The following is a 144,179-nucleotide window of genomic DNA, read 5'->3' on the forward strand; positions in this document are numbered from 1 at the left end:
AAAAAAAAAAAAAAACTTATTTTGTATGCAGGCATATAAGAACTTGCTTCAGTATTAAAATCTTCATTTTTTACTCTTCTTAGGACACTTTCACTTCATTCCCATAAGAGAGAAAAATGAAGATTTTAATATACAGGTATATTTTGTTTTATTGCTCTTGGTTTTATTGTGCTTCACAAATATTGTGTTTTTTTTACAAATTAAAGGTTTGTGACAGCACTTCATCAAGCAAGTCTATCTGCACCATTTTTTCCAACAACATTTGCTCACGCTGTGTCAAATTTTGATAATTCTCACAATATTTCAGACTTTTTCATTATTATTGTATTTGTCATGGTGATCTGTAATCAGTGATCCTTGATGTTACTATTGAAATTGTTTTGGCATTTTTTAGCAATGAAGTATTTTTAAATTAAGGTATGTACATTATTTTTTAGACATAATGCTACTGCTAATAAACTACATTATAGTGTGAAAATAACTTTTATATTCGCTAAGAAACTGAAAAACTTGTGTGACACTTTATTTTGAAATTGACTTTATTGTGTTGTTCTGGAACCAAACCTGCAGTATCATCAAGGTATGCCTGTATTGGTAAATGCTTGTTCTTTTTCCAAAAAGTTGCAAAATGCAAATTGTACAAACAAAAGTTATCTCTTGGGCAGTTTCCTCTTATCAGTAATAAATAAATCAGTATAAGGACTGACTAATCTCTTACGAAGTTATCAGTTTACTTAAAAAAGGCAGGTTAGTCCAATTGTTGTTTTGCTGTTATTTTTGTGACTATGTATATAAATGTGTTTTATTTTTACTCAATGATACCTGTGAAATCAACTCAACAGACTTCTTTATAGACCTGCAAACTTACTAATAGCTTTAATAGGAATAACTTCTGAAGAAATCCCCATAAATGAAAGGCACATTTTAAGAAATATACTAAGCTTTATGTTCAGCTGTTTTCAGGTTAATGTTCATGATAAAATTGGAAGAAGATAGTATGGATTTCCTTGAACATACAGATTGTGGCAGTATTCCCATAATGTTAATAATTTTTAATTAAATTAATAAAATGGCATATGAGTAAGGGGAAAACCTTAAGAAATCTATTAAAATTAAAATTCCAGTTTTTAAAAAATGGGTTCTCTCTTAAAATTTAAGATATCTCTCTCTTAAAGACTATTAAAACTTTCTCTTCTGTTATTCAAATTATAGACACACATAAAGTTGTTTTTTGGCTTTCTGCTCAAACTGAATCCATTTGTATACATCTCCTCCTTCCAAAATATTATATTGATATGATAAAAGTAATATTCAAATAAAAATAGCTCCCTGACAGCTCTAGGAAACAGAAAAGTTTCAAAGACTAGAAACATTTAGGAAGTTTTGCAGGATGGAGCAGGTAGGTGGAGGGGACTGGGGTGTGGAATTCAGCATCTGTGTCTGCAATTCCATACCTACCATTCACTATCAACTTTTCAAAGTTACTCTCTTCGTTAACTTTGTGGTAGTTTCTTTTGATTTTTCTTTTTAATAAATTTATTTTATTTATTTATTTATTTTTGGCTGTGTTGGGTCTTCGTTGCTGTGTGAGGGCTTTCTCTAGTTGTGGTGAGCAGGGGCTACTCTTGGTTGCGGTGCACGCGCTTCTCATTACGGTGGTCTCTCTTGTTGTGGAGTATGGGCTCTAAGCACACGTAGGCTCAGCTGTTGTAGCACGCGGGCTTCAGCAGTTGTGGCACGTGGGCTCTAGAGCACAGTCTCAGTAGTTGTGGCACACGGGCCCAGTTGCTCCACAGCATGTGGGATCTTCCTGGACCAGGGCTCGAACCTGTGTCCCCTGCATTGGCAGGTGGATTCTTAACCACTGTGCCACCAGGGAAGCCCTCTTTTGATCTTTCAACCTTGTTCATGTTCTGCTTTTGGAAGCTGCTGGCATTTCCCAGTGTTATTTTCTCCTCTTAAAGTGGTGCCTGCTTTGTTTCCTTAGATAGTAACTATAAAATATTTGTTAATTTTAGTGACCTTGACAAGTACAGGTTCTGGGGAGCTAATATAAAAGGCAGATAATGGGTGTGGCATTGCGGACAAATACACTGGATCAGTTAACATTAACATATCATTTCCTATTCTAAAAAAAAAAAAAACCTGAAAAACAAAAACAAATCTATATACATACACAAAAACTATCACCTCATTCGTGCAGCTCTAATTCATTCCGATAACTGCTAAGGCTATTCTAGCTTTTAAGAAATCAGAACTCTTATAGATCTTAGTAACATTTTAATCTATTCCGTAAAGATTTCATAGATTTTTGCCATTAAGACTTTGTATCCATTATTCTTTTTTTTTTCCAGTACGCAGGCCTCTCACTGCCATGGCCTCTCCCGTTGCGGAGCACAGGCTCCAGACACGCAGGTTCAGCGGCCATGGCTCACAGGCCCAGCCACCCCGCGGCACTTGGGATCTTCCCGGACCGGGGCATGAACCCGTGTCCCCTGCATCGGCAGGTGGACTCTCAACCACTGCGCCACCAGGGAAGCCCTCTATTATTCTTTAGATGTAGTTGAAAACACTTTCAGGATTTTCTCCAAGGCTATTGTCCTAATCATAATTTCTACTCTTCCTTAGTTATTTTGTTAACTCATACATTTTTAGACATCTATGTTACCAAATATTCAGTTGAATTTATTATATTTTTCCTTATTAATTCAACAAATGCTTTGGAGATTATTTTATTTTTTCTGGCTTTTTGAAAAAGAAAGTGCTTTGTTTGTTTATAAATATATATTAAAATGTGCACTTCTGTTGATTCCTTTCTTCCTCTTGTGATTTGGAAAGCTTATATCCTATTTCTAATATATCACTAGTTACACACACACACACACACACACACACACACACCACGTAGAGTAAAATTATAGCTATGGCTTTATCTTTGTGCAAAATATTACTTTAATGATTATTTAGACCTACTATTAATTTGCAGCTTCTTAACTTCTAAATATTTCTTTAGTACCTTGAGGGTCCCCAATCTTAAAATCTTTACTTCCAATCATTTTTCCCTGTCTGTCTTAGCTACTTCTACAAGTAATTGTTTTCTGAGGGTTATATGCTCAGCATATATTTTTAGAGTTTTGAGTCTGAAGATAACCATGTAATTGAATGGTAGTTTGGCTGATTGAGCTTTCTAGAACCATGGTCCTTTTCTATTTCAAACATATACCTCTCTCTTTTAGCACTTAGTGTTTTTTTTTTAACATCTTTATTGGAGTATAATTGCTTTACAATGGTGTGTTAGTTTCTGCTGTATAACAAAGTGAATTAGCTATACATATACATACATCCCCATATCTCCTCCCTCTTGCGTCTCCCTCCTACCCTCCCTATCCCACCCCGCAAGGTGGACACAAAGCACCGAGCTGATATGATCTCCCTGCGCTATGCAGCTTTTCCCCACTAACTATCTATTTTACATTTGGTAACAGCACTTAGTTTTGATCAGTGTGATTTTTATTCCATTTTCTGGTGGTTAAAAAAATTCTGTCCAGAAACCTGCAGAATTTTAAAATTTAACTTTGAAATAAAACTCTTCATCTGAATTTGTTTCATTGTGAATTTTGATTCATAAATTATTTTTTTATTCTACTGTCTTTATTTTTTAAATTTTTATTTCATATTGGAGTATAGTTGATTAACAATGTTGTGTTAGTTTCAGGTGTACAGCAAAGTGTTCAGTTATACATATACTTGTATCTATCCTTTTTCAAATGCTTTTCCCATTTAGGTTATTACAGAATTTTGAACACAGTTCCCTGTGCTATACAGTAGGTCCTTGTTGGTTATATATTTTAAATATAGCAGAGTGAACGTCAGTCCCAGACTCCCTAACTGTCCCTCCCTCCCTTACCCCCTGGTAACCATAAGTTCATTCTCTAAGTCTGTGAGTTTGTTTCTGTCTTGTAAATAAGTTCATTTGTATCATTTTTTTAGATTCTGCATATCATATGATATTTGTCTTTCTCCGTCTGACTTACTTCACTTAGTATGATAATCTCCAGGTCCATCCATGTTGCTGTAAATGGCATTATTTCATTCTTTTTAATGGCTGAGTAATACTCCATTATATATATGTACCAGTATTCTTTATCCATTCATCTGTTGATGGACATTTTGGTTGCTTCCATGTCTTGGCTATTAAAAACAGCACTGTAGTGAACACTGAGGTGCATGTATCCTTTCAAACCATGTTTTTCTCCAGATATATGCCCAGGAGTAGTATTGCTGGATCATATGGTAGCTCTGTTTTTAGTTTTTTAAGGAACTCCATACTGTTCTCCATAGTGGCTGTACCAATTTACATTCCCACCAACAGTGTAGAAGGGTTCCCTTTTCTCCGCACCCTCTCCAGCATTTATTTTTTGTAGATTTTTGATGATGGCCATTCTGACTGACTTTGTTTCATTGTGAGTCTTCAGCCATAAATTAACCTTGAAAATCAGTGGTCCCATTTAATATGCATATTCTAGTCCCTTCATTAATTCAGTGAAAGTTTTTAGTATTACTTCTTGGATTATTGCTTCTCCTTCATCCACTTTGTTGTCACTTTCTGGAGTTCTTAACGTATGATGTATACCAAATCACTGAAGTGTTCTGATCTCCATAACTTTCCTTTAATAAGTATTTATCCCTTTTAAATGTCTTCTTTGCTTGGCAAAAATTCTTTGACTTAGTTTTCCAAAATGGGTTATTTAAATGTTTGTCTCATTTGCCTGGAATCTTGATAAACCAGATATTTACTTTGGACTGAATATTAGAGCATTTTCATATCCTCTGTAACTATTTTTCTTTCATGCTCTTCCCAGATCCGTCAGATTAAAATGTTGAACAACCTGTATTTCTCTCCATTCACAGGATTGCAGGGCAATTGATTGGAGGGGAGTGTATGAGAGAAAACATTTTTTTTTCTCTTTCAAGTTGCCCTATGCAAATACTGCACAATGGACCCGTGCATAGTCTCACTCTACTTGTACCTGCAACCTTTACAGCCAAAAGTCTTCACTGTACCAAATGTGTGGGTTGGGCTCATTCTCTAATGTCCAATGGTATTACAGACTTTTTTCCTCATATATATATATAATATACTATATATCATAGATATTATATATGGTATATAATATATAAGTATATATATTTAGTAAAAAATGGAGTGTTCAAATATCTGTTCTTAAGTTATTTTTTGTCGAAATAAACTTCCAGACAAAAGAAAATATTGGAATATTAGTCTTACCTAAATTATTTTCACTTATTTTTTTCCTGTGATAAATTAAATACCCTGCTTTGGGCAAATAGCCCTTCCCATATCTTTGTAAGGGATATCTTACAAAGATCGAATGGACCTCTATTCAAAATTTGTTTGAATATTGAGACTGATGACAGCACACATGCTAAGAAGGCATAAAAAAGTTATCACTTACACAAAGAGCCTTCTCTGGGACAGGTAGGAAAGGCCTCTAAACTGGGCTAAAAATGGCTTGAAAGAGTAGGAAAGGGAGACTGGCTTGGGGTTTTTATTGTGGTTAAGGTGTGGAACTGGTGTGAGAGCTCTCAAACTTCATGAATTTAAGAGAGCGTGCATGCTGGGTCTTGTATACTTTGAATCTTCCATTGGCACCAAAGTAGGAAGCACCTGAGTTTTCTTTCAGCTTGTCCAGATGTGAGGCAGAAAGCAAAGATAGAAGGACGTCCCTTCAAAGCTGTCAGCAAGAATCAAAATATTAAGTGAGACTCCTTATTACATCCTTCCTGTGGCTGTTTCTATGTTATTCTTTAACAGTGCATCTGCCATGCAATACTGTTACTACCTACTTGTTTATTTGCCCTGAACTCTCTATATATTCTAGGTCCCTTGATAGAAAGCACTCTGCCTTGTCACCATTTTAAACCCTGGACCTATCACAGTTCTCCACATCTGACCTCACTGAAAAAAATAGGGGACATTAAGTATACTTTTAATGCTTATTGCAATTAGCTAATTTATCTTTTGCTAAAACAGCAAATGGTGAATACAGAAGAATTTTGTTGTACTCCTTATTTAAATTGTCCTTCTTTAATTTTGTCTTAACATTCTGGAACACTTTATGAATTGACAATGAAATAATGTTTTGGGGAGAATTGACAAAGTTGGGTCAAACTGAATTTTCAGGAAGGCAAATCGTATCAGATTTTTATAGGTATTAAACAACGACCCCTTTTTCCTTCCTTCCTTCCTTCCTTCCGTCCTTCCTCCCTTCCTTCCTTCCTTCCTTCTTGTATTCTTCATCATTTCCTTTACTTCCCTGTGACATTTATTTATTTATTTATTTGTTGTAGGCATTTTGAGAGTGACATTTCTATAATCTACACAGCAATATTTTGTACCCCAATAATTTCACTTATCATGTGTTATAGCAAACTAAACAGAGAGTGCAGTATAATAGTAATAGTAACAGCAACAACAACAACAAAGAGTTATAGTCAGACAGCCTTGGGATTAAATACTGTCAGTACTACCCTCAGCCATATGAATCTGGGTAGGTAGGCCATGGTTTTGTAATTCTCAAATGAAAAAACACTGTCCTATAGGGTGGTAGAATTAATTAAATAAAATACTATACATAAACCAACCGATATTATTCTGGAATGGCATCTGGCAAAAACCAGTGAGATGACATATAAAGATGTATACTTTTAGGAGAGCATAGCTGTTCTCTTATTTCTTTGGTATATTTGGACTCAGTATTTTTGAAATGAAAGGTACTTTTGGTATCATCTAGCCTCCTGGTTATCAAATGTGGGTGCATAGAAAATGTTCGTGGGCATTGTGGTCAGTAATGGTAATACGGGATACATCCAGGAATCTGTATTTTTGTGAAGCTTTCCAAGTAATATTGAAGCATAGCTGATTTGAGGAACCACTGATCTTTGTATGACCTGATCGTTTTATATCTGAGGAACTGAGGACCAGGAGGCTGTTTTCTCGGTGCTATAGGGCTGATGTATGGCTGACCTCATCTTTGCCAGTTCAGGTCTTTGTCCATGGTGACACTTCCACACACACTGTTTATGAACAAGGGCCAGGAGGCTTCATGAATTTAAAGGAGTATATCTGTGGAGAAGCGGTTCCTAAGACAGCCTTGATGACTGGATGGTAGCTGTGTATACATGGCTAAGGAGGAGTCTCTAAAACAAGAATAATGTGCTTGGGTCTGGGTATCAGAGCCCTGTGGCCTTGAGGCTTTAATCCATTTTTTTTAGTCTGGTCATTTTTCAAAGATGATGATATTTAGGGGAAGGAAATGGATTGTTGTCTTGGATTCATCACTAAGAAATATAACTGCCCTATGCTTAATTTTAAAGGCAAGATCATACTGAGAAAAGCAAATTGAATACAGATCTTTGTTTGAACTACAGAGCAGTTATTGATTGTTAGCATTTTATTCTGGAGACATCTTGATACATTTTTTGATGAGTGAAAAATAAGATCACTATTTATAAGCCTTATAATTTCATATATGATCATCTTAATCTTATCCTCACTCTTAGAATTGACCTTACTCTTATTGTTTAAGTGCACTGAGTGCATTTGGCTCAAAGTTATTACCACACCTTAGGAATCTTTTTTTTTTTCTCATATCTTCCCTTGATGTCAGAGTCCCGGATGCTCTGGGGCTTCTCATTGCTGATTTTGCTGTAAAATGACAGCTTGGTCACTTAAAATTGAAGGAAAGTTCCAGTGAAAAAATTAAGGAATTATAAACCTAGAAATCTGATGACTAAAACATAAAATAATCTGCATTTAATTTTCCCATTAATGCCTTCACCAGAAACTTATACAGTGGTCTTATTTGATAGAAAGATAATATTTGCAGTTAAAACTGCTGTTTTAATTTTGAAGTAAGTATACCATTTTCAGAACAAAAACATGACAACTGAATCTAGAGTATAGATAAAGTAAGAGTTCATTGAAGTCAAAGATGTTTTGGATCCAATTTGGATGGTGACCTTTTGATAGAAAAACACTCACATATCATACATAATATCTCCAGAAAGTAAGCCACAGTTTTCATAAATTCTAAGGCAGCTCATGTTCTTTTATAAATCTTAAAAGAAACCTTCTTGGCAGGTTCCTTTTTTTGATAGCCTGTCCAGCATTCAAGCACAAAACTACACAAACTACCATTTGTACCAAAGGTTTCTAGCTTTTCTCTTTATTTTCATTTTAAGTAGTAGAGAATTAAAAAAAAAATTGGGGGATGTTTACAGAAACTTTTGTAAATGGTCCTATGCTAATAGATACTATTCATACTTAATAGCTATATAATGCTTTCATCTGCAAATCCCAAAGGGATTTTTGAGTGTTACAATCTCCATTTTCTAAAAGACAAGAAAGAAAATTCTGAGATGACAAAAGTGTAGTTACCCCAAAGCTTTCTGAGCATGTAATCAATAATATACTGGAATTAGAATGGTTGGAAAGGAAACTGTCTACTTATGTCAAGATTAGTTTTTATGAGAAGAATTGCCCCATTTGGTTCCACAGGGAGGATAAGCTTGTCTTACTGAGGCTATTCGGTGTTAGTTTGATTTTGGTTTGATTTTATTCTTCTCTTTACATCTCCTCTTTCAGGCAAACTGTATCTGCATTTTTTTTTCTCTCATGGTTCACCTTAACCCACTATTAGATATTAGAGCTCACTTCCCAAAAAAGGTGGATGAGAAATGATTGTATCTATTATTTATTAGCCAAACAGACAAAATCTCCACTTATGTCACCTGTAGTCATTGTGCTATGGATGTTAATGGTTATATCCCAGGTTTAAACAATTTCAAGAGCTGAAACAATTTCAAGTGGCAGACACTGGATAAGAAAATACTTTTGAGCTGAAAGCTTTTTCCTTCATCTCTGAATTGTCTTTCTCTTTCTGTTGAAAGCAACATTGATTAAGAAAATTGTCCATACAAGTCAATCCAGAGACTATATTTTCTTTATTTCTCTCCATTATATTAAAACAGTTCTACCATTATCTGTACTATTTACTATACTATTCTTTTTAAATGACAACATGATTTAAGACAAATAAAAGGTAGATGGCAAGACAAGTTATTCAGTTATTAACTATTTTTACTGTGTCCTTACTGTTGTAGGAGACTTGCAAAATGGGGAGTTATTTTTACTTCTGCAATCTCTACGATTCTGATTTGGGGTCCACTTTCTTCAGGCAGCCTTTAACATCTGTCATGTTTCAGGGCAGAAAATGAGATGTCAAAAGGCACTTCAGAGACACTCTCTCCCCCTGAGGCCTCTGTTGGGTTAGAAGATAAAGACACTAAAGAGAAAGGGCAGAGAGGGTGGTTAAGTGCCAGGAGGTTGGAGAGGGCTAATCCGAAATGATAGAGCTTACGGAGACCGAGAGGTAAGTGGGTTTTAGGACTGTTTTCTCTGTTTGTGTCCTTATTTGTTTGGGAGTAGCAAATGGATGTCCGGCTCACCCGGTTGTGCTTATGTGCCTGAAGCATGTCTGTGCATATAAGAACCAGAGAAATTAACAGAGAGTCTGTGGGGGGAGTCTCCCCTCTGTCAGGAGCCCTGTTGTGAGGGCCTCGCAGCTCATCCAGAGCGCCTGCGGGCCCCAGATAGAAAAGGACTCCACTAGGTGGACTCCTCCATGTAGAAGAAGGAGCAACATGGATGTGAACCACAATGCAAGAGGGCTTGGGTCTACTACTATGCTTTGGCAATACATAAACCCTCCAAATTTTCATCTGATCCTGAGAGGGGGAGGAGACCCTAATACATAAAGGAAATTGAATTTTCACTAGTAGCAAGTTGAGTTGGACCAAACTGAGAACCTGAATTAGGAAAAAGAATATGAAGTTTATCTTTGCAGAAAAGACATGTGGGAAAAGGTGTAATTAGTAAAAATATAGGCATTTTTGGAATTAAGATGCATTTGAAATCCAAACTTAAAGTTCTGAGAAAGAATGGCTTATCTAAATTATTTATTTAAATGGAAACAATTTATTTCAGCATGGTTCCCTGCCCTTAATTTACCTTTCATACTCCAGAGATTAATCATTTCTTACAACAAATTTATTTTTAAAGAGGTACAATTGAGATTTTCTTTTGAATTAAGTAATAACAAGAACTCCAGCTACATAAAAATCAATAATATTTCTGGACTTCTGTAACCAGAACTTTTACAATAATCAAACACATGGTGTTTTTAGTTTTGCTGGAGAAGGTACAGGTCTCCAAAATAAGTGATAAATAAATAAATAATTTTTACTAATGCCTGAAATGCTTTTTTAAAAAATTTATTTTATTTATTTATTATTTTTGGCAGCGTTGGGTCTTCGTTGCTGCACATGGGCTTTTCTCTAGTTGCAGTGAGTGGGGGCTACTCTTCATTGCAGTGAGAGGGCTTCTCATTGCGGTGTCTTCTCGTTGCGGAGCACAGGCTCTAGGCTCCCGGGCTTCAGTAGTTGTGGCATGAGGGCTCAGTATTTGTGGCACATGGACCCAGTTACTCCATGGCATGTGGGATCCTCCCGGACCAGGGCTCGAACCCGTGTCCCTTGCATTGGCAGGCGGACTTCCAACCACAGTGCCACCCGGGAAGCCCCTGAAATGCTTTTAATGAAATAGAAATGTCATTTTATTTTACATCCAAAAAAATAAAATTATACATACATTAAACACAGATACATTAAATATATACATACAAATATATGTGTGTGTGTCTGTGTGTGTGTATAAAGGATATTTAACTTAATCCACAAAATCCTGAAAATCACAGAGCCATTTAACCTCAAGAGCACAGTTAATTGGGGGAAAGGAGTTGGGAGGAAAAGCTGAATTTAACATGAAAAAATAGAACTACTTGTGAATTTATCTTAAATCATTCTATTACATTAAAATATGTCTTCCTTAAGGCTCTGAAATCAATGTTGTCATTTAAAATTGTATTTTAATAGTGGAGTCCCCAAATCATATTCAGCAATTCTTGCTTGCCTGCAGATACAGGCCACTCTGTTGCATAATAGCGGCTTTGTTTTATCCATATACAACAGTATGGACTTACAGTAGCATTTTGCCTGGGTAGATTGTAGTGAAAAGGAAATAATCTTTTAAAAATTAAACAATTGTTTTCTTTGTGACTACTGCTTACCAATCTATTTTATGCTAATGAGGAAGCTACCAATCAAAAACAGAATAGAAAATTATGTTATGCTACTGGTAATTTCTGATAAGTAATAATATTTATTCAGTGTTTACTATAAGCCAGACTTCATCCTAGACATTTACAATCTCATGTAATACAGACAAGAACTCTTAGATGTAAATGCTATGGTTATTCCAGTTTTTCCATCTGAAGAAACAGAGTTACAGACAGCTCAAGTAACTGGCTGAAGATCACACAGCTAGTACAGGGTAGATCAGGAATCAAACTCAAGGCAGCTTGCCTCCAGAGCACATTCTCTTGAGACTATGCCACAGGGCTCTGCTAAGGTAGAAATAGCTTACATTTAATGAGGCCTCTTGACGTACCAGACGTTTTGCTGTGCCCTTTAAATCGTTAACACCATTTACTACTGAAAACACAACTGTGAGATAGAACCATTATTATTCACATTTCAAATATTAGAAAAAATTAAAGACAGTAAGTAACTTGTCTAAGCGAACATGAAAATAAATGTGGATGAAGAATGTAAACTCAGTTTTTTCTCAGAATCTGAAGTGTGGGAAGTGTTGTCCCACAGATGTGTGCACATAACATTTTAATCACCGTTTCATTGCCAAGGACTTTGGGTAATAACTTTGTACTTCTGTCTCATTTTGAATGGCCTGAATCATTAAAAATGTCTATTTTTGTAACTAGGGAAAAATAACATCCTTAGTTAGCATCAAGAATCTTTAAATAGGTGATGTCTTTAAAATGTTGGTATCAGTTGACCTAGTTATTTTTGAATTGGAAATCTGATTGCAAACACAGAAGTGGTTTTATAAATGACAGCTATTTATTGCATAAATATATAGCAATACCAGCAAAAATTAATAACAACCTAAATACTAAGCAATAAAGAAAGAGTTGAGTAAACTGGAATATTTATTCTTGGTGGAAAATCATGCATTCATTAAAATATTTCCTAAGAATAGGGAATAAATGGGAAACACTTATGGAGATACATTCAGAATAAAATTTGGATATAAACTCGTTCATATGGTAATGTTAAAATTATGTTCAGTGATTTTTCTTGCTCTCTCACTCTTTTTTTACTCTTGTGATTTTTTTTTTTCCTTTTCAAGTATTTTTGTGGGAAGTAGGAAAAGATCTGAGGAACTGAGGTGGTATGATCATAGTGTCAGAATGCACAATTATTCATTTCATTGTGCTTAGGAATTGACCTGAAATTAGAAACGTGTGCTTTGTCTGGCTTATGTGGTATTCAGATAGTTAATTTCCGAGGCTATACCATTTGAGGTCCTTTAGTAAAGATGGTCGAGGTGATTAGCAGAGAGCAGTGATGTTATTTATGTTAGAATGGGATTGCCTGAGAGCAGGATGAATAGGATACTTAACTTCGATCATCAGTGCTGAAGTGCACTTTTCTCAGCTGGTTGTAGATAAAGCAGAAGAAACCTACTCCGATTGCTTTAATTTGATTAATCTGGGTATTCCGACTGATACACTGGGCCCCTAATCCATTTGCTCTGGGTATCAGTATGATAGCTTCCCATGGAGAGTATGATATCAAGCTATAAACTAAGAATGCATAAGAGCATGTCGGGCAAGCCAAGCCCAGATGGCACGCTCAGGGATAAGTGGAATTTGGACTCTAGGTGTAAGTTTCCAAATCTAGGTTTGCATATGCCTTTTTCAGGATAATTAGCCTTCAGCACACAAAACACTATTTGCAGTGTTTAGAATAAACATTTAGTGTCTTCATTGGCCTGTATAAGGAGTGTGGGGGGAAGCAGAGGAACCTGCAAACATGGGAAATTGAGCCAAGTTGGTGTGGGATCAAATCCTGAGTGCCCTACTTATTATCTGTGCAGTCTTGAAGAATTTACTACACTACCCTAAATTCCAGTTCCTCATCTATAAAATTGAGTTAATCATAGAGCCTGGCTCATGAGATTGCTGGGAGGGTAATTAGGTGTGGACTTTTCTGCACAGTGTTCCACACGCAATATATTATTGCCATTACCATTATTAGTAGTAATGTTACAGCCAAAACTCCATGGGGCAAGACATGAGTGCTAAGCAATGACTCCATACACTTACCAGATACGGAAAAAAGTTTGGGTCATCTCCAGAGTAGGAACTTTCTGTTTTGAAAGAGTAAAGCTGAGAGTAGGAAACTAGAGTACAGAGTGAAGAATTAAGTACAACTCTGGGAGAAGTCAGAAAAAGAAGGACATTTCTTGACACCTTGAGTCTTCTGTTACGGTGACAGCTTGCTCATAGGGGAAAAAAAAATAAAAGAAAATCCCAACTTGCACTTCAGCTTCTCTATCTTGAGGGTGAATGGTATGGAGGACTTCTTTAGGCTGTAGCAAACACCAAGGAAACTAATTTAGAGGAAGAACTTTAATCAGAAGAGAATTATGGACTATAAAGTTTAGATTTGGAGATAAAGGAGATGAAGTGAATTGTAGTTTAGAGGATAAATTGAAAATTAAAGTGCCAGGGCTGATGATAAATATTTAAGAAGCAAAGAGACCTGAAAAGTTACCACATACCAGAAGCCTATGAACTGACTTCTTTGATGTACTGTTGTTTCAGTTAATATACTTGTGGATATTTTTTCCTTTAATATCCTTAGAATTACTTAACAATTTTAAGTAAAGTTTCCTCCCTTGCACAAACTTTTTTTTCATCTAAATGAATTAAGCAAACATTAGCCAAAGCTAGACTGTAGTTTATTTGTCTGAGATATTGATGATTAATTTAAACAAATAGATGAAGTGGAAATCCAACTTTTATTGTGCAAAACTTGGTGGGGGGAGGGAGGTAATGGCTCCAGTCGATTCTTAGGCTCTCTAAATACTTGTAGGCACCTACTTTCCTCTCTCCCCTTGACCCAACAATGCTCCCAGCTCAGGAAGTCTTGGGTTTTTCCTTGCAACATTCTAGGGCATTCATTTAGTCTCTTAAAGCCGAACTCGGCCCATCAAATTGTAAATGTTCTTCAGCCATTGCTGATCTATGCTTCATGTTTCATATGAGACAAAGGGCTTCCCAATGAGGTTTATAGAGCCCTGAGCTACCCCCTGGCAAGAAGGCAACTCTACCTTTGCTTTTATCACCCATGCCTCCACCCCACCCCCAAATATTTGTTCTTATATTGACTTTAGGTGTACAGGTTGGACTTACTCTCCTCACGCACAACAGTGGCGTCCAAGTTCTCATTATATCATGTTGCCCTGTACTTGCCTTCCTCTGGTAACATTTCATTTTATTGTGATATTAGGGTCAGTCATGATGTCAGTCTATTCATTATTAGAAAGTCCATAATCAAAATTTTGCTTAATGATTTTACTAGCTGTTGAAGGTCATTACCTAGATCTATTATTTCATTGTATTATGAGTTTTGATAACAGTAAAAATATATTATATTTCCTTTTAACTGGGAGGTTTGTACTCCTTTTATTTTCTTCTTATTTTTGATTTCCCTGTGATACTATATTTAAGTGCTGGAGTCCATAGGGATTGCTTTTACTTTTCTATTCTGGGGCCATTTCGCCTACTACAAAACCTTGAATTTGTATATTGCTATGATTTCCTGGTCCCCTAAACCATGTCTTCAGGGGTATAGACATTATCATTTGTATTTAGAAAATTTATTTAATGAGCATGTACTACTAACAGACTAAGGGAAAAAAGTATTTTTAGAAACTGGGTAACAGAAACAGAGTAGATCTAGTGCAAACTAGTACTGGTAAATAATTAAATATGCCTCCCATATAAAATCCAAGGAGACCCTTTACTTATAATGATAGTTTGGGGACACATTGATGTATTTTATATAAGTTAGCCTACTTACTAGTACTCTTATGATGAAAGTTTTTTTATGCTATCTTAAAACAAATAAAAGAGATGGCCCTCAAGAGAAGTGCACTATAATTCCTATGGCCCAAAATATAGCATAATGAAATATTATTATCCCTGTTTCAATTATGATAAAGGTTTTCAATAAACTTTTGACAGTTTTGAAGGCCTGATTCTCAATAACATCATTATAGAGCAATTGGAATTATGAATCCTCTATGAGAGCTTTGTCTCTAACCTCCAAACCCAAATTGCCATTTTGCAGATTATTTCTAGAGGGCATATTTTACTTAACTGGAATACTCACAGTGCAGACCTCTAATAGCCCTTCTAGGGAACTACATCTAATATTTACCGAGGACCCATGGAAGGGTAACACCGTGATTATATTATGTTACGGAAAGTAAAGCATGATTTCCAACACAAATGCTAACTTGACACAAGTGAGCATTCTTGGCATTGGTTTTCACAAAAGAGGAAATCTCCATGTTAGATTACCTTCTGATAAATGCAGACTAATAAATATCTGCTGCAGAGAGTTAATTTCATGGTTTGCAATTTTTAAGTACAGGTTATATTTATTCCACAACAGGAAAAAAGTTTTAAGTTCCCTTAGAATTAAATGTAAGAATTGCCACAGCAGTGCAAATTGACTAAAATCAAATGATCCTAAATATATCATCTTTAAAAATTTCAAACCTAGATGCCCCAGGATGAAGCAGTATTTGAAATATTGCTTTCACCGTGCCGTAACTAAAAAGTTCAATTCAGTTCTGCAATTATCTACTTAGTAACTTCTATGTACAAAAAAATAAAAAAAATGGGAAAGCATGAATGACACAGATTGTGATTTTATTAATAATAAATAAAATGATTTCTGGTCTGTTACAAGTGAAAATTTCAAACATACACTAAGGATAAGCCAGTAAAAGAAAGCCACAAAGCTCTCTGAAGATAAGAGGTGGCATTGTTTAGAAGGGGCATTGTGGCAACCTAAGAAGGCATTGATCATTTCTAATGGGTTGGAGGGAGAGGGGCAATTGCTTGTCCACTCTGTTGAATTGTTGAATACAACCAAGTTTGGCCTGCAGCCCCAGCATGACAAGATCTAATTGTTCAGTGGTATTGAAATCCCTATTTTTAGATAAATTATTGGCTCACTTGAGAAACCTTCTGTTCTAGCCAAACAAAATACTTTTTTAGAACCTCTGCACTAAACTCTTAGACACATATGTGATAGCTACTTCATATTCTTTGATACACCAGTTTCCCCAATGACATTAGTGGAAAAAGGAAGCAAATGCCTATTATTATTAATTTAAACAATTGTATTTAAATGTAAATTTCTTGTCTAGGAAAAGAAAATATAAGACAGTCAGTATCCCTGACCATCCCCTTAGCCTCCACATACTGGGCACCCTGAGGTCTTCAGCACATTTTGACATCCATCCTTCCTCCACCCACTTTGGCTTTTGTTAAGAGTGTATGGAATTTTACTTTCAGATTTTTATTTTCATTTCTATGAATATTGGCTTTTTTATATTTCAAAAATTAATTTTAACGACAGCATTAAATCTCAGTAAGCAATATCAAAACCCTGTTACAATTAAAAAGTTGTGTCATATTTCTTACCATTCTTTCCTGAATACCACAACTTTCCCTTTCTATGTCCCTGCCTTTTCAAATAATACAGTTCTTTCCTTTTCCTTAAAGGGGAAAAACATTAATAATTTGAATTATTCAAAAATCCTGTTAACTCCAGCCATCATGAGCTTTCATTAGAGTGACTGGTTGAAATGGTGATGCAAATCCACAACTCAAATAGTATCAGTGTGTTAACAATTGTAACTTTTAGTTTCAGTTCTGTGTTTAAATCTGATGTACTTGGGTCTTTTTCTTACCCTTTGGCTAATATGAGCCAACAATGAAAAGTATTGAGAAATAGTTCCACTTGCTAGAAGACTTTTACTCACTGTTGAATTTTGACTTCGAATTTCCTCTCTGCAGAACAGAAGCCTTCCACATGAAAAACAAACCCATCAAAAGACTGGATGATTGAACATCATTCCCTTCCCTACTTTGCAATGAATATAAACTGACTCTGTTTCAGTTTATGCACCTACTCATTTTCTACTTTAGAGCAGCTTTTATGCTAAGAAAATGTCTGAAGAACTCCTTTCTCCTGGGAAGAAAAATGTGTTATATGTCAAAGCTGCAATTGTTAAAAGACTGTAATATTTTCAAAGGCTGGGAATCAAGGTCAAATCAAAAGGCTAAGTCCCTTTACTTTCTTGCATATATTGTTTCTATTTCTCTTTTCTCTATTATAATCATGTCTGTTTGCTAAAAGGTTATGCAAAATAAATTAGGCTTTTAGAGCACTGACAGCTCAGCCATAGAGAAATTCTTTCCTCATTTTTTTTTTTGCACTTTATACGTGAACACCTGCTACACTTCTAATGAGCTTTAAATTATACTTTACACCCATGTAACAAGAATGGATATTGCTCTTTAGTTATAATCAAAGAAAATATCAGGATGACTTGTTTCTAAGAGCAACAGCTTGACAAAAAAATGATACTTCCTCTAGTAACAATATAGATAGATAGGTCCAGCATTGATAGATGGAAAATATGATTCATACTACATTGAGAGTTATCAATCTTTTAAATTTTCTTGTCTTCTGTGATTTAGGAGGAATTTGTCATTGCTCTGTGGCTATGCCTAGATTATTTTCTTTTGTTCTTATCTTTGTTCTTTCAGTCTCCTTGCTTCTTATAGGACAAAGGAAAAACAAAATTTCCTTTATGCTTTTATTTCCCTCTGACACATTAAAATGGATAGACTTTAAATAAGATTCCAAGAGCTTCTTGAAATACCAAAATATAATGTGATACATATTTCTTTTTTGAATTCTATTTTCCCCTATAATTTGGTTCACTTTTAAATACTTAACCCTATTTAAGTGAGCTTTAGTCATTGTCAGATTTTCTTTTAAAATGAGTTTAATGTACGACAGAAAAGCAAGCATTAAAAATGGATGTTAGCAGTTTGACTCTGTACCATCCTCACATGAGAGATCTTAGACATCATGGCCAACCAGAATTAATTTCTTTTCCCCAGTGGTACCAATTTAATGCCACCTACAGAGAAGTGAGATGGTTGAGTGCAAGAGAGGACTATTGTGGAAGTAAATAAGATATAATATAGTGGAGACAGAAAATGGGGCCATGGCAGAGAGACCCTGGCACGAAGATTTTGTCTGATGTCCCAGTCAAGCACTGAGAAAAGCAGGATAATACAATGGAAGAGTTGTGGCCACAGGGGTCACCACCAACGGCCGCAAAGCACAAGAAGGCTCTCTGTTGGGAGGAGTGCCTACCTGTTTCCCATTAGGTTGAGTCATGGGGTGAAGATGTGTCCATAACATTTCCTTGATAGGTACATTTGGATTCATTGTTTTGTAAGTTTTTCCCTCTACACTGAGAAGTAGGGCTGACCTCCGTGTGACTATTCTGTTTTTAAAATGCCTTTTTCATTATGGAGTTGAAATGTAACACAAAAGGAGAGGTGAGGAGAAAACAATAGAATGGAACAGGAAAGAGACTATGGAGATTAGTGAAGAAAGGTGAAGAAGAGAAAATAAAGAAGCAAGGTAGGAATATTTTAGCATATTTTCCCATGCCGTTTTATAATCCCCATAAGATCTGGAGAGCAATGCACTGCTTAATTGGAAAAATAGTCAACATAGAAAATACCATAACTTCAACTCTCAAATTTTTCATTTTTATAAATATTCTTTTAAAGTTTTTGAACTAAAACGAATACAAATGCAATAAATATCTTTTCTTTCTTCATGTGTTCCCTAAAATAATATGCCTTTGTCTGTATGAGCACACATTACTATACTCTCCTTTTCAAAAAAAGAAATTTAAATGTCTCATTAAAAAGCAGCAGAAGAAATGTACTTTTCCTCTTATCACCAGTAACAAAAAACTTCAAAAAACTTCCTCAATATGCAAACTATCTATTTATACTAATTATTCCAGCCTTGAGAGACTGAAAACTAGAGATAAAATTCTCATGAGAATAAACAAACTCTGTACATTACATATGATATTTCCTAAAATTCACTGCTTCCATTCAGAGAAGCTTCAGAAAGAATATCATGTTGGTATTTTAATTTAGCTAATAACAATAACTGTTTACAATACAATAATAGCAATAATGGTATATTTACCGAGATATTTCTTTCTTAAATAGGCTATAATTACATTATTAAGTATGCAAAAAATGTCCTTCAAGCATTGCTTATTTTCTCTGAAAGTAACAGAATAGAATACAAAATACTGGAACTAGTATTTGATTTTTCATGTGACTTTGAAAAAGCACAGAGATAAAATGTATTAAATCCAGTGAACGTGTTCTGCTATATTCTATATGACATTTTCCAATTCAGGGAAGTTTTTATGATGTTATCATACCTTGCTTCTTTCCATTATATCTGTCTCCATGTTCATTAGGTGGTACTCAGTGTTCCCAAAGTGCTAAAGCAGAAGATCAAATACAACGCTTTATCAAGTATCCACTTATATTTAATTGTGTCTATATAAGACTTAAAATCCCACAAAATTTGACTCTAGGTCTTGTCTTAATTAAAATATAATAATGTTAGACTTCATTCAGTTTTTTAATTGAATCTTTACTATGTACCAACTTAAAAAAGATTCTTTACTATTTAAGTGTAAGCTTGGGAAATCATCAAACAAATTTGGAAAACAATCTTTTTTTGTATAATTAGAATTATCTCCTTTCATGTCATGCATGAAGAACTCGTTTATTTAAAAAGTTTATTAAACATTGGATATGACTTGTGTGTCTGAGTGTTAAGAGAGGGCATTTTAAGTGGAGGTAAAAGTAAACGGCGACTAGAAAGTAAGAGGCCATCATTTGATATTATTGGAACTTATTGAACAAATGGCAGAATTACAAGATTAAGCAGAGTTAGTGGACATAAAGATTGAAACTTAGAGAAAAGAGTGCCTGTTTTGATCAGTATTGAACCCTGAGTTCCAGAAGACTTCCTAAACATTGGATATGACTGACACGTTTGTTGAATTACTAAATGGAGGTAAATGATTAGAAAGAGCAGTATCCATTATTCTACCTAATTTCTCTGTTAATTTTAAGCTGTACAGGCCTGTTTGAGTTATGCTTTATTAAAGTTTTCATGTTTCTAAGTTATTTTTGCAAGTGCTGACAATGTTCCAACTGTAGTCTTTCTCATTCCTTTTAATATTACACAAACTAATCTCAGTCCCCATACTGGAGAAACCAACTTCTAACAGCAGCTTCTCTCTCCTTTCCCACCGTCCCACCCAACTTACCTCCCTAACTGCATCTTGATTGGTAACATATATAGGCCCACAAAATAATAATTTTGAATCTTAGCTCCAATATCCCTGTAGTTTTCTGAGCAATACTCATTAATAGAGTTAACAGGTATACATGAAACTCTCCTAGGTTCTGAGGCCTAGATGGTGTTGCAGAAAAAGAGGGACAAAGACTACCCCAGGCTGATTTATGGTGGATCACCTTAAAGCCTCCTGCACCTAACATTAGTCTGAACTAGTGAACCCAAATCAGTGATTGTTTTTAGTTAACAAATGGACCCTGGGAGAAATACCCATGTAGGTAGGTTTAGGGACCCCAGAAATGTATATAATGATTTGTAAGACAAAAGGAACAAAGTGAAGACACATTGGAAGAGAACCTTCATTGAAGTGTTTAACTTTTTAGACGCTTCTTTTTTTTTTTATTTTTATTGGCAATGTTTACCTAATATAATGTTATTTTTCTTTCTTTTTTTTTATTTAACAAACTTAATCAGTTACACATATACATATGTTCCCATATCCCCTCCCTTTTGCGTCTCCCTCCCGCCCTCCCTATCCCACCCCTCCAGGTGGTCACAAAGCACCGAGCTGATCTCCCTGTGCTCTGCGGCTGCTTCCCACTAGCTATCTACCTTACATTTGGTAGTGTATATATGTCCATGCCGCGCTTTTGCTTTCTCACAGCTTACCCTTCCCCCTCCCCATATCCTCAAGTCCATTCTCTAGTAGGTCTGTGTCTTTATTCCTATCTTACCCCTATGTTCTTCATGATATTTTTTTTCTTAAATTCCATATATATGTGTCAGCATACAGTATTTGTCTTTCTCTTTCTGACTTACTTCACTCTGTATGACAGACTCTAGGTCCATCCACCTCATTACAAATAGCTCAATTTCATTTCTTTTTATGGCTGAGTAATATTCCATTGTATATATGTGCCACATCTTCTTTATCCATTCATCCAATGATGGACACTTAGGTTGTTTCCATCTCTGGGCTATTGTAAATAGGGCTGCTATGAACATTTTGGTACCTGACTCTTTTTGAATTATGGTTTTCTCAGGGTATATGCCCAGTAGTGGGATTGCTGGGTCATATGGTAGTTCTATTTGTAGTTTTTTAAGGAACTTCCTACCGTTCTCCATAGTGGCTGTACCAATTCACATTCCCACCAGCAGTGCAAGAGTGTTCCCTTTTTTCCACACCCTCTCCAGCATTTATTGTTTCTAGATTTTTTGATGATGGCCATTCTGACTGGTGTGAGATGATATCTCATTGTAGTTTTGATTTGCATTTCTCTAATGAGTAAAGATGTTGAGCATCCTTTCATGTGTTTGTTGGCAGTCTGTATATCTTCAGTGGAGAAATGTCTATTTAGGTCTTCTGCCCATTTTTGGATTGGGTTGTTTGTTTTTTTGTTATTGAGCTGCATGAGCTGCTTATAAATTTTGGAGATTAATCCTTTGTCAGTTGCTTCATTTGCAAATATTTTCTCCCATTCTGAGGGTTGTCTTTTGGTCTCTGTTTATGGTTTCCTTTGCTGTGCAAAAGCTTTTAAGTTTCATTAGGTCCCATGTGTTTATTTTTGTCTTTATTTCCATTTCTCTAGGAGGTGGGTCAAAAAGGATCTTGCTGTGATTTATGTCATAGAGTGTTCTGCCTTGTTTTCCTCTAAGAGTTTGATAGTGTCTGGCCTTACATTTAGGTCTTTAATCCATTTTGAGCTTATTTTTGTGTATAGTGTTAGGGAGTGATCTAATCTCATACTTTTACATGTCCCTGTCCAGTTTTCCCAGCACCACTTATTGAAGAGACTGTCCTTTCTCCACTGTACATTCCTACCTCCTTTATCAAAGATAAGGTGACCATATGTGCGTGGGTTTATCTCTGGGCTTTCTATCCTGTTCCATTGATCTATATTTCTGTTTTTGTGCCAGTACCATACTGTCTTGATTACTGTAGCTTTGTAGTATAGGCTGAAGTCAGGGAGCCTGATTCCTCCAGCTCCATTTTTCGTTCTCAAGACTGCTTTGGCTATTCAGGGTCTTTTGTGTTTCCATACAAATTGTGAAATTTTTTGTTCTAGTTCTGTGAAAAATGCCAGTGGTAGTTTGATAGGGATTGCATTGAATCTATAGATTGCTTTGGGTAGTAGAGTCATTTTCACAATATTGATTCTTCCAATCCAAGAACATGGTACATCTCTCCATCTATTTGTATCATCTTTAATTTCTTTCATCAGTGTCTTATACTTTTCTGCATACAGTTCTTTTGTCTCCTTAGGTTGGTTTATTCCTAGGTATTTTATTCTTTTTGTTGCAATGGTAAATGGGAGTGTTTCCTTGATTTCACTTTCAGATTTTTCATCATTAGTATATAGGAATACCAGAGATTTCTGTGCATTAATTTTGTATCCTGCTACTTTACCAAATTCATTGATTAGCTCTAGTAGTTTTCTGGTAGCATCTTTAGGATTCTCTATGTATAGTATCATGTCATCTGCAAACAGTGACAGCTTTACTTCTTCTTTTCTGATTTGGATTCCTTTTATTTCCTTTTCTTCTCTGATTTCTGTGGCTAAAACTTCCAAAACTATGTTGAATAAGGGTGGTGAGAGTGGGCAACCTTGTCTTGTTCCTGATCTTAGTGGAAATGGTTTCAGTTTTTCACCATTGAGGACGATGCTGGCTGTGGGTTTGTCATATATGACCTTTATTATGTTGAGGAAAGTTCCCTCTATGCCTACTTTCTGCAGGGTTTTTATCATAAATGGGTGTTGAATTTTGTTGAAAGCTTTCTCTGCATCTATTGAAATTATCATATGGTTTTTCTCCTTCAATTTGTTGATATGGTGTATCACGTTGATTGATTTGCGTATATTGAAGAATCCTTGCATTCCTGGAATAAACCCCACTTGATCATGGTGTATGATCCTTCTAATGTGCTGTTGGATTCTGTTTGCTAGTATTTTGTTGAGGATTTTTGCATCTATGTTCATCAGTGATATTGGCCTGTAGTTTTCTTTCTTTGTGACATCCTTGTCTGGTTTTGGTATCAAGGTGATGGTGGCCTCGTAGAATGAGTTTGGGAGTGCTCCTCCCTCTGCTATATTTTGGAAGAGTTTGAGAAGGATAGGTGTTAGCTCTTCTCTAAATGCTTGATAGAATTTGCCTGTGAAGCCATCTGGTCCTGGGCTTTTGTTTGTTGGAAGGTTTTTTATCACAGTTTCAATCTCAGTGCTTGTGATTGGTCAGTTCATATTTTCTATTTCTTCCTGATTCAGTCTTGGCAGGTTGTGCATTTCTAAGAATTTGTCCATTTCTTCCAGGTTGTCCATTTTATTGGCATAGAGTTGCTTGTAATAATCTCTCATGTTCTGTTGTATTTCTGCAGTGTCAGTTGTTACTTCTCCTTTTTCATTTCTAATTCTATTGATTTGAGTCTTCTCCCTTTTTTTCTTGATGAGTCTGGCTAATGGTTTATCAATTTTGTTTATCTTCTCCAAGAACCAGCTTTTAGTTTTATTGATCTTTGCTATCGTTTCCTTCATTTCTTTTTCATTTATTTCTGATCTGATTTTTATGATTTCTTTCCTTCTGCTAACTTTGGGATGTTTTTGTTCTTCTTTCTCTAATTGCTTTAGGTGCAAGGTTAGGTTGTTTATTCGAGATGTTTCCTGTTTCTTAAGGTAGGATTGTATTGCTATAAACTTCCCCCTTAGAACTGCTTTTGCTGCATCCCATAGGTTTTGGGTCATCATGTCTCCATTGTCATTTGTTTCTAGGTATTTTTAATTTCCTTTTTGATTTCTTCAGTGATCACTTCGTTATTAAGTAGTGTATTGTTTAGCCTCCATGTGTTTGTATTTTTTACAGCTCTTTTCCTGTAATTGATATCTAGTCTCATAGCATTGTGGTCAGAAAAGATACTTGATACAATTTCAATTTTCTTAAATTTACCAAGGCTTGATTTGTGACCCAAGATATGATCTATCCTGGAGAATGTTCCATGAGCACTTGAGAAAAATGTGTATTCTGTTGTTTTTGGATGGAATGTCCTATAAATATCAATTAAGTCCATCTTGTTTAATGTATCATTTAAAGCTTGTGTTTCCTTATTTATTTTCATTTTGGATGATCTGTCCATTGGTGAAAGTGGGGTGTTAAAGTCCCCTACTATGATTGTGTTACTGTCGATTTCTCCTTTTATGGCTGTTAGTATTTGCCTTATGTATTGAGGTGCTCCTATGTTTGGTGCATAAATATTTACAATTGTTATATCTTCTTCTTGGATCCATCCCTTGATCATTATGTAGTGTCCTTCTTTGTCTCTTCTAGTAGTCTTTATTTTAAAGTCTATTTTGTCTGATATGAGAATTGCTACTCCAGCTTTCTTTTGGTTTCCATTTGCATGGAATATCTTTTTCCATCCCCTTACTTTCAGTCTGTATGTGTCTCTAGGTCTGAAGTGGGTCTCTTGTAGACAGCATATATATGGGTCTTGTTTTTGTATCCATTCAGCCAATCTGTGTCTTTTGTTGGGAGCATTTAGTCCATTTACATTTAAGGTAATTATTGATATTTATGTTCCTATTCCCATTTCCTTAATTGTTTTGGGTTCGTTATTGTAGGTATATTCCTTCTGTTGTGTTTCTTGCCTAGAGGAGTTCCTTTAGCATTTGTTGTAAAGCTGGTTTAGTGGTGCTGAACTCTCTCAGCTTTTGGTTGTCTGTAAAGGTTTTAATTTCTCCATCAAATCTGAATGAGATCCTTGCTGGGTAGAGTAATCTTGGTTGCAGGTTTCTCTCCTTCATCACTTTAATTATGTCCTGCCACTCCCTTCTGGCTTATAGAGTTTCTGCTGAGAGATCAGCTGTTAACCTGATGGGGATTCCCTTGTGTGTTATTTGTTGTTTTTGCCTTGCTGCTTTTAATATGATTTCTTTGTGTTTAATTTTTGACAGTTTGATTAATATGTGCCTTGGCGTATTTCTCCTTGGATTTATTCTGTATGGGACTCTCTGTGCCTCCTGGACTTGATTAACTATTTCCTTTCCCATATTAGGGAAGTTTTCAACTCTAATCTCTTCAAATATTTTCTCAGTCCCTTTCTTTTTCTCTTCTTCTTCTGGAACCCCTATAATTCGAATGTTGGTGCGTTTAATGTTGTCCCAGAGGTCTCTGAGACTGTCCTCTGTTCTTTTCATTCTTTTTTCTTTATTTTGCTCTGCAGCAGTTATTTCCACTATTTTATCTTCCACCTCACTTATCTGTTCTTCTGCCTCAGTTATTCTGCTATTGATCCCATCTAGAGTATTTTTCATTTCATTTATTGTGTTTTTAATCGATGCTTGATTCATCTTTAGTTCTTCTAGGTCCTTGTTAATTGTTTCTTGCATTTTGTCTATTCTATTTCCAAGATTTTGGATCTTGGAAATAGAATCTTGGATCATCTTTACTATCATTATTCTGAATTCTTTTTCAGGTAGAGTGCCTATTACCTCTTCATTTGTTAGGTCTGGTGGGTTTTTATCTTGCTCCTTCTCCTGCTGTGTGTTTTTCTGTCTTCTCATTTTGCTTATGTTACTGTGTTTGTGGTCTCCTTTTTGCAGGCTGCAGGTTCGTAGTTCCCGTTGTTTTTGGTGTCTGTCCCCAGTGGCTAATGTTGTTTTAGTGGGTTGTATAGGGTTCCTGGTGGAGGGGACTAGTGCCTGTGTTCTTGTGGATGAGGCTGGATCTTGTCTTTCTGGTGGGCAGGTCCACGTCTTGTGGTGTGTTTTGGGGTGTCTGTGGACTTTTTATGATTTTAGGCAGCCTCTCTGTTAATGGGTGGCATTGTGTTCCTGTCTTGCTAGTTGTTTGGCATAGGGTGTCTAGCACTGTAACTTGCTGGTTGTTGAATGAAGCTGGGTGCTGGTGTTGAGATGGAGATCTCTGGAAGATTTTCGCCGTTTGATATTATGTGGAGCTGGGAGGTCTCTTGTGGACCAGTATCCTGAAGTTGGCTCTCCCACCTCAGAGGCACAGCACTGACTCCTGGCTCCTCAATTTGGGATGATTTGTTGTCTATTCATGTATTCCACAGATGCAGGGTACATCTAGTTGATTGTGGAGCTTTAATCCGCTGCTTCTGAGGCTGCTGGGAGAGATTTCCCTTTCTCTTCTTTGTTCTCACAGCTCCCCGGTCTCAGCTTTGGATTTGGCCCCACCTCTGCGTGTAGGTCGCCGGAGGGCGTCTGTTCTTCGCTCAGACAGGACAGGGTTAAAGGAGCAGCGACTTTGGGGACTCTGGCTCACTCAGGCCGGGGGGGAGGGAGGGGCATGGAGTGCGGGGCGAGCCTGCAGCGGCAGAGGCCGGCGTGACGTTTCACCAGCCTGAGGCACGCTGTGCGTTCTCCCAGGTAAGCCGTCTCTGGATCCCGGGACCCCGGCTCTGACGGGCTTCACAGGCTCCCGGAAGGGCGGCATGGACAGTGACCTGCACTCGCACACAGGCCTCTTGGCGGCGGCGGCAGCAGCAGTCCCAGCGTCCCACGCCCGTCTCTGGGCTCCGCGCTTTCAGCCGCGACTCGCGCCCGTCTGTGGAGCTCCTTTAAGCAGCCCTCTTAATCCCCTCTCCTCGCACACCAGGAAACCAAGAGGGAAGAAAAAGTCTCTTGCCTCTTCGGCAGCTCCAGAGTTTTCCCGGGCTCCCTCCCCGCTAGCTGTGGCACATTACCCTCCTTCCAGATGCTTCTTCTTAAGAAGAAGGAAATGTCATATTAGGTACACAATTTTATTTATTCTTTAATTACCTTCAACCTTTTTACACAATCAGGTAAACTCATATATATCTGTATGGCTTGAAAATTACAGAGATGGGGTTAACATAAGAGTTATTATCCCTCATTCATTCCCTCAACTTGCCTCTGCACCACATGATAATATTTTGGCACGCAAACAGATTCACAGTATCATATTTTCTTTTGCCCAATAGTTGTCATGTTGTTCCCACATTCCTCTCTTTTCTTAACACATTTCAGTCAGTAGATAGAGACTTCCATGCTCTTTGTGTCAAGTGTAGAACATCCCAGGAGAATGGGGGGAAAATGAGAAGTATTTTCTTCACTTTTGGACTTTGATGGTATAGAGCCTCTGTGAGAAAGAAAGTTTTCATCTCTACAGAAAACAAAGATTCAGGAGAATTCAAGTGAGCTGTGAGCAGAGTTTCTCACTTCTAACCCCTCCCTATGGGGGGGATTAGAGGCTCAGAGAGGAAGAAGAAAGAGCTAAGATGCTGGCTGGAACCCTGAACCCTGACTTCAAGCACATCATCATGGAAAAGAGAATGGATACAAAAATCCCACATGGATTTGGCAGAGTCTGAATTCAGAGAGACCTTTAACTCCTTTTCTTGTTAAATTTCAAGGAAGCCCAGAACAGATTCCAAACAGAATTTTTTGCAAGATTAGATTACAGGTTGTAGGACCTTTGGGGAGCTACCCCATGCCCTGCATGATCAAGGGCAGTAGAACAATTCTGATGGCACCTAGAACAGCCTGGGAGTGATGAAGTACCATAGGTGTCGCCAGGAATTTCTCATGTCTCCATCATGATGGAGAAGCAACAGAATGATCACATGCACTAGAGAGGACAATACAATTTGGCTCAATGAGAGTCAACAGAGAGGCAAAACTGATGACTCTTGTGCAAAATTAATGACTAATGTCTTCCTTAGCAGATTGCAGATTACCACTAGAAGCAAAAGCATCTCATCAGATATCAGGGTGTATTGTTAATGGCTTAGATCAGATGGCAACCCCTAATCCCTTCAGGGGAACACTAGCCCTATAGGAATGGGGAAAACTTAAATAATCTGAGATTAATTTTCCTTCACCCTGTAGAATGGATGCTCATACTAGAAAGCCCGTTGGGTTATAGAAAATATAAAATTACCTTTATTACACTCCTGAATTTTGTGATTAAATTCAGACTCAGAATCCACAACTCTTCAGAATCAGCTTCCTGTTCCCCAAGATGGCACAGAGAAGAGGTGAGTTCTTGGAAGTGTGGGTGTGGCTGGGAGGAACATGGGCTGCACACAAGCAGCTGCCAGTGGACGACTTAGAGAGACCTCAGAATAGACCCCAACTTTCAATCTATTCAATGGGAAGGGGAATTTCTGAAGATCTACTTTTAAACCTTTCAGATGGGGTGGTGTAAATACTTAACATTACTAACAACACTGTTTACCTTTATAAAGACACATTTATACTGTATTAACAGTTAAAAGAGATCATATATGTAAAGTACTTAGATTAGTTCCCTGCTGCAGTGGTTAATCCTATATGTAAACTCAGCTGGGCTACGGGATGCCCAGATAGCTGGTAAAACATTATTTCTGGGTATGTCTTTGAGGGTGTTTCTGGAAGAAATTAGCATTGGATTCAGTAGACTGAGTAAGGAGATCTGCCCTCATGAGTGTGAGTGAGCCTCATCCAATTCTTTGAGGGCCCGGATAGGAAAAAAAAGGAGAAAGAAGAATGAATTCTGTCGCTTCTTGAGCTGGGATGCCTATCTTTTCTCATCCTTGGACATCAGAAGTCCTGGTTCTTGGGCGTTTGGACTCAGAATGAATTATACCACCAGCTTTCCTGGTTCTTCAGCTTGTGGAATGCAGATTGTGGGACTTCTTGTCCTCAATAATCATGTAAACCATTTCCTATAATAAATGTCTATGTGTATACACACACACACATACATTTAGGGTTGGCCAAAAAGTTCGTTTAGGTTTTTAGTAGGGTGCTATGGAAAAACCCGAACAAACTTTTTGGCCAATCCATCTATACCTCTCTCTATATATAGATATATATCTGTATCTATCTATCTATCTATCTATCTATCTATCTATCTATGGAGAGACAGTGTGTGTATTGGTTCTGTTTCTTGTGGGAACCCTAATACACCTGCATATAAGCAGGTGTACACATTCTCTCAGTTTCCCTTGTAATTTCCTTCAGAGATGGCTCTAAAGTTGAGCAAAAACTTTGTATTTTTGTTTTCTTTTGGTAATGGGAAGAAAAATGAGAAAAGACAATTGAGGGATCAGTAAGTCAACCAAGAATTTTAATTTTAAAGTACTAACTTTAAAAAATAGCTAAAAAGGCAGAATCCATTGAAGAAAACCAACCAAATGTGTATAAAATGCACATATACTTTATTTTACATATTTCTATTTTTATGTAAGAGAATGTGTTTTCTAATCATTCTCATTTGCCTGCTCATTGAGCTGTTCATTCATTTTAAACTGTTCTGCATTTCCCTCTGCAAGAAATTCTGAGTGGGTAATTTTGATTAGTAGCTCTTTCTACATACACATCTTTTTCTTATTTTCAACTGTTACAGTTTTACTTCTTATTTTAATATGGCTTTTCATTTTATGACTTGAGATTTAGACTAATGTCTTTGATGTGAGTCATTAATGCAGAGATTTGATCATTTTACAGTGACAAAGGTACGAAAATACCTTCATTTATTCCTTTAATAAGAAATGTCATACCACAGGGGTTTAATAAGTAATCGTACAGGAGAAAATGAAGGTATATCAGTGTCTTTGTTAAGTAAAAGCAACAAGTCATGTAACTTTTATCTTTGTGAAGAAATAGGTTTTCTTGGAGATAATAGTATAAGAAATATTTAGAAGAAAATATTTTTAAAGAAAGTGATGGGTAAAATGAGTAGTCTCTGGCACACAGTATGGCTCCACCAAAGCACCCGGCAATCTTGCTGGTCTCCACAGGGACCACGTAGGGAAGACTCACTCAACCATGGGCTGAACCAAGTGTGGGTCGAATGTGCCGTGATTCTCCCGGGAACATGGTGAGATAGAGGCTGTCACAAGGCTCCTATTGTAGGAGTCTGTTAGGAAGCAGTCTCTCATCTGCATCCCTAGTTCCCTCAGGACTGAGTTCTATGTCACCCTCATTTGGGTACAGCTGCAGACTGTAAACTGCTTGACAGGGGTTTAGAGTGGGCTCGCTAAAGACAGAGCCTCCACTCTCATGTTTTCTATCATGGGCTCGCTAAAGACAGAGCCTCCACTCTCATGTTTTCTATCATCTGGCTTCTTGTGTTTGCTGTGGGCTGTAGAACTAGGGGTGTGGGGAGCTGATATCACTAACCATAGTTTTCCTGTCTGTGAAAGGAATAAACCTGCCAACTCCATTTGGGCTCCTTGTCGCCATTTCAGACGAATCTCTCGAAGTGCTGCAAGCCATCCTGACAGCTGCCAACAGGCTGCTGCTTAGGGATTGATGGACTGCTTTGACTGGCACAGAGATTGTAACTAATAATAATCTGCTATCCTGTGTAGACTGTAGAACCCCTCTCTTCATCAGCAGTAATCTTTAGTTATTTTCATGTTTCCCTCTGTGTATTTCTTCCTTTCTTCAAGCACTTGATGCTTTGTTTTCCTAGATGGATTGAGGTTTCTTCATGTATCTCCTTTCCACATATGAACATGTACACATTCATGGATATTTACCAAAATGGTAAACTGTATGACTATAAATGTTTAAAATAAAATTCCATGCAGTAAAAGGAGGAACCGCAATACATTCTTTTATTTTTAACAGGGTGATGGTGGTGGTGGATATTCTCTTTAATTATTTCTCTATCCTCTACTAATATTCTCTGGTATAAATTAAAAGGGAAAAGAAGTCTGTTTTTCCCTTTTAATTTATATTAGAAAAAGATCAGCTATTATTTGCCTTCTCTTTCCAATCAGTAAACCCATTCTCTTCTGAAGCTTGTCGCTGTACTTTTACTCTTGACCTCATCTTTGTTCTCTGTTTCTGAGAACAATTAGACTTTTAAAGTCTTGCATTATCTTTTATTTTTAACATTTCCTCCTCTCCTAGGTGTTTTGGATAATAAATAACGATGGTCAGGGATCATTTATCATTATAAAAATAAATAAGAATACCACGTTTATCAGACTGGAAAAAATCATTAGCTTAAATTCAATGTCTACCTTTTCTCTCACTACCAAACTTCTTGAAGAGTGAAAAGTATCCTACACTCATTGGTCCCAGGTGTTTGCCTCCCGCTCATTTCTCAACCCCGCTATAATTTGGTGTGTACACCATGCACCCTATTGAAATAGTGAATAGGTTACAAATGACTAATCACAAATTTCTCAGCCTTCTTAACACATGGATTTGCTTATTCTAGATTTTTATCTTACTGTACATCTACTGTTTCTAAATATGCTCTTTTAGCTTCTTCTCCTTTGATTTTCCCTAAATACAGAACTTTTTCAATTTCTTTACTGTTTTTTATCATTTCTCTTCTTTTAAGATCTCTAGTTTGCTAGCTTTAATAATTACATATATGTGTTTGATTATCAAATTTGTATTTACAGTCCATATATTCTTCTGAGCTATATTTCTAGGTATTTATAGGAAATTTTTATTGGGTACCTTACATTTTTAGCCCCTTAAAATTAATATACCCGAACACTGCTCAGCATCTTCAATGCCCACCTCTCTCTCTTATGAATTTGTTATCTCTACAATAAACGTTTCTTTTTTCCAATCCTTTAATTACCAACTAGTCACCCATCCATTTGACTTTCTTTGACTTTCTCTTTATTTTACTTTCCCAATGTCCCTTGAAGCAATCTCACCTTTTCATTCTTCACTGTTACTCTCCTAATTTAAGTTTTCATGACAACTCTTAAAATAGACGCTTTATCAACCAGCTTATCGCCAATATCCCTCCCTCCCCTAAGTCTCATACTCGTCTATGTCAGATATGCTTGTTTGTATACACACAACCATCACCTTCCTCCCTACTGGGAAAGCCCTGGTGCTGCTTTGGTGTTTACTATCCCTTGTCCCTAGGAATGATAACTTTCTATAATCCCTTTGCATTCTTCATAATTGGTCCAAGACAGTCATGTTTGTTTTATTTCCTTGACATGATTGTTTTTGTCATGGCCTGTGACTCATTCTTAGCAAATTGTACCTGATGGGAAATCTGTAGGCTTCTGGGAAAAGTTTTTACTTATGGATTAAAAGAGATTCAGTGTTGAAAATGCCCGTTTTTAACAGGACATCAGCTTTCTGCATGTGAAGCTTAGAACTGGTGCAGCTAATTTTCAATCATGAAGGAAAACATCATCAGCACATGCAAATGACACGACAGACTGATAGAAAGCCTCTGTTTCTTTTTTTTTAATTGGGGTATAATTGCCTTACAATGTTGTGTTAGTTTCTGCTGTACAGCAAAGTGAATCAGCTATATGTATACATATATCCCCTCTTTTTTGGGATTTCCTTCCCATTTAGGTCATCACAGAGTATTGAGTAGAGTCCCCTGTGCCATACAACAGGTTCTCATTAGTTATCTGTTTTATACATAGTAGTATGTCTATGTCAATCTCAATCTCCCAGTTCATTCCACCACCACCCCCATTTCCCCCCTTGGTGTCCATACGTTTGTCCTCTACTCTGTGTCTCTATTTCTGTCATACAGAGTGAAGTAAGCCAGAAAGAGAGAAGCAAATTTTGTATATTAACACATATATGTGGAACCTAGAACAACGGTACAGACAAACCTGTTTGCAAGGCAGAAAGCCTCTGGTCTTTAATGAAATGACTGAGCTGGATTTGCTAACCCTCTATCTACGCTGTCTCTAGTCACTCTTGTTTCCCCATGTGTATCATTTATTCTGCTCTAACCTTGTAAATTGCACATCAATAGGCTTATTTATTTATTTACTCTAAATCAAGGTAACATTTGTCTCTAACGTTATGTAAGTTTCATACGTACAATATAATATTTTGACTTCTGTCTATACTGCCACGTGCTCACCACCAAACATCTGGTTGCCATCCATCATCATACAGTTGATCCCCTGTACTCATTTCACCCTCCTCCCACACCCTCTCCTCTCTGGTAACCACTACTCTGTCCTTTGTATCTACATGTTTGTTTTTGTTTTGTTTGCTTTGTTCATTTATTTTATTTTCCACATATGACTGAAATCATACAGTCTAGTAACGTATAATGAATCACTTCCATTTAGTCTTCTTAAATATTAAGTTGGTTTACGTGGGCCTCTTATTTAGACCCAAAAGCATATTTGTTATAACTCAAGTCACTTTACTCTTTGCTTTAATTGTTCTCTATTCCCTCCAGAATAAATTATAATACCCTTGGCATTGTATTTGAGGACCTGTATGAACTGGATACAGCATACCTTTACAGCTTTATCTTCTAAAACTACTCTTCACAACTTTATGCTCCATCCAGAATAATCCATTAATTCACTATTCTTGAACATACTTTAGAATTTTTTCCCTCATTTGACTTGTAGCATTTTTCTTCCCTTATTTTTCTATTGAGATCACTATAATCTTCTAAAGTTAAGTTCAAGGACCACAATACTCATAAAGTCACCCTATTCCTCTGCTTGGAATTTAAAATCTCTCCATCTGTTGCGTATCTATGTCAGGTGGTAATTTTATTCTAGCACCTGTCATAGTCTCTCTTGTAACATGAAGCTTTGTGCATTGTGCCCTTTTTCTCATTGTAGTTTCAATTATACTTAGCAATGTACCTACCTTTAGGAAGTTGTCGGTTGAAAGTATGTTCTGAAACAGGGCAAATTGAAAAATAAAACAAAACTTTGAAACCTTAGCCCAAGGAAAAGGAAAAGACATTTGCTGAAACCTAATCCTACTTTGGGGTACAGAGACTGTGATTTTTGGTTTTATCACAGGGAAATTTTATACCGTGTACCAGAACACATTTATTTCAGCATTGTTTATGATATTAAAAAATTAAAATGACCTAAGTGTCCATCTAGAGAAGACTGAAAAAAAACTTTTTACTTCATAAAATTAAATGTTAATGTGTCAATGAGGGTAGATCTTAAAACCTTAACATTGAGTAGGTACAGAAAATTGTATAACATAAACTATAATTCAGAAATTTCAATATTAAGAGAATAACCAATACCAGGAAGGAGACCTGGAACAAACACCTTGACTTCAAAGAAAGAAGGACTTCACAACTGTAAACTGAGAAACGCACAACTCTTTTCTTTGGACAGCAAAGTAAAAGAATACCTCTTATTAATGGACATTTGTGCAATATCATGCTATCCACGGAGCATGAAAATTGTGCCTCATCCTTCCCAGCTGCCTTAGTATGACGTCGATTATCTGCATAGCCCTCAGCGCTATGGTCTTCCTTCCTATCTCAGAAAGAGAAGTTTTTTTCTCCCTATTTGGGCCTAACGGTGCTCCCTGTGCTCCAGGCATCATTCACCACATTGTCTTGGGAGTTTCCCATCCACACTTATTTATCCACTCCTTCTTGTCTCAACTTCTACTTAGTACCCTTTCTTTTCCTATTTATAAACACTTACCTCTTTCTCTCTCATGCTCTCAATTTTTCTCTCCCCATTTCACAAAGAAGTCAGTTTAAGGAGGTGTTTTATTTTATTTTTATTTTTTTATTTTTTTAAATAAAGTTACTTATTTATTTTTGGCTGCATTGGGTCTTTATTCCTGAGCATGGGCTTTCTCTAGCTGTGGCAAGCAGGGGCTACTCTTCGTTGCAGTGCACAGTTTTCTCATTGTGGTGGCTTCTCTTTTTTTTGTTTGTTTGTTTGTTTTTTTTTTGCAGTACCTGGGCCTCTCACTGTTGTGGCCTCTCCCATTGCGGAGCACAGGCTCTGGATGCGCAGGCTCAGTGGCCATGGCTCATGGGCCTAGCCGCTCCACGACATGTGGGATCTTCCTGGACCGGGGCAAGAACCCGCGTCCCCTGCATCGGCAGGCAGACTCTCAACCACTGCGCCACCAGGGAAGCACACAGTGGCTTCTCTTTTTGTGGAACACGGGCTCTAGGCATGTGGGCTCTAGTAGTTGTGGCATGCAGGCTCAGTAGTTGTGGCTCACGGGCTTAGCTGCTCCGTGGCATGTGGGATCTTCTCAGATCAGGGTTCAAACCTGTGTCCCCTGCATTGGCAGGCAGATTCTTAACCACTGCACCACCAGGGAAGCCCAAAGAGGTGTTTCATACATACTGCTTTCACTGTCTAAATTGTCATTTACTCCCCAGTTCATACCTTTGTTCTCTGTATTCTCTTGCATTCATCTGGCTATTCTAGTATCTCCCCAGAAATTCTATTGACCAAATCCAGTAAATACTCTTTGGTCATTATTTTTTCATTTGACCTCTCTTATAACCAAAACCCTGTTTTCATTTGCCTTTTTTAAAAGACATTTTATTTTAGATTTACAGAAAAGTTGAAAGTATAGTACAGAGGGTTTTCATATGCCCCACATTCAATTTCCCCTGTTATTAATATCTTACATTAGTAGGGTATATTTTTCACAATTAGTGAAACAATATTGACATATTATTATAAATAAAGTCCATTCTGTGCCAGGATCCCATCCAGTATACCACATCATGTTTAGCTGCCATAGCTCTTTAGGCTTCTCTTGGTTGTGTCAGTCTCTCAGACTTCCCTTGTTTTTGAGACCTGAGCAGTTTTGAGGAGTACTGCTTTGGTATCTTGTAAAATATCCCTCAGTTGGGATTGGTCTGATGTTTTTCTTTGAACTAGATTAAGGTTATAGGCTTTTGAAGGAAGACCACAGAGGTAAAGTGCCATTCTCATCACGTTATATCAAGGGTGCATACTAGTGACATAATTTATCACTGTTGATATTAATGCTGATCAAGGTTAACATCATTGTGAAGTCACTCTCCTGCCACCCCCTTTCATACCATAGTCTTTGGGAAGAAGTTACTATGCACAGCCCACACTCAGAGTGGGGAGTTGTGTTCTGCCTCTTGATAACAGATTATCTACATAAATTATTTATCATTCTTCTGCACAGGAAAGTTGTCTATTTGACCCTATTATTTATTTATTTAATAATTTCTTGATCTCAGTATGGACTTATATACTTTGAGTTATATTCCAATCCAATTTCCTTTATTTTGTTGCTTAAATTATTCCAGCTTTGGTCCTTCAGAGTTCTTCCAGTTGACTCCTGTGTCCCTTTGGCCTATCCCCATCATTGTGGGGTTTCTTCTTTCTTTTTTTTTTTGAGTACATCCTTACCTTGTGGCACTACAAAGATACTCCAAATTCATCTGGTATCTTTCCTGTTCCAGGCCTAGGGCCAGGCCTTGTTCAAGGGGCCCTGGTTCCTGATACTGGAAAATGATATTAGAAACCAAATCTGGGTGCTAGTTGTGGCCTCCTTTACTTGTTTTTTCATCATTTCTTACCTTTTTTGTTATTTCCTCTCCATTTCCTGTATATGCCCCTTTCCCTCTATCCCCTATCTCCCTCCACAGCCCCCCCCTTTTTTCTGTTTTCTAGATATTTCTCCTTCTTCCTCTTCTCCTGCATTCATATCCTCTCCTGAGTGAACTCACCAGTAGGGGAGGGCAATTATCCTCTTACATTCATGATTCAGTAAATGTGGAGATTGGGCTACCTTCTCCCTTAAGGGAAAGCCATATCAAGATTTCTCCTGTTCTTTCCCTAATCAGGCAGTTTCTGAGGAGGGTGCTTAACTCTCCTCTATACTCATCTACTTGCAAACAGAGTGTAATGGGAGATTAGCGAGAGCCTGGTATTTATTAGGTTATGTTTGCCATAAGGCAAAGCTAAAATATTGAGGCCATGTGGCCCATTCCTGAGAAGTTCTCTGTTACTCTTTCGACCACTTTTGCTGAGGTGGAATGGCTGGCCTTGCAATTCTGGTCTCCATGCTGAAAGTCATTAGATGCCTCTGGATAATCCAACAAGCTCTCCTTTTGCAGTACTCCAGCTTTTCAGCCTAAGACTTAGTAGGTAAGCACTAATCAGTGCATAAAGTCCTTTGAAGTTTCTACTCTCATTCAGGCCCATTTGTATTCTCGATTCTAACCTTACTAAGTAGCCCTACGTCTTGGGTTTTGGAGCAGCTACTTGGTCCATTTATAAAATGGATACCTTTAGTCCAGTTTGAGTCCTTCAATTAACTCTTGGTTAGAACACTGGCCAAAAGAATGACTCTTAAACTCTTGAATTTTAACATTCATCTAGTCCCATGATTTAAATACACACTTATAACAACAGCAATAATATCTCTAAACAATTTCCCTAAAACTTAAAATTTAGAATTTTATATAAGATACAGTTATTTATGTGTTCTATAGGCATCTAAAAATGATCAAGTCCAAGCTCTGCTTATACTCTGTCTCTCACTTTTTTCTCTTCCTGTGTCCTTACCATGGTGACTGTCCTCACTGTTCACCCACTCACTCAAGTAGGAAACATGGGCTCCTAATCCAGTAACTAAGATATTCCAATTAATTCTGCTTCTCTAGTGTCTCTCAAATTCTGTTCTTTTCTTTCACCACTACTGTTAGGGAAGCTTGCTTAGATTAGCACACAAACTCTTAGCTTCTTTACTTGCCTTCAACGTAACTTCCCTAATTTATTCTCTACACTACTGCCAGTTTGATCTTTCCCCAATATAAAGCTAATCATAATACTCTATTGTATTGCTCAGGACAAAGTCAACTCTTTTTCTTTCTTTCCCTTTCTCCCTCCCTCCTTCCCATCCTCCCTCCCTTCCTCCCTCCCTTCCTTCCTTCCGTCCTTCCTTTTTCTTTTTTATCTTAGTGCTACTGACCTGGGTTCTTGGGACTCTTTAATCAATAGAAATTGATAAGAGGCCAGACAAGAAATTCAGGCAAGGCTTTACTGGGACTCATGCTGCAGCATGAGGGAGTGAAAACAAGTAACAGTTTCCCTTGCTCGCTCCCTGAGAGGGGGTGAGCTTGTCCCTTAAATGGGGTGAGGGTCGGGGCAGATGCGTGGCTTAGGTGGTCTGTCCACCAGCCCCTTGGTGGTTCTATGGGCAGGGATCATGTGCAGTACCCTACTTTTGCTCCCAACACCTCAGAAATGGCAGTTGGGTCTTGGTCTTTCTGCATCTTCGTGCTCACAGTTTGCGCCAGTTACACATGCACAGTTATTTTTGTCCCTTCTAGTTTCTTTGTATCTGCTGCTGGAGAAAACATTTGTCCAGGTGCCAGCGCTGCAGCAGAGAGCCCCAGGTTCCAGGTCCCAGTCTGTCTCAATAGCATATAAGACACTCAGCCAGCTCCAACTTCTCTTATTCTCTGACATGTACACTATGCTTCAGTTATCTGGAAACATGTACCTTTCATAAAATGAATCATGCTAAGCTTGCCTCGGTGCTTTTTCACGTAGTATTTCCTTTGCCTGGAGTGCTCTTCCTTTTCTGTGTCTTTCTTAATTTTCCTTTTATTTCTGGTTCACTCACCCATGTGTTAAGACTTAGTTCATTAGTAAGACCCACCCAACTGTAAAGTTTGAGGGAATGAACACTTTCTCTGGGCTTCCAGAGCTCCCACCATGGGCCTAACAGTATTACAACTCTCCTAGATTTAGACAATATGCATTTATTATCTGTGTATTAATTAAAGGAAGGCAGTGTACTTAATTCTAGAATTAGGCACAAAGTTGGGCATATATACTGATAAATATGATAAACGTTTGCTGAGTAAATGAACTAACAGTGCCAAGGAGATAGTGGAGAAAGCACATACAGTGTTTCTAACAGTCACTGTCAAGCTCCCTTCCATTCTTTAATCTAAACAATTTTTTGTATTCTTAAGTAACTACCTTAGAAACAATTCTCTAGTCCCCAACTATGTCTTCCCTAAAACCACTTGCTACCCCAAACTCTTCTGTATCAGTTATGGGAATTCTGACTTACAGTAATTTTTAAAAATCCCAATTCAAACCAGTTTACAAGTGTAACCAAGCAGGATCCTTTGGGACCTTCCCAGGACACTGGACACTGGGACAGATTCCCAAACCTCTCCTCCTGCCATGTCCTCTGCCTACCTCTTGTCTGTTGAAAAACGGCCTCCTAGGCTTTCCCTGAGCTCCAAATAACAAATTTAATCAGAGAATTGAGAAAATGCAGAAACAAAGGAAGACAGTCAAGCAAGACAAAATAATAACAGTTTAGCCATTCAACAAAGTCCACAACCTTTAGTCATTTTGGTGTAACCAAAATCCCTATGGGATGCATCCTCAAGATCAGTCAAGAGGATTGTACAGTTCCCAGGACTCATATTTAGACATCACATTGTCCTCAAGGAGAAATGGCCACCTGCTCCACCTTTTTGTTATAGAAAGAGGAAACCTTTCCTTGTGCCTGTCTCCATTTCTATCACCTCAAGATTCATTTGCAAACGTTAGGTAATTTGTGTGTCTTAATTTAGGTCTCTCCAAATGCTGACCCTGAGAAATAATTTGAATGAAATAATTTATCTGGGAAGCACTGTGAGAAAACAGTAGGAATGCAGCATAGGAAGGAAAACAGAGAGCAAATTACACTCTGGTTAAGGGAGTTCCATCCTGCCAGGAATCCTTTAAGAGACTGTGCAGAACACAAGGAAAGCTGGGAGATTTATTCTTCAAATCTTATCCTTCTCTAGGTATAGTATTCCCTGGCACTTCCATTAGCCTTGCACATGGTCAAGAACCTCATAGTGGCCAGAGGAACCCTCAGGCAGTTAGATGCAGGCGATTTAGGTAGAAAGTTGATGGTAGATACAGAAACTATTCATTGAAGGTACCAATGATATTTTGGGTGGGCCAAATAGGGCAGGACACCAATAGTGTCTGCTACAAAGCCCATTCCCAAATAATTCACCACCAGGGTTAATTTGAAAATAATATTTAGCTTAGGCTTTTCAGTTATGCTGGATAGATGTTGATTGGAGTGTTAGCCTTCATGGCCACTATGACCTCTATAAAGGACTTTTGGGTTTATATCAAGGAAATGAAACTAAGCTAAGTAGGTACAGTTGGTTCTCATTACTATCACTGTATTTAACTTTCCAGGCTAGCGAAGTTAAAAAAAGACAAAATATAGATAAATCTAGTATTCTAATACCTGATTTATTTCTCCATCTTCACTAAAGTCTCCCATCACCATGCTTCATTCCTCTCAGAATTTTGCTTTTTACTATTCTTATTTTTCTGGCTGATAACACACTTGCCTCTGCAATAAAGATATAAAGATGTAAGAATATAATGTCACTCTTACTGCCAATATATTTTTTAAATTGACTTAGAGACAAAACCTAAATCAAAGATTAATAAGTTTTAACATTCAACGTTATTTGCTTTACCCTCTATCTGTATCCAAATATGATTTATCTATGGATCTATCCATCTATCTCTCTCTATATTATTTGCCAAAGTGAGAGTAAGTTATAGACATCATGACATTTCACTCCTAAATAATTCAGCATGCATTTTCAAAGAAACACTGGTAATCCTCTTAATAACCAAATTAATATTATCAAAATCAATAAGTTTAACTTCGATAAAATGTTATATAATATAATAATGTTATGTAAGATCCTTATTCAAATTTTCCATATTTTCACAATAATACCCTTTATAACTCTTAGACTGTTTTGTTAATCTAAGATAAACATAATTATGCATTATAATTAGTTGCAATTATAATGACAACTCTTTAGACTCCTTAACCTAAAATGTTTTTCTGACTCTTAAAAAAATTTTTTTGGTTAATCATGGCAGTAAAACTTTTTTCAGGCCTAGGCCAGATTTCTTTAAAACAACAACAACAACAACTTTATTTTGGGATAATTTTAGATTTACTGAAAAGTCAAAAATACATCCAGAGAATTTGCTTAAATTGCTCCTCCCCGCCTATTTTTAACATCTTACATACATGGTGTGTTTTTCAAAACTGAGAAAGCAACATGGACGCATTACTATACTCTAAAATCCAGCTTTATCTGAGTTTCATCAGTCTTCCAGTTAAGGTCCTCTTTCCGTTCCTGGGTCTGATCCAGGTGCCAGCTTGCAATTATTAGTCTTGTCCCTCAGGTCTCCTCTGGTCTGGGTCAGTTTCTGACTCTTTCATTGTTTTCCATTGTCTTGATAGTTTTGAGGAGTACTGAGTACTGAAGTATTCTGTAGAATGTCCCCAATTTGAGTTTACCCTTTATTTTTTTTCAATTAGCTAGGGCAATGGGTTTTTGAAAAGGATACCAGAAGTGAAGAGCCTTTCTCACTGCATCTATCACAGGGCTCTTAATATCCACATGATCTCACTGCTGAGGTTTTAACAGTCATCATTTTGTTAAGGAGGTGTTTGCCAGGCTCCTTCATTGTAACGTAACTATTTTTTCCTTCCTTGTCCTGTTTTTAAAAGCAAGTCACTAAGTGTAGAACACCCTGGGATGTGGAAGGGTGGAGGGTAGGGTGAATAAAGGGGTGTAGGGGTTGGTGACTGGAATTAAACTCCACCGCCTGTAAGGTAGAATATCAACATACATTGTTTGTAATTCTTCTGCATAGGAGATTTGTCCACTGTTTTATTTATTTAATCATTTATTAATATAAGTATGGACTTGTATATATATCTTTTATAGTTTGGGTTATAATCCAGACTTACCTTATTAATTTTGTAGCTTCAATTGTTCTAGCTTTGGCCATTGGGAGCTCTTTCATCAGGTCAGTTTCTTTGATAATCATTTTTTATATTCCCCTTGATCTTCATTCTGCCTTTTCCCCAAATCTCATATCTACACTATCTTACAGGATAGAAATTCCACTCAAACCATTGACTTTCAGTATGACATAGAACCAAGAAGAATACTGTTCGGTCCTATATTTATAATTTTGTAAACCTTCTTTCCATCATTTGATTTCTGCAACAAATTAATTTGACATACAGTGCATTATTAAAATATATTTACTATGGTGAAAATTAGAACCAATAGAATATAAAAAATAAGCTATCAAGCCATCTGTTGGAGAAATCTTGATACTTAAAAGGGCCTTCCTTTCCCTGGCACTTGTACGTTTCTCCCACCTCTCATATGGTGCTCTAAATATGACAGCTGCTGTGGGTGATTAGATTCCTCACCTGCAAAATCTGTATTTCACATGCTTAATAATATATCATCTTATCTAAAATAATATAGTCATAGAAAGGCTACCTGTATTTATACTGTACCTGGATATATTTGTATGTTGCCACCACAGTGCTGAGGAAGCCTCAATATGTCAGTTGCATTTGACAGAAGACTTACTTATTGCTTTAATTTTTCAAAAAGAGGATGAATATTTTTATATACTTTTGTCTAATTTTAAGTGGCCTACTCAAACGTCAAGTGGCTTTAAAAAAAAAACAGGTTGATTTTCCAAAAAAAAAAAGTTTGATACGGTGGCTATTTGTTGGAATTGAGCAAAGTACATGTTAACAAAAACAAGGCTGAACCTATCCCCATAGCTTATCTGCTTTTTAAATGGTTTTGTATATAGCCTTGTCTATTACATTTGAAGAATACAAATGTAAAGTGGTATAATGAAACGATATAAAATTTAGAATTCTGACTCTACTACTTAATATTTCCCATCAGTATAAAGCAGAGAAAATAATAATCTTTTTAAAGGTCATTATAGTAATCAAATAAATTTAAATGCATACTTTGTACTTTTATTTAGTAGTCTGTGGAGCAGTGATAAGTCATATTTCACTTTTTTATATATTAAAACACATGCATTTATTTTCTCTAAAAGTTAAACAAATTATGGTCATTTTAATGAGTACTTTGTAATTATTCCGGACGGTGAGTCAAACCATACATGATCATTCATTGAACAAAATCCTTTCAGGCAAGAATACCCTTTGCCTGGTGATTGAGGATCGTCCTAACCTTGAACCCACTTGTCAGTTGCCACCTCCCTGCCCCTTCCAGAGGATTTAGCACCTGTCCTCTCAATGTTGTTATTGAGTGAGAGAGTCAGGAGAGGTGAAGAAGAAATATAAAATACAACAGGGATACTTACAACCATATTCATTTCCTAGTCCTTCTCCAGTAAACTCACACACATTTTTATGAGGGGAGACTGAAGCCCCTCTGGAACACATAGACTCAGGCTTATGCCGTAACTTTGCTAATCCTTTTCCTAATTAAGGCTTATCTTGAAATTCATTTTCATCTGGTATTGCTTCTGGAAAGTGATAGGGAGAATGTGGAGAGCATAGTGAACTCATGCTCTGTGATCTTTAATCCCTAGATGTAACTGTTTTGTTTTCCCTAGTGTTCCATCCTCATAAGTTGCATCTTTGGAAGGAATATTAATGTATCAGAATTAATGGAATATAAACAGGTAAGAAGTTACCTCTCAATGAATTTGATCGTATCAGTCTTAGAAAGATAAGTATTGTTTCCATGGGTGTATAAGATTACTGAGGGCTATTTTAAACAGTGTGAAAATGCAAAATCATCATAATAACACCCACTGTTGCCCACACACATTTGCTATATTATTTCCTGAACCTTATGAATATGTATACATTTTTTTGCATACATGTCCATTCTACCTAAAATACTTTTTAAGTTACTGAAGAAAGTCAAATATTGTGTACAATGTCAATGGCTAAACAACTTACCACCAGGGTCACGATTTAAGCACTGTGGCAAATACGTACTTACCTAGCCCATAATTAAAGGAAATATCCTTAGCCTTTATATTGGTAATAATTAAATATATAGTTACATTTAAAAAATGAATCCTGAGTTTAAGAAAGGTAATATGCCCAAGCTAAATTATAGAATATCAACGCGTGTCCCTTTGCTTTATGACATATAACATTTTGTTTTGAATATTAAATATTTCAAAAAGTCTTTTCCCATATATGTGTGTGTGGGTATATAGACAATGCAAAAAAGAAAAGAAAAACAGACATCATAGCTAATCTTCACATGTTCTGATAATTTAGTTTGGTACACTTCTACCTAGATCATATACTGTATGTAATAGCTTCTTTGGCTTTAATCACAATTTTGTGTAGAGAGAGAAGGTTCTCTCAATAATATCAGAATTATTATAAACAGTTCATAAATAGCAATACACAAAAATCTCATTTCCATTTCTTTGCTCATATTTATAACTATATAACTATAAACATAATTTCATGATAGTTTGCATGTTTTTTATAAAACCTTAAATAGTATTAAACACATCAAAAATTAGTAAAGAAAACAGAAGCCAGTTCTATACTCAATATATTAGAATGCAGTTCAAGCTAGATTATATTAATAAAATAATAAGTAAACCAAAGTATGTACTACCCACTTCATTCAAATTGTGCATATGGCACAAATTTTACACCTTTTTTTTAAAAAAAAAGACAGTTGTTACACTGACTATACATCCAAGTATAAGACTAAGATTGATCTTCATTTTATTTTCCTCAGTATACCAATAGGAACACTAACACTCATTATAAATCCATAGATTTTGCATTTGATTTTGAAAACTTGTTCTTATAAAACCAGAACTAAAGAAATAAGATATTTACAACTATACCCTCCAATATCACTTTAAATTTATACTAGTATGTGGTTATAATAGAAAGTTTTGTTTTAATTCTTCCTCTAAAAGACTTCACCATTTCTCTGGGAAACTAAGACAGCTTCATAAAGTGATCTGTAAATGTGGTAAAAATTGGAGTCAAGTGTGTCATCCATCAGCAGGTAATCTAAGAAGGTCAGAGATAAAGTGATCAATGTACTCTTGTGCTGTGGGTGGGAAAGTAAGACCATCCAGGGTAAAAAAAGATATCATTGCCGGGAAGTAAATTGAGATGAGGTAGAATCAGTGAGACGTAGCCATGTTAAATTTGACCTGAAATAATAGATTGGAACAGTGATACATTTGAATATTAAATTTATCAACATGAGCGAAAAGATCAAAGCCTACTTAAATATGAAAGATTAACTAAGATATGACTTTTTTAAGATGCCAAATTTATTTTAGGAATGTGGTCTAAATGATTTCCAATTCCTAAAAAGCTTAAAGACCGTATTAATAAAAACTTATAGAAAATCTTTCTCAGTGCTTATAACTTTTCATTTTTTCCTGTTTTTATTGCAAGTTTTATTTTATAACTGTTCTAAAACTGTTTCTAAAATATATTGCTGGGAAAATGGACTTCTACCTGATATATTAATTAATTAATTGATTGATTAATTAATCAAAGGAAAATGCTTTGAATACTTGTTGAGCAAAACTTCTTCTAGTATTGGAAATCATAGGAGTTTATTTATTTCAAAAGTAAATTTGCGGGGCTTCCCTGGTGGTGCAGTGGTTGGGAGTCTGCCTGCCAGTGCAAGGGACACAGGTCTGAGCCCTGGTCCGGGAAGATCCCGCATGCTGCGGAGCAACTGAGCCCATGTGCCACAACTACCGAGCCTGCGCTCTAGAGCTCGTGAGCCACAATCACTGAGCCCGCGTGCCACAACTACTGAAGCCCGTGGCCCTGGGGCCCATGCTTAGCAACAATGAGCCACCACAATGAGAAGCCCGCACAACGCATCAAAGAGTAGCCCCCGCTCACCACAACTAGAGAAAGCCCATGTGAAGCAATGAAGACCCAACGTGGCCACAATAAATAAAATAAATTTATATAAAATATATATATATATATATATGCTTCTAAAAAAAAAACGTAAATTTGCCACTTTTGAGATCCCTGGAATCTCTGAACAGAAGTTACTATAAATAATTTCCTCTTAAACAACTATGGGATTTAACTGATAACTCTCTATTGACTCTATAAAAAATGGTGACTCATGCTTATAGAATGCTCACGCCTTGTGACAAACGGCCTAATATCTAATGCCATGAACCAGTTGATTACTCCCAAAACGCTTTATGGGAAAATTACTTATTTTTATAATAATTTAATAGAAATTTGGACTTCCCTGGTGGAGCAGTGGTTGAGAGTCCACCTGCCGATGCAGGGGATGCGGGTTCATGCCCTGGTCCAGGAAGATCCCACATGCCGCAGAGTGGCTAGGCCCGTGAGCCATGGCCACTGAACCTGCGTGTCCAGAGCCTGTGCTCTGCAACGGGAGAGGCCACAACAGTGAGAGGCCCGTGTACCACAAAAGAAAAAAAAAAGAAATTATGTACAATGATGCAATATGAGAAGAATACACTAGCTCATTATTTTTATAAAAAGGTATTTGTAAAGATTTGATAAAATTAGGTCACTAAAATATTATTCTCTAGGTTTTTAAAGACTTTAAGATTCCAAAAATGCTAATATCTAAAAGAATTCTGCAAAGAGATTGTTTCTCTACTGTCTATACTAAAGTTCTCTCATTTTACTTTAAGGTAACTATAGTTGGAAAACGTATTTCTGTGATATATGCCAGAAATAAAAGAACTCCATATTTTAGATATTTAAAGAAAAGATCCTAAATCTCATGACAACTGGATAGTGATTTGATAAAAGATAAATTTTAGCATTTTTTTCTTCCCACTCCAGGATAAATTCCAAATTGATTAGAGAATAAAATGTAAAAAATGGAACTATATATAAACTAGAAGAAAATAGGTGTGATGTTTTTAATGGGAGAATAATGTAGGAAAAACACAGTAAGCTAAGTGAAAACCAAACAGCAAACTGGAGTGTAATATTTCAATTTATAAGACCTAGAGTTTATATTCCAATCTACCAAGAGTTCTTAAATGTCAAGGAATGAAGAACAACCTGTAGCATAATGAATAAATGATATAAACTAGACATTCACTGAAAAAAAAACCCTCCTTAAACATAAGAAAAATTGCTCGTTCTCACTTATAATAAGAGAAAAATGAATAAACATTTTTATCTTATCACATTAGTAAAATTCCAAAAGCATGACAAAATATTTTGTTAATGAAGCTGAGGAGAAACATGTAGCCTCATACACCGCTGATGAGGTTGGGAAAAAAAGCATTACATGTATGGAGGAATAGTTGGCAACATCAGCAAAATTACACAGTGAATGTACCCTTTGATTCCACTTCTAGGAATCTTTCACCAAGATACACTAGCAAAAATATGAAATGACATACTCATGATGATACTCCTCTTAAAGGGAAATGACTGAAAAAAATCTTGGTGTCTTTCAATAGGGAATCGAATGATTATATCCTGTATATAATGCAGTAGGATACACTGTAGCCATAAGAAAGAATGAATATTATCTATAGAGAGTGATAAAATGTGATTTCTATGATATACTAGCATATCTCATTTTACTGAACTTTAGAGATTCCGTGTGTTTGTTTGTTTTTTTACAAACCGAAGATTTGTGGCAACCTTCCATCGAGCAAGTCTATTGGTGTCTTTTTTTTTCCAACAGCCCTTGCTCACTTTGTGTCTCTGTGTCACATTTTGGTAATTCTTGCAATATTTTATTATTATATTTGTTAAGGTGATCTGTGATCAGTGACTTCTGATGTTTCTACCATGACTCGCTAAAGGCTCAGATAATGGTTAACATATTTTAGCAATAAAGTAATTTTTAATTGAGGTATGTACATTGATTTTTTTACACATAATACTACAGCACACTTAATAGGCTGCAGTATATTATAAAGATAACTTTTATATGTACTGGGAAAGCAAGAAATTCCTGTGATTTGCGTTATTTCAAAATTTGCTTTATTCCAGTGGTCTGGAACCAAACCTGCAATATCTCTGAGATATGCTTGTACTTATACATGAAAAAGGCACAATACTGAATATTGCATATAATTTTTTTCCAATTATCTGTATGGGAGAAAGAGTCAAAATGGAGGAGACAGGAGCGAAGGCAAACCTTTACCCAAATACCCTGTTACATATGTTCTAATTTGCAACCGTTTAACAATCTTACATAATCAAAATAAATAAATAAATAAAGTAGAATCAGAAAGTAAAAAGTTCCTGGGGCCTCCCTGGTGGCGCAGTGGTTGAGAGTCCGCCTGCCGATGCAGGGGATACGGGTTCGTGCCCCGGTCTGGGAGGATCCCATGTGCCGCGGAGCGGCTGGGCCCGTGAGCCATGGCCGCTGGGCCTGCGCGTCCGGAGCCTGTGCTCCGCAGCGGGAGAGGCCACAGCAGTGAGAGGCCCGCATACCGCAAAAAAAAAAAAAAAAAAAAAAAAAAAAAAAAAAAAAAAAGAAAGTAAAAAGTTCCTAAAAATCAAAACTAATAAAACTAATTCTATATCATGATTGATTTAAAATGTATTTTCTGTGCAGGTTAATCCATAATGTATTCGTTTTTTCTGTAAAAACTTAGAGCAGTATGTTTGAAGGAAAAATTGAGCTGCAAAGAATTCTTGAAACTCATTCAGCTTTATTTTATTAACAATGCTGATGTTATGACATTGAAACTAATTTATTTATAATTGGATAAAGTCAAGAAGTAATAGCATTAACTTTATTTTGGAACCAAAATTTTCAGTAAAAGAGAAAATGAACATAGATTTAAAAGAAAACAGGTTAGATAAATATCCTGTGGTAGAAATTTAAGTTGGAGATATACATTATGAACACATACATTTGTTTTGTTTCTAAAGTAATTTTTACTAGCTCTGTCTCTTGAAAAGACCAAGAGGTGGCCACCACCGAGTGACATCCAGATTGTGATTTCTCTAAATAACTTTCACCGATAAAAAGAGCAGTAAAAGCTGCAGGAGGAAATATAGACAACTGGCTGAAACATCTTATTGTGCCAAAAAACAAGGAGGCTATGGAAAAAAGAAAAAAATAAGGTTACATCAAAAGAAAACAGAGGCAATGGCAATAGATGGGATACTTTGTGTGCTATACAAAAAATATTTTCAAGAAAAATGTTAAATATCCAAGTAATAGTATTATATAGATATTTCAGATCAACTAAGCAAAAGGGGAATTCAGGGTACTAGTCTGTTTGTCTTCAATCCAGGCCTAACCTACCACCACTACCCTCACCACCCCCCCATCCCTACCTCCCCATCATCGCCACCCCCATAGCCCCCCCAACCACCACCCTCACCCCCCACCTCTACCTCCCCATCATCCCCACCCACATAGCTCCCACCCCCACCCCCACTGCCCTCACCCCCCACCCCTACCTCCCCATCATCCCCACCCCCACTCCACACACACCACTCCTACCCCCACTACCACCTTCACTATCTCCCTACCCCCTCACCCCCCCCGCCACTACCACCACCACCCCTGATCTTAGCCCTTTAGAGCCAGGCTATGTCCTGGACAATGATTGTGGGGTACCTTACCAAAACAAAGGTCACTCCCAAAATAAATGTTATTTGGGAGACAGAGTTGGAGAAAAATGCAATTATCACTTTTTTTTTCTTTTCTGAAATATTTATTCCTTCTACATGGGTCTTTCTGTATTTCTACATGGTTTCCTTCATCAATGCATTTGATTATTAATTCACTCATTATTGCTTTTGGTTACTTCTCTCTGGAAACTGAATAAGAATCTTATGCATGGCTGATCATTTAAATTTAATAACCAGGAAGTAACTGTCAATAATAATAGTTAAACATATTCAGCACTTATTATGTGTATTGGTTTAAAGCCTCTAACTTTAATTCTCAGAGAAATTCTATAAGGTAGGTACTGTTATGACTCCCATTTTACACATGAAAAAGATTAATTAGAGGTTGGAAGCCTTAACCAGGTTAGAGTCAGTGGCTGAGCCAGGGGATAAACAGTAGGGCGCTGGAGCCCATGCCCAGGAACCATCCTGAGAGCATATTTTTTGTAGTTACCTGATTCCCTCAGCTCTCTTCCAGAAGAGAATTGCTTCAATCACTCCCACATATGCTTCCATTTAACTTAATGAATATTAAAAAATCCGTTTTATATAATTGTCTCTCATAAAAATAAAAAGAGTGTGCTTAAAAAGAATTAATGCATACTTTGTAATCTTAAATTGTAATGATTTATCATTATTAAAATTTGTTGATCTCTGTTAAGGGACCCTTTGATGGTCCTTATACATCCTTTTTAGTCAATTTAGGAATACATGTGTTTTCTCCATATAAAGAGTTTTCAGGTGTTACTAATTAGTGGGCTCTTTCCCCCCCCAGTTCTCTATTTTAAAAGAAATTAAAACATTCTTTTAATAGATACAGCTGGTAGATATTGCCTCTCTTTACAGTACACGTTACCAATATGTAACATTTACAAAATTTATAGAGCATAAAAATAGCTTTCTCTTGTCTTTTGAAAGCTTTCTAATTTATTCTTTTTATTAAATCTTCAAAAGAAAGCTAAAAATCAAAAATGTGAAATTTATAAATTAACCTGTATTAAAGACAACTTTAAATTCTTTGCATTGGAGAGTAGTGTATTAACACATAATTTGAAGTGAATTAAACAGTCTTAAGCAAAACCATTACATAACTATTTATAGAACAATCTTAACAATTATGAGAAGTTAAAGAACAGTGTAAACAACGTTGAATAAATTTACCTCATTGTGGCCCAATGTGTTATTTTAAACAAACTATCAGTGGCAAAAAAAAAGCTTTTGGAAAAATGGTCTTTTCTTTTTTAGCTCCAGTGGGAAAATGCACTTTTAAGTAATTTCTATTTAAATTGGCCTATTTATGATAATTTATTTAAATAAAAATATATGGAGTAATCGATTTTACAATGTGTTTTTAAGGCAACATATTTCCTTATAACGATATTTCACAAGAGACTTTATGTGTATACTTTGATTTTATAGTAGGAAGGAGATGATATATTACTTCTCTTTACTTTTCTGAATCTATGTAATAATAATGAAATACAGCTTGGGTTTATAATGTATTTTTATTGGGCTTTGACAAACATAATTTATGTTACTAAATTATAACATAAACAGGAAAATAATATTATCTTAAAATGCTTATTTTTCTGTATTCATGTGTGCACACACTCAGATAAAATGGGGCCACTTGAACACATGAATTTAATTATCTATCATTATTGCTACAATCACCTATCTAACACTAAATTCCCATATGCCATGCATACTTACCCCAGAAGGAAAGTGTTGCTATTTCTAAGTTGTGGCATTTTTAATTTGTCTGATTAACATTTATCTCCTTTGAATTATAAACATATTTTAATAATAACCTTATGATTAGTGAATGACTTTTCCTCACTCTAAATGGGAATGAAAAAGAATGTAGATGTTAAGTACATTAGCATATGACCTCTAGCTAATTAAATTAGCTAACATTTTTTAACAAATTTACAAAGAACTTTCATATACTTTATCTCCTATGATAGTTGCAGAAGCCCTGTGAGGTTGCTATTACTAGTCTCACCTCCATTTTACAGATGGGAAAAGTGAATTTCAGAGAGTACATGAATCATCCAAGGTCATATAGTAGTAACTTGGATTCAGACTAAGTTCAAATTCTATATCTAGTCATTTTCTATTATTCTACTGCAGCTCTTCATTGTAAGTAAGTATTTTATTATTGGAAAAATATAAGCGTGATCACTTTTAAAAATATAAGCACTTTCAGCTTGACACCTTTCCTTCAAAAATAGATATGGTGTTTGTTGAAAAAAAATGTCACTATGTAAAATGTGTTATTGAATTTTTAAACAGAACATCCAATCAGTTTTCTTGTACTATGAACATCATTTATATGTTTCCTCCAATGTAATTCTGAATCTCTATAACTGCTGATATACCTATTACACATTTAGATAGCTAGAATATATATAAATTAGTGGATATACAAATCATTTATAAATAAGTATATCTATTATATATAATTTACATAGATACATTTATTATATAATTTATTTATGAACCCTTTAAATTAGGATTTATTTTATACAAACGAGGTGCTGTAGAGGACATGTGATATTTAAGATTCAGCGCTTCCCACATTCCTTTATATCAGTTCTAACACATAACAGAAGACATTGTCTTTCCTGCATATGAATAAAGCAAAAGAGCTACCTAGAGCTAGTAATTAACCAGTGCAGCTAAACTGGAGAACAACTGTTATGTAAGTGCTGGGAGATATTTTAACTAGTTGTATCTCTCCCTCATTTAAATCCCATATAAGCAACATGAAAAATACACTGCTGGAGTCACCATCCACAACTACCATGTCCTACGTCCAGGAGAAGCTCAATGCAGTTTGAAATAACTGGGAACTATAATAATCACATGCAAACATCCTCATTCTGTTGTTTATACTTGTAACATGATTGGAAACTGCAAGGTTATGTTAAAAAGTTGTGTTTTAGACAGAAAAATCAAATCATAAAATAAATCAGAGTACTCTAAATCCCTGGGCAAATTTGAAGTCCGATGTGAAAAAAAAATATGTCATCAAAATAGGTTTTTGATATTTGGGGTGATTTCCTGATAATATATTATTTGCTTTATAGAGCTATAGGGAACATTCTTGATCTAAGTGGCAATGGAAGGCAGTAACGATTGGCCATACTCTGTGGAAGGCTGCATCTAACTTGTGAATTATTTCTCTTCATATGAGTTTTGGAGAATAGATATCTTTGAAGCATATATTGTCACCTATCAATAAAATTCAAAACCAATCATAGCAAGAGAGTCACTTTATATGTTTTATGAAAATTATTAGGATAAAAAGAAAGGCAGAATATTTAATTCATGATAGTCAACACAGATTATTTTTATTTATTCAATTCAATTTTATTATTTATGTTATCGAAGTAAAAATTACAGATGATGAAAGTCAAATGAAGCAGAAAACGTGCAAAAAAAGCAGTAGCATATATATATATATATATATATATATATATATATATATATATATATATATCTCCCAGAGATATATATCCCATATATCCCTTTCTGAATCACAGTTTGGTTTCTACCCCTCTGTAGACACAATGAGTTCTAAATGTCTACATTTGGGGTTCTCTGTTTTTCTCCACAATACTAAGTCATTTTTTTATACTAACATTTCTTGAAATATGAGTGTTAGTTAACATTTTTGTGTTACTACTTTCTATGATAGATAAAATTGAGAACACATAGAATTCACTTCAAGTTGCCTCTCACTTTAATTTCAGGTTATATATAATAATTTTTGTCATTTTTATAATCAACTAATATTCTGGAAAATTAATATTTCATGAATTCATGCTTTTGTTTAGTGTTATCATAAAAACTTTCACATATACAAAAAAGCAAAAACCAGAGCAAAATGACTATGCATATATTCATACTCCTCATCATATAGGCTTAGCTAATATATTTTTCTATACATGCTATATTTATATATTTTAGGCTGAATTATTTTAAGTTGGCATTATATATCACCTTTGTATACTTATGTATGTCTTTCTTAAAACTTAAGACATTTTCATACATAATCAAAATACTATTTTCATATTTAAGTGAATGATTTTGTATATAATACCTAGTTCATATTTAAATTGTTCAATTTTAGATCTCCTTTTTTTTTTAAATACGGCCAGCCTGGGTGCCCTCTCAGCCGAAAGGCGTGGCGTTGAGGAGCAGCACCGGGTTGGCCAGGACGCCCTGGAAGGCGGTGCTTCCGCAGCTCCGTCAGCAGCCCGGCTGCGCATATACAGCAGCTGCACTCGCTCGCCTCCGCCCAGCCAGGTTCCTGCTCGTGCGCTGCCCGGTGCGCACCTCTGACCCGGCTCAGCCGCTGCCTTCGGTAGCTGTTTATGCCCATTATATAAGGTAAGAAGATTAACACACCTTCTTTCTTCCCCCTCCTTCCCAACTTCCTCTCTCCTACCATCTACTCTTTATACTTAAACTCATAATTAGGTTTTTCTGCTTTGTCTGTAGTTTGTCTAGAAAAGTTAAAGCAAGATCACGGTAAAGAAACAGTGGACTGGGGCAAATGAAGACCTGCAGCCAACTCTTGTCTTAGGTCCAGGTTGGAAACAGACTACGAGGTTCACTTTGAGTGCCTGTCGTTTTGGGGGAAGTGGCCCGGGGTGTCTTACGGAGGAGTTAAGGTCGGGGGATTGGGCAGAACGGGGGTCGAACAGCCAAGCACTTGGAACGAAAGCACAGGCCTCAGCTGGGCTTGCACGGAGCTCGAGCTGGGTGATGTTCAACTTGGTGAGCGGGGGGAGGCGGGTCTTTCCATTCCCCCTTGTACCGGTCATCGCGCCCTGGCTGGTTGTGGACGGGGTGTAACCTCGGGCCTTGGCAGCTTCCTGAGGCTGTGGGAAGTTTCTGGCAAACTTGCAGAAACTTCCACTCACCTGCAAACCCTTGAGAAGCCAAGGCTGTTGACAGGTCAGGGCAGTGCCAGGGTCCTGAAGGGGTGTCTGCGCGGCAAGTCCCAGTATCTGCTGCGTCGCGAGCTGAGCTGCCGGGTGCTGCCCAGTGGTCAAGCCAAAACGAAAGTAGTCAAGCCCTTAATGCCGTACTGCAGTGACTAAGTACGAGGCTAACCAGGAGAAAGCATAGGTCCCCGAAATCTTCCACTGGGACAAGGAGGGGCGAGGGTCAGGAAGATCAGTGAAGACCTGGGGATTGTCTCACTGCTGAGGGAAACTGGAACAAAACTCCTGGGGGGGGTGAGAAGATGGGGGGGGGACTGGGTCCTCGATTGCTGCTCCCCTCCGAGACTGCAGTGCCTTGGCTGTGCTCCAAGTCTGGTGTGGGGAGGGCGCCCGTCCCCCCTTCCCCCCTCCCCCTCCCCGAGGCCTGCCAGGGAAGCCTTTGTAATTGCCCACGGTTGGGTGCGGAAAAATCCCACACGGGCTTTTGTTCCGGAGCTAAACTCCTCACACTGCAGCTCATTCTCCACTGTTACCAAAACGAATCTATCTTCGTGCCCAGATTTGAAATCTGTTGGAAAATAATGGTCCGAATTAATCCTTTGGCCTCTCTGGGGGTTGGTGCAAGAAAACCGATATGGCGTTTCTCAGCTATGGGTGAGGCAAACTGTCTGGAGTCCATTGTCAGAGAATCTTTGGAAGATCACAAGGGTGCAGGTCCTGAGAAAAATGTGCCCCTCAGAGCTCTGGGGTCTGTGGTGGGAAGGTTTAAAGGCAGCCCCATGGGTGTCCTTGATCTTCTAAGTATCTTAGCTAGGGGCTGGGTCTGTGGCCTGCCTGATTCTGTGTCACTGGTGCACTGATGGAGAGACGCTGTTCCTTTTCACTCGAGGGATTGCGCCTAGTATTTTCTGAGACTAACAGGATGGGCCAACATAGCTGAGGCAGCCAGAGACTGAGTAAGATTCAGCACTCATAGAATACGTGACAGTCATAGTAAAGATGCTGGAGGAGGCTGATAATTTGAACAGAAAAAAATTAATTACAACAACTAAGGAAATTCGATGCTTCACCACACATCCACACACTTACACATGCATATAGTTAAGCAGGGAAAACAAATCTGAGTTCTGAATAACAATGAAACACTTCCCTTATATAGTTAGAGGATCGAATTGTCTTTTGAGGCCTAAATTAGTGACCTGGCAAAGAAGTTGGAAGAAATTTCTTTAAGTGTACTTTAACAGTATATAACGAGGGAGAAGCACATGGTGTGTTAGATTAGCTTTAAGGAAGAAAATGAACATAGAATACAAGCAATGAATAAATAAATTAAAATAGACCTGAGTATTCAGACCAAAGGAGCTCACCAGAATCCAGGGAGTAATGGGAGACTGGAAACACAGCTGGTTCTAGGCATTTATTTGTATCTGTGGCTTAAAACGTGTGTCCTAATGCATTGGCATATGATTGTAAGAGCATGGGGGAATATGTATAATTATACACCAGGTTATGAACAGGTTATTAAGTTAATAATATAGCAAGAGGTGAGGGTGGATTATATGGGCGAGGATGAGAGGGAGAGGTAAAAGGGCCAGCCCAATAAGAGGAAAAAAATGGGGCCTTCCCTAAATAATCATGATTAACGTGCTTCATCTGTTAAATTTAGCATTAATCTTAATCATTTATCTCAGTTGTTTTCAATTAGTGTTGGTTAGTTTAAAAACAAGAATGACTGAATAATATTTTTTCAGAAGACATAAAAACAGAGTAATTAAAAGCTTAAGTTTTAGAGCCATCCTATCTATAATAAATCTCAGATCAGCTCTATGATCTTCTTAGGATCTTCTACTCCTGAGCGAGGAGAGTTACTAATTCTCATCTTTTTGTTCCCTCTTTCCCTTGATACTATTCATCACATATTGGACTGGCACAGCTAATCTTTGTGTCACATATTTTCCCTTAGTTTGTCTCCTTTTATTTTTATTATAATTTTAAAGAAATTGAAATATAACACATACCCCCAAATGTACAGGCGTAAGTGTACAGCAATTATTACAAAATGAACATACATATCAGTATGACGCAGGGAAAGAAATAGCACAAGCTCCCCTCACATTTCTTCCCCAAACTACAATCCCTATTCCCCATTGGTAACTATTGTTATAACTTTGTTATATTATATCGAATAATATAATTTACCTGTACCTGTGTTTGAAATATATGTAAGTTAAAATCAAGCAGTATGTATTCTTTGTGTCTGACTTCTTTTCCTAAACATAATACTTGTGACATCGTTACAGATTGTTAGGTATAGATGTAGTTTAAAAAATTTTTCGGGATTATATCTGTTAAATGAATATACTGCAATTTATCCATTGTACCATCAAAATTTTGTGTCTGTTTGTGAGCTCTGGGAATGATAATGCTACATTTTTCCTTGTGCCAATGTGCATATATTTTATTTGGGTATATACCAAGGAGTTGAATTGCTGTGAGATAGGTTATGTGTATATTCAAACTTATATAATGCCAAACAGTATATAATGCCACACATTATTTCCAGAGTGTTTGTACAAATGTACAGCTCTTCCTTGACTTGTGATGGGGTTATGTTCTGATACACCCATCACAAGTTGAAAATATTGTAAGTCAAAAATGTGTTTAATACGCCTGACCTACTGAACATCAGTGCTTAGCCTCACCTACCTTAAATGTGCTCAGAACATTTATATTAGCCTACAGTTGGGCAAATTATCAAACACATAGCCTATTTTAAAACAAAATGTTTAATGTCCTGTGTAATTTATTGAATGCTGTACTGAAAATTAAAAAAGGAATGGTCGTATGGGTATGGAATGGTTATAAGTGTTTCGGTTGTGTACCCTCATAATTGCTTGACTGCCTGGGAGTTGTCGCTGCCCAGCATCAGGAGAGTATTGTATTGCATATAGCCAGCCCAGGAAAAGATTAAAATTGAAATTCGATGTACAGTTTCTACTGAATGCATATCGTTTTGGCACTGGTTTAAGTAGAAAAATTTTAATTGAACCATCATAAATCGGAGACTGTGTATTCCATCCAGTAGTGCATTAGAATACTTACTGTTCCGTATGTTTTAAACACTTAAAATTGGGGTCTGTGTAGTGCTCTTTCAGTTTTAATTTTCATTTCCCTGTTTACTAATGAAATTGAGTAGTTTTCTATGCATTTATTGGTCATTTGATGACTAATTCATTTGCATTTCAAAAAAATTACATTGAATAGTTTTATTTTTTCATTTTTTTCAGGGAGTCAACCTTTATGTATTATGGAGTCAACCCTTTTTCATTTGTAAAAGTTAAATATCTCCCATGCTGTAACTTCCATTTTCACACTCTTAATGGTATATTTTGTTAAAAAGGAATTATTATGTATGATGTATTCAAATTTATCAAGTTTTTCCTTCCATAGTTAGTACATTTTTGTTCTGCTGAAACTTTTTTCTTTCTTCATATCATGAAAACATTCCATATTATTTTTAGAAGCATTATTTACTTACATTTCACAGTCCATCAAAACTTGTGTGTGACATAAAGTATGTCTTAATTTTTATTTCATTCCTGTATGGATATCCAGTTGATTCAGCACATTTTGGGAAAGATCTTCCTTTCCACACTACCCTGTGGTGCCAGCTTTATGATAAATCCAGTGTGTCCATAAGTATGAGTCTGTTATTGGATCATCTATTTGGTACCAGTTGCTTATTTCTTTATCCTTGCATCTGTAGCATACTGTTTTAATCATTGTAGCCTTATAATATGTCTTCATAATGTTACTGTAAGTCCTTCTGCCTTACAAGAGTGCACTTGTTATTTTTTTGACCCTTTGCATTGCATACATATTTTTACCAAAATATAAAAAGATTTTGCATTTGCAGTTGCACTGAATCTGTAGAATACATTGAGGAGAATTAGAAATTACAGGGCTGAGTCTTACAACACAAGCACATGAACATCCCTACATTTACTTAGGCCCTTTGTAAATTTTCAGAATCATTTTACAGTTTTATTAATAGAGATCTAATACAATTTTTGGTATATTTACTCCTAGTCGTTTGATTTATTCCTAGATGTTTTGATTCTCTGTATAGTTTTATTTTTTTATGAATCTATGTTCTAATTAACTGTTGTTGATATAGAGAAATGAATTAATTTTAAATTACAGATCCAAATAATTTTCTCGACACAGGCCATTTCAGTTTTTCTGTCTATACTTGTGTCTGCTTTGTTAAGTTTTTTCTTGTTTTTCTGTTCATTTAATCTAGGGCTTTTTTTTAATGTTGGCATAGTTTGTTTCATTTGTTTTTCTACCTCATGAATTTTTAAAGTTGGTAGAGTCCGTAAAATATCCCTTCTTCCATTAGTAACATTTGTAAATATTTCTGTATCAATCATCCCATGAACTAATACATTTTACTGGTCTTTAGTTATAATAGTTATTAGTTAAGAACCTACTCTGACTATTGATGATCTCTATTGTACTCTAATTATCTATTATTTTATGCTCTTAATTATTTTATTTTTTTTTGTGGTGAAGGAAAGTGCAGTGTCTATTGTAAAGTGCTGTACAGGGAGAAAGTGGTGGCTTATGCTCAAAACCCCAAGCTTCTGCTCTTAATTTTTAAAATTTATAATCTTTACTTTTTAGGGTATAACTTGCTGCTCCTTTTCAAGCTTCTTGAGATGGATGTTTAGATCCTTGATTTTCAGCCTTTCTTCTTATTTAATAATTACATTCAAATCTATAAATTCCCTTTAGCAGGGTTTAGCTGTATCACACAAGTTTTGATATATTGCACTTTCATTATCATTCAGTTAAACATATTTCCTATTTTTAATTGTAATGTTTTCTTTGATCTACTGGTTTTTGAAAATATGTTGCTGAATTTCCAAACACATGGGAGTTTCTTTTTTATTATCTTGTATTTACATTATGTTATGAGCATACACTCTGTATGACTTTAACCCTTTATCATTTTTGAAATTTACTCTCTTCATGTCCCAGCATACACTGAAGTTTAGTAAATATCCTGTGAATATTTGAAGAGTGTGCATTCTGTGGTTTTCTGTTAAGGTGTCCACTTATGCCAATAAAGTCAGTTTTATTTATTGGTCAAATCTTCTTGTCCTTCTTTTTGTCAGCTTGTCCAGTCAGATACTGAGAAAAAGAAGTTAAAAAAGTCCTCCCATAAAGATGATTTTTCTTCTTTTTTTGTTGCAATTACTTTTTGCTTTATGTATTTTGATACCACTGTATGCATATTATACTAGGTTATATTATCAGGTGCATAGAAATTTAAAATTATATGTTCCCAGTAATTTTAACCTTGATCATTATAGAGAATTCTTCTTTTTTGCCTTAGAATCTATTTTGTATGTTATTAACTCAGCACTAGCAGCTTTCTTTTGGAAAAAGTTTCTATGTTATATCTTTTTCCATCTTTTTACTTTCACCCTTCCTATATCCTTGTATTTTTAAAATACATTCATTCAGTTTTTTTAAGACTGATAATCATCTTCTAAATGAATCATTAGCTCATATTGTGAAGTAACTATATAATTATTGGGGTTTAAATCTATCATCTTATTTGCTTCTTTTTTGTTCTACGATTTTGCTTTTCTTTTAATGCATCTTATTTTGAAACAGTACAACATTTTTACTCATTTTCCCCTATTAACTAGCTTGTTAAATATTCACTTTTCTGCTGTTCAGTTAGCAATTATCCTGGAATTTACAAAGTCATACTAGATCTGTAGACCTTAATATAAATTAGTACTTTACCTCTTCCCAGAAGCAGCATGGATATTTAAAACACTTTACCTCTCTTTAAAATTTATATTTTTCTTATATGTTAATTATATATATTTTAAATCACATAATACATTTTAAATATGGAGTTATATAGCATATATTTACTTAGATTAATCCATATATTTATGCTTTTTATTGTTCCTAACTCTGTCTCCAACTGGACAGTTACTTTTGGCTTGAAGAATAGTCTTGTATGTCCTTTAGTGTTGGTTTACTGGTGACATACTTTTCTTAGTTTTTGTTGTCTGAAAATGATTTTATTTTACTTCTACTTTGGAAAGTTATTTTATCTGGTTATTGAATTCTAGATTGGTAGCTTTTTTTTTCCCCAACATTTTTTTTTTTTTTTTTTTTGCTGTACGCGGGCCTCTCACTGCTGTGGCCTCTCCCGTTGCGGAGCACAGGCTCCGGACACACAGGCTCCGCGGCCATGGCTCGCGGGCCCAGCCGCTCCGCGGCATGTGGGATCTTCCGGGATCGGGGCACGAACCCGTGTCCCCTGCATCGGCAGGCGGACTCTCAACCACTGCGCCACCAGGGAAGCCCTCCCCAACATTTTGAGAATATAATTCCATCATCTGCTTTCTTCAATTTGTTAAGAATCAGCTCTCAGCCTTAGTATTGCTCCTTTGAAGATAATATGACTTTGTTTTTCTTGCTGCTTTTATTATTTACTCTTTATTTTTATTTTCAGTAGTTTTACTCTGATGTGCCTTGGTATAGTTTTTTTGTTTGTTTTTTGATTTAACTTGCTTAGAATTTACTGTGTTTCTTTTGTGACTTGAAAAAAGACATAGCAAATATCACTTTATATAAGAATCCTAACTCTCTCTTTTTCCTCCTGGGAGTCAAATTAAATGCATTTATCATCTCACATTTGTATCACTTTTCTCTTTGTTTCTAACTTTACATCTGTGTGATTTTTATTTGGATATTTTCTTCTTTCTTTTCTCCCAGTTTACTCTTTCAACTTATCAATATATAATTAAAACCCATCTATTGAATTTTTTTATTTTTACTTTTAGTCTTTATGTTTAAAATTCCATTTGGCTTTTTAAAAAATAATTTCCATTTCTGTCAAGTTATGAATACAGTCCTTTGAATTATTGAAGAGTCTGTTTCTAATCGGTACACTGTGTGGATACTCTGTTAATTATATATTTTCCATTGTTTCTTTTCCTTTTCAGACACATCATTATTTTATTTGGTTATTTTTGGCTGAATGTTGGACACTCTATTTGAAAGAAATGTAGATTTGAGCTCTATAATGATATTACCTTATTAACTCAGGGAGAATTCATATTTGCTCTGGCAAGCAAATAAAGACACTAGGAATCCTGGATTATTTTATTCCATTTTCAAGATGAAGATGATGCGAAATCAGATTCTAGTCCTGTAAGAATTGATATATTTTACATCTACTTTTTATTCTGGGGTGCTTTTGAAAGTCTTAATGCAAAGCATGGTATGTTAAACAGCCTTGTTTTCAAAGGCTCTGCACATCTCATCCTAATTTCTAGAGACCAAGGAGGGTCTCAGAAGTTGTAGCTTTTCTGCCTTTCATCTGACTCTAGGAATTGTTGGTTTTCTTCTATGGTAAAATTGACTCAAAGGTATGGTTAGCATTTCTTCTTTTCTTCCCCTGGATATCAGCCCCACAATTCTTCTCTGACATTTGAACTTCCTTACTTGTCTTTTAGTTGCATTTTCAGTTGATTTTCTATTTTGCTTAACTTCTTCTTGTTTTTTTACTCTATCTCTTTTTGCTCTATATTTTGTAGTTTCCTTCAATTACATCTTCTAGGCTGTTGATCAATTATCTTTTTAGAGTGTTTTTTTTTCCCTTAAATTATTTGTATTACCTAAGAACACTTTTGGTTTATGGGTTGTTTCCTTTTTATAGTACCCAATTACATATTCAAATAGATGGAAAAAACTTTTAAAACTCTCTGTGCATACTAACAGGAGTACTTAGAAAATTTCTCTTTTTGCCCCCTGAATGATTTCAGTGTTTTGGGAGGATGCATGTTCTGTTTTAATTTTGGTCTTTTTCTTTCTTATTTCCCTCAACAGGAAGTGGGGGCTCCTGGCAACATTCCTGCTTCTCACTCTCCACAACATGCACAGCTTGCCACCAGTGTCTGCCTTGGGCCTGTTAGGACCAATTGCATTATGGCTTTTATTTCTGTTTATCTGATAGCACAAGCAGCTCAGAATTCTCTTATCTATCATACTCTGGTTCTGATCCACTTATAACTCTAGGGATCACTCTTGTGATCACTCCTGTGATTACATCTCTTACCAGTCTCCATTTCCTTAGAACAAACCAAAAAACCTTTTAGACCTTAAGAGCTCATTGTCTGTCATCAGCAAGTCTCTTATATAATCAGGCACTTTTGAGGACATGGCCTTTGCCTCTTGCTCAACCTGAAATCTGAGTTCCCGTATCCCAGTCCTTCTTATGCTGGCTTCTCATGTGCAGACCACTTTGAGGTGTGCCCTCTCACTCCTTCTTTCAGATCATCTCTCCTTTCTTCCATAAGAACGACCAGCTTGGATTCTCATATCATCAGACTCTACCAGCCCATTCTTTTGCAGCCCGTTACTGCAACTTGGGGGTTTTATTACCCGGCCCATTGTCACTCCCTCCACCACTAATCCTGCTATTATTCCTGGTTATTTCGATATCCTAGTTATTAGAATCTAGTAGATTATTTTCCCAGTAACCTGATTTATTAGCTTCTTGGCCTCCTCTCCTTCATTTCTTGACACCCATCCCATTTATTCCCCTGATCACATTGTAGATCTTGTCTTCACCAATACAACTGCAATTCCTGAAAATTCTTAGTTTCAAATATTCCACTCTTTACTCCACCAACTCATTTTTCCAGCTCTCTCATTCTAGGACTCTATCAGTTCCTCCACCTCAGTGTAACCTACAATATTTAGTTTCTTTCAATTTTCCAATGTATTTTATCCCATCAGGTTCTCATTTCTAGTTTAATTTCATAGTCAATCATTAACATCACTTTCTCAAACATTTCACCAACATTCCCCGCTCCATAATGTCTCACTTGCTTGTCTAAATCAGAACCTTGATGAACGTTTTTTATCTCCTCTCCTATTCTTTGCCAAGCTAAACGTGGCAACTAAAAACTACAACCAGCTGATTATCTCATTTAAGATTAACATTTACCAAATTTAATGGTGGCTGCTGTACCGAAATTATACCAGTTTATTTACTTATACTCCCAGGTGAACACTCTTTCCACTCTCTTCAAATCTCCAGTATCTCCTACCTAATTCTTCCCCTCAGCTGATAACTTTTACTTCCTATTTCAAAAAAAAATAACAATCTCAAAGTAGTTTATCAAGCTCTCACAACCACATTATGCCACCTATATAGCATTTTTGCCCAAATACTCCACTTTTTCTTCTTTCACCACAAAAGAAGTGTCTCTGTTCTTGACTTTGTTTAAGCATCCACTTGTACACTAGATGCCATATTCTTATATAAATATATTGCTCAGGCAGTTTTCCCTTTTGCATCATATAGTTTTCCTTTTCTGCTGTATTATTTCCATGAGCTTGCAAATATACTGTTATTTTCCCCATTAAACAAAAAGCAAACAAAAGAAACACTTTTCTTGCCCTCACTTAATCGTCTAGCTAGTTTCACATTTCTTTATCTTTATAATGTAACTCTGTAAATGAGCAGTCTGCATTTGCTAACTCCAATTTTTCATTTTGTTTTCTTTGCTAACTCCAGTTCTTAGCATTTCATGAAAACTGATTCCTGTCAGATTTTTGCATAACTACTGCAATTGAGCTGCTCTGCCAAAGCTTTCTCCCATCCTGACACACCTCCCTATGCAGTGTGACTTTAGTGTTCCCAGCATCAGTCTCCTTCCCAACTCTTGGAATCTGGAGTGTTCCCATAACAAGAACCTAAAGTGTTCACTGTTGGCTTTGGGACTGTGCAGTAGGGGAAGGTGGGAAAGACAATAAATAGACTATTGGTGGAGATTGAAAAAACTGTGAAGAAACATATGTACAAAGTATAAACTACATATTTATAAATATGTCAATTATCAGCTTTCACTGATCTTGCTGCTTTTTTGAACTTTGGTCCATCTTACACTATGGCCCTCTGGAAACTGGACTATAGCTGTATCTTTTCTAGTACCTTCTTGAGTTGTTTAACTCCCTTAAGTGGAGCATTCAGGATCTTGCTTCTGGCCAGCTTCTCATCTCTGCCCAGTTGTGCTTCTTTTTAGATAGACTAGGTGGAATGATTCTGTCTACATTCATATCTATTCAACTCCTCCATAAGTGAAGCTGAGCTTCAGAAAACTACATACAACTCATCTTTGCTCAGCATTTTCTTCGGAAGAAAGATGTAATGGTATAAGGGGTTGTATACTAAAATGAAAAAAGAGGACATGGGTGAGGGTATTGGTAATGGGCATAGGACAGTTGAGCCACTGGAGAAAGAATCAAAAGCAAATGAAGCTACAGAGTGATATCTGAAATAATCATATCACAGCAAAACTACCAGTAGTTTCATAACTTAAAGTGACATGAAATTTAATATATTGGAATCCTTAAAATCAGTGACTAACCTTGAAAGATGGTCAGAGATTATTGAGTAGACATGTAGAGGACAAGCAGAATTTTAGATACTTTGATGGTAAGATCCATGGGGACAGACACTGTCTTTTTTTTTTTTTTTTTTTGCGGTACGAGGGCCTCTCACTGTTGTGGCCTCTCCCGTTGTGGGGCACAGGCTCCAGACACGCATGCTCAGTGGCCATGGCTCACGGACCCAGCCGCTCCATGGCATGTGGGATCTTCCCGGACCAGGGCACGAACCCGTGTCCCCTGCATCAGCAGGCGGACTCTCAACCACTGCGCCACCAGGGAAGCCTGACACTGTCTTTTTTTTAATCTCGTCTTCCCAACAGCCAGTCAAACTATTTGCATATAATAGTGACTCAATAAATATTTGTTGAATATGGATGGATACATGTTTAAAGTTGTCAATCTTTATGTAAAAATAGGCCAGGAAGAAGAAACATTTATATATGTTTGAGAAATAAGTAGTGTAACTTGGCTGGAGCCTAGAGTGGTAATAATGAAAGTCAAGGGACCAAGCTTGAAAGGGAGTAAGACACTTGCTATCATATTAATATCTTCCTATTGTGTAATGTAATCAGTAGAAGATAAGCATTGCATAAGAACCTTAAGGAGATGATAATTTTTTCAAGAAGTGAGAGTGTCAGCTTTGTAATAGGGAGTGTACATATTTAGGGTATTGATACGCTTTTAAGCGTGTCTCAGATCATACCACTACACGTAGGCAATTTTAATTTGAGACTGTGAGTAAGGTTATATTTTCCTTGTATAAATAATATGAGGCTTACCTTATTTGAGGAATAGTTTGTTTTAATTATTTTGTATTCTTAAATACATTCATGGAAAGCAAATAGGAAATTATTTTCTGGAATCCTTGCTGATCAATATTCCCAACTATTTGGGGTATATCTGACCAGGTGATTTAACTAACATGTCTACCAACGTGTAATGTAGTGTCTTATTCTGGTCAGGAACAAATTATTTAATAAACTAGGATGTTGCCTTCAAAAACAGTCATTGTCTGTTGCTCAAAAGACAGCTTCCGTTTTCATTGTAGGATGCTGACACTGCAGAAGAAGGGAATTGTGGAACTTTGTGGCACAGCTGCACAAGGCAGTAACAGCAGCAGCAGGAGACTGGGGTGGCAGGTGCAACTGGCCAGAAATCGGGAAAGGCATGCTGTGCTATTTGCAGAAGAAGGTTCAGTCCATACCCTTACCCATGGTGAAGACAAACTAGATTTGTTGCAAATTAATAGGCTAAGCCTAGAAATTGGATACAGTTCAGGAAAGGTTGGAGAAGCCATGAGTTCAGAAAGTCAAAGCAAGGGACAGGAAGTTACTAGAAAGCCGAGCTGAGTCTCTGTAGGCTTTGAGTGGAGAAATAGGTGTTTGTCTCTTGCTATATTAAATCTCCTGTAAGAAAGTTAAGCTGTCCAGAGACATTAAATCAATATTAAGAAAGATATATTGCTTTTCTTATGTACTTAACATCTAACTGTAAACCTGGGTTGAGCATATAGTTAAAAAGAGGTGCATAGTCTCATAATTCAAATAATCTCTGAAGTATTCTAAATGGAATATTATATATAGCTCTTGGGAAAGAAAGAAAGGAAGGAGGATAGGAGGGAAGGAGAGAAAGAAAAAAAAATATTTCTTTAGGATTTTAGGCCAGCATATCCTTCTCTGCTGATGGCAAGTAATAATAATATTGCTTTGACTCCCAAATTCTCCAATTTTTATTCTCTTCAAGTACAGCAATTATATTTATGTAAATATGTGTTTGTGTATGAGAATGAAAGGGGAAAATGACTCTTTCTGAAACAGCATCTAATGTTGAGAATGAAAATGAGCCCTGAAAGGAACTTTAACTTTAGTTAATACTGTATTTGACTATTTGAAATTAATACTGTTGTATTTTTATTTGGGGATATTTCACTGTTTATTTGCATGGTGATAACTTAAAATTTATTAGAAACTCTTATGCATTGGAATAGTTTAAGAAGCATATTGATTACTTGGCAGTTAAATATATATAAAACATCTTGAGTATTTAATCATCAGAAATTAAAACTTAATGGGTGATATATTATTGGATAGCTTTCAATATATCATACATATTTATGTGTAATATTTATTGGTCTCCCTTCTTTTTTTTTCTTTTTTTCTATGAGTTACTCTCTCCCTGTCCCCATGCCTTCTTAGAGGATCTCATTATATTGATAGCCTTTTCAGAACCCATGCTCTGTTGGTTAAGCCATATACCATGGAATTCTTGAGAATAAATGAATTAGTTTCAATTACTTTGAAGACTATTTTAGAGACATATTAAACCAGGAGTGTATCGGTAAATGTTTAGAATCTATTTTTAAAATAGTGTAACCTTAAGGGAAATGTGAGTCACTGGATTTACATCCCTTTAAAATAGAAATTTATAAAATATCTTTATGTAGGTAGAGTCTCTTTTAAGTAATGACCCATGTTCTCTTGGTCCTTGGGGAAGTTTCACTGGGTAGACTGTGGATGTGAATGTATATGTACATGTGTATGAGTTGTGTTTAAGCAGGGGGCCATCCCCATTACACATACCACTCAGCTTCCAAAACGCTCTTCTGCTTGCAGGTTTCTCATAGGTCCTCAGGCCATGAGGATGCTATCAGGATATGAAAGGAGACATAAGAGCACGTGAGAAGCCAGTACACTTTCAGGCTGGGGCTCACAGGTGCATCTGAACAGTCATTTTGGGTCCAGAGAGAGCCCTAGAGTTCAAGCCAATAGCCTTGAATTCAGATTCAGTCCCTGCAACTAAGCAGTGATTGTGAGTGGAACTCTCAAGCCTTTTGAGCCTCATTTCTGTAGCTGTAAAATAAGCAGAATTATATCCCCAGATTGTTGTTAGGCTAAAGCGAGACAACATGAAGATGCAATTCCTGGTACAGAGTTCATGCTTAGTAAATGTTAGTGGAAAGAGAAAAAATATATATCTTCATGGGTAAACAATGTCAATTTTATTTCTTTACCATGTAAAGATAGGAGTGACTGGTGAAAGCTAGAACTGACCTCCACATTTATTTATTTTCTGTGACTTTTGTTGGTTGGTTGATTGGTTGCTTTTTTTTTTTCTGTATGCGGGCCTCTCACTGTTGTGGCTTCTCCCATTGCAGAGCACAGGCTCTGGACGTGCAGGCTCAGCGGCCATGGCTCACGGGCCTAGCCACTCCGTGGCATGTGGGATCTTCCTGGACCAGGGCACGAACCCATGTCCCCTGCGTCAGCAGGCGGACTCCCAACCACTACGCCACAAGGGAAGCCTGATTGGTTGCTATTTTAACATTCATTTTTAAGTGACAGTGCCATTGTTTCCTCTTCAGATAACTTTCTTTAGTAGGGAAAGCCTAAGTTTAACTTCTGAGCTAAAGAAAAAATTGGAAGAAACCCGCATTATTCCTCAAAATGGTAAGCTTGATTCTTTACCCAGAAGCCCTCTGTTGGAGGAAGCACTTGAGGACCGTCTCTGCAAAGCCTTTACATACCAACCTGGATTGCAGCTGATGGGCATCTAGAGGGAAATCAGGCAGCAGTGGAGTGTGCTTGCCCAGTGCCTGCTTTAGCGGCAATACTTCCATCTCTGCCTCTAGAAGGCCCTGTCCCTAGTGCCCCTCTGCAGTCTCTGTGAAGGTACCCAAGGAACTGGAGCACTTCCTCCCAGCAAACCGAGGAGGATAACTCCAGGTAACTAGACTCAAAGAATGCTCAAGGATTCGTTAAAGCACAGCTTCATACAATGCTACAAGGCTGCCAATTGCTGGGAAACCCTAAGAGGAGAAAAACAGATGTTCAGTAAACACGTTGAGTTGGTAAAGCCTTCGGACAAGGAATTCTAGTTGACTGTTAATTTCATTTCATTCAGAACTGTTTGAATTTGTTTAAATTTGTACCTGATATTCTCCTCTATCACTACCCTATGATTTCAACTGTATTTTACACAGTGAACACTGCAGAACATTTTGTTTGAAATGAGCATGTTGAGTAAATTTCCCAGGGAATGTGCCTGTGATGATAATGATTACTGAAAATTAGTCCTTTCTGCCTATCCTTACCTGAGGATAATAGAGCACCAACAATAAACTTAATCTTTTTAGAATTTGTCACCTGGCTTTGTCAAAGCAAACAACATTGACATAATGCTTAGTACTTATTCTAATCACCGTTTACCTTAAACTGTCAAACAAGATTAGCTCCATTTCTGCATCACGTGTTAGTATATTGTTTAGTGTTCACATTTAAATATTGTATTTACTTTCTGTATCTAGTCTCTCAGCTCTTGCACTTCCAGTCCTGAAATTAGAAACTCTAGTTTGTCCTTAATTCTTCTCTCACCCTCAGTTCACAATCACTGTTCTTACATTTGTCTGTTCCACTCCACCATTTTAGTATCACTGGAGATAGTTCTAGAATAAATTCTCATCAAGACTGATTTGCATTGATGCCAAAGTCTTCTAATTCCTTTTTTGTGCTTTTAGTTGTATATTCCTCAAATCCAGCTCTCACACCTACACTAGAGCAATGGATTAAAAAAAAATCAAGTGCTGTTTGTGTAGTCATTTTGTGATTCATGGCATAATTATTGACCTTTTATTTTGTGATTTTTGGAAATATTCATTTATCAGGAGGAGGAGGTCAGCAGTTCAACAAACAAATTATATTCAATTAGGGCTATTTACAATACAAAATTCTATTGAGTCAAATTCGTTCATCTCTTTCTCTCTTTGATTTCATCTTTGAAATCTTTCCAACTCTTTTCACCACTACTGATTCCAACACACACGTAACTACCACTCCATGCCAGAAAATACATGCCCCAGAAGTGCTGATCTGCTTTATTTCTCTGAGCACATCTTGTTGTTTGTATCTGTCAATACCACACTTTGTTCTTGCTGTTGCCTCAGTCTGTAATTCTTCCACTGTTCTCCCATGCTTGACTAAGCCTTCTTGACTTTTAAGATTTGGAGAGATAGCCTCTAATCCAGAACTCTTTCCTTAACCATTTGAAAGCATTTATCATTAGAATGAGATTAAAAATAGAAAGGCCAGACACTATCAAACTCTTAGAGGAAAACATAGGCAGAACACTCTATGACATAAATCACAGCAAGATCCTTTTTGACCCACCTCCTAGAGAAATGGAAATAAAGACAAAAATAAACACATGGGACCTAATGAAACTTAAAAGCTTTTGCATAGCAAAGGAAACCATAAACAAGACCAAAAGACAACCCTCAGAATGGGAGAAAATATTTGCAAATGAAGCAACTGACAAAGGATTAATCTCCAAAATTTATAAGCAGCTCATGCAGCTCAATAACAAAAAAACAAACCACCCAATCCAAAAATGGGCAGAAGACCTAAATAGACATTTCTCCACAGAAGATATACAGACTGCCAACAAACACATGAAAGGATGCTCAACATCTTTACTCATTAGAGAAATGCAAATCAAAACTACAATGAGATATCATCTCACACCAGTCAGAATGGCCATCATCAAAAAATCTAGAAACAATAAATGCTGGAGAGGGTGTGGAAAAAAGGGAACACTCTTGCACTGCTGGTGGGAATGTGAATTGGTACAGCCGCTATGGAGAACGGTATGGAGGTTCCTTAAAAAACTACAAATAGAACTACCATATGACCCAGCAATCCCACTACTAGGCATATACCCTGAGAAAACCATAATTCAAAAAGAGACATGTACCAAAATGTTCATAGCAGCCCTATTTACAATAGCCCGGAGATGGAAACAACCTAAGTGTCCATCATCGGATGAATGGATAAAGAAGATGTGGCACATATATACAATGGAATATTACTCAGCCATAAAAAGAAATGAAATTGAGCTATTTGTAATGAGGTGGATAGACCTAGAGTCTGTCATACAGAGTGAAGTAAGTCAGAAAGAGAAAGACAAATACTGTATGCTAACACATATATATGGAATTTAAGGAAAAAAAAATGTCATGAAGAACATAGGGGTAAGACAGGAATAAAGACACAGACCTACTAGAGAATGGACTTGAGGATATGGGGAGGGGGAAGGGTAAGCTGTGACAAAGTGAAAGAGTGACATGGACATATATACACTACCAAACGTGAGGTAGATAGCTAGTGGGAAGCAGCCGCATAGCACAGGGAGATCAGCTCGGTACTTTGTGACCGCCTGGAGGGGTGGGATAGGGAGGGTGGGAGGGAGACGCAAAAGGGAGGGGATATGGAAACATATGTATATGTATAACTGATTAAATTTGTTATAAAGCAAAAAAATAAAATTAAATTAAATTAAAAAAAAAAAAATAGAAAGCTTTTTTTCTGTTTAAATAGCCATTAGGACATGGTGTATCACCACATTTGCCAGTAAGGTATGATAATTATAGTCCTCGTGTCTGATCTGCTCTAACTACAAGCTTTTTGAAGATAAAGACTTATTATTCATCTTTTTTTTCCTGATACTGGCACTGTGTTTGGCATATGGTAGGGATTGAATAAGTTTCTTCAATTAATTTATGGAGAGAGGAAAAAAAAATGACAGCATATTCCTGCATTTTCGAGGTCAGTTTTAATTGAGGAATTTGGGGATAATGTTACCTGGTAAAAGAATGAGGGCACATAATTAGCCATATATGTGAGTGTGTATATGTGATATGTATCATGTATATACATATATGGTATTATATAGTATAATATATTAACTATGCATCATATATTATAATCATATATATGATAGATATATATAATGAACCAAAAATATATTAATTTCTGCAATATTACCTTATTCCTAACACCTGGTAAAGGGAAGATATTTCATACATTTTGAAGGCAATTGGTGACAGATGTATTTCTTTTTGAAAAATGTTGATTAAGTATTGTTAGTTATTAAGCCGTTAAAATACAGCATAGGGTATTTTAGAGGGTAGAGATGAGGAGGATGATTTCCCAAGTAAATTAATCTTGCAATTGGAATTCTTTCAGTCTTGAATGAGTCCCACCTGTCACACCCCATATCACTAATAGCTCAACTGCCCTCTTTCTGATCTGATACATTCTCTTTGGCAGGCTTTCACCTCCATCTACCCCTGCTCACACTTTTTGTTTGCTCTCAGAAATTAATGTGTCTTGTGGCTCACCGGAGTTCACTCTTAGGAAATTGGAGGTTTTTTGCATGTACCACTCTTTATATTTCTATAGATAATCACGATTTTGTATATTATCATGACTTTTCCTGGTGTTCCATGAAAGTGAAGCCTATGTAAATCTCCTCATACCTTAACTGTTTCAAATTCAAGCTTACTTACACTTATAGCTATGATTTGTGTTTGTTTTTCAGTTCTGCCACATTAGTGTGTATTTTATTTCTGATTTGCACTGCGCTTTTTAAAGCTATGATTTTTTTTTAATTTTTAGGGAGTTTTCTGTTTATATATATGTATATATATATTTTAATTTTTATTTTATATTGGACTATAGTTGACTTACAATGTTATGTTAGTTTCAGGTGTACAACAAAGTGATTTAGTTATACATATATCTATTCTTTTTCAGATTCTTTTCCCATATAGGTTATTATAGACTACTGAGTAGAGTTCCTTGTGCTATACAGTAGCTCCTTGTCGATTATCTAGTTTATATATATAGCAGTGTGTATATGTTAATCCCAACCTCCTAATTTATCCCTCCCAGCCACCTTCCCCCTTTGGTAACCATAAGTTTATTTTTTTAAGTCTGTGAGTCTGTTTTGTAAATAAGTTCATTTGTACCATTTTTTTTAGATTATGCATATAAGTGATATCATATGATATTTGTCTTTCTCTGACTTCCTTCACTTAGTATGATAATCTCTAGGTCCATCCATGTTGCTGCAAATGACATTATTTCATCCTTTTTTTTTCATGGCTGAGTAATATAATTAGCAATGTTGAGCATCTTTTCATGTGCTTTTTAGCCATCTGTATGTCCTCTTTGGAGACATGTCTATTTAGATCTTCTGACCATTTTTTGATTGGGTTGTTTGTCTTTTTGTTATTGAGCTGCACGAGCTGTTTGTGTGTTTTGGAGATTAATCCCTTGTCAGTCGCGTTGTTTGTGAATATTTTCTCCCGCTCTGTGGGTTGTCTTTTTGTTTTGTTTTGCTGTGCAAAAGCTTTTAAATTTAATTAGGTCCCATTTGTTTATTTTTTATTTTACTTCCATTACTCTAGGAGACAACTGAAAAAGATATTGCTGCGATTTATGTCAAAGAGTATTCTGCCTATGTTTTCCTCTAAGAGTTTTATAGTGTCCAGTTTTACACTTAGGTTTTAATCCATTTTGAGTTTATTTTTGTGTATGGTGTTAGAGAATGTTCCAATTTCATTTTTTTAGCTGTAGCTGTCCAGTTTTCCCAGCACCACTTATTAAAAAGACGGTCTTCTACATTGTATGTTCTTGCCTCCTTTGTTGCACACTAATTGACCATAGGTGCATGGGTTTATCTCTGGGCTTTCTATCCCATTTCACTGATCTGTAAGTCTGTCTTTGGGCCAGTACCATATTGTTTTGATTACTGTAGCTTAATAGTATAATCTGAAGTCAGGGAGCCTCATTCCTCCAGCTCTGTTTTTCTTTCTTAAGATTGCTTTGGCTATTTGGGGTCTTTTGTGTTTCCATACAAATTAAAAAATTTTTTGTTTTGGATATGCAAAAAATGCCATTGGTAGTTTGATAGGGATTGAATTGAACCTGTAGATTACCTTGGGTAGTACAGTCATTTTAACAATATTGATTCTTCCAATCTAAGAACAATGGTATATCTTTCCATCTGTTTGTGTCATCTTCGATTTCTTTCATCAGTGTCTTATAGTTTTTGGAGTACAAGTGTTTTGCATCCTTAGGTAGGTGTATTACTAGGTAATTTATACTTTTTGATGTGATGGTAAATGGGATGGTTTCCATGATTTCTCTTCCTGATATTTTGTTGTTAGTGTATAGAAATGCAACAGATTTCTGTGTATTAATTTTGCATCCTGCAAATTTACCCAATTCATTGATGAGCTCTAGTTTTCTGGTGGCAACTTTAGGGTTTTCTATGTATAGTATTATGTCATCTACAGACAGCAACGTTTTACTTCTTTTCCAATTTGGATTCCTTTTATTTCTTTTTCTTCTCTGATTGTTGTGGCTAGAACTTCCAAAACTATGTTGAATAAAAGTGGCAAGAGTGGACATTCTTGTCTTGTTCCTGATCTTGGAAGAAATGCTTTCAGCTTTTCACCATTGAGTATGATGTTAGCCGTGGGTTTGTCATATGTGGCCTTTGTTATGTTGAGGTAGGTTCTCACATCCTAAGAATGTCAAATTTAAGCTTACTTACACTTACAGATATGATTTGTGTTTGTTTTTCAGTTCTGCCACATTACTATGTATTTTTTTGTTTGTTTGTTTTAATTGATTCATTTTTGGCTGCATTGGGTCTTTGTTGCTGCACTCTGGCTTTCTCTAGTTGTGGCGAGCAGGGGCTACTCTTCATTGTGGTGCGCGAGCTTCTCGTTGTGGTGGCTTCTCTTGTTGTGGAGCACGGGCTCTAGGCATGCAGGCTTCAGTAGTTGTGGCATGCAGGCTCAGTAGTTGTGGCTCACCGGCTCTATAGAGAGCAGGCTCAGGAGTTGTGGCTCAGGGCTTAGTTGCTCCACGGCATGTGGGATCTTCCCAGACCAGGGCTCAAACCCGTGTAACCCCTGCATTGGCAGGTGGAATCTTAGCCACTGCGCCACCAGGGAAGTCCTGTATTATATTTCTCATTTGCGCTGTACTTTTAAAGCTGTGATTATTTGGTTAAACCTTAGTTTACTTTGAAAAATTAGATTATTACACATTCTTCTGCTTTGTTATACATTTTAGTGGTGTGTTCTTCTTTTCTCTTCAGCCATTATTTATGACAATTAGTGTGGGATTATTAAAGAAAACCCTATTTCCCATGTTTAAATCAGGCACCCAGGCTCTTAGAAGGAGTAGGTAGTAATATCCACCTTTGCACTCCAGGGGGTCCCTCTGCTGTCTTGGGTTTTTTTTAGGTGTACAGTGTAATGATTTCATACTTGTATACATTGCAAAGTGATTACAATAAGTCCAGTTAATATCTGTCACCATATATAGTTACAATTTTTTTTTGTAGTGAGTGCTTTGAAGATTCACTCTCCCAGCTACTTACATATATATAATACAGTATGATTAACTATAAACACCATGCTATACATTACATCCCCATGATTTATTCATTTTATAACAAAGTTTGTACCTTTTGACACCCATTACCCATTCTTTCCCACTCCTGCCAGGCAACCACCATCCTGTTCTCTATATTCATAAGCTCATTGTTTTGTTTTTTATTTGTTTATCAGATTCCACCTATGAGTGAATCATACGGTGCTCTCTTCCTCTTCTGTTTTAAATGATGCAGTATGTCCTTGCTGTGGAGCCCTTCCTGTCTCTGACTCAGGAGAGCGCTCTACCTCCCACCCTACACTCAGGATTTATGGCTCCACGGGATTTGCCCTCAAGGTGGCACTCTCAGTGTTACATACGTTTGCTGGTAAAATGCTTTCTGAAAAAATTTTCCTGTGGGCTCTACTCCTATCCAGTATCAGAATCTTTTCATTTTTCTGATCCCCAGTGTTCCTGCCTTGTTTACCTTATTTTTCTGTTTATGTAAATTTCTTTCAGAGTTAGGCATTCCATTCTGCAAGAATTTACGTGCTGTGTATTTCTGAAGTTCTCAGAAGTTTAGACTGTCAAAATTATGTTTTATTTGCCCACAAAACATGCTGTTATTTCCTTTTTTCTGCTTTAGGCACCATTTGAAACTTGTCAGGACTCTAGCGGGTCTCTACTCAGAATTTGGCTTCTTAGTTTTTTGTGTTTTGTTTTGTTCTATTTTGTTTTTGGTTCCCCAGACTATAGAGTACATCAGTGATTTCCTTTTACTCCTGGTATTGGATTGGTTAAGCATGTGTATTTTATAATGACAAGGTGTTATGCTTGCCACCACATGTGGTATCAAAGGAACTCAGGGATGATATATCTAATTAGAACCACAGACTTAATTTTATGCCTTTAAAGTTACAGCATAGGTAGCATATATTCTGGCCTTGAGACCAGAACAGGTGTAGTATGCATTCAATAAATCTATTTGTTTCTTAAGTGAAAAGCGATGCTACACAAATATCACTAGTATCATCAGTAGGTACAGACTATGTATTTTATGTATGGTAAAAAACAAACAAACAAAAACTTGCCTTGTATTTGTAAAACTGTGTAAATTGCAAAGAAGTAAGTAGTGCTGCATTGTATTAGGGTAAAGCATTGCTTTACAAAATGTGTTCTGTGAAATATCACTTCAGTGGATACCAGTAAAAATTTAAAGTATCCCCTCAAATTCAGGGACTAGACAAGGTGTCTTCTGTCACTGATTATATTCAGTGTTGTATACTGGAGTTACAAACCAGTGCTAGAAGAAGAATTCAGAACTATAAAGAATGGAAAGAAAGGAAGAACATTGTTATTTGCAGAGGGCATTAATACATATATTGAAAATTCAAGAAAATCTACAGACAGACTGAAATAACAAATGAATTTAGCAAGTTGTGGACCTAAAACCAATATACATGTTAATAGTTTTCTTTTATATTTTATAAAAATTAGACATATAATACTATTAATATGAATATTCCATTTTTAAGAGTAATGAGAAACCATAATATACCTAAGAATATATTTAAGATAGAATGGTAGCAGACCCATAGGGAAATCCATTACTTTTCCTGAAGGGAAAAAAAGAAAAATCTAACTATATGAAGGTATATACCATATATAAGGAGAGGAAAATTGAATGTCATGAGACTACCATTTCTTTTTATATTAATCTATAAAATATAATGCAATTCCAGTTTTATAAAAATGAATTTTTATATTGATTGTCAAATTATTCTTGAATTGGCAAAAGGATCAATAATCCCTAAGACAATTTTGAAAACAAATTAAGGAAGATTAGCCTGCTCTACCAGATACTAAGGTTTATAGAGCTATAGAATATACTCATGATACTCGTGCAAGTTGATGACAATGTTGAAATTTACAGCAGCCCTGTAATCCTGGTCAACAGTCATGGTTAAAGAAATCCCTCCACCATTTTGTGTTCCCAGGAAACAGCTTAGTGCAAAGAGACAGCCTCCCCAGTACGACTTAGATCAGACTCATGCTTACTTACCCATGATTCACCAAATACAGAACCTCCGAATTTCTTTTCTTGGCTGTATAAATGACAACTGAACTGTTTTGACCTGGCTAATCATTTGGAATAAAATGCTTGGTAACCAGAGTTTGGTTAAGTTGCTCTGCTTCCCCCAGGCTCCTGAACTTTGGTCCACCCTCAGCCAGAGCCAGCAGACAGCCTCTCATTAACAGCCCCTCTGAGAATAGGCTGGCTCAGGGTAAAACATTCTCTGATCCACTGATTACACCACTTTCATTCATCCCCTGGTTCTTTGTAGTCTTGTTCACTTCTCTCTATAAAAGAAAAGTCCTCTCCTGCTTTATCTTTGAGAAGCTTGCAGATCTCACACTTGAGTGTTCTATTACAGTAGTTCTTCTCTCTATTGTAATAGTCCCCTCCCTCCTTTTGCAATAATCCTTTCAAATAAAATCTCTCCCTCCCTAGCTCTGGAACTGTTCATTATTTTACACTGACCAGTGGAACAGAATGGCCAACCCATAGACAGAACCAAGAATTTATGGATGTTTTTATTGTAAGGAAGAAGGAATTACAAGTCAGTGGAGAAAATATTAACTAGTCAATAAATTATGATGGAAAAAGTAACTAGCCTCATGGAAAACGTAAAATAGAAGCCTGGCTCATTATATATACAAATATATTAGAAGACCTAAACATGAAATGGAAAATTGTTAAGTCCTAAGAAGAAAATATTGGATATATTTATGACCACAGTTAAACAAAATTTTCTTTTAGTCAAGTTCCCAAAAGTGCACCTCATACTAGTAAAGGTATACATTTGACTTCATTAGAATGTATATTTTCTGGGAGGAGAAAAGATATTAAATTAAAAAAATATGGATCAGTCTAGGATAAAACATTTACAATGTATAGACTGAGAAGAGATTGCATACTTGGAATATATAAAGAAATCCTACCTGTTCTATTCTTCTCTCCTCCGAAATTTTCTAAACATTTCAGTTTAAAAGGCATTCAGTGCTTAACCAGGGAGAACAGGAGCCCTGGTCACACAGGAGATTGTTGGGGCCTGAGCAGTGCATGGAGTGAGGCTGTCTGTGCAGGGGAGGGGGAGAGTTTATGGCAGAGGGGAGGAGCCGACCTAAAGGAAAAAGTCTACGAGAAGTCAGTTTGGGCAAATTGAAGTAAAACTCCTGGGAAGGTAAAATCCAGAATACAGTGAGGATAACCCTTAGAATAAACGGCGCTTTCCATAGGAGGAAAGATAGCTAGAATGATTTAACAATTGAAATAATCTTGTGTAACAAACGACTTTACAGCAGCTTACAGTAGTATATATTTACTGCTCACTCTCAGGGCTGTAGGGAGGTTGCGTTTATACTGGGTGCTTCTGGGATTGGCTGGGCTTAAAGCTACTGGTTGGGTTCAGGTCTGCTCCAGTTGTCTCTTGTTGGCTATTTATGAAAACTTGTATCAATCTGAATGGAATGGCTGAAGTACCAGAGGCAAAGCAAAACAATGTAAAATACTTAAAACCTCTGCTTACATAGATTCACTAAATCACATTGACAAAGCAAGTCACATACCTGAGCCCAAAGTAATGCCTTAGGGAATGGTACTCTGTAGTCTACAGGGTGGCGCTGCAAAGTCAGACATATATCAAAAGGTGTGGATTTAATCTACTGCAGCAGGGTCAGAGGAAAGAATAGGATCAATCGTATAATTTACCATGATTAGGTACATGCTACTTTGACTCCTTAGGTAAGGGACAGGAAGTTGAGCATCTGTCCCCTTCATTATCTGTGCAAGGGGGAATAAGATTGTCTGTACTTGGTAGAAGTAGTGAGGTGCTGGTATAAATTGTTTGAAGAAAATGGTGAAGGTTTTAAATATATGCTCAAAGGAATGAAAATGTGGGCACAAAAAAATGATTCCCAAGCAATGAATCCACTTGAAGACCTAGCAGAGGTTTAAGACCATGCATTTGTGTAGTGTCAGCAAGTCAACAGGGTTTAGGCCTGGCTATGAGAGTGGTTGCTAAAGGACAGTAGAGTTTTTGATGACTGGATATGAGAACAAAAGACTGAAATTAGGGTGTTGATATCAGTGTCTACATAGTAAAATTGTTCTTTGATGATAGTATTTCGATGGGTAAATAAGTTATGAGCCAAGTATCAACACTGTTAGTACAGTAAAATGATCAGTTGAATTAAAAAAAAAAAAAAGTCCTGAGAGCTTCAAAGTAATGGGTGATTCTTAGGACTTTGCCTTTTGAGTAGGCATTCTCAACCATTCTCCAATGTTTGAGTATTTTCTGTTTTACATGATTCAATCTCCTAGTTAGTTTTTACCAGACAGTGGGAAATAATGGTTTGGAGCTAGGAGAATGCATTACACCTCCACTTCTGTCCTCCGTTTATGATTATGTGAAGTTTGTGAGGAGTGGGAGAGAGTGAAACTAAAGACGACTCAAAAGAAATGATCCTTGAGAGAATTACAGACCTCAAATAAAGAAGCTGCCAGATTCATCTTTTGGTAGAAACAGTTCCATAAGTTTTCAGTTTCCCATCTAATAACATCTAAGGTTCTTGGTCTGAGATGTAACTGTACTCAAAAGATGATATATCCCTAATTTGCATGTAAAGTCTCATCATATGCATTAGGTAATTTGAAAACCGTGCTGTGTAGGGTCTTGGGGTGGGAATCCTGCACTGATTACCCCCGTGCCTACTCCAGGATTCACCATATTTTGCATTTGTTACACATTTATTGAATTAATTAATGCATTAATATTTAATACAAATTAGCGAGCATGACCTTGAGGGAATTATTCCAGAAAAGATGCTTTTTACTGAACTTCTTTTAAGGGATAGGTTTGAAAATTGTTTGAAACAGACACACCTGTATGGCCACTAAAGTGGGAGAATAGGCCTTGAGAAGAAACCCTTGGTTTCTGTTATTTTCTGCTTCATATTGTATAAGATGCAGGGTATAGGTAGTGCAACTCTGACAGTTATATCTCAAACTAATTACTGTTTAGAATGCACGTTCTTAATATTTCTTAATATTTGTAGAGGAAGAAAATTCTCTTTTATCCTTCAAAGTTCTCTCTCGGGCCCCTATAGCAAAAGATAGACCAACAAGAGAAACACATATGCAAGTTCATTAACGTGTACCTCATGTATAAATAGGAGAGATCCAGGGACAAATGAGTAACTCAAAGTGATGGCTTAGAACTGTGGTTTATATAGCCCCTTCAACAGAAAAACAATATATTTGTGCTAAGTGACATGACAAAGGAAAGCAGTTATAGACTTCCAAGGGCAGCAAACTGTGAGAAGGTAAATTTTGGGGTTGTGTGGAAACTAATGGTAGATATAAGCTAGTTAGTAAAGTTTGTTATGCAGATTCCTCTGATTCTTTCTCCAGGCTAATAGGGTCCAGAGTTGTCTCCAGTGATTAACTTTTGTTTTTACTGGTAGAGAGGGAAGGAGGGAACCTTTGTCAATTTATGCCTTGCATTTAGGCAAATGGAGGGCAAAAAGCTTTTCTTTTATCTGCTTATTCTCAATGGCCTTCAGCTCAAAATAATCTTTATGCCAAAGTGGCATACTTTGGGGTGGCATATTCTGCTACCTTTCATGATGAAGCATATTCAAGGAAAAGGTAGTAAATAAAACACTTAAAATATTATGTTATTTTAAACACCCCAGAGTACCCTACCTCCTAAGATTTAAAAGCACTCCACTGTGATGTATTAGCATTTTTCCTATTTGAAAACTATAATTTTAATGTACTAATTAGAAAAATATTATTAAAAACTTATAAACGCATAATTCTGAGTTTGTTAATGTAAAATGAAATATTAATGAGTTCAAACCAGATAATGAGCTTTAAAAGCAATATGTAATTGAAACGTTTTAACATTTTGTGATTTTTAATATAACTTCATTCAGAAGTATTAAATATTTACATTTATAAAGCATTTTTAATAAATCAAAGGCTATTTGAGTTTTTTTAAATTAATTAATTAATTTATTTATTTTTGGCTGTGTTTGGTCTTCGTTTCTGTGCGAGGGCTTTCTCTAGTTGCAGCAAGCGGGGGCCGCTCTTCATCGCGGTGCGCGGGCCTCTCACTATCACGGCCTCTCTTGTTGTGGAGCACAGGCTCCAGACGCACAGGCTCAGTAGTTGTGGCTCACGGGGGCCCAGTTGCTCTGCAGCATGTGGGACCAGGGCTCGAACCCGTGTCCCCTTCATTGGCAGGCAGATTCTCAACCAATGCGCCACCAGGGAAGCCCTATTTGAGATTTTAATTGAATATTTATAAAGTAGAATTTGATACTTCTATGTGTATATATGTGTATGTGATATAATCCCAAATACAAAGCAATTGCATGGTTTATACATATATTTGAATGCTGATTTCTTATATCTAATGTCTTTAGCTGGTTTAAAGTTTTGCAGTATCTTTTCTCCTGTTAATGTGTTTGATTGATATCTTTAAAACTTCAAAGATGATATTTTGTCGATATTTGATATTTGTAGAGCATCTCAAATTGTAGTGTGATATTTAATGATGGATTTAGACTGATTCTTGACATATTTTAACTCCAATCAGCTTAAACCTTATCTGCTTTTCTGGAATAAGGCCATTTAGCTACAAGATTCAAGCAGCTTGAAAATTATCAAACAGTATGTGTTCTTTTAATAACGTAGCTTAAAGTGTTCCTATTTTGGAGGAAAAATCCTTGAGGTGGAACAAGCCATCAAATAAAATACAAAAAGTGCCACAAAAGGCCTTATGATTCATTTATTTTGCTAGTATTCTTCTTCATATTTTATTATATTCCTTAGCTTTAGTAAGGTTAATTTTAGGACGAAAGAGATTAAAATTTATTTCAAATCATGATCTTATCAGTTTCATAACTTCTGAACATCCTTTAAAATTGATATGCTGTGTTATTTCCAGGATTTTCAAATTGAATAAGGTATTCAAAGAATAGAAGTAAGAGATCCAGGTGTTTGAGGGGGCCTTTTTCCATGCAAACCATTTTTGTGGAAAAGGCCTGTGTTAACACAGGCAAATCATAGTCTTAAAAATGCTGTAATAAAAATTAAGAGAATAGTGTCCTTTTTTTTCACATATTGAAAGTCTTTGCACCTTCTGAAAATCAGAATTTTATGTTACGAAGGAGAGGGAGAAATGAAGATCAAAGGAGATTGTGCATGCATAGGTTTGTCTAGTGGAACTTGGTTCAGGTTATTTGACATCTTCAAGCTCATTTTAGAGATTGACTATCGGATAGAGAGCAGCATGAAAAAAAGTCAGCTTTGGAAGTTCAGGCTTGGGAAAATAAAATATTTGTAAAAATTGAAATGTACAAAATTTAATCTCCCAATCCATACACTTTTTATGGCTGCTTTTTTTTGTACAAAATTTTATCTCCCAATCCATACACTTTTTATAGCTGCTTTTTTTTTTTTTTTTTTTAAAGAATTTTCAGTTTTATCAGTTCTGTTGCAGTGACACAACAAAGGCTTGCTTTTTGGTTCTGTCACATGTTGTTTGAAGGCAGGCAGGAGGCACCACTCTCCTCCATCCTCAACATGGAAAAGAGTGGTGAAGCTCATGCTGTTTTCTCAAAATGTCAACCCAGGAGTGACCCAATCCTCCCTTGCTCACATTTCATTGCCCAAAATGAGTCACATGGACACATTCTATTTCAAACTCAAGGAAAGTACAGTGGCATGGCAGGATCGATGTGGAGTTCTTGTGAAAAAACACACATCTTCTATTGAATATAAAAATGTTGAAATATATGAAAAAATAAATGTCAGTGGGATCCATGAGAAAAGTCTAAAATAAAAGTAAACACAGGATAGACTCTCAGACAGATATTTCACATACCATAAAGATTGCTTCAAACTATGGGAAACCGTAACATAATACAATTCTGTCTTAAGTGCATGGTTTGGATTGAGCTGCTAGTTTTCTGGTTATTGGGTTAATACTCTGTTAATACAACTGTCATGTGAAGATAGTTTTGGCAAAATTAAACATGAATAATCTCTGTGAGTTGATACGCAGCTAAGTTATTGTTTGGATATACACTCTCCTTTGCTCAGAACTAGAAGGGGAGGTTTTGGTTTCTAGGCTTAATACTAAAGGGCATAGGCAGGGGGACAGTTCCCCTTTAAGTGGGGCCTGCTGGAGTCAGCACAGTGGTACGGTCTCAATCAGACTGCACCCTGCTTGCTACCTCTTGCATCTCCCGCACTCTGAGTCCAGCGCTTTACTGCCCGTGGCCTCAGATGTAAGCAGGACACAATAACACCACATGTATTTTGACTTCTGAATAGACTGTGTAATAAGGTCTGGCGTGAGTTATTGCAAAAACTATCTTTTCCTACATCAATAAAGAAAACAATCCCAATATTTTAGTGAAACTCATACTTAGTTTTCTAATTTTTTAGCATTAATAAAGATGCATTTGGGCTTCCCTGGTGGCGCAGTTGTTGAGAGTCTGCCTGCCGATGCAGGGGACGTGGGTTTGTGCCCGGGTCCGGGAAGATCCCACATGCCGTGGAGCGGCTAGGCCCGTGAGCCATGGCCGCTGAGCCTGCGCGTCCAGAGCCTGTGCTCCACAACAGGACAGGCCACAACAGTGAGAGGCCCACGTACTGCAGGAAAAAAAAAAAAAAAAAAAAAAAGAATGCATTTGATTATTTTTAAACAAATTCATTTTTTTTAACACTTAATAGAAGAAAATTAAGTAACACCTGTCTTTTATGTAGATACAAGGAAACTTCTCTAATTGAATGTGTAAAGATAATTTTTGAATATTTTTAAACCAGTGATTTATAAAGATTATATCCCTATTTTAATCTTTATAAAAGCACAAATGTATAAACAGTTCAACATAAAGTGTTTTCTTGGAGTTCCTGAATGAAAATTATAAAAGAACGTAGAGCCAAAATTTCTGTTTGAAATTTGTTTTAAATGAAGTCCTTTATATATTTAGAGATCACAAAATATTTCATTTAATTATTTCATCTGAAAACACCAAATAAATAGTTTTTTTTTCTCTTTTAGAAATATATGTGGTTTGGAAATAGCCTCATAGGCTTGCAGGGGTAAATTATGTTATTTTCCCAAAAAGTAAACTTTTCTTGGATGTCATTGTGTAGAATTTTGAGCACAGTTGTTCATGCTGAGTTTTCTAAGCTGAAAGATGTCACTGCCGGGTCTTAAACACATGGGGCAGAGTGCCAGTGAGAACAACTTGCCCAGTATCTGTCAAGCCAGGCCGAGCACGGGGCAGTGCCCAGAATCCATGAAGAATACTTTGAAGGTCAGGACATCAGCTAACTGCAAAGAGCTCGAAGTGAACTTTGAAAAGAGTGTAAAGTATGCTTATCACTTTTAACATGCAGAAAAGGAATCAGGATTTCTCAGCTATCAGAAATTAAAATAGATATTGATGGCTTGGTTAGAAGTCACACACTTTAGGTATTATGGCTCAATACTAATGCTACCATAGTTAAAGAGATAATATGATCAATTTCTGCTTAAAAATGACTGGGCAATTATTCAGGCACTTAAAACACATGAAAATAGGGCTTCCCTGGTGGCGCAGTGGTTGAGAGTCCGCCTGCCGATGCAGGGGACATGGGTTCGTGCCCTGGTCCGGGAAGATCCCACATGCCGTGGAGCGGCTGGGCCCATGAGCCATGGCCGCTGAGCCTGCACGTCCGGAGCCTGTGCTCCGCAACGGGAGAGGCCACAACAGTGAGAGGCCTGCGTACCGCAAAAAAAAAAAAAAAAAAAAAAAAAAAAAAAAAACATGAAAATATTTTTAGTTAAAAATGCACAGTAAGATATTGAATGAAGTCCCCTGTGCTGTACAGTGAATCCTTGTTGCTTACCTGTTTTATGTAGAGTGGTTTGTATCTGTTAATCCCATACTCTAATTCAGGGGTCCCCAACCTTTTTGGTACCAGGGACCAGTTCCGTGGAAGACACTTTTTCCATGGTCGAAGGGTGGTTCCGGCGGTAATGCGAGTGATGGGGAGCGGCAGATAAAGCCTCATTCTCTCACCCGCTGCTCACCTCCTGCTGTGCGGCCCGGTTCCTAACAGGCCTCGGGACCGGCATTGGTCTTGTGGCCCAGGGGTTGGGGACCCCTGATCTAATTTATCTCCTTTTCCCCTTTGGTAACCGTAAGTTTGTTTTCTATATCTGTGAGTCTGTTTCTGTTTTGTATACAGATTCATTTGTATTACCTCTAATACAGAAATTATGGAAACTATCTGAAAATACATATATATAACCGAATCACTTTGCTGTATACCAGAAACTATTGTAAATCAACTATCCTTCAACTTTTAAAAATGCACAGTAAATCAATCTCAGCATACTGAATACATGAGAGATTATTTATCTAGCATTATAATCAGTGGAGAACAGGTATGCTGTGATTCAAAATGAGATTTTCTGTCACGTATAGAAAAAGGGAATTTAATATGCTGTCTCTAGAAGGGGCAAAGATGTAGTTACCACATTTTTTCCCTGCTGCATAAGCAAGGAATAAATGACAGCTATTTTTAAGCTACACATTTAAAGTGAAAGTAATAGACATGATCAAAGTGTTCTTTTTGTGTAGATGTTTCTCAACTGGTACTAGCAAACAAGACAAGAAAATAACTAACATAGAAAAAATATGCAGGATGAAGTGAGGGAAAAGTGGGTGAGAGAATCTCAAATAAATGGATCAACTGAAACCAAATGAAAAGATGCCTTCATATAACACACATTGGGATTTTCTTCCATTTCTTAATTTTCAGTGGTTTTAAGTAACATGTTATTCATAATAGATTGAGGACTTGGAGCCATTTTTTATATTTTTTACAATCCCCCAACTGCTGTTACATTTTTAATACCTATCTATCATTTGATCTATTCTCATTTCCTGTGGGGACCATGTTGCAATAAAATGTTGTCCATTGGGTTTTAACATGTTCCTAAACTTGACCTAGAGCACAGACCATTCATATTACACATTTGAACTAATATACTGGATAGACATAAAATCAGCATGATGAAGTTAGGAGATTGTGTTTCTTAATTAAAAAGGGGCATATGTGTTTTTTATTTCTTCTTTGATTTTCTGACAGTTCCTAAAATTAAAAAGTATCATGAGAGAAATAAAAATTGTTAAAAATTGATAGGAAAAAAGTGTTGTGATGATTTTAGTTAACGTTTAAATACATTAAAAATGTTAGCAAATGCACAACAGCATAATGTTATTCATTATGGAAAAGCATTCTTTTATATAGAGAAGGTTTGAAACTATAACTTGATTCTTAGGGAAGTCTTAAGGTAATGTTAGCAAATGCACAACAGCATAATGTTATTCATTATGGAAAAGCATTCTTTTATATAGAGAAGGTTTGAAACTATAACTTGATTCTTAGGGAAGTCTTAAGGTAATTTCTTTGTAAGCTTCTTGTTAATCAATAATGGCTTCAAATAAATAAATCAGATGGGTCATATCACTCAGTATATAAGATACCATATTCGTTAAATGACTGACTTGCAATTTGTAAGTGTGGAGAGGAATTGGCTTCAAATTTTATACCAAATTTGATACTTAAAATTTTAAAGAAAACTTTAAACAATGTGACATTAAAGATTTGTTTAAATAAAAGGAGAAATGGATGAACCGTTTTGTTTTAGTTTAAATACAGTAAGTCTCCTACATATGAACCTTCAAGTTGTGAACTTTCAAAGATGAGAATGTATATTCGCATGTCCAATCACGTAAGTAGTTCACGTGTCTGGCATACATTGTCACCTGCATGCATCCTCTACAAGTGGTTGTCCTTTTGTGTACTTTATAGTACTGTATAGAGTACAGTAGTACAGTAGCTTTATTTCAAGCCCAGGATATCCAGAAGCAAGTGTAAAAGCAGCGGTGATGTAGCTGGTACAGTACTACCCAGACATCACTGGGTCGTTTTTTCAAGAGGGTAGATAGAATTGAATCCAGCAAGGAACCAGAACCTGTGCCATCAGCATCAGGCATGAGTGAAATTGCAGCTTACCCTCCATCTCCTATTGCTGTCGATCCTTCAGCTCTACCATTTCCCACCGCCTCTCCCTCCTCCAGTCATTAACTCTTCTGGCCTGTTCACTCGATGCCAGCCCCTGCATGCCAGCTGTTGTACCGTACTACTGTACTTTTCAAGGGACTGTACTGTAAGATTAAAAATGTTTTCTTTATTTTTTGTGTTTGTTCTTTTATGTATTATTTGTGTGAAAAGTATTATAAACCTATTACAGTACAGTACTATATAGCTGATTGTGTTAGTTGGGTACTTAGTCTAACTTTGTTGGACTTAACGAACAAATTGGAATTATGAACGTGCTGTAGGAACGGAACTTGTTTGTATGTAGGGGACTTACTGTAAATTGAATTAAAAAAGAAATAAAAGAAAAACTTGCCTTAAAATGGCTTAGCCTATATTTTTTAAATAGCTTTAGTTGTGCTAAATTACAATATTTTAAAAACATGGGAATGTCCTGATTAAAGTGTTTTCTGTTTGATTGTAAGTACGTATCTATTTGCTTGTGATTTCCACATATTGGCAGGTGTAGATTTATTAATTGCAAAAATGCTATTGAACTGGTGCAGTCTGAAAACGTTCAAGGAAGAACCACAGTACCTAAGAAAAAACTTTTCCAAGCAATAGGGTTTTTTGTTTGTTTGTTTTTTACATCTTTATTGGAGTATAATTGCTTTACAATGGTTAGTTTCTGCTTTATAACAAAGTGAATCAGTTATACATATATTCCCATATCTCTTCCCTCTTGCATCTCCCTCCCTCCCACCCTCCCTATCCCACCCCTCTAGGTGGTCACAAAGCACCAAGCTAATCTCCCTGTGCTATGCGGCTGCTTCCCACTAGCTATCTATTTTACATTTGGTAGTGTATATATGTCCATGCCACTCACTCGCTCTGTGACAGCTTACCTTCCCCCTCCCCATATCCTCAAGTCCATTCTCTAATAGGTCTGTGTCTTTATTCCTGTCGTACCCCTAGGTTCTTCATGACATTTTTTTTTTAAATTTCATATATATGTGTTAGGATATGGTATTTGTCTTTCTCTTTCTGACTTACTTCACTCTGTATGACAGACTCTAGGTCCATCCACCTCATTACACATAGCTCAATTTTGTTTCTTTTCATGGCTGAGTAATATTCCATTATATATATGTGCCCCATCTTCTTTATCCATTCATCCAATGATGGACACTTAGGTTGTTTCCATCTCTGGGCTATTGTAAATAGAGCTGCAATGAACATTTTGGTACATGACTCTTTTTGAATTATGGTTTTCTCAGGGTATATGCCTAGTAGTGGGATTGCTGGGTCATATGGTAGTTCTATTTGTAGTTTTTTAAGGAACCTCCATACTGTTCTCCATAGTGGCTGTACCAATTCATATTCCCACCAGCAGTGCAGGAGTGTTCCCTTTTCTCCACACCCTCTCCAGCATTTATTGTTTCTAGATTTTTTGATGATGGCCATTCTGAGTGTTGTAAGATGATACCTCATTGTAGTTGTGATTTGCATTTCTCTAATGATTAATGATGTAGAGAATTCTTTCATGTGTTTGTTGGCAGTCTGTATATGTTCTTTGGAGAAATGTCTATTTAGGTCTTCTGCCCATTTTTTGGGTTGGGTTGTTTGTTGTTGTTTTTTTTGAGCTGCATGAGCTACTTATAAATTTTAGAGATTAATCCTTCGTCATTTGCTTCATTTGCAAATATTTTCTCTCATTCTGAGGGTTGTCTTTTGGTCTTGTTTATGGTTTCCTTTGCTGTGCAAAAGCTTTGAAGTTTCATTAGGTCCCATGTGTTTATTTTTGTCTTTATTTCCATTTCTCTACGAGGTGGGCCAAAAGGATCTTGCGGTGATTTATGTCATAGAGTGTTCTGCCTATGTTTTCCTCTAAGAGTTTGATAGTATCTGGCCTTACATTTAGGTCTTTAATCCATTTTGAGCTTATTTTTGTGTATGGTGTTAGGGAATGATCTAATCTCATACTTTTACATGTCCCTTTCCAGTTTTCCCAGCACCACTTATTGAAGAGGCTGTCCTTTCTCCACTGTACATTCTTGCCTCCTTTATCAAAGATAAGGTGACCATATGTGTGTGGGTTTATCTCTGGGCTTTCTATCCTGTTCCATTGATCTATCTCTCTGTTTTTGTGCCAGTACCATACTCTCTTGATTACCGTAGCTTTGTAGTATAGTCTGAAGTCAGGGAGCCTGATTCCTCCAGCTCCGTTTTTTGTTCTCAAGATTGCTTTGGCTATTCTGGGTCTTTTGTGTTTCCATACAAAATGTGAAATTTTGGGCTTCCCTGGTGGCGCAGTGGTTGAGAGTACACCTGCTGATGGAGGGGTCATGGGTTCGTGCCCTGGTCCGGGAAGATCCCACATGCCGTGGAGGGTATGGGCCCGTGACCCGTGGCCGCTGAGCCTGTGCATCCGGAGCCTGTGCTCCGCAAAGGGAGAGGCCACAACAGTGAGAGGCCCGCATACCACAAAAAAAACAACAAAACAAAATGTAAAATGTTTTCTTCTAGCTCTGTGAAAAATGCCAGTGGTAGTTTGATAGGGATTGCATTGAATCTGTAGATTGCTTTGGGTAGTAGAGTCATTTCCACATTGTTGATTCTTCCAGTCCAAGAACATGGTATATCTCTCCATCTATTTGTATCATCTTTAATTTCTTTCATCAGTGTCTTATACTTTTCTGCATACAGATCTTTTGTCTCCTTAGGTAGGTTTATTCCTAGGTATTTTATTCTTTTTGTTGCAATGGTAAATGGGAGTGTTTTCTTGATTTCACTTTCTGATTTTTCATCATTAGTGTATAGGAATGCCAGAGATTTCTGTGCATTAATTTTGTACCCTGCTACTTTACCAAATCCATTGATTAACTCTAGTAATTTTCTGGTAGCATCTTTAGGATTCTCTATGTATAGTATCATGTTATCTGCAAACAGTGACAGCTTTACTTCTTCTTTTCCAATTTGGATTCCTTTTATTTCCTTTTCTTCTCTGATTGCTGTGGCTGAAACTTCCAAAACTATGTTGAATAAGAGTGGTGAGAGTGGGCAACCTTGTCTTGTTCCTGATCTTAGTGGAAATGCTTTCAGTTTTTCACCACTGAGGGCAATGTTGGCTGTGGGTTTGTCATATATGGCCTTTATTATGTTGAGGAAAGTTCCCTCTATGCCTACTTTCTGCAGGGTTTTTATCATAAATGGGTGTTGAATTTTGTCGAAAGCTTTCTCTACATCTATTGAGATGATCATATGGTTTTTCTTCTTCAATTTGTTAATATGGTGTATCACATTGATTGATTTGCATATATTGAAGAATCCTTGCATTCCTGGAATAAACCCCACTTGTTCATAATGTATGATCCTTTTAATGTGCTGTTGGATTCTGTTTGCTAGTATTTTGTTGAGGATTTTTGCATCTATGTTCATCAGTGATATTGGCCTGTAGTTTTCTTTCTTTGTGACATCCTTGTCTGGTTTTGGTATCAAGGTGATGGTGGCCTCGTAGAATGAGTTTGGGAGTGTTCCTTGCTCTGCTATATTTTGGAAGAGTTTGAGAAGGATAGGTGTTAGCTCTTCTCTAAATGCTTGATAGAATTCGCCTGTGAAGCCATCTGGTCCTGGGCTTTTGTTTGTTGGAAGACTTTTTATCGCAGTTTCAATTTCAGTGCTTGTGATTGGTCTGTTCATATTTTCTATTTCTTCCTGATTCAGTCTTGGCAGGTTGTGCATTTCTAAGAATTTGTCCATTTCTTCCAGGTTGTCCATTTTATTGGAATAGAGTTGCGTGTAGTAATCTCTCATGTTCTGTTGTATTTCTGCAGTGTCAGTTGTTACTTCTCCTTTTTCATTTCTAATTCTATTGATTTGAGTCATCTCCCTTTTTTCTTGATGAGTATAGCTAATGGTTTATCAATTTTGTTTATCTTCTCAAAGAACCAGCTTTTAGTTTTATTGATCTTTGCTATCATTTCCTTCATTTCTTTTTCATTTATTTCTGATCTGAATTTTATGGTTTCTTTCCTTCTGCTAACTTTGAGGTTTTTTGTTCTTCTTTCTCTAATTGCTTTAGGTGCAAGGTTAGGTTGTTTATTCGAGATGTTTCCTGTTTCTTAAGGTAGGATTGTATTGCTATAAACTTCCCCCTTAGAACTGCTTTTGCTGCAACCCTTAGGTTTTGGGTTGTCGTGTCTCCATAGTCATTTGTTTATAGGTATTTTTTGATTTCCTCTTTGATTTCTTCAGTGATCACTTCGTTATTAAGTAGTGTATTGTTTAGCCTCCATGTGTTTGTATTTTTTACAGATCTTTTCCTGTAATTGATATCTTGTCTCATAGCTTTGTGGTAGGAAATGATACGTGATACAATTTTAATTTTCTTAAATTTACCAAGGCTTGACTTGTGACCCAAGATATGATCTATCCTGGAGAATGTTCCATGAGCACTTGAGAAAAATGTGTATTCTGTTGTTTTTGGATGGAATGTCCTATAAATATCAATTAAGTTCATCTTGTTTAATGTATCATTTAAAGCTTGTGTTTCCTTATTTATTTTCATTTTGGATGATCTGTCCATTGGTGAAAGTGGGGTGCTGAAGTCCCCTACTATGAATGTGTTACTATTGATTTCCCCTTTTATGGCTATTAGTATTTGCCTTATGTATTGAGGTGCTCCTATGTTGGGTGCATAAATATTTACAATTGTTATATCTTCTTCTTGGATCGATCCCTTGATCATTATGTAGTGTCCTTCTTTGTCTCTTCTAATAGTCTTTATTTTAAAGTCTATTTTGTGTGATATGAGAATTGCTACTCCAGCTTTCTTTTGGTTTCCATTTGCATGGAATATCTTTTTCCATCCCTTTACTTTCAGTCTGTATGTGTCTCTAGGTCTGAAATGGGTCTCTTGTAGACAGCATATATGGATCTTGGTTTTGTATCCATTCAGCCAATGTGTGTCTTTTGGTGGGAGCATTTAGTCCATTTACATTTAAGGTAATTATCGATATGTATATTCCTATTCCCATGTTCTTAATTGTTTTGGGTTCATTATTTTAGGTCTTTTCCTTCTGTTGTGTTTCTTGCCTAGAGAAGTTCCTTTAGCATTTGTTGTAAAGCTGTTTTGGTGCTGCTGAACTCTCCCAGCTTTTGATTGTCTGTAAAGTTTTTAATTTCTCCATCAAATCTGAATGAGATCCTTTCTGGGTAGAGTAATCTTGGTTGCAGGTTTTTCTCCTTCATCATTTTAAATATGTCCTGCCAGTCCCTTCTGGCTTGTAGAGTTTCTTCTGAAAGATCAGCTGTTAAGCTTATGGGGATTCTCTTGTGTGTTATTTGTTGTTTTTCCCTTGCTGCTTTTAATATGTTTTCTTTGTATTTAATTTTTGACAGTTTGATTAATATGTGTCTTGGTGTATTTCTCCTTGGATATATCCTGTATGGGACTCTCTGTGCTTCCTGAACTTGATGAACTATTTCCTTTCCCATATTAGGGAAGTTTTCAACTCTAATCTCTTCAAATATATTCTCAGTCCCTTTCTTTTTCTCTTCTTTTTCTGGGACCCCTATAATTCAAATGTTGGTGCATTTAATGTTGTCCCAGAGGTCTCTGAGACTGTCCTCAGTTCTTTTCATTCTTTTTTCTTTATTCTGCTCTGCAGTAGCTATTTCCACTGTTTTATCTTCCAGGTCACTTATCCGTTCTTCTGCCTCAGTTATTCTGCTATTGATCCCATCTAGAGTATTTTTCATTTCATTTATTGTGCTGTTCATCGTTGCTTGTTTCCTCTTTAGTTCTTCTAGGTCCTTGTTAAATGTTTCTTGCATTTTGTCTATTCTATTTCCAAGATTTTGGATCATCTTTACTATCATTATTCTGAATTTTCAGGTAGACTGCCTATTTCCTCTTCATTTGTTATGTCTGGTGGGTTTTTATCTTGCTCCTTCATCTGCTGTGTGTTTTTCTGTCTTCCCATTTTGCTTATCTTACTGTGTTTTGGGTCTCCTTTTTGCAGGCTGCAGGTTCGTAGTTCCCGTTGTTTTTGGTGTCTGTCCCCAGTGGCTAAGGTTGGTTCAGTGGGTTGTGTAGGCTTCCTGGTGGAGGGGACTAGTGCTTGTGTTCTCATGGATGAGGCTGGATCTTGTCTTTCTGGTGGGCAGGTCCACATCTGGTGGTGTGTTTTGGGGTGTCTGTGGACTTTTTATGATTTTAGGTAGCCTCTCTCCTAATGGGTGAGGTTGTGTTCCTGTCTTGCTAGTTGCTTGGCATAGGGTGACCAGCACTGTAGCTTGCTGGTTGTTGAGTGAAGCTGGGTGTTGGTGTTGAGATGGAGATCTCTGGGAGATTTTCGCCATTTGATATTACATGGAGCTGGAAGGTCTCTTGTGTACCAGTGTCCTGAAGTTGGCTCTCCCACCTCAGAGCAAGCACTGACTCCTGGCTGGAGCACCAAGAGCCTTTCATCTACACAGCTCAGAATAAAAGGGAGAAAATGTAGAAAGAAAGAAAGTAAGTAAGTAAGAAAGAAAGAGAGAGGGAGGGAGGGAAGGAGGGTGGGAGGAAGAAAGGAGGGAGGGAGCGAGGAAGAAGGGAAGGAAAGAAGGAAAGAAAGAAGATAAAATAAAATAAAGTATGAAAAAATAAAGTTATTAAAATAAAAAATAATTATTAAAAAAAATTTTTTTAAGGAAAAAAAAAAACAGACAGATAGAACCCTAGGACAAATGGTGGAAGCAAAGCTATACAGACAAAATCTCACACAGAAGCATACACATACGCACTCACAAAAAGAGGAAAAGCGTAAAAAATAATCTTGCTTTTAAAGTCTACCCTCTCAATTTGGGATGATTCGTTGCCTATTCATGTATTCCACAGATGCAGGGTACATCCAGTTGATTGTGGAACTTTAATCCACTTCTTCTGTGTCTGCTGGGAGAGATTTCCCTTTCTCTTATTTGTTCTCACAGCTCCTGGGGCTCAGCTTTGGATTTGGCCCCGCCTCTGCATGTAGGTCACCGGAGGGTGTCTATTCTTCGCTCAGACAGGACGGGGTTGAAGGAGCCGCTGATTCGGGGGCTCTGGCTCACTCAGGCCGGGGGGAGGGAGGGGTACAGATGTGGGGCGAGCCTGTGGCAGCAGAGGCCCACGGGACGTTGCACCAGCCTGACGCGAGCCGTGCGTTCTCCCAGGGAAGTTGTCCCTGGATCCTGGGACCCCGGCAGTGGCGGGCTTCACAGGCTCCCGGGAGGGGAGGTGTGGAGAGTGACCTGCGCTCGCACACAGGCCTGTTGGCGGCGGTAGCAGCAGCCCCAGCATCCTACGCCCGTCTCTGGGGTCCGCGCTGTTAGCCGCGGCTCACACCCGTTTCTGGAGCTCCTTTAAGCAGCGCTCTTAATCCTCTCTCCTCGCGCACCAGGAAACACAGAGGGAAGAAAAAGTCTCTTGCCTCTTCGTGAGATCCAGACGTTTCCCAGAGTCCCTCCCGGCTAGGCTAGCCATGGTGCACTAACCCCTTCAGGCTGTGTTCACGCCGCCAACCCCAGTCCTTTCCCTGGGATCCGACCTCCGAACCTGGAGCCTCAGCTCCTAGACCTCGCCTGCCCCGGCAGGTTAGCAGACAAGCCTCTCCGGCTGGTGAGTGCCAGTCGGCACCGATCCTATGTGCAGGAATCTCTCCGCTTTGCCCTCCACACCCCTGTGGCTATGCTCTCCTCTGCGGCTCTGAAGCTCCACCCCTCCGCCACTCGCAGTCTCCGTCCCCAAAGGGGCTTCCTAGTGTGTGGAAACCTTTCCTCCTTCATGGCTCCCTCCCACTGGTGCAGGTCCCATCCCTATTCTTTTGTCTTTGTTTTTTCTTTTGCCCTACCCAGGTATGTGGGTAGTTTCTTGCCTTTTGAGAGGTCTGAGGTCTTCTGCCAGCGATCAGTAGGTGTTCTGTAGGAGTTGTTCCACGTGTAGATGTATTTCTGGTCTATCTGTGGGGAGAAAGGAGAAAGGTCTTACTCTTCCGCCATCTTCCCCAGCTCCAGCAATAGGTTTTATTTTGACCTTTTAGTTGTTCTTGTTGTTGTTTTCCCACTTTGTGTACAGTAATGTAATCTCAGGAAGTTATTTTGCAGTAATGGTGACAATATACTTAAAATATCCATGACTAAACCAGCAACACCCTGTGGAAGTACATTTCAGGACTGAAAGGTTAAGCTATTTTACTTTGTTTCTTTCCCTGTATTGTCACTGCACAGAGTAGAAGGGCATTTCAGCACATTTGGTCAATTCTTCACAATGGAAACACAAATTAAATTCTTTTTAGAATAGCCAGATCACTTAAAATATGGATTGTAGATACATTACAGCTTGCAGAAAGAACATGCTTCAGCAGTTACAGTTATACCCATTAGTGTAAGTGAAGGAGCATGGAGCAGAATTGTAGAGGATTAAAACTCAGATTTAGTTTTTTCTGCCTTTCTCCCCACCACCCCTCCAACCCCCTGCCCCCCCAAAAGAAAATTCTCACATTTTTAATCTCTTGAAAAGAAAAATGATTAAAGTGAAAATAATAAAAACGCCCTTGGGATTTTAACATATGTCGAAGTAATACTTTTTAAAAAAAAAGAGCTATCTTAGGTACTTAAGGTTTGTAAGCAAGGGTGTTACAGGAGCAGAGCTGATGGACAGGATCATTCTGACCCAACACACAGGATGAACTGTGTGTGAAAGGATGTAAGCAGGGAGCCCTGTGAGAAAACCATAGCAGTAGTCCAGTGGGGATGCCCTGTAGTCCAGTGGGGACAGCCTGAACTAGGGAATGTAAGAAGGGAAGAGTCCTGAGAAGCATTCAGGAAATTGGCATCCCATCACCTGGTAGGAGTTTTACACCAGTGCAGGACACAGTGTTACCGTGACCTTATGTAACTGAGGCAGAATCATCACTTCAGCCTCTCTTCCTGCCATCCCCATGTGTTGTGCTAAATTCCTCCCATATAGGGGCTACTACATATTTTGTAGCTGTTGAGAACAAACAGTTCCTAGAAAAATAGATTAAATAGGTTTAACTTGTTATTCAACAAGTCGTTTCCATCTTCCTTTACCTACAGCCCAAGTCCAAGACACATTTTAAAGGGCAAAATACACTTTTTCTCTTTCCTTTTTTATTTACCACTCTTATTATTTCTCTTTTTCTACTAAATTCAGGCCAACAAATATTTATTTTGTATTCACAGAAGCTGTGCAATGTGTTATGGATATAAACTTAAATAAGAAAGTATCTGAAATTATCTCTTAAGTAAGGAGTCAGGAATTCCAGTACACACAGCTAACTTTGAGATGAAGTGCATTGGCCTGTGTGAGCCTGGGTTGCAGGAACCCAGAGAGGAGACTCATTCTGGGGGGGCAGATTGGAAAGGCAGTGAGATATGTGACCAGGGCATGGCCACATACATAGAACACTCCTGGTTTGAGAGATGGGGAGGGGTATTCCAGGCCATGAGCAAAAAAGACAGTAGCAAACCATTGCCAAGATTGGGAATGTTAAGGGGTTTAGTACCTTGGTCAGGAACTGAATTTAAACTAAAGCAGGAGAGGCAGACAAGGCACTACACTAGCTCATTAAAGCAAGCTTTATTGTATCTCGCTTCAGGTAGATCCGTAACCTCAAATGATGCCACCAAAACTTTGTGACCAGTTGTCTCAGCGCTCCACTCTTCTGTGTCAGCTTCATACTAAGCTAGACATTTCCCCATGGTGGTAACCAAAAAAAATTTTTTTTAATGAAAAAATAAAAATTCTATAGAGGAGAACCGTGCCTGAATCATAATAGATAGACATCTGCTGCAAGAGGCTGTTTCTGTAAACAGACTTGAATAGCTTTAAAATTACATTTTTTCAGGTCTCATGAGTATTATTTTCAATTTACAAAAACAAAAAGAACAACAACAAAAGTTTCTATATTTAGAATTTCACTTGAGCAAGATTAATAAGCTGGTACCATGTAGCTTTCCAGTAAATGTTAAAACAGGTTTTCAAAGCAGTGGATAGGTATTCTAATAGTGGGGAACAAACTGGACTGACTGAAAATGTTCAAAAGACAACACCACTTTTGCAAAATTCAAAGTAATCTAGCAGAAATAATGTAACTGTACTAATTTCTAGATTGAACTAATTTTAAAAAATAATTATATTAACTAACCTAATTAATTTGGCCATGTGCTCTTTTGGTAAATTTGTTAGATTTTAAAACTCCACATAAGCCTAAAGAAAAGTCCTTTTTAATATAACTCTTAATTCTTTTCAATTATACTTCTCATTATGTTAATAAATAATGCTGAACTTCATAAATTAATACAACTAAGAAAAATTTTCAGAAATGTATTGATAATTCTCAGTAAGTAGTTAATTCTAAATGAGAAGAAATATATTAATTAAAAATGATAGATTGAACTTTGAAGATGTAATGTATGTATGTTTAAAAGAACCATATAGAACTTTTATTTTTTGTTCTTCTATGTTTACATGTCTGTATCAAACTGTTAGTCTGCCTTTTTCTAACAGTTTTGATCAGAAGTATCAAAATATTTTCCAGTTTTATAATTTTATAATTCAATTTCAGCCAGTTGAATGACAAACTAATTAAATGCTTTAAACATTCAGTAAAAAATATTAAACTTGGAAAAAATTGAAAATAGAAACATTGCAAACATCAAACCACTCATCATGTGTATGAATATGTGTGTGTGTATTTTTCTTGCTTTTTCAAATTATTTTAAATGTTTTTGAATCGTTTTTTAAACAAACTTTGCATTTGTGAGCACTTTCAAAATAGACCAAATGATCTGCTTTCCCCTCTTGTACATAATTGGGTGATAACTGTGTATACTTTTGGGTTTGTTGGGGGCTGTCTGTAATTCATCACTACTACAATTTTTCCCTTTTGAACAATACTCTCTTTGCAGCTCTCTGGTTAAGAATATCTGATTTTACACCACAGGTGAGGAGCTTGTCCATGGACAAGCTATAGACAAAGCTTGTCCAGTCTAATTTTGCTGTTGACTGATACATGACCATCCTCATTTAACTTGTTTTCTCTACTCTCAGATTTCTCTGTGATAGAATAAAAAGTTTTGACTAAATGATCTTCAAGGTCTCTTGAGGAACTAATATTATGTTATATTCATTCTATGAAATAAAAACATTTCGGTTTCTGTGCTCTTAGTGTCTCATCCTCCTCCTTTATTTAGTTTTGTTTCAATGTCCAGGTCCCTAATGAAATAGGGTGCTATTATATTGTATATGTGGCTTTTTGTTAACCCATATAAGATTGTAGTAAACAGCTTCTTCTATCTCTTTTGCTACCTGACTTGTCTAAGATATCTTTTGTTTTAATCTAATATTTTTGTGTTAACATAGTGTGAATATGTGGTTTGAAAAATTAGTTACTACAATATTCTGGCCCTGTTCTCTCTATATGTATTAACTGAATAATGGTCATGTATTTATCTTTCCATTTTACACAATATCTACCAGATTCTCACTTTCAAAGATAAGAGTTTCACTTTCTTACTATTGGGCCTTTTTTCCTGTAGTAACATGCAGTTCAGCCTAAACTTTGAGAGGAAATAATCATTAACAGAAATCTGTGTAATTAAACGAAACTGCAAGACAGCATAAGGCTCAATATGTCAGGTTCCAGAACACTCTAGTACCGTAATATGGTGGTGTGTTAATCACTTAACTCTTGTATAAAAAAAGGCTAAAGGACAAAAGTATTAAAAAATAGCTGTAGCTTCAGCATGAATATAAAACTGATGATATTCTGATGTTGTAATGGCTGTCATGTGGCAAGACAAAGCATGATCACGAACAGAAACAGTAAAAGCCTACTTTAAGGATTAAAAAGCATGTGAAGTGCTTTTTGCAGTAGAATGCAGATATAAAAGAACATGGATTTAAGGATTGGAGCATCATAACCATTATTATAAGCCTCTTCTGAAAAATAGGTGTGAATTACAGGGGTAGATAGGAGGTATCTGTGTATTTAAGAAACAAGTTCACTGTTAAATAGAAGAACCCGGGTGCTCAATCAAATGATCATTTATATTAGAAAAAAATTTATAAATATTATAAGCTCAAAAATCTGTTTTCTATGCTGTTGTTCACTATATGAAGCAAGTATGACTTTATTTTCCTTTTTAATAATAACCTGTAGGTTTAGTTTCTCATGTATTTATATGAAAATAATCACTACATGTCTGGGAACAAATGCTATTGATAAATTAAGATGTTTGAATCAATGAATGCCTTATTCTACTTGAGTTAGTTTTATTTATCTAGGTGCTATTTCTTTTCTTTTTTTAAATTTTTATGTTTATTTTACATTGGATTGTAGTTGATTTAGAATGTTGTGTTAGTTTCAGGTGTACAGCAAAGTGATTCAATTATACATATACATATATCTATTCTTTTTCAAATTCTTTTCCCATTAGGTTGTTACAGAATATTGAGCAGAGTTCCCTGTGCTATACAGTAGGTACTTGATGGTTATCTTTTTTTTTTTTTTGGTTATCTATTTTAAATATAGTAGTGTATATATGTCAGTCCCAAACTCCCAACTTATCTCTCCCCCTCACCTATCCACTTTGGTAACCATAAGTTTGTTTTCTAAGTCTGTGAGTCTGTTTTGTAAATAAGTTCATTTGTATCACTTTTTTTTTTTAGATTCCGCATATAAGTGATGCCATATGATACTTGTCTTTTTCTTTCTGACTTACTTCACTTAGTATGATAATCTCCAGGTCCATCCATATTGCTGCAAATGGCATTATTTCATTCTTTTCAATGGCTGAGTAATACTCCATTGTATATATGTACTACATATTCTTTATCCATTCATCTGTCAATGGACATTTTGGTTGCTTCCATGTCTTGGCTATTGTTAACGCTGCAATGAAAATTGGGGTGCATGTATCCTTTCAGGCCATGGATTTCTCCAGGTATATGCCCAGGAGTGGGATTGCCAGATCATATAGTAGCTCTCTTTTTAGTTTCTTAAGGAACCTCCATACTGTTCTCCATAGTGGCTGCAGCAGTTTACTTTCCCACCAACAGTGTAAGAGGGTTCCCTTTTCTCCACACCCTCTCCAGCATTTATTGTTTGTAGACTTTCTGATGATGCCCATTCTGACTGGGTGAGGTGATATCTCATTGTAGTTTTGACTTGCATTTCTCTGATAATTAGTGATATTAAGCATCTTTTCCTATGCCTCTTGGCCACCTGTATCTTCTTTGGATAAATGTCTGTTTAGGTCCTCTGCCCATTTTTTGATTGGGTTGTTTGTTTTTTTGGTATTGAGCTGCATGAGCTGTTTGTAAATTTTGGAGATCAATCCCTTGTTGGTTGCATCGTTTCCAAATATTTTCTCCCATTCTGTGGGCTGTCTTTTTGTTTTGTTTATGGTTTCCTCTGCTGTGCAAAAGCTTTTGAGTTTAATTAGGTCCCATTTGTTTATTTTTGGTTTTATTTCCATTACTCTAGGAGATGGAATGACAAAGATATTGCTGTGATTTATGTCAGAGAGTGTTCTGCCTATGTTTTCCTCTAAGAGTTTTATAGTGTCTGGTCTTATATTTAGGTCTTTAATCCATTTTGAGTTTATTTTTGTGTATGGTGTTAGAGAATGTTCTAATTTCATTCATTTACATGTAGTTCTCCAGTTTTTTCAGCACCATTTATTGAAGAGACTCTCTTTTTTCCATTGTATACTCTTGGCCTCCTTTGTAGATTAATTGGCCATAGGCGCATGGGTTTATTTCTGGGCTTTCTATCCTGTTCCATTGATCTGTATTTCTGTTTTTGTGCCAGTACCATACTGTTTTGATGACTGTAGCTTTATAGTGTAGTCTGAGGTCAGGGAGCTTGATTCCACCAGCTCTGTTTTTCTTTCTCAAGATTGCTTTGGCTATTTCAGGTGTTTTGTATCTCCATACAAGTTTTAAAATTTTTTATTCTAGTTCTGTGAAAAATGCCATTGGTAATTTGATAGGGATTGCATTGAATCTGTAAATTGCCTTGGGTAGTATAGTCATTTTGACAATATTGGTTTCTCCAATCCAAGAACATAGTATATCTTTCTTTTTGTGTTATGTTTCATTTTATTCTTCAGCATCTTATAGTTTTCAGAGTACAGGTCTTTTGTCTCCTTAGGTAGGTTTATTTCTGTATATTTTATTCTTTTTGATGTGATGGTAAATGGGCTTGTTTCCTTAATTTCTCTTTTTAATATTTTATTGTTAGTGTATAGAAATGCAAGAGATTTCTGTGTATTAATTTTGTATCCTGCAACTTTACCAAATTCATTGGTGAACTCATGTAGTTTTCTGGTAGTATCTTTAGAATTTTCTATTTATAGTATCGTGTCATCTGCAAACAGTGACAGTTTTACTTCTTTTTTCCCAATTTGGATTCCTTTTATTTCTTTTTCTTCTCTGATTGCCATGGCTAAGACTTCCAAAACTATGTTGAATAAAAGTGGCAAGGGTGGCCATCCTTGTCTTGTTCCTTATCTCAGCGGAAATACTTTCAGCTTTTCACCACTGAGTATGATGTTGGCTGTAGGTTTGTCATATATGGCCTTTATTGTGTTGAGGTATGTTCCCTCTATGCCTGCTTTCTGGAGAGTTTTTATCATAAATAGGTGTTGAATTTTGTCAAAAGCTTTTTCTGCATCTATTGAGATGATCATATATTTTTTATTCTTCAGTTTATTAATGTGGTGTGTCAAACTGATTGATATCAGGATAGTGAAAAATTCTTGCATCCCTGGGATAAATCCCACTTGATTGAGGTGTATGATCCTTTTAAAGTATTGTTGGATTCAGTTTACTAGTATTTTTATTAAGGATTTTTGCATCTATGTTCATCAGTGATATTGGCCTGTAATTTTCTTTTTGTGGTTGCTTTGTCTGGTTTTGGTATCAGGGTGATGATGGACTCATAAAATGAGTTTGGGAGTGTGTCTTTCTCTGCAGTTTTTTGGAGGAGTTTCAGAACGATAGGTGTTAACTCTTCTCTAAATATTTTATAGAATTCACCTGTGAAGCCATCTGGATCTTGACTTTTGTTTGTTGGGATTTTTTAAATCACAGTTTCAATTTCTGTATTTGTGGTTGGTCTGTTCCTTCCTGGTTCAGTCTTGGAAGATTGTATCTTTCAAAGAATTTGTCCATTGCTTCTAGGTTGTCCATTTTATTGGCATATAGTTACTTGTAGTAGTCTCTTATGATCCTATGTATTTCTATGGTGTCAGTTGTAACTTCTTTTTCATTTGTAATTTTATTGATTTGAACCTTCTCCCTTATTTTCTTGATGAGTGTGGTAAAGGTTTATCAATTTTATCTTTTCAAAGAACTAGGCTTTATTTTTATTGATCTTTTCTGTTGTTTTCTTTGTCTCTATTTCATTTATTTCTGCTCTGATCTTTATGATTTCTTTCCTTCTACGAAGTTTTTTGTTTGTTTTTCTTTCTCTAGTTGCTTTAGGTGTAAGATTAGGTTGTTTATTTGGGACTTTTCTTGTTTCATGAGGTAAGATTGTATTGCTATAAACTTCCCTCTTAGAAGTGCTTTTGCTGTGTCTCATAGGTTGATTTCTTCTTTGATTTCTTCAATGATCCATTGGTTGTTTAGTGACGTATTGTTTAGCCTCCATGTGTTTGTGTTTTTTACAGTTTTTTTCCCATGTAGTTGATTTTTAATATCAGAGCATTGTGCTCGGAAAAGATGCTTGTTATGATTTCAATTTTCTTAACTTTACCAGGGCTTGCTTTGTGGCCCAGGATGTGATCTGTCCTGGAGAATGTTCCATGTGCACTTGCTTTTGGATGGAATGCTCTCTAAATAGCAATTAAGTCCATCTGGTCTAATGTGTCATTTAAGGCCTGTGTTTCCTTATTGATTTTCTGTCTGGATGATCTGTGCATTGATGAAAGTGGGATATTAAAGTCCCCCGCTATTATTGTGCTACTGCTGATTTCTCCTTTTATGGGTGTTAGTGTTTGCCTTATACATTAAGGTGCACCTCAGTTGGGTGCATATGTACTTACAATTTTATATCTTCTTCTTTGATTGATCACTTGATCATTTGCTTCTTGTAACAGTCTTGTAACAGTTTTGTCTTATATGAGTATTGCTATTCCAGTTTTCTGTTGATTTCCGTTTGTGTGGAATACCTTTTTCTATCCCCTCACTTTCAGTCTGTATGTGTCCCTAGATCTGAAGTACATCTCTTGTAGACAGCATATATATGGGTCTTATTTTTGTATCCATTCAGCCAGTCTGTGTCTTTTGGTTGGAGCATTTAATCCATTTATGTTTAAGGTAATTATTGATATGTATGTTCTTACTGCCATTTTCTTAATTGTTTTAGATTTGTTTTTGTAGGTCTTTTTTCTTCCCTTCCTCTTTTGTTCTCTTGTGGTTTGATGACTAACTTTACTGTTGCATTTGAATTCCTTATTCTTTTTTGTGTCTATCTACTGTAGATTTTGTTTGCAGTTACCATGAGGTTTTGGTATAGCGGTCCATATACACACACACACACACACACACACACACATGTACACACACACACATACACACAAGATTGTTTTAAGTTGTCAGTCTTTTAATTTCAAATGCATTGCCAGTATCCTGATTTCATACTTCTGTCTTCTCAGGATTGCTGGTTTTGATAGCATATTTGTGTATGGATGATTTCCTGCCTTTACTGTATGTTGTTTGTCTTTATGGTGAGCTTTTCCATCCATAATTTTCTTGTTTCTAGTTGTGGCCTTTTCTTTTCCACCTAGAGAAGGTCCTTTAGCATTTGTTGCAAAGCTGGTCTCATGGTGCTGAATTCTGTTAGCTTTTGCTTGTCTGTAAAGCTTTTGATTTCTCCATCAAATCTGAATGAGAGTCTTGCTAGGTAGAGTATCCTTGGTTGTAGGTTCTTCCCTTTCATCACTTTATTTATTGTGCCACTCCCTTCTGGCCTGTAGTTTCTGCTGAAAAATCGGCTGATGACCTTATGGAAATTCCCTTGTATGTTATTTGTTGCTTTTCCCTTGTAGCTTTTAATATTTTCTCTTTCTGTATAATTTTTTTAATTTGATTACTGTGTTTCTCAGAGTGTTCCTCCTTGGTTTTATCCTGCCTGAGACTCTCTTCACTTCCTGGACTTGGGTGACTTTCCTTTCCCATATTAGGGAAGTTTTCAGCTATTATCTCTACAAATATTTTCTCAGGCCCTTTATTTTCTTTTTTTGGGACCCCTGTAATGTGAATGCTGGAGCGTTTAATGTTGTCCCTGAGGTCTCTGTGACTGTCCTCATTTTTTTTCATTCTTTTTTCTTATTTCTGTTCCACAGCAGTGACTTCCACCATTCTGTCTTCCAGCTCACTTACCTGTTCTTCTGCCCCATTTATTCTGATTCCTTCTAGAGTATTTTTCATTTCAGTTACTGTATTGTTCATTTCTGTTTGTTCTTCAGATCTTCTAGCTCTTTGTTAAACATTTATTTTATCTTCTCAATATTCATTGAGTATTCATTGGAGGGCCAATGAATACTCCCCAGAACTACCACCACCCATGTCTTAGTCCCTACAGTGAGCCACAGCTGCCTGCCCCCCACCTCCACAGGAGACCCTCTAATACCTGCAGGTAGGCCTGGCCCAGGCTCTTGTGAAGTCACTGTTTATTCCCAGGGTACTGGTGTACACGAGACCTGTGTGTGCCCTCCAAGAGTGGTGTTTCTGTTTCCCCCAGTCCTGAGGAATTCTTGCGAGCAAACATTGCTGCCTCCCAAGCCCGATGCTCTGGGGGCTCCATCTCCCAAGGCCACACCCCCAGGCTGGGAGCCTGACGTGGGGCTCAGGACTTTCACTCCCATGGGAGAACCTCTGCTATATAATTATTTTCCAGTTTGTGGGTCACCCACCTGGTGGGTATGGGATTTGATTTTATCACAATTGTGCCCCTCCTACTGTCTTGTGGCTGCTTCTTTTTGTTGGATGTAATAGATCTTTTATGGTAGGTTCCAGCATTTTTCTTGTCAATGGTTGTTCAGCAGTTAGGCGTAACTTTGGTGTTTTCATGAGAGGGGGTGAGCTCACATCCTTCTACTCTGCCATCTTGTTTCTGCCCCTTAATTTAGCATTTTTATGTTTACTTTCATTAATTAGGCAATTGAGGTTTTTAAAATGTTCCATATATACATGTTTTTCTTGTTACATAGAGATGATGCTACTGACTGAAATTTTTGTGTGAATAGGTGTCTCAAACTCTCTATGAATGACTAACAGTCCTTTCCACAGTCAGTGCATGTGCAGATAGTGCTTCAATCTGCAGGTATTACAGAGTGTGTCACTGAGTATTTGCCCCTTAAACTCATGGTTAGCCCAGAAGTCACTTTCAGCAGAGTTATTCTGGTTTTTCCTGCTTCCCTTTCCCATCCTGGAGTCTTTCAGCTACAGGACAGTGTTGGGAAATTCCCTTCAGTGTACACCTGCAGAACTCCTCAGCTCCTTCCATGAGTTTCTGCTTAGCTTACCTGGCTTGGCTGAGCTAGGCAGTGGTACTGCTGTTCATGTGTTCTCCTATGTACACCTCATTATTTTTCCTATGTTTACTCTTACAAAATACTTGTAAGAAAACTGTTCCAGAAGCAAAATGTCAACTCCATTTCTCTGTATGTGATTTAGGATTGGTGGTACACTACCACCATAATCTGACCAATTTCCAGTTCTTGGACAAATACTTGTTTAAAATGATTCAAATTGTTTAAGTGATTAGGGATACATTTTCTCTGTTAAGTAAAATTAAATTTTGTATAGAGAAGCTGTTAGTGGGCTTAAAACATAATCTCTCTATTACTAATATTGAAACCACATCTAAATTTCCCAAATAAAGATAGGACTTCACAATGATGTTTTTCTGTTTCTGGGAAAGGAAGATAAATTCTAAGTAGCAGTTTTCATAGCCCCCCAAAAGAAAAATTGAGGTATTATACAAAGATATAAGGGAGAATTGATGTCTTCCATGGTATAATTGAATATGCAGTGTACACAAAGACTTTATACTTTCCAAGGAATTGACTTGTGAAGTTTTCAAAATTTGAGTATTCATGAAAAAAATATATTAGAACATGGGTTATAACTGTGTTTTAATCTAATACCACCTTTGTTGGTTGACAAATTTAATCAGCTGTCATCTCATCTCAGCCAGGGAAACATACACCCGGCTTATGTTCTGTGAACTAGCCATCACCTTGGAGAGCAGAATCTGTACTTAAAAAGGACATTGAGAAGAATGACACATTCATTTATATGTATTTTATTTACCACTTATGTTTTATAATCTAAAAGAACTCTGTATGATTGTGTCCATTTTTATTTGTGCAACAGACTAAAAGCAAAGCAATAATTTTCTTTGTTACTGTTACATAAGGATAATGTCACAGATGCAGGCTGTTCTGGGTATATTCTGTTTGCCCCGTCAGATCCTCTCTCTATTCTTGTCTACCCATCTGTGTCCTGGAACACTGATCTCCAATGGGCTACACCATCTGGGCTGAGTCTGTCCTAGGACATGTACCAGCCAGCAGATCTTCTCCTGGAAAGCAGAGGAGAGTGAAGTCAGAGTCTTTCCTTTATTAAACTCTGCCAAACCATCCCACTTGAGTGAGTTGTAGCTATCCTTCATGAAGTCTGAATATTGAGGTAAACTTAGTATCTGCAGGACAAAATCATATATATAACTGAAAACAGAATTCCAAGCTTATAAGTAAATTAGTTTATAAGTAAAACTATAAGATATATGCAAATTTGATTTCCTTTTAAAATAATGAATATATAAATAGCTGTCTAATTTTTAGCATGTTTATATGAAAACAATCAATATATTTAAACATGATAATCCTTTGCTTTAGCAATTGTTGTGTGAAAAATCACCATGTCTGAAATACATTTGTTTCAAGGTGTCTAGTTTCCAATAAGTCTATTAATAAGACTTATGATTTGCATGTGTGTCTGGAAAAAATGCAGTGATTCATAGAATGTGCACGTATGATTAATGCCCTTTATTTTCACCCTTAAGTGTACTTATTATAACATTCCATTATAAAAACTTAGTATACACAGGTTTTTTTCTTTTTTCTTTTTTTGGGGGGTAAAGGCATTTTATACATGTCTTGAGGATAAAGAGATGAACTAATCTCCTCCATCAAAAAACTCAGAGTCAAGTGTGCAGAAGGAGGGAAACGCATGACATAATACTTAAACTCAGGGACAGAGTTGCTGATTAGAAATGAATGTACATGTGTTGTGACATCACAACCAAGGAGCAGCAGCTCTAGCAGCACCATCTGTTATTGCTTCTGTCTCTGGTTCTTAGATCCGTGGAGAAGTTGGAGATCTGTTCCCTCCTCGTCATTCTTCAGCTGCTCCACTTCTTTCTGTTGCTTAACAGGAGTTCATATTTATACCATCTTAAACAATATCAGTTTAGAATCAAAGGCTAAGGTATTATGTGTATAGGAAATACCAAATTGATGACAGTTTTGCCTGATAATTTCATCACAACAGGAATGAGTATGTACTAAAGTTTTTAAAGAGAATATGTAAAAATAAAAGCAAATGACCAAAGAGAATGAACAGCAGGAATCTTGAATGGCCACTTACCTATCAAAATGCAAGACATGTTTCCAAAAGCTACTCTTGATAGTGATTTATATTCAATAGTACTTTTGTTGTCAGATTTAAACTGATGTTATTTTCTACAATTACCATTAATGGTAAATGTAAAGCTTTTTAGTGTAAAAATTTCATACATAGAGTTTATATTAATGTTCTAAATCAACATTTGGAATATAGATCTATACTTTGAGTAAAATGTTGAAATACGATTTTTAGTAACATTTAAAAAGTACTTTGTGCCTGATTTAGGAATAAGCTTGATGAATTTATAATAATACCAGAAATCATTGTTACTTAATTTAATTAAACTTAATGAACTTTCTGAAACCCAAATTAAGTATTATAAACATGTTGAGTAAAGGGGGTTAGAAGAGGATTAATAACAGTGCTTTTAATAACTGACATTTTCCTCTTTATTTCATAAAGTGACAAGGATGACACCTTGGTCTCCAGCTTGCATAACGGGAGGTGGAGTGCTGTCTTTTACTTAGATGCACAGTAAGTGAAGAGGGACAAGTTTGGGAGTATGGAATAATGAGTTCAGTTTGGTCATGCAAAGCATAAAGTACTTGGAGGCTTTCCGAAAAAATGTCCAACAGGCAGTTGAGGACAGGGTCCCACATCTGAGAGGGTGCATTCCTCACTATCCTTGTGATAGTGAATTTTATTGTCAGTGTGGCACCTATCTCCTTAAATCATACCTAATCCTCAAATAAAGAGAATAAATAAAGTCATACTTCAGCCTAAGATGATACAAGCTATCCTGAGTACAACAAAAAACACACTATCCCTTCCCCAGAAGAGGATGCAAGGTCACTGGGTGATGTTTACTCCCCTTGATAACCTGTAACTTAAATATTGTGATGTAAAAGTCAACATATCTTATGTATCATGACAGACAGAATTATGACCTTGGTATTGTCTTTATTTGGGGATTATATATGGTTTAAGGAGATGTTTATGCATGCCAAGTTGTCAAGGGATAGACTTGCAATGGTGAATTTACAGTGTGTCAGCTTTGCAAGCCATGGTACCAAGATGTTTGGTCTACATGTTTTATGAAAGTACTTTATAGATGAGATTAATATTTAAATCAGTAGCTCTAAGTAAAGTAAATTACCTTCCATAATGTGGGTAGGCCCCATTTGTTGAAGTCCTTAAGAGGAAAAAAAAAAAGCCAGACTCTCTCAAATCTCTCCCTTCTTTCTCTCTCTCCATACACATACACACACGCAAATACACACACATTCTACATCCTTTTCATTATTTTTCTCTGGAGAACCCTAATACAGTCCTTTTCCTGTTGATGTGCAATGTCACTTCCATCCTATATCATGTACCATATGTCGTTGGAAGAGTATGAACTCTAAGTTCCATTCCATCTAGCCAATTTTAACTACTACTATGGCTTGATAATAAATCTCTTCTTTTTCAAAACTGTCATGGCTACTTTTACTTTTACAACTCCATTAGGATTATAGTATCAGCTTGTCAAATTATGCTGAAATTCCTGGTGAGATTTTGATTAGAGTGCCAGTGGATTTTTTTACTTGGAGAAGAAACTTTCCCATTTCTTCCATCTGTTAATTTTTCCTCATTGCAGGTCTCCTCATATGGTTTGTAAACATTGACTGTGAGCTCATCCTCAGGGTGGTTTTCATGATGGCCCCATGTGTCTTGGGCTTAGGAATCATCTCTAAAGGAGGCTTTATGTTTTTCTCTGAAGGGGAGCATAGTGCTCTCAGTTTTCAAAATTTTAGGCTTTCATACTCATTTCTCAACTTATTAAAAATATTAGAGTGGTATGAACTTGATACATCTGCTTGAGGATCCTGACTTCTCAAGGATTTTTAAAAAATTTATTTACTTTATTTTATTTTTGGCTACACTGGGTATTTGTTGCTGCGCGCGGGCTTTCTCTAGTTGCGGCGAGCGGGGCTACTCTTCGTTGCCATGTGCAGGCTTCTCATTGCAGTGGCTTCTCTTGATGTGGAGCACAGGCTCTAGGCACGCGGGCTTAGTTGCTCCTCAGGATGTGGGATCTTCCCAGACCAGGGATCGAACCCGTGTCCCCTACATTGTCAGGGGGATTCTTAACCACTGTACTACCAGGGAAGTCCCTCAAGGATGTTTCTTATTTTAACCTAGCCCCTGAAGGAATGCAAGTTGCCTGGTAGTTCCCTGAACCTGTGACCAGAATTATCTCAGATTCCTTTATACGCAAACTCTGTGACTGCTGTTGGAAATTTATAATTTTAATACCTTGTATTTTGTTAATAGTTAATAAAATTTCTGACATTAATCATAAATTATGTTTTTTTAAAACTTACATATTTTTTGTTATTACTTTTTAAATTTCTGATCGTGATTTATTTTTACATTTTTATCAAGGAATCTGTTTCTTTTCACAATTTCACCTTGAGAAATAAGTGTTTTGTGTCTGTGTGCCACCTTTTTTTTTTTTTTTTTTTCAGCAAACATTTATTGAATGACTACTACATGGAATACATTATACAAAATACAAAATACAAAATTATATCATTTTTCTTCAAAAATTATATACTTAACTTAGTCTAATAACTCAGAATGCTCAATATTATCTTTTTTTTTTTTTTGCTTTTTTTTTTTAATTTTTTGCCTTATAACAAATTTAATCAGTTATACATATACATATGTTTCCATATCCCCTCCCTTTTGCGTCTCCCTCCCACCCTCCCTATCCCACCCCTCCAGGCGGTCACAAAGCACCGAGCTGATCTCCCTGTGCTATGCGGCTGCTTCCCACTAGCTATCTACCTTACGTTTGGTAGTGTATATATGTCCATGCCGCTCTTTCACTTTGTCACAGCTTACCCTTCCCCCTCCCCATATCCTCAAGTCCATTCTCTAGTAGTTCTGTGTCTTTATTCCTGTCTTACCCCTATGTTCTTCATGACATTTTTTTTCTTAAATTCCATATATATGTGTTAGCATACAGTATTTGTCTTTCTCTTTCTGACTTACTTCACTCTGTATGACAGACTCTAGGTCTATCCACCTCATTACAAATAGCTCAATTTCATTTCTTTTTATGGCTGAGTAATATTCCATTGTATATATGTGCCACATCTTCTTTATCCATTCATCCGATGATGGACACTTAGGTTGTTTCCATCTCCGGGCTATTGTAAATAGGGCTGCTATGAACATTTTGGTACATGTCTCTTTTTGAATTATGGTTTTCTCAGGGTATATGCCCAGTAGTGGGATTGCTGGGTCATATGGTAGTTCTATTTGTAGATTTTTAAGGAACCTCCATACCGTTCTCCATAGCGGCTGTACCAATTCACATTCCCACCAGCAGTGCAAGAGTGTTCCCTTTTTTCCACACCCTCTCCAGCATTTATTGTTTCTAGATTTTTTGATGATGGCCATTCTGACTGGTGTGAGATGATATCTCATTGTAGTTTTGATTTGCATTTCTCTAATGAGTAAAGATGTTGAGCATCCTTTCATGTGTTTGTTGGCAGTCTGTATATCTTCTGTGGAGAAATGTCTGTTTAGGTCTTCTGCCCATTTTGTGTGCCACCTTTTTAAAAACCAGTTTTTGAAGTGTTCCATAAACTTGTAAAATAATCAGATATATTCTCTTTGCAATGTTAAATTTTCAACATATATTATTAAAATCAATCCTATGATACTGTGTTGCCAACCTTTCTCTGTTCCCTACAGTGTGCTTCATAGATCTAAGGTGGTTGTTAGAAATGGACATCACTGGTACCTCTTCTGTTTCTACTGAACCAAAATGCATGGATGTGCCTATCATAAATAAGCGTCATCATCCACATTCCTAAGTAATTTTCATAGAAACTGAAGTTTGAGAATTGTGGTTCTCTATATCTTTTTTTATATTTGACAGTCTGTTATATAAACCCTAACACTAAAACCAGAACAAGCAGTAGCAGTAGGCACATTGGGTATATTTTATTTAATCCACAATAATCTTATTGTGATATTGTTACTAAGAACTGGAGTGCTGAAGCAATTTATACTTGCTATACGTTTAGGAGGTTGAAGGTTCAGTTCAATCTCAGGTCATCTGGCTTCAGTGTCCTTGATCTTAATCACCGTACAGGGGCTTTCATTTGAATAGAGGCAGAAAACCATACCTCTAGTAAAATCACAGTGACCTCTGACTCTGTCAGGGTGTTCCTGATTTTAAAACAGATAAATAGGCTTGTGGCTACAAAATGTTCATTGTTAAGTATATACTTAATTAAAATAATATAATGGTCTTTGCTCCATTTTATGCATTTCACAGTATTGCAGGTATTTATATCACAATGTCTGCTATCTTGCCATTTGCTTTTGACTGATCTACATTTGTTTAAGTTATCTTTCTTTGGTCATTTTGATCTCTTTCTCTCTCTTATAAAGAGCATATGCCAGACTGGCTTCTCTACCTCTGGATTGAAAAAAAAAAAAAAAAAAGCCTACTGTTGCCTGAAAAAGATTTACCACCTAAAAGTTGAGAGTTACGTTTTATTGGGTGGACAAAACTGAGGTCTTAAGCCCAGGACAGAGCACCTCAGATCACTCTGAAAGACTGCTCCGAGTAGAGAGGAGCCAGAATAGAGAGGAGTTTTTGCAACAAAGACCAGGTAGTCATCACATCAAAAGGTTACTACTAATTAAAGAAAACCAGATAACTCAATTAAGGAATTTAGTGCTTTTCTGTGCATGGGAAGATGCAAGAGTCTGGGCTCACTGAAATCATTCCTTTGATACGTACGTCAGCTGTCTGGGGCCAGTATCCTGTGTTTTCGCATCCTGAGTTTTTTCAGGGTGCACCTTGCGGGGGTGGCCACAGTGTCTCATGATTTGATGGCAGGCATTGTGTTTGTGAGTTCTTTCAGGGCTCACCATCTATCGGGGAGGCTGTAATGTGATGGCTTGATGGCTGCAGCATCCTTTGTTTACTGATGTGGCAGGCTGTATTTTTCACTCACAATACTTTTGGGTATTTACATCTAGAGATGGAATTGGTGGGGGAAATGGACATATTTTAGTTTGTTTTCTGTGGAATTCTCGAGTTTTGCCTTAGAGATTTAGGTACAATTCGAAAATGTTCTCTTGCATCCAGGAGATGATTGCACAGTAACTTCTGTTAACAGTTTCCTTAAAATGTTGTCTCTTTTTTTACTTTTTTGGATTTCATGAGTATTTTAACAGGAAAATGAGAGAGAATAAGTCAGAAATCACAAATAGTATAATTTTAAACTATCAGTAAACTAGTATAGAGTTAATTCAATTTTGTTATCTTTGAAAATACAACAGAGACTTAGTATTTGGGGGGAGAAATATTTTACTAAATAATAAATTTCTATCTCAAAAGAAATTTAATTCTGAATATAAGGGAGACAAGGAGTAGCTACTTCTAATTCTTAAGTAGCATAGACACTATATGAAAGGTGAAGTAAAGCAGTCACAAGTTTAATATTTATAGTATAAAGGGAAACAGGTTTCACTTCGAGGATGCAATCTTGTTTTCACCATCCCGGAAAAGTTGACTGCTGAAGCTCCATGTTTATATGCAGAACCCCTTAGCTGATGCAGAAAGAGCCAATGTCTTGTTCAGAAGCCTTTTGAGGTGGAGATATTTGCACAATGGGGGATTGTTCCTTTTCCATAAGGGCTTGGATAATGAAAATAAGAAAAAGTACTTCATGGACTAATTTTTGTCTACACCACAGAAGGTCATGTATACATTTTATGTTGCCTACCATATATAAATGACCTGGTTTTATTTTGGATGTACAGCTTTCAAGTTAGCTAACGCATCAACAGCTGGATTTGAAATCTGAAATCAGGGTTTTAAACATTAGTTGACTCAAATCAACAGCAGATTAAGAGCCAAATGTTCCACCTGTATATCTGGCTCTTATAATTGGAAAAAAATTCTTCCTTCTCAGTGTTTAAAGCCATATCCTTCAGCATCTGATATCAGGAAGACCAGCATAAATACCACTCTATAACTTAGCTTTTAGAGGAGCTACAAAATAATACACCTGTTGTTTCATTAGAAATACATTTCTATCATGTTCATTTTATTCAAGAGGTAAGAGTCTGGTTCTGTTATTTAATGGACACACGAAAAATGATTTTATTCCATAACAACATTTCACCATTTCTTTCATTTTAACCATCTTCTCCACTTCTGTGAATTCTCAGACCACTAAGTGAGGTGAAGAAAAACTGTCCCAACTTTACAGTTGGGTGTTATTCATACATAAAAGAACATGTTTTCTTTAGTACAGCTGCAAACTAATATTAATCTGCCATTTGGACGTATGGTGAATTCTCCCTGTAACAACAACCCAACAAGTTAGATTGAGTCCTAATCTTTTCACTCTGATGAAGTGAAGTTCTGTTAAAAATAACGATACTATGATAACGCTAATTTGGCTGGTACTGCTGTCCCGAACCAGAGCTGTAGCTAGAGGCAGCTGTAGGTATTTTGTTGAAAGCCAGAGTAAATTGGGGCAGTTCCCCTAGCAGTATAAATTAGTCAGAACCTTGGAGACATAGGTATATTTTAGGAACGAAGTACTGAACTCTTTTCCTAAGAATTATGTTACCTTAATTCAGTAATTTGGTATGCCTCAGGGTTTGCATGTATTTTAGAGATACGATAGTGAAGCATGTGAGTATTCATTTAAACATGGAAGTCCCCTAAGAATAAAAGCCATGCCTAATTCACTGGAAATGCTATCGTTCTCACAGTGTTTCCAGGAGTAATGCAAACTTGTATTAGCTAGGTTAGATAAGTTATTAGGAGCGTATGGGGATGAAGTGGGTAAAATGTGCTGGGAGATCATTGAAAATTAGGTCATCCTCAGATGAATTAATAAAATCTCATGGAATTTACACACTGAAAGACTACATAGTGGTTTGGTTCCCTGTGCTTTTTCCTTATGGCTTCTGGCTTGGATGGCACCACCTCACTGTTTTCAGTGTCTTCAAACCCTGTGTATGTTTTTAGTGATCTGATTTAAATACTATGCATAAAAATGGGATTTTGCACATTGGGGTAATTTTCTTTGTTTCATGCTGGTCTGAGAATTCACTGAAGTACTGTATACTGCTAAAATCAAAAATGAAGAGAACAGATACTGATATGGAATAAAAACTTCTTTTGAAACTACAGTTAATAAAAAATAATGCAAAATAGATTTTTAAAACTCTATAAACTTTACTTAAGCTACCTTTGTTCCTTATTAACTGCTTCAGTCTAGGAAATGCTTCCTTTTATCCTGCACCTGACCCAAACACAACTCCAGGTTTTACTATAATTGTATGTAATTTTGTATTTTCTCCTTTTTATTAAATTTTAAACTAACAAAAATAATTGTAATATAATCAAAGAGCATAGGTTTTGGAGTTAGATGATTTTATATTGAACCCTTAGTCTTTTTTTTGTGTGGTGTAAACCTGGATTTTTTTCTTAAACATTTTGAAGCTTATTTTCTCCTTTAAGAAATGGATATCACATATGTGTGCTGAGAGAACTAGGTTGCAGTGCTTTTATTATTATACACTTTTAAAATAAAATTTCTTCTTATGATTGTGGGAAGGAAAGCATACTTAATGAGAAGAATGGTCTTTGTCCCGTTCTCATTATTTCTATTTATATTAAAAGCATATGTTCTTACTTAATAAACAATGCATACATTCTCTCATCACCCTACTAAGAATGCTTTGATTAGAATTTTAAACTGAATATTATCAAATAGATGTTTAATTGTGCTTTTGAAACTATTCAAGCTGATTCAACCTTTTATGGTTTTAGAAAACAAAGATGAAAAACACCATTTTGGCAACAAAATCAGTGGACAGATCTGTCACATATACAACATCAAGGACCTGCATTAATGTCAAAGTGATCCCTGATAGTCTGTGTTTATGCTGGAAAGAAATGTACAGTGCTGCTGGCAGAAAATCTCCTATGTCCATATTATACAAATATTTAAGTACTTAAAATGCAAGAATACAAGCCTGGTATTTTGGTTTCTATTTAAGGAACTAGATAGCTGATTAATATATTTTCACTAATGTCATTGCAGTTTGTGTCATGTAGACACAGTCCATGTTAGGCCAGGAAAGAAACCATCAGAAGGGTTACACTTGAAGTTTTTTCATCCGTTTTAATTTTAATTGTGCCCAAGCTGGAAAAAAATTGAAGTAGTATTGGATTTTAACCCAAAATATAAATATCCATGAATTCATACTGACACAAATAATTATTTGAATAAATGAGGGAGAATAGACAAATCTCCCATGCAGACTAATTCTAAGTAATTTATGCAGATATTCTGACATGAAGGGGATAGAACATAAATTCCCTCTCCTTAAGCACAGGGTACATGTATTAATTTTTTTCCAAAGAGTACAGTATGGAAGAGGCAAAGCAGAGTAAGTTTGAGTAGTGGAGTAACCTTACAAACACTACCTCAGCAAAGTGATCATGGCCTGCATCAGCAGTGGGACTCATGTTAATAGTACTTACAAGTGGTACGAGATAATAACACTTACCGTAAAATAGAACTTTACCTCTGTGATCTAACTCCCAAAGCACCTATATTAATCAGGAGGAAGAGAAAAAGATCAAACAAATTCCTATTAAGGGGTTTCCTACAAAATACCTGACCAGTACCCCTCAAAACTGGCAAGGTCCTCCCTGACAAGGAAAATTTGAGAAACTGCCATAGCCAAGAGGAGCCCAAAGAGACATAATGACCAAATGTCATGTGATAACCTGAACAGAATCCTAGAACAGTAAAAGGACATAAATGAAATCTGGGAAAAACCTCAATAACCATGGAAATTAGTTACTGGTAATAGATTGATATTGGGTTATTAATTATAACAAATGTGCCATATAATGTAAGACATTAATAATAGGAGAAATTGGGTTTGGGGGTTATGGGAACTCTGTAAAATCCTTGAAATTTTTCTGTTAATCTAAAACTGTTATAAAATTAAAAGTTTATTTTAAAAATCTAGTCTATCCTTTTGTTCAGTGATATTAACAATGAAATAGTCTGAGAAGGTAAACATGTGGATGCTTTTCTTAATAATATGATATAAGTAAAATTTAGTGTGCAGCCTTTTCTTCAGTTTCTTTTCTTTTTTATACAGACCTCAAGTGTGGTCAATTGACCTAATTACTATTAGTTGAGCCAGCTCTTCTGCAGTGCTAAATTCATTTCCCTTCAAGGAAAGAAGCTTTTAAGAGGAGCTCATTAACAATTTCATTTCATCAAGTTTGCAGCTCATATATAAGTTTCTCTTTCTTGAATATACCAAACCATTAGAGAGAGAAAAAAAAAAAAGAAAATATTGTGGTGGTGCTGTTTATCACCTGTGGTGTGACAACATCCTGTCCACCTGAGGCAAGGAAGTGGTTAAAAGACAGATGATTCTGTGTCAGTGAGATTGGGTCATTACCTTAATAAATTTTATTAGGCACCTAAAAGATCTCTTCTGGGTATTCTGCTTTTTAGAAGAGTAACCTAACTATAAATATATGTTTCAAGTATTTCCCATAAGAGAAGTATGTATATTATCAATTAATTCAACACATTAATTGGATGCCTAATGTATGCCAGGCAGTTCTAGCACTTAGGGATGCATCAGTGAGCAGAACAGATGAAAATCATTGCCTTTGTACCTCATATCACTGTGTGTTTTTTATTTTGGGCTATTTTATATTTGGCTTTTGAAATCAAGAAGTTAGGGGAAACAATAGCACTTTTAGGTTTCTTTGAGTCCTACTAGTAAGAGAAATAAGTAACCAAAACTTTTTCCTCTAGAATGTAATGTGTTAAAAATCTTTAAAACATTAAGAATTTAAAAAAGAAAAGGTAGCAATAGGTTTGTTCCATGGGCTGTAGAGAATTAAAAAAGAGAGAAAAGAACATTTTTGCTTCTTCTCCGATCCCTCTCTTTTTTCTCTCTTCAAATTTGGTAACATGATTTTTTTAAAGTTCTTTAAACAAATATTTATTGAATACCGATATCAGATAATTTGTGCACTAGACACTGGGAATAAACGACTAACGATACTATTTCTACATCAGACATTTTATGAGGAATCAGAAATACTTGATTGTATTGTAGATTAAAATGCAATAAATGTTATTAACTGTAAAGTCCATCCTAAATATTCTGGGGGCCAAGGAAAAGAGGACAAATAAAGTCCAACATACCACATGTCTAAAATTTGTAAGTTAAAGTGTAAAGTTTTATGCCTTTACCTCAACAAGAAGCTGAAAAATACATTTTTATGGGTTGATTTGTTTCTGCCCCCAAAATAGTTACATTAAAGTCCTAACCCCTAGAACCTATGAACATTATTTGGAAATAGGCTCTTTGCAGGTGTGGTCAAGGTAAATTGAAGTCATTAGGTCCTTAATCCAAATGATTGGTGTCTTTATAAGAAGCCGGAAATTTGGACAGATACACAAGGTGAACACCATGTGAAGACATGGAAACACACAGACATAGAAGATGGCCATATGAGAATGGGAGCCATGTGATGACTGGAACAACTGGAGCTACCAGAAGTTAGAAGAGGCCAGGGAGGATCTGTCCCCTAGAGGCTTTGGAGGGAGCATACCCTGCCAGCTTGAATTCAGACTTCTAGCCTCCAGAACTGTGAGAATAAATTTCTGTTGTTTTAAGCCATCTAGTTTATGGTACTTTGTAACAGCAGCCCTAGGAACTTAATGAATATGTGTATGACTGTTTTTTGTTAAATGACAAAAATTTAGCAACATATCAAAAACTGAATATAAGTATTATTGTATGAGCTAAGCTGTTGATGGATAGACAATATTTAGATAAGAATGAGAATTAAAACTTTAATAATTCAAAAATTAATATATTTTTTCAAGTTATATATTATTACAAATTGTTTTTATCATGAAATTTATTTTTCTTGCCTTTGACAAAAGTCACTTGATTATAAATATATAAAGATTTTACTTAATTTGTACTCTGTTGGCAATAATTATTGCCATATACTTTAAAAATGATAAAAATAGGGCCTCCCTGGTGGCGCAGTGGTTGAGAGTCCGCCTGCCAATGCAGGGGATATGGGTTCGTGCCCCGGTCTGGGAGGATCCCATATGCCGCGGAGCGGCTGGGCCCGTGAGCCATGGCCGCTGGGCCTGCGCATCCGGAGCCTGTGCTCCGCAACGGGAGAGGCCACAACAGTGAGAGGCCCGCATACCGCGAAAAAAAAAAAAAAAAAAAATGATAAAAATATCTTTATAATCCTTCACATCTAAATATTTTAAAGATATTTTCAGATTACAGAATTTGAATATAGTTTCATAAAGTATGTAAATTAAGCATAAATATTAAAAGTTACTAATGTTTTCTGAAAACATTACTGTTCTTTTCAAATATTCAAGAGTTGTAATATTAAAATTTAAATGAAAACGGATATAATTAATTCATGACTTTCAAAATTTAAATCAAAATTACCTAGATAAACCTGAAATTCATATTTAATTTCTGGAAGAAATAATTAAGTTTAATGAAATATTTTCATAAAAATAAACTTATTTTTAATTCTAGCATTCAAGGTGAACCTAGCGCTCGCATGTAAAGAATCAGTTTCAAGATCGTAGTATTGTTCTGCATGAATGTGAAAATGGGAGGTTCAGCATATTTGAATAGAAATTCATGTTTACTTTTGGACTGGTGTTTGAATTGTTGGTGAATCATTCAGATGGTATCACCCAGCAGAAGCTCAGTGTATGACTGTGCATCAGAGAAAGGGTTGGATTATGTGTCAGGTAACCTGACAAGTGGATTCACAAAGGAGTCAAGGACTGTGCAGTACTTTCCCTTTCCCTATCCCTTTTACACAATCTTCTGAAATAACAACTATCTTGTTTTAAATCTTGCAGTTTTCAATATTTTCACGATACAGAATATGCTGGAAATTATTTATGATTCATCAACTTTGATCCTCTAAACATTTTAATGGCATTTCATAGCACTTAAATTTTATGGTTTTCTTTACTTTTATCTTAGGAGGAACCAATAAATTTCTGAACAGCATACCTTAAATTAAAAAAAATCATGTGGCATAGAAAAAATACAGAAGTATACTCTATAGGAAACTTAAGATATTTCTTTAAACAGGGATTTCTAAGTATTATCTATGATAATTCAAATAAAAGGGCTGCTTTTTAAAGCAAGTGTTTAATCTCATAAGAAATTGAAAGCAAGCTCAATTTTATATATTTGAGCATTTTACAATGTATACAGTTTTACAGTGCAGCATTATTCTAAATCCATATCACACATAAAAGTAAAAAATACATTGTATTGGTTGGGGAAAAAGGGAATGACTAAGAATAAAACAAAAATGCTGTCTATTCAACTTTTGTCTCAGAGCAGCAAATAGTTGGCAACAATGCTAAATCTTTAATTCACAGGTCTCCATTGGCCCCATTTACAAATTTCAAGATATACACCAAGCTCCTATAATGCAGAAGGAATTTCCATTGTTATCCCTAGTGCACTTGTGATAAGTTTCTTGAAACAATATTTTTCCTATTTCAGTTGTTTTTATTTTGCTTTCACATTCATTCTGTCTCAGATATATGGAAACAACAGCAGTAGCTACTCTATAGCTTGAAATGTGTTTACCTAAATCTAGATGGGTAGCTGGGTAACTAGCTGGGTAGCTAGATAGCTAGATTAAAATGATAGATATATCTTTACAGATAAACACATTTTGGAGTGGTCATAAATAGTTTTCTGAGGTATTTTGGCACGTTGTTGATTATAACAATTGACATTATACATTTTAACTGACATTGTTAGAGATTTCCCTGTATAGATAATGGCAGTACATTCTTATCTTAGGAGAATATGCTTAGACAATAGTAGCGGAGAATGGGTAAGCCAGTCTGCTATGGTATATGTTTAAAATTGTGAACAGGCACCTGGAGAAATACTATTGTTAATAATGAAATGTACAAATGTTTCCATTATGTTTACTGCAGCTACATGGAACACCTGCCACATAGTTCTTTAATTCCTATTCTTAAAGTTATAATGATTCCAAGAATTGATTTTGTTGAACAGTTTGTTTATGGAAGTGGTGGTGTCTGCCAGATTAAACCATTTCTAAGAAGAGTGCTCATTTATCTTCCTTGGATTTCAACCAAACACATTTCGGAGATAATGACATAATGTATCTACAAAAGTTTAACTTGACTGGCATAAGGTTTAAGTAGAAATATTCCATCTATATCTATATTCATAGCAAATCTATATCTACTAGGCATGCTGCCCATTTAAAGACTCTCATGCCTTAGGATAGTGGATCAACTTTATCTGCATATTGGAGTCATTTAGGGAGCTTAAAAAGATACTGATATCTGGGTTCCAACATCAGAAATTCAAATTTAACTGGTCATGGGCAGTGGCTTATGGGTATTGAAATTTTGAAAAGCGTCTTGTTGATTCTAATAATGCCCAGTGAAATAGTAGATCACTGTCTTAGGATTTTAAGAAGGCTTGGTGGGCTTCCCTGGTGGCGCAGTGGTTGAGAGTCCACCTGCCGATGCAGGGGACATGGGTTCGTGCCCCGGTCCGGGAAGATCCCACATGCTGCGGAGCGGCTGGGCCTGTGAGCCATGGCCGCTGGGCCTGCGTGTCAGGAGCCTGTGCTCTGCAACGGGAGAGGCCACAGCAGTGAGAGGCCCGCGTACTGCAAAAAAAAAAAAAAAAAAAAAAAAAAAAGGCTTGGTGAGCAAGATACTATCTTAGATTTTATAAAATTTCAGAGAATTCATTTCTTTGATATGACTGTGTCTGAACACAAAATGCTGTTTTTTTAACATGTCCTAAAACAGCAGATTTGATGATGCAAGTGTATTATAATTTAGTTATTACAAATCCAAATTTAAATAAAATATGATTCAAAGGTATTATTAATATTATTTTGGTTCCTAATCCATAAGGCTGTTACTTTAAAATTTTTACTACTTTATAATATAGTCTTTGTAGTATTGCTATTAAAGAGGCATGTTTATGAATGCAGATTGGAATTCAGTGATGTACTGGTAGATACATAACAACCAGATCTTTGAGGACAAAATGGCCCTGATTTGTAGTACTTTCTGATTTCCATGATGTACTTACTTCTACTGGGGCTGCCTTCAAGATGCAGTGTGGTGTCGGCCAGCTCACAAGATTTCTGAAAATTTTATAGCTCTTGCAATCTTGGAGCTGTCTCCAGCATACCACTGCAACACGTCACTTGCATAGGTCTAGACATTTGTAGAACACCAAATTCTCTTACATAAATATGTCAATTAATCCTCAGATCCACACAATGATAGATTTAGCAACGCAATTAGTTCCAATTCAATGGAAAGAAATAAGAGGCTTAAAGGAGATTTAAGCTTCTCAAGTCAAGTCATACAGCAACCGTCACCATATAATTTTGAACACCTACTATGAATCAGGTGCTATTCTTCCAGCCATAAATTCATGACAATATCTCTACCCTTAGAGCCCAGAAAAATAAATCAATAAATAAATATATAGGATAAGTTTACTGGTTGATATGAGCCATGAGGAAAAAAGATCAGTGATACAGTAGAGATGACTGGTACAGGAATCTAGTTCAGTTGGACTGTAAAAGGGTATTCTAAGGAGGCGTCCTTGAATTAAATAGTATGTGAGATATACAAGGTAGTGAAGCTCTGAGGGGAGTGTTCTAAGGGAAAGGAAAAACTGAAAATGGGCCAAAAAGAGTATCAACCAAGGGGTTTCTGAGGTACAACTAAGGATGTAGCAGGTGTCTAGTAAATGCTTTGTAGGTGAGAAGTTGGGGAGGGTTACCAGAAGACAGGCCTTAAATGGGTCTTTCAGTTTGGATTTTATTCCACCTGTAATGGAAAGCCACTTGAGGGTTTTAGGTCTGCAACAAGGAGATTGAGGCACGATTCAAACGATAACCCCAGCTCTTCTGACCAAGGGAGGTAGTGGGGGCCAGGAGAGCAGGTAGAAGGCTCTTGCCGTACTTCAGGCATTGAAAATGACGACTTAGAGTAGAGCAGAGTTTCCCAGGTTAAATGCAGAGATATCAGTCCTCTGAGCCCTTGAGGGCAGTTTGACGGATCTAGATGTCTCTTATTCCCAATGGTCTATCACTTCAGTTGTGAACAGCCTTGTCCTTTTACCTCAGTGTTGATAAATGTAGTATCAACCTCCCTATACCATGGCATAAAAGGGGAAGCACTGGAAAATGGTTAGCAGTGAATATGGTAAGATAAGATTATGGATATAATTTGAAAGTAGAAATGTCAGCATTTGCAGATTCTTTCACTGTGGGGCTTAAAGAAAAAGGGAAATCAAGGATTCTGAATCAGTCCAGTAAGAAACAGGTGAAACACTCGAAAGTGATGGACTATTTACAAAGCTATGGAAACTTTAAAATGATACCAACAGGAATGGTGAATTACCCTGAAATGCTCAATAGCAGGAAGCTGTTACCAACCTTAGCTCTAAAGTGAAATGGAATAATAATTTTCAGTTTAAAATACTATTTAGGGAAGTTAGACTAAGTTCCAAGTGGAAATATTTTTAAAACCCAAAATGCTTTGGATCTGATAGATGAGGGGGGAAAAGTAATCTTATTACCAGTAATACAGTTTTTTCCTGTTTTCCTCATCCTCTTCCTAGTGGGAAGTGGGAACAAAATAATACATCCATGTGTTTATAGGAAAAATAATCCATATTAGCAAGAGAAAACTTCCTTGTAGATACTCCACCCTGAAGTGTCTCAAAGGCCCAAGTACACTTCTAGAAAGTACCTTAAATATCTATTCTTCCCTTCCCAATAGAGGCTTGAAGTTTCAAGTCCTGAAAATCCTCAATTTCTTAATTCAGTCTTGGGAGTTTGTTTGCTAATAACCCAAACCAAAGCCTTACCAAATCATGATCTTTTAATCTATATCTGGCCTTGATGTTCTGTTCATTTCCCTGATCATGAATGTAACTGCTTCCTTCCCAAAATCTCTCTTAAAAAGGGGTCTTGGTAAGGAGGCTGAGCTAACCTGAAATTACAGCCTGGTTGGAGATCAGTGGATTCTTCACTATAGTGAGGATTATCATGATGTTTTACAGTCCAGGGGTTACAGTAGGATGACTTAAGATCTTTATTTTTCTGATTCTCTTGTTATTTTAAGTTTGTATGTGTTTTCCCATCTTTCAATTTGTGATTGAACTACCCATTCACTGAACTAAATCTAGCTGTGAGCATATCAACATAGCATCTCAAATATCTCAAACATAAAGTATTTGAGATTTCCTTGTGTGGTTTTTTTTTTGTTTGTTTGTTGTTGCTCAAGAAGATAGATCAGTATATTCATATCAATATAAAACCATATATACATATACACAAATATTGCTAACTGAAAGGAATGTACATTATATCAGGCGTTAAGAAAAATCTAAATGTTGGAATTGCAGATTTACAAATGTTAGCATCAAATTAAGACTGATTTCACAGATGAGTGGAAGAGAGAGATAGAGGGCAAGATAGAAGGTGAGGGAGAGTGAGAGGAAGAGAGGTAGAGAGAAAAAGAGACAAAGTCTTTGAATTAGTAGTATTACCTTCAGAATGGAAATGACAATAATAATGCAAATTTGAATGGGTATACCATATGTGAAGCCCCTAGCTTCATTATATGGTCAAAAACCCTAAAACCTTACTTTTGCCTTGGGTACTAAGTGTTGTTGACTGTGGAATCAAAGTTTATGGTAGTTTGATTGTTATGTGTGTTATATAGATGGTTCTGAGTTTAGCATGTTAACATTGTCATACCTGAGATTGACATACGTATATAATAGCCGTAGGCCTTTGCTATAAACGTATATTCAAAACAAAGAGTTCACAGGCAAATTACAAAATAAATTCATAGTATCCAGTTTTTCCTTTAAAATGGTAATTTTGAAATTGCCAGCTTAATGAATTTAATTCATCCTTATTAGGCCCTTTTATGTTAATGCTGATTATATTCATCTGTTATATCTGCTTTTCTCAGACTGTCTGACAAAAATACAACCACAATAGGCTTGTTGGACAGTTAAATTGCTTAGAAATTAAAATATTGCTTTTAATGTTGATTATTAATTATTTGTAAAGATAAACCCATTGCAAAAAGCCTCAGGGTACATGCCAATTAAATTTTTTTAAGCCATAGAAATAAAAATAGCTGCAGCATGTGAATTTTAATTATCAACTGAGGTCTCTTGGCCTGAAAAGTTAAGTTTTATAATATGCCCTGAAAGTCATAAAACTAATGTTTCTATAGAGTAAGCAAACAGGTAGTCAACAGCACTTAATGATTTCTCCTTCTGGATAGAAGCTGAAGCCATGAACCTGGTGGCTTTTGATTCCTGAAAATATGACTTTTAGTTCTTAAACCTTATGTGGAATGGATGTTTGAGAGGCGTACATGAGCACTGCTACACATCACTGAGAAGTGCGTCCTGTACCTGTACAGACAGACAGTTTTCCTCCCTACTGAATCTTACGATTTTCTTTTTTTTTTTTTTTGCCTTCTTGGATGATATCTGGTACCACTAAGAATATGTATCCCCACAATCCTAGTTATTAACTTACTTAGTAATTATTTGCCAAAAAAGACCAGTTAATCACAGTTGCTACAATTGTACACCTTTTAACTGCAAATGTGGGTTTAATGTCTTCTCTTTTCTCTGGATGGCCTAGCTAAGGGGGTTTACATGGTGTTTGAGTTAGTTTCCTCAGAAAGGAGCAAAAGATCCTGAATCTAATTTAAGCAAAAATCAATAAAAAATTCAAATATATAATGGGAGGGTACTGCTTACTGTATCAAAGGGAGTCTAAAAACTGGGCTTCGGGTGGGAAAAAACCGAGTGAGCTTGTCAACCTCAGCAGCAGAACTCAGTGCCTCCTGGTCAGGGCACTGACTTCGTAATTAACTAGAATTAGTTGTTCATGACATTCTGTCCTTGTATTAGTCCCTGTGAGACTTTAATGCCCAGGGCTATAGTTTGATTAGCATGGTTGGTGCATAGGCAAACATGTAATTGGGGTATGGCTTTGGAGCAGGTCTGCTGATGCCATTCCCACAAAAACGACATGCAGTGGCAAATGGGTAGTGCAGACTTCACCAAGCAAAATCAAAGAGAAGTGCTGCCACTAAAAAATAATAGAAGAAAAAATTTAGATATTCCCCATACATATCATGTTTTTCTCAATATTTTCTTTCCACCAAAAGCTCGAGTGAGCTATAACATTCCTCTCAAGAGAAAAAATGTGCCATTTACTGTGAGCTGGCTGTGCATGTAGAGCATTTTGGAAGTGTGGTTTATAAGAGTAGAGAAGATAAAAGTACTGAGCTGATTTCATCCTGGCTTCTAGATAAGTATGGGTCATCCTTAATGTTAAACCATATGTACATCATGTTAAACTGATATTTGTGTATTTATTAATTAATTTAGTTTAAGCCCATGAAGCAGAGACTTAGCTTTCTCTTCACTCTAGGCCTAGAGCTAGACTGCATTCTCCAGCCTCCTGGTGGGCCGTTGATTGCATTTCAGTCAATGGAGCTTGAGAAGAAGAGGTGGGAGCCACTTCCAGACTGGCCTCTTTAACTTCCCCCCATATCTGTTCATCTGTGCCCTTCCCTCTTCTGACAGGAATGAACACAACTCACAGAGCAATTTTGGAAACCACGTATTGAAGATGGCAGACGTGCCCACCACCAGGACCCTTCAGTGACTACACTGAGCAACAGACAGCCCTCCTCCTGCCACCTCCTTGGGCTCATATGTGAACAAGAAACTCTAAATGTTTTTGTGCATATTTTTAGGCATATTTGTTTCAGCAGCAATAGTTAACCTACTTAATAGTCTTCATAGAATTTATTTTACACTGTCAATTTAACTTTTTTCTAAACACTTCACCTTACTGTCATTATACTTCTAAGAATAAGAACCTTCGGAGTTATGGAGTAACCCCATGAAACCTACTGACCGCCAAACAATAGTGTCCAGCCAGTACTTCCTGCAGAAGGCTTCCTGAATGATGCTTCTACTTGTGAGAGTGATATATTACACATGAGAGGAGGGGTCGATTTCTTATGAGCACCTTTTTTGACAAAGTTCCAGAAGCTACTCTGTAATCAGCAGCATTGCTCCACTAATGTTATGTTTCATAAGTAGCATTCATTCATACGAGAGTAAAGGAGAGGGGTAGTCACACTGTGTCTTGCCAACAAGTAATTGATTCTTTTACCCTTTTGCCCCTTCCCACCTTGCATCATTTCTTCCACAGAAGAAAATGGCTGCTTAGAATTACTACTTAGCTAAAATTTCAGTGCAATATTATAAAGACTAAATACCCCACTTACATTCCTTCTTCCTTCCTGTCTCCACGCCCACCCTGATTGGTGTTGGTAACAAAATGAGAAGGCCACATGTAAAGCCTCTGAGTACAGGCGTTTGCACATGAATTTTTGAAAAAGACAGACTAAAGTATTATTTATTGTAATACCTATGGATATATTGTGTTCCTAAATAATATTTCATTATTTTACTTGAAGAGGGTTTTACTGGAAGAGATGTTTTGAGGGAAAAAATATGTATCCCCCCTCCTTTTTTTTTATCTCCTGTCTTCTCTGGGATAAGACGATAGTATTTTTAACGTCAAAACTAGAGAGGGCATTTGAGGCAGAAAGAAGGCTTCATCTGGATGCCCTGAAACACAGGACTCGGTTATGAGTTGAGGAATAGAACAGGATTTCCCAGTAACCAGCAGTGCTTCAGTACACAGATGCTTGAGGAAGATCTGTACCTGCTGGGTCACAGAGAGACAGTGGGCTGTTAAGAGATTGTCTCCTGCTTGGTCAGAGGCATAGAACAAGCTGTGCCTTCTGGTGAGTATCCCTTTGTCCAAGCCAGTCTGATAACTTAACGTGATCACCAAGAGTGTGAAAAGAAGAAAATCATACTATGTTTCAGAGCACAAGGAACCACAGGAAGTCATAACAAACAGGACCCAGAGATTAAGTTGCTCATGCTGAAACAGTCATTGGAGTCGGCAGATAACAACCTAAACAACATGATAATGTGAGCCCTCGAGGAGTACCAATTAAGTCATTAAAATCATGATATTAACATTTTGAAAACTGATTTAAGCATTTGGAAGACTGGGTCATCAGTATTCAGCACCAAGTTAGTGGCTTGGCAAATCATATGAAATTAATAGCTGAAAACCCACAGAACAAAACAGAGAAGGCATGTAATGGAAACAGGGTTTTAGGACAGTTGCCAGGGATATAATATGAAAATTAATATGTGTTTTAGAAAAAGAAAAGGAATAGATGATATAGAACAAATGATTACATAAATCAAAGGGGACAATATATCTGATCCAAAGAAAGATGTAAAAATCTCATCATGTCTAGGCAGGACTCATTTTAAAATGCCTTTGCCAGATATTCAAGATAGGGAATATCTTGAATTCTAAGCATAAAGACAATATTCCAAAGCTTCCAGTAAATTACAAGTTGCTTATGGAGGAAAAAGTATCAGATTAGCAACAGCTTTTAATCGGTAGTACTACCTGGTAGAAATCAGTGGGACAGAGAGAAAAATACTCAATCCAAAAATAGCATACTCAGATGTAATTTTTCTTTTAGAGCAAAAGAAAAGTATTTAGGACAGGAAATTCTCTTACAGAGTATATTTGCATATTCATCAGAGGAAAATAGTTGAAAATGAATGACCAGCTGGCAACGAGCAAAACCAGAAAAGAGGGAGAAATAAATTTTGACACTAACATTTATTTTAGGAGATCAATGAAAGCATGTTAGGGTATTTAAACACACATGCAGTGCCATGAGTGTCTACTTTAAGGGAAAACCTGATAATAACCTATGCTGAAATGATTAAACAACACCTAGGAGCTGGGTGGCGGGTTGGGCTGGAGAAATAAAGGCTCTCTGAAGGTTCACTTTGAAAAGTGGGCTCAAGAGTAGGTCAAAGACCATAGGTAAATAGAGTGGTTAATGGAGACAAATATAAGTAACAAAGTTGCCTCTTTTTACAATTAGTAAGTATTAAATGGAAAATAACATTTAATGTTAAAGGCATCCTGGAGAAGGTGACTTTCATTACTATTGAAAACCGGAATTACCCGATAATATAGGCAAGCAAGCTAGCCATAGCACAATTACACTTAAAAATGTCCATGTTTTTAGGGTCAAGACTTTTTTGGCTACCTATTCTATAAAAGTGAAGTCCAGGAAGGAGAATACAGAAGTGAGGATTTTTATTTCAGCTGTGTTAGGAGGAACAAATGGAACCTGGAAATCATCTGAATGTCCATGAAGAGGGGAATGGCTAAAATCATTGTGAAATCACCATATTTTGGATTCATATGAAGCTCCTAAAATAATTGTTATATACATTTTATTTTTACTTGAAGATATGTACCAGATGTGTACATTTTTATGTGAGTAAAGGAAGTGTCATATAAAGGCATGGATATAAACTCCTGTTTTAAAGATTAAACAGGACCCAAAATGTGTAAAACAAGTTGTGTATTATGTATTTTGTTTTAAAGGGATCTAACTTCCTGAAGAATGGTTTTCTGTCTCCCATGCTTCCCGAATTTTCTAAACCATCATTCTGCTGCATTCCTACACAAATTTAGCACTGATAATGTGAAAAAATTGAGGACTTTTAGATGTTTTTATGTTATCAGATTTTCAACAACATTCTTACGTATTTGATATTAGTTTGTTAAGTGTATCTATTTTAAATGTACACAAAACCACATTTTACTACTGATTTGGAGTGAGCTAAATTCATTTATCAGTATTTACCAGAACTGAAGGTTTTTTGTGTGTTTGTGTGTGTGTGTGTGTATAAAATAACAAAAACAACTAAGTTACTGTTGTTCTAGTAGTGCTACAAAACTGGATTAGACTCAAAATCTCAGATAAATTCAAATGACCAAGAATTCCTGAAATTAGTAGGTAATTAACTGGTTGTGATTATTTTTTTCCTTCACATATTTTTCAGCTGCTGAAAATTTCCAGTAGGTTAAAATGACAATAATAAAAAAATAAAATAAAATAAAATGACAATAATATTTGATCTGGAACTCTTCATAGGTTTCCAGGTGAATGATTAAAAGCTGTTTCAATTAATAAACTATAATGTACATAATTCTACTTTCTATGGATAAGTGTAACCCAAGGTAACTATTTCTAAATTCTGTTAACAATGAAGCATGGCTTAACATATTCAATCAAATTGATTAGGCAAGGAAGTCAATTTTGTGAAATAATATGCACTGAATTCAGTAAAATTAGTTGTTAACAACGTTTTCTCACAGGAAATATCAGCCTCCTTAAAACTCTTTATTTTACTGTCTCAAATCTGTCCCACAAATCTTTCAGTTTCTGTGTCTTTCTCCCTTTCATTCCAGAATGGTTTCATTAGATTTCACAAATGAGTGAGTCTGTGAACAAGTGAACTGAAGTAAATGTGGTTTGATTCATAATTTCTCTTTCATTAGGCTAGCATGCATTAGATTACTTCTGTTAATCCAAGTGTATAGAATTAAAGAATAAAAAGACTTCTCTTTTAAAAAGCTTGTGAAACTAAAAGTAGATTTGAGCCAAACAGCTATTATTATCCAAAATACTGATGCAAGTGTGAAAGTGATATTTTCCCAAAGTGTTTTGTAACATATATGATGGGATCCCGTATTTAAACTTCATTTTTTGGTTTAATGTTTGGATGCATATTAGTAAAAGACATCTAAATCAAATCTCTCATTAGCAGAAACAATTTTTGCATGTTAACTGCTGCAGTAAGTGGCTATTTTAAGGCAAATGTGAACATGTTTAGATATAATTAGGAACAAGTAATCTTTCGAAAGGGAAAAATACCATTTACAAATTTTAAAAATAGTTTAGCTCTCATATTCAGAAACAGGAAAAAGAACTAGTGATCTCAAAATTAATTGAAGAAATTTGATTTTAATCATCTTAGTAAAATTTTTCTGCTTCTCTGGTATTTCCCTCAGTACTTTGATGTTCAGGAATCATATCAGAAGGGTAGATGATGGGTTTCTAAAACTCTGGCTTTTTTTTTTTTTAAGAACTCTCTGGCTCTTAAATAGATATTCATTGGTTTTGTTCATTTTACTTTGAAAGTCCATTAAAAATGTCAATACATAATTTTATATAAATTTATGAGATGCATATTTTTAAGTTCAGTTTCTTTCTTTTACATCATTATATCTCCCAAAGTAGTCCAAGTTGGCAATTCATTTTTAGAATAATACAATTTTATTTACGCTCATGTAATTATATAAAAAACATTTATATTATTGATATTTATGCTATTACAGTATGTTCACATACCTGAATATAGGACTTAATGTTTTGTTTTTGCTTTACAAAAATGATACCTCATACATATATACGCACACCTCAACTTTCTTTTACAAAATGGAAATTTATCCAAGTAAACTAGTATCTCTAACAATCATTGCTTACAATGGATGCATGACATTCCATGGTATTCCATGGCATTCCATGGTATTCCATGTCATGGTACTTTAAATATTTTCCCATGATTATACATTTATCTTTGTTCTCTGCTATGAGCAAACATCCTTATATGAATGTCCCTGCATACTATTTTTCTGAGTCAAAGGTTTTTAATAAGTATTAGTTCTTAGTATTCTTAATTTCATATTGCCAGATTGCATTCAAGATGGCTGTAACATTTTGCATTATCCACAACATTGAGAGTATTCCCTTCTCCTTCAATCCCTGACAACAATAGATGTTATAACTCATTTTAACTTTTGCATTTCTGATGGATGCTGAGTGATGTGTCATTAACCTGTAAATAATATGTCATTATCAAATAGTCATTCTTTGGCTACTTGTGAGCTTGAATATTTTATGCATTTATTGGCTTTTGATACTTGCTCCTCTGTGAAAGTTCAGTTAGTATTTTTTTTTTATATTGAGTTATTTTCCCACTTAGTTTGGCTTAGTTCTGGGATTATACATATTACCCCCCTTTTCTACCATATACATGGCAATTATTTAAGTAATTTTTGACTGCTTACTTTAGTAACCAAAGTGAAAAGACAACCTACAGGATGGGAGAAAATATTACAAATGATGCAACCTGACGAGAGTTATCTCCAAAATATACAAATAGGTCACGCAGCTTAATTTCAGAAAAACAAACAACCCAATCAGGTAATGGGCAGAAGATCTAAATAGACATTTCTCCAAAGAATGCATACAGATGGCCAAAAAGCACATGAAAATATGCTCATCGTTGCTAATTATTAGAGAAATACAAATCAAAACTACAATGAGGTATCACCTCACACCAGTCAGAATGGCCATCACCAAAAAGTCTACAAACAATAAACTATGGAAACAGTGTGGAAAAAAAGGGAATCCTCCTACACTGTTGGTGGGAATGTAAATTGGTACAGCCATTATGGAGAACAGTATGGAGGATCTTTAAAAAACTAAAAATAGAGCTACCGTATGATCCAGCAACCCCACTTCTGGGCACATACCCTGAGAAAACCATACTTCAGGAAGACACATGCACCCCAATGTTCATTGCAGCACTGTTTACATTTAGGGAGTAAGCTAAATGTCCACTGACAGATGAATAGGTAAAAAGATAGATATAGATATAGATATAGATATAGATAGATATACACACATACATATACATATATACACACCCACACACAATGGAATATTAGCCATTAAAATGAATGAAATAATGCCACTTGCAGAAAAATGGATAGACCTAGAGATTATCATACTAACTAAAGTAAGTCAAAGACAAATATACGATAATCACTTATATGTGGAATCTAAAAAAATGATACAAATGAACTTATTTACAAAACAGACTCACAGACTTGGAAAACAAATTTATGGTTACCAAAGGGGAAAGGTTAGGGGGGAGGGATAAATTAGAAGGCTGTTATTAATGTATACACACTACTATATATAAAATAATCAACAAGGACCTGCTATATAGCACAGGGAACTCTACTCAATTCTCTATAATAACCTATATGGGGAAAGAATTTGAAAAAGAATAGATATGTGTATATGTATAACTGAATCACTTTGCTGCACACCTGAAACTAATGCAACATTGTAATTCAACTATGCTCCAATATAAAATTAAAAATTTTTTAAATACTAAAAAAATAGGCAGAGGAACTGAATAGACATTTTTCTAAAGAGGAAATGCAGATGGCAACAGGCACATGAGAAGATGATCAACATCGTTAATTGTCAGGGAAATACAAATCGAAACCACAATGAGATTTCACTTGCCTGTCAGAATGGCTATAATCAAAACACGAGCAACAAATGTTGGTGAAGATGTGGAGAAAAGGGGACCCTCCTATGCTATTAGTGGGAATGTACATTGGGGCAGCCACTGTACACTGTACAAAACAGTATGGAGGTTTCCAGAAAAACTAAAAATAGAACTATCGTATGACCCAGCAATTCCACTCCTGGGTATATATCTGAAAGGAACAAAAACACTAAGTTGAAAAGATACATGCACCCCAAGGTATGTTTCTTTAGCAGCATTATTTACAACCACCAAAGTATGGAAGAACCGAAGTCTCCATCAGCAGATGGATGGAAAAGAAGAGGTGGTATATATAATATATAAATATATATGTATATACATATATATATAATGGAATACTGCTCAGCCACAAAATAAGAATGAAATTTTGCCATTTGCAGCAATATGGATGGACTTAGATGGCATTATGCCAAGTGAAGTATGTCAGAGGAAGACAAGTACTGTATGATATCACTTATATGTGGAATCTGAAAAATGCAACAAGCCAGTGAATATAAAAAGGAGGCAGACTCACAGATACAGGGAACAAACTAGCAGTTACCAGTGGGGGTGGGCATATAGGGGGTGGGGAATGGGATGTACACACTATTGGGTGTAAGAGAGGCTCAAGGTTGTGCTGTACAACATGGGGAATATAGCCAGTATTCTGTAATAACTGTAAATGGAGTGTAACCTTTAAAAATTTTATAAAAATAAACATTTAAAAAAGTGAATATAAAATACCTCTTTAAGTTTGTATGCTCCGTGTTAAAATGCAATATTTGATAATGATTATAAAATAATTTTTATTTAAAAAAATAAGATTTCACATATTTACCTCCAGAAACATTTTTCAGAATGAGTTTGCAGATTAAACATTCAGAAAAGTATGTAAAAATTTTAATCATCTAAATTCAAAAGGCAGTAAGTGCATGCTAAGTAAAAGATATTCATTACTATTTGAGCTTCCTTGGCTTTGCAGTCAGATTCTCAGGATTAGAATCTCAGCTGCATCACTTACTAATAGTGAGAACTTGGCATACTCATTTACCATTTCTGTAGCTTATTTGTAAAGTGGGAATAACAATAATGTCTATCTTATGTGGATATTGTAAGGAGGAATGAACAAATTTATGTAAAAATTCTAACAGTCATTCTAGGAAACAGTAAATGTATACTGATATTATTTTATTATTTCATTAGAACCTTCAGAGTTTATCCTATTTTTAATTTCTTCATTCCTATTTTACTCATTTTACATGATCCTCTATGATGGACAGTTGGCTTTTGTCACCTTAGATATTATTATGTACCCTAAAAGGAAAATAAAATGAAGATACATGTAAGTTAGCAAGTTGTTATTTATTTTCTCTTGTTATCCCAGCACAGTACAATGTATAGTAGAGGAAGGAGTTACAGTTTCATAGTTTCAATATACATGGATGTTGTCCTTAAATACTTTCAAGCCTACTGAAGAGTTATGTAAAGCATATAATTGAGTACTTCACTAATTAAGCTGCAGAACCCACCAAGTGTTGCAAGAACAGACGCTTTTTTTCTTAGGAAAAAAAGTTTTTTCTTTCAGGAAATATACTTTTTCTCAATCAAAAAACAGGAAGGTAGAAATCAAGTCAAGGTATAGAATATTTGTAAGATAAGCTATATTAGTCAAATATTAAATATATTACTTTTACCATTTTCAAATTTTCTGTAATATTCCAACCATTCCTAAAGTGTAAAATTGGTCCTTAGTAAAGTTATTAACTTAAAAAATTCCATTTCTACTTTGAAGAGTATTGAGGCTGTTTTTACTTGTGGAAATATTATATTATGAAGATGCTCTTAAACATAGCCTTGTTTGAACACCTATGAAATTGTCTAGAAAACAATTCCATCAATTAAATTCATTACAAAACTATTTTTTTAATATTTTAGGGACTTCCCTGGTAGCTATAGTGGTTAAGAATCCGCCTGCCAATGCAGGGGACACAGGTTCGACCCCTGGTCTGGGAAGATGCCACATGCCATGGAGCAACTAAGCCCGTGCACCACAACTACTGAGCCTGCGCTCTAGAACCCGCGAGCCACAACTACTGAAGACCACACGCCTAGAGCCCATACTCCACAACAAAAGAAGCCACCACACTGCAACAAAGAGTAGCCCCTGCTCGCAGCAACTAGAGAAAGCCTGCGCACAGCAATGAAGACCCAACACAGCCAAAAATAAATAATTTAATTAATTAAAAAAATTTTACCTTAGTTTCTTTCCATAAACACTTATGCAATTATTTAAAATATATAGCATTATTTTAAAATTTTATGTTAAATTTTATGGGCTTAGGCAAATAGATGCATTAGAGGACAAATATCTGACAAATTATTAATCATGTTGGGAGATGAAGAAGCAATGTGTCCAATTTTAAATATCATGGTAATTAAACTTTCCATTTATAGCTTTGGAATTTTAAAATGTTGAGATTATAATTATAATGAAAAATTGAACACAATTATATGAACTTTAATAATTGATATCTGCATCCTCTATGTAGCTCTATAGAATGTTGAAAAGAAGCAATTAGAAGAAAAAAAGTTAATATTGGGTGCTTAGTGCTTTTAAAACTGTATACAAGATAAAATTTTAGGACATTTGTTATTTAACCTTGAACACTAATATTGAGAGTATTATGCTGATTTTACTTACTGGAGAAAAACCTTCAACTTTTTGGAAGTTGATGCAGTTTCATTTTACTAGCCTTTCGTGACAGTTTGCTAGAGCTTGAATCTTCCAAGAATATCTACCTCAAATTTTGAACATTATTTTACTGATCCAGTCTTTGAAGTAAGAAATATTATTTAGTAACAAAAGGCATTTCAAAGAATGTTGGCTATTCTTATCTTTAGATGATATAAAAATAGTGATTTCTTTGACACAAAAGAAGGCATCAATAACAAGTTGACTTAGAGTCCAGGTGAACAGAAACAGGAATTAGTAGCCACTGTGGCAAACTTTCTAAAAATATTCATGGTATTGTTCTTTTCATGCATCTGGCCAAACAAAACATTTTTGAGGCTTGATTAAGATTGAAGAAATCATAATCATGTTTTATAGGGACAAGAAAAGTCCCAACGGCCAGTGGAAGTGCTAGTAAGTGCAACACTTTGCCATCAATACTCTAAGCTATTATTTTATTCTACTCAAATTTCTATATAGATGTTCACATATATGTGAACATAAAGAAATTCATGGTACCCTCATTTACAATGGCAAAAAAACAAAATTTAAACAAATTATACTATATCCACAGAATAAAATTTTACACATCTATTAAAAAGAATAAAGTGCACCTAAAGAGAAAAATGTGGACATAGAAAAGGTGTTAAATGCTTAGGATGTCTGTGTATGTAAGGAAGATGAGAAATAGCCGAGAAGCCTTATACTAATTTTCCTTGTTCATGATTTGTATTTATTTGGAATTTTAAAAATGGGTTGGCCACAACTTTATTTTATATAAATGTATCCGATTATGAACATGTGGACACCTATTTTGTTGCTTATTTTGTTCCTTAATATTAAGAGCTATAATATGTATGTTAATGGTATTTCAATAAAGTGGGGAGTATGGACTACTCTGCAGATTTCTTCCTTCACCAGAGTCTAAGGCATTGGATTTTAGTGGATGACAATATAATTTGTGAAAAGTACAGATGTCACAACAAGATTAATTGATATACATGGACAGTAGAATTATGGGTTACAAAGAAAAGCTCTACATTTTCCCCTAGACTAAAGGTGACCACAAATGCCCACTATGATCTATACTTAACTCCCACTGCCATTTCATCCATAACTTTAGCTATAATAAACAATCTTCTATTCCTCAACACAATATAATCATATTTCATATCTTTGACTTAAGTTGCCTATGCTAAAAATATTTCAGAAAACCTCCTACTACTACTACTTCACACTGAAGTTAAGTTGTTATCTTTTCTCTGAACTTTGATTCCAGGATAGAAATCCTTGCCCATGCAGGATGCTCCCTCCCATTCCATCCTGTGCATATATGCACCGTATTGTAATTGGCTCCAACTGATAAACAGCAGTTTAGGGGCAGAGATGATCTTCCCGATTATTGCTTCTCAGAAAACATCACAGTGCCTAATACATACTTTTCACTCTTTAAACAATCAAATCAAGTAGATTGAATAAATGAACATTATTACTAGTTACCATCTTCTCAATGTTCAAGACTTTGGTTGCATTTGAGCTACATGGCCATTAGCACAGAATCCCTTTCTTGTTTATTTATACATGTATGTACACTGTCTCCTCTTTGTCCAGATCAAAAAATGAGTTTAGGGAGGTTAAAAAAACTACTTGTGAAAGATCACAGTTTGATGCCAGAATTATGTGCATTATTTTAGTACATTGTAAGTGTTCTGCCATACATCTGTCTTTATTTCTGGTTAGTAAGAATTTTAAAACTATACAGAATTAAACTAAAACCTTTCCTTCACTAATATGCATTATATCCAATATAGGTTCTGGTAGCTCTTATATTTGAACTAGTTATCCAAAATCATAAGTTTAATAGCAAATAAATTGCCTAATTTAATTTTTGTAATTTGCAGAGCAAATTGCACAATTTCAGATGAAGTTTCTAGAAAAATGTTAACAATTTCGAAGAATGTTATGAATATTATCGCCATGTGAGGAAACTAGTAACTTTTGAAATTAATAAACCACAATATTGCAGTGGCTTAACACTATATACACACACACACACACACACACACACACACACACACATATGTATACATGTATATATATGTATACATATGTAGTGTGTGTGTGTATGTACGTGTGAGTGTAATGTAGGTTTTCCTTATCTGTTGTAACTTTCTTCCATATGTTTCAGGAACTAGACTCATTTCTTCTAGTGGTCCTGTAAACATATAATATTCCTATTTTTAATTTCACAAGCGAGACAAACATTATTAATAATCAATAACAAATACTGCTCATTGCTTTTACTTCAAGTTTACTAATCTTTTCTTCTGCAACACTGACTCTGGTTTTATCTAATTCAGTGTATTTTTCACCTCAGGCATTATAGTTTTCATGTCAAGAATTTCCATTTGGATATTTTTTTAACATCTTACATGGCTCCACTTGTTTTAAAACACATGGAATGCAATCTAACACTTGTTTTAATGCCCATGCCTGCTAATTCTAATATCCTAGTCAGTTTTAACTGCTTGACTTTTCTCCTCATCATAGATTATATTTTCCTGTGCCTTTAAGTGCCTGGTAATTTTTTACTGGGTCCTAGTCATTGTATATCTTGCCACGTTTGTGCTGGATATTTTTGTATTTCTATATTCTGAAGGCTTGATATGCAATTAAACTACTTGGAAACAATTTGAACATTTCAGGTCTTGCTCTTAAAGATTCATTAGGCAAAACAACAACAACATTTAATCTAGGGCTGATTGTTTACCATGACCAAGGTGAGAATCTATGTACTCTACCCAGACCCCCTTGAATTATGAGATTTTCCAATGTGGTGGGTAGGAACAGGCACTGTTCCTGGCCCTATGTGGTGCCACATACTTTTCCGCTAATGCTCTGGATGGTTCCTCAGCCACAGATAGGTTCCTCACAGGCACGATCTGATCACTACTATGATGAAAATTTGAGTGGAGACCCTGTGCAGATCTTGAATGTCACTGTTTGTATATTTTATCTCTTTGTTTCAGGTTTAGATAGTTATTTCTTCAGGACAGTATATCCAGTCCTTAATAGTCCACTTTTGCGGGCAGCCCAAATAATGTTAAAGAGCTAGAGTATCTTTAGTTTCTAACATCTACATTAGTGATCTTATAGAATAGATGGGTACCTTGGTATCATCTTTTTTGCAGAGAGGCTGATTAAGCTGTGTGATAAAATGGGCGTGGTGGAAGGAAGGCCATCACCATAATGCCATGTAATCAGCCTCCTGACTGCAGTCAACTCAGCTATTAGAAATAATGTTTTTAAGAATGTCATATGGGCTTCTCTGGTGGCGCAGTGGTTGAGAGTCCGCCTGCCAATGCAGGGGACACGGGTTCGTGCCCCAGTCTGGGAGGATCCCACGTGCCACAGAGAGGCTGGGCCCATGAGCCATGGCTGCTGAGCCTGCGCGTCTGGAGCCTGTGCTCCGCAACGGGAGAGGCCACAACAGTGAGAGGCCTGCATACCGCAAAAAAAAAAAAAAAAAAAAAAAAAAAAAAAAAAAAAAAAAAAAAGAATGTCATCTGTGAGATCCAAATAAGATATAGCTCTTAAAATATCAGATTTGGTTTACAGTCTTTGCAATACCTGTCTGTCTGCCTGTCTATCATCTATTTTTTGATCCAAAGATGAGTAATACTGCTTCTTTGGTTATTAACTTTCTCATATATAAATATTGGAGTTTGAATTTTATGATCTGAAATATATCGGTTTTAAATATTTTACTAATTCTGACAATTTTCCAAAGCATGTGGTTGCAATATCTAAAACAATTCTATTTAGAAATTCTAGCATTGTTAAAAACTGTCTTTAAATACACTGACACTCCTATTATTGAAAGGCAGTGTCTATGTCTCCTGTCCTGTGTGAATGGACTTATAACTGTCTCAAGCAATAGGATATGACAGAGATTACACTGTATGACTTCTAAGGCTAGGTCATAAAAGGCCATGCAGCTCTCACCTTATATGTGGTAACATTTATGCTGTAGCCCTCAGCTACCATGTAAGACATTTGATTACCTTGAGGCTAACATCTGGTGAGGGGTCCAAGAAGCATAGCAAAGTCTTGTGTAGATAGTCTTACTGAGAATTTTAGCTCAGTTAAACCTTTGTGTTATTCTAACCTGGGCCCTAACCATGTGAATGAAGCTGATTCCAGATGATTTCAGATTTCATATACTCCCAGCTGAGGCACCAGACATAATAAGGAGGAAACAGGTATTTCATTGGTTTCTTGTCCAAATTCCAGACCCACAGAATTTATGAGAATAAAACCATTATTTTATGCCAGAAATGTCTGGATGTTTTGCTATATGACAATAGTAATTGGAAGAACATTTATGAAAGAAATTAGTCTTATCACTTTACTGAATTGATACATTATATAGAGTTAAATTTTAAAGTTTCTCCTTTCAACTGAAACCTACAAATTTTTTATATAATTAATATAACCTTATTGATAGCCCTTAACTGCAAAATTTAAATGTTTATTTTTAAAGTTACATTAAAAACAACAACAGTAGGACTTCCCTGGTGACTCAGTGGTTAAGAATCCACCTGCCAATGAAGGGGACACAGGTTCGAGTCCTGGTCCGAGAAGATCCCATCTGCCATGGAGCAACTAAGCCCATGCACCACAACTACTGAAGCCCGTGTGTCTAGAGCTGGTAATCCACAATAAGAGAGGCCACCGCAAAGAGAAGCCCACACACCACAAGGAAGAATATCTCCCACTTGCTGCAACTAGAGAAAGCCCATGCACAGCAATGAAGACCCAACACAGCCAAAAAAAACCACACAGGGCTTCCCTAGTAGCGCAGTGGTTGAGAGTCCACCTGCCGATGAAGGGGACACAGGTTCACGCCCCAGTCCAGGAAGATCCCTCATGCCGTGGAGCGGCTGGGTCCGTGAGCCATGGCTGCTGAGCCTGTGTGTCCGGAGCCCATGCTCTGCAATGGGAGAGGCCACAACAGTGAGAGGCCTGCGTACTAAAAAAAAAAAAAAATACAGCATAATGAAAGGGAAATAGCTTACAATCTGTGTAAGCATTTTTTATGTCATAAAGTTTCAAGACATGATATGACTATTAAATATTGTGTTGAGCTAGAAAGTACAATATATATTGTAGCTATCATGAAAATTTGGATGGATTTCAGCTGGAAACTCATTAGGAAAAACAAAGTGAAATAGTATATTATTACACGTATTATTTAGGACCTGATATGTGTGTATAGTATATATTTATTTCTGCAATAATGCATTAAGAATAGAAAATCAATATCTTACAGAGATAGCCATTATTTGACAGTTGTTGAGAACAGGGACTCTGAAATCAGTCTCCCTGTGTTGATATAGCAACATTTTCCTCCCTGTTTGACTTGGCAAATGATTATTTCCAAGGCATCAGTTTTATAGCCAGAAAGTTAGTCATAAATTATTTATCTCATGTGATCATTGTGAGGATTTAGTCAGATAATACACATAAAGTATTTTAAATGTGCTTGCCACTCTTAATGGTATCATAAATAAAAGCTTTTAGGGGCTTCCCTGGTGACACAGTGGTTGAGAGTCCACCTGCCGATGCAGGGGACACGGGTTCGTGCCCCAGTCTGGGAAGATCCCACATGCCGCGGAGCAGCTGGGCCCGTGAGCCATGGCCACTGAGCCTGCACGTCCGGAGCCTGTGCTCCGCAACGGGAGAGACCACAGCAGTGAGAGGCCCACATACCGCAAAAAAAAAAAAAAAAGCATTTAAAGCTACTAGCTCTTTATCAACTAAATATAAACTTGTGTAATGTTTTGACTATGACTAGGTGTGTAAGGAGACATGCAAGAAAATTTGGGCATGTTGAATAGGGAGATTTTACCTATTCGAGTTGGCCAGGAAAGTTTTCTATAGTAAAAATGAGCTAAGATCAGAAGGATGCCAAAATCCTTATTAGAAGGAAAGATGAAGGAACATTGTCCTAGGAAGAGTATGTGCCTAATTGCTGTGGTGCAAAAGAAGGCCAGAAAGGCTGGAGAGGAGATGGGCATGCTGCAAGTGAGGTTGGAGTGGATAATTCAGGAAGACCATGCTGGGCTTTATGGTCAGATCAGGATGGTTGATTCTGTACTGAAAGAAATCAAAGGACACTTAAGGGTTCAGCAAAGGAGGAATTTACATTTCAAAATATCTTCTTACTTCTTACTAATGGATTCAGGTAGGTCAGTTTGTGGGAATTGTCATAACTCCAGCTCATCAACCAAATTTACCATTTTTTTTACCGGTTTTGTAAGTAAAGTTTTATCGGTACATATACATGGCTTATGTTTATTTGGTTACTTGTCTGTGACTGCTTTTGTGCTACAACAGTTGTGATAATGACAAAATAGCCAAATAGCCAAATATATTTACTGTCTGGCCCTTTACAGGAAAAACAAAATTCAACATTTAAGTTAAAGTACAATTTTAATGATACAGGTAAGATACAATGGTTGTTGGCATTATGGGGAAAAATAATTCAATTTATGTGGTATTTAAAGGGTAAGAGGACATGATGAATGGACTGAACATAGAGGTTAACAATAACTACCATGTCATAATTTGTTCCTATGTTTCAGGCTTGCATAATTAGATGGATCATGCAATTAATCTTTGAGATAGGTGGACACTGAAATAGGGCCTGTACTATTATGTGGGTCAATGTTCAAATATTTAAGCCTCAGAAAAGGAAAAATAGAAAGCTTATACCCCAACTGCCCGATGTTGTGTCTGTTGAGAAAAATGAGAAAGGTTTCATTTAGGCCATTGGACAGCATGGGTCTTTGCAATCTTGTTGAATGACTTCATTTTCAACATTTACTGTGAAACCAAAAATTAGATTGGGGAATACTACTGCTTTAATCCTATCACTGTTATTACATTTAAGATGTTTCTCTTGTGATTAGCATATAACTGTGTGGTGCATTTCTCTGCCTTTTGACTGGAATGTTTAATCCATTTGTATTTAATGAAATTACTCATATGTTTGAGTTTAAGCATTCTTATTTTGTTATTATTTTTCTTTTGGTCCCATCTGATTTTTTTTCTTGCCTTACTGCTTTCCTGTCTTATTTTGGGTTAATTGAATATTTTTTATATTCCCTTTTAATTCCTCTATTGCTTTTTAGCTATGTATCTTTGTACTGTTTTAAGTAGTTACCCTAGGGGTTACACTGTGCATTATTAATATATCAGAATCTAGTTAGACTTATAATTGCTCTACTTCATGTAAAACATAAGAACATTACAACAGTACAATTCCACTTACTGTTCCTGTCATTTATGATACACTTGACATAAATTTTATGTTTATGTTCATTATAAATTACAGAATACAATATAATTATTTTTGCTTTAGTCATTTATAGCTTGTGTTTTGCATTTGTTTCTGCAAATCCACATTTTTATTTCATTCTAAAGAAATTATTTTAGCATGTCTTATGTTGAAAATCTACTACTGTCAAATTCTCTCAGCTTTCATTTATCAAGAAAAGTTTTATTTTAGAGGTTGATGAAAGAAATTGAAGAAGGCATAAATAAGTGGAAAGATATTCTGTGCTCATGGAAAA

The sequence above is a fragment of the Mesoplodon mirus genome (assembly GCF_964341445.2).
Source record: "Mesoplodon mirus genome assembly, chromosome: 2".
Lineage (NCBI taxonomy): Eukaryota > Metazoa > Chordata > Mammalia > Artiodactyla > Ziphiidae > Mesoplodon > Mesoplodon mirus.